The sequence below is a fragment of the Vipera ursinii genome, assembly GCF_947247035.1.
Source record: "Vipera ursinii genome assembly, chromosome: 3".
Lineage (NCBI taxonomy): Eukaryota > Metazoa > Chordata > Lepidosauria > Squamata > Viperidae > Vipera > Vipera ursinii.
This window is the reverse complement of record NC_139516.1, coordinates 48,577,346-48,703,925: the sequence shown is the minus strand read 5'-3', so window position 1 is coordinate 48,703,925 and position 126,580 is coordinate 48,577,346. Positions and strand designations below refer to the sequence as shown.

Sequence of the window (126,580 nt, the reverse complement as noted above, 5' to 3'; positions counted from 1 at the left end):
GGCTACGAGTCTGGCCTTGTACAACGACTCACCATTCGGCTTCTTTTTGATCCTGTAGACCCATCGAGTACCAATAACTTTCTTGTTTGCTGGAGGGCTTGCAGGTGTAAACACTTGGAGTTTTCTTAAACCGTCCATTTCAGCCTGCATTGCCCCAAACCATTTATCTTGTTCTGATTCAGGGAGATGTTTGATCTGTGTGAACTTCTCAGGTGGAAGTGTAACATTACAAATCAAAGGTACAGGTGTTTTTGTTACTTGCCACGAATACCGTTTTGGAGGGATTCCCTTTGTGGACCTCTTGGAACGTCTCGGGCCAACCGTCCATTCTTCTTCTGTGTCGTCCTCGTCTTCATCGTCGCCAGCAGCAACATCGGCGGCTTGCGAAGACGGAACAGTAGGTTGAGAAGAACTCGTGGAAGGAACATTCTCCTGTGATTCTTGATCAGGTTGTGTGGCATCAGCAACATCATCTCTAGGAAAATAAACTCCAGGATCGTTAGAATGAATCCTGGACCAGTCCGCATCTTCCTCAAAAGTAGCAGATTGTGAAACCACAATAACATGATGAGAGTCAATGTATTTGCTCCATTTTGAATTATCATCAATGCCCATAAATCTCATCCTTTTTGCTGCAGGACCCCCTTTCTTTCTTTGGGCTAAAGGAATATTCACCATAGCATAGGAACCAAAAATATGGAGATGTGAGAGATCAGGCTTGTGTCCATACAACTTGAAATAAGGGGTCTGATTTATCACACTACTCCAAGTACGGTTGATGATATGGTTAGCATATTTGATAGCTTCACCCCAGTATGGAAGACTGAGGTTAGCATCTTCAAGGAGGCAACGCATCATGGTTTGCAGAACTCCATTTCTGCGTTCTGCCACCCCATTTTCAGCTGGAGTATAAGGAGCAGATGTCTGATGTACTATCCCATTCTTACGCATCCAGTCCTGGAAACGCTGAGACATGAATTCAGCACCGCGATCACTCTGGATTCTGGCAATGTTGACCTCGAATTGGGTATAGACAAGACTAGCAAAGTCTTTAAAGATCTGAAAGGTCTCAGATTTTTCTTTCATAGGATATACATATCCATATCTAGAATAATTGTCAACGATTGTCAAGAAATATCTTTTACCACCAAGTGTTGGTGCAAAAGGACCAACTATGTCAGTGTGTACCAAATCAAAAATGCGTGTTGACAGGCGTGTAGCGCGTTTTGGAATTGCTGCTGCCTTGGATTTGGCTTTCTTGCAGACAGCACAGTCCAAGAACACCTTACACCCCTTTAGATCCAAACCTCTTGCGAACTCTGGCATCTTCTTCAGAACACGGAAACTGGCATGACCCAATCTTCTGTGCCACTTATGGATACACCTGGAATGCAAAGGTTTACCTGTTAGTGAATTCTCAACTTTAGCATTTTTATTAGGAACCCCAGGCTTGCTGTGAGCAACCTGTGTCTTTTTTGTATTTTTATTATCTTTAGGAACCTTTGGAGTAGCAACAGGATCTCTCTCTGAGACGTCTCTCTCTGGGCCTGTGCTCTTTGGAACGTGTATACTTGCCTGCTCTTGCTGCTTAGGCTTTGGTTTTAAGTAATAAACACCACCAATCAACATGGTTTCAGCAACAATATCTCCATCTTTGACTATATAACTTGCTTTTTCAAGATGGTGGACCTGAAAATGAGAAAACCTAGACAAATGACTCTGACTAAGCAAATTACTACTGGCAGATGGAACATAGTAAACATTTGGAATGAGAGCATCAAGCTCTTCAATGTAGACAGTTCCTTTTCCCAAGACCTGAACAGGATGATTGGAAAAAGAGTAAAGTTCACGAAGTTCAGGTTCAGGCTCGTGCATCTCAGTGTAAAGCTCTTTTCTGTAGGTAACATGTAATGCTGCTCCACTGTCCAAAGTCCAAAGAAGTCGTCTGTCGTACTCTGGTTGAGGCTGTGGATCGTTGGTCACAACCAATGTGGCAAGTGGAGCTTGTGGATCACGCCTGGAACCACGACCACGACCTTGTCGTCCGCCTCTACCTCTGCCTCCTCTGGAATCTGTTCCTCTGGGCTGGTATGTGACGGGCGCTGGAACTCGTTGGGGACAATCCCGGGTGGCATGTCCCACACGATTGCAGATGTAGCATCTTGGCATCCTTGGAACGTAGGTCCTTCCACGGAAGGCACGCCTCGCTGAAGCTCTTGATGCAGGTGGTTCCCTTAAATGTGGCGCAGCTTGCATAACTGCCTCTTCTTCGGCTAAGATCCTGCATACATGATCCACTGTGCGTTGAGCAATAGGCACTTGATTAATCTTGGAAATAGCATCTTTCCACTCATGATTCAAAGAATTGATGATAATGCTGATCATTTGAAAATCATCAATAGGATAGCCTTTTTCACCCAGTTCTTTTCTTATTCCTTTCATTTTAGTTAAGTGTTCTCCAATATGTTCACCAGGTTTTAATCTGGAACCATGGAACTCAGACAAAAGCAAACATGTAGACTCAATTGATGTAGGCCGATAACATGCCTCTAACTGAGTCCAAATTTGTTGGGCAGTTGCATCTTGTGAAAACGTGAGCTGCAATTCAATGTCCATTGACATCAATAATGTTGTGCATGCTCTATTATCCAAGTCCCATATGTCAGGAGTCCATGGCTGGGCAGGAGGATTAAACACCATCATGTGAGTACCTTCTCTGCGTAACAAAAGTCCAACCTCACTGACCCATGCCCTGTAATTCTGTCCTGACTTCTTTAATTTTGAATCACCAGCCAGTGGTACAATGGAAGGTGTTTGATGAGGAAAATACAATTGAGGTACTGGCTGTGCAGGTTGTGCAATCCGACCATAACCTGCAGGGGGCACCAGTGGCGTCTGTGCCTGGACATGCGGCAGTTGCATTGAAGCTGCCGGTAGTCTTGGTGCTGGCTGTGACTGTCTTTGAGCTGCTATTCCACCCTGGCCAGCAGGAGGCGCTGGCGCTGGGACTGGTGCATTAGCATAATCTGCAGATGACTCTGGCCTTCGCATATAAGAACCCGGTGGCAATTGCATGTGGGCTACATATGGCTGTGCTCTGCCAGGTAGAGGGGCTTGCATAGAAGCAATATTAACAGGAGAAGCAATAGTAACAGGAATCCTAGCACCATCAGGGACTGGAGCCTCAGATGATGGCAGAAATCTTGTATCTCTGAGCAAAGACTCCTCCATAGACAATTGCGAGAGTGAGAGCTCCAATTTATGTCTTAATGCAGCTTCACCAGTAGATGGTGCTATAACATTTGCTTCAGGCATCACTGTGGCTCTGTATGTCCTTTGGGACAGCCCATAATCATGTGACATAGGAGCCTCCGGTTCCCATTCGTCTTGCATGACACTCAATGATGGGCGTGACTTTAGCTTTGGGGAAGAAGGAGGCAATATGGCTTCTCCTTGTGGGTGTGGCAATATGGCCGGTTCATGCTCATAATTCCTTTCATATTGCTGAACCATTGACACATATTTCTTTGCCTGCTGCAAATGCCTTTCAAAAACCCCAATTAGTTCACAGTAGCCTTGCATAGCCCTATCTCGCATAGTTTGCTTGGGGCTTGAAGGAGCAGAAGGAATTTTCTTCGGCTGGACTTTAAGTTTCACTCCAAGCCTTTGAAATTCATCGTGAGCCCCTGGAGTGTGAACATTTTCAAAAGCAGCTGCCAGGGAGCTTGGAAAAATAGAAAAAGGAGTGACTGACCTTGCATCGTGGACAGGAGCAGGCGCGTCTTCTCCAAGGCGTGTGGCCGAAGCTATCGGAGTTCTTAAGGTCGAAGGGATCTGCCCCACAGAAAGACTCCTTTCCAGCCGTGGCTTCCTTCCTGACATGTTTCAGCAGTTAATCACCGCTGCCTCACTAGCACTAACTAACTGATAACAGCCGCAGAAACATGCTTCTCCAAAAACATAAATCAAACTATCCTCGATACCAAAATGTCAAGGTAAAAATCACCTTTGTAGAGGGCGACGGACCGTGCTTCGGAGAATGCATGATACACTTGCAGGAAGGCAAGAAAAACACGACGCATAATCTTACTAAATACCTTTTACTTACAAAAAATAAAAACTAAATATATATTATACAGAGCTAGCTCACTACATCTTAACGTAACAGACAGTAACAGCAAAGTGAAGAAAAACAATACAGATAATAACTCTGGGAACTTCTTCTAGACATGCGCACTAAACAGACTGAAACCATAACATAGCTAGTCATATGGGATTCACTATGGTTACCAGATAAGTTATCACAACAGGTGCAGAGAACAGGGGAAATGTACAGTTAGAAATGAACTTTTCTGACGAACAAAAAAAAAAAACGTGCAGTGACACCCATCTCTTACAACAGCTTACTCTCCTCACTAGGCATTCCCACTTTTGTGGGGAAAGCCATTCCTCAATATTAGATCTTCTGCCTGTTAGGTGCCTCAGCTCCCACATTTCCTTGTTTTTGCTGCTGAAACATATGACATCTTGTAGATATTGCTCATTGTATAAAGTCCTAATTTATATCATTCTTGTGTGGTTTTTTTTTAGAAAATAAAGTTTCTGGAACTCTAGATTTTGATTTCAGAATAAATAGTGAGTATTTCTGTTTACTTATTAATTGGGCTTCTTGCTAACTACCTCAAAAACTACAACATAAATTTTGCATGGTATACTATTATTTTTATTATATTTCTACACTGCCCACCTAAATAACTATTGGTGGTTTACAATAAAGACATCAAAAGTGGTATAAAAGCATAAAAAGCATAAACAAAATGGAGTTAAGAACAAAGATAAAATTAAAACTAAAGTATTAAAAGATTTTAAAAGGGCCAACCAAAATTCTCAGTCCATTTTCTCATACATTCTTTAAACTGTTCTTCTTCTGTTTAAATTTCAACACAAATTTATGTTTTAGCAATTACATGTTCATCATCACTGCACAGCTACAGTTCATATTTTCTTACTTTGCTCCATACCATAAATCTTTTTGTCCATTTTGAATCTTTCTGATAACTGTAAATAAGGAAATCACTGAAAACAGTATTCTTCCGTTAGGAATTGCTCTCTTGATTTAATTTTAAATTTCCCTTGCTTGTTTTCCAATAATTCCAGATCATCAACTAGTTGTCTTTGTCTGCTGTTTCTCTTCTATTATATAAAAATGTTTTGGGGCACAATTTGGTTTATGTATATTCCATACATATTTGGTATGTCTAAAGAATTTTTTTTAAGTCCACATGAATTTTAACTTTATCATACCATAAATATTCATGCCAACCAAATATCTCAGGTTGTGACCTCTAATTCTAAAAATCACTTATTTCTCAGTAACATTCTTTCAACCAAGTCAAACAAGCAGCAAAACACAGCTTCAGATCTACCAAACTGACACAACCTATCTTCCAGAAGGTATCTCATCCTGCACCCTTCTCATAAATCTGGTCTGTGAGAGAAGTAAAGCTCCCATAACCTATACTGTAATTCTGGCATATAAAAAGGTGTTGTTGTTGTTTTAAAAAAGCAGAAATTATTCTTATAGTCTGTAGTTTAATGGCATATTATTCGAGATTTCAGCCCTTCCTTCCCTTTTTTAAGAAATAAGTCTTGCAAAAACTAAACAAAATCAAACTTCTACCATTAGTTTTTAAAAGGTCAAGTCTTTTTCCTATCTAGTAGAAAGAAGGGGGAAGGCATCTAACTGCGGCTATGAGCTAAATACTCTTCGTACATGGAATGGACACTTTTGCAATGATGTCCATCTTCTCAAATGTGCATTAAAATTCAAACACTAGCTGGCTATAAGTGAATGTGGGTGAGGAATTTGCAACCTGTACATTCTTTTCCTACCTTTCATTAAACAGAAATCTACCTTTCTTCTTCTCCAGTCTCATCCCTGTCCAACAAATCCTTCGGCTTAACCCAAGAAATGTTCAGTCAATTTGTCTGGGTTTCTAAAATTCTTTCTCACCATCATTTTGCACAGTAGAATTTATTTGTTAGCTACATTTCCTTGCAATGGAATACAAACATTCTATTTCTACAGCATTGCAAACAAGATGAAAAAATTGGCCGGTGAACATCTAAAATTTAAAGCAAGCATTAAAATCCTTCCTTGGTTGTACCATTGTCTCTGGCTACCCTTCACTGTTTACCAAGGCCCACTCCTTTATAACAATAGAGTAAACATGATACTTCTAGGAAAGATAGGATATTTCTAGGAATGAGGAAAGATAGCAAATGTCCAAGCTGAATCTACTGAACCAAATTCATCCCATTGAGATCCTAATTATCCTTTTACAGAGAAATTCAAGCATTGAATTATTTTGCTTTGTTTTGTTTAGCTTGTCAGATAAAAGTGTAATAGTTTATATCCACAGGCAGTAGTCACAACAGTCTCAGAAGGGTATGGTTGACTGATGAAAACAAATAAGTTTGAAATGCATATCAGTCTCCCTTTAATTCTTTGTTAGCAATCTAAAATTTACACAAATATGAGCTGTCACTGTTGTGACTACTGCCTGTGGATGGCCTTTGGTTAGGCCGAAACAGGAAATAAAGATTTCTCCCATGTTTGGGGCCTAGCAAGGTAATCTAAATAGTTAACAAGCATTTAACACATATCTCCCTTGCTTCTCAGCTAACAAAGTGAGATAGAGCTTGTGGCCTAGAGGTTAAAACAACTGCCTAATGTGCAATCAGCCCAGGTTCGAATCTCAGAAGGGTATGGCTGACTGATGAAAACAAATAAGTTTGAAATGCATATCAGTCTCCCTTTAATTCTTTGTTAGCGATCTAAAATTTACATATATATATTTGGCTTGCTAAAAGGGAGAGGAAGCCAAAAAATATTTACACAAATATGAGCTGCCACTCCTGTGGCTACTGCCTGTAGATGGCCTTGGGCTAGGCTGAAACAGGAAATAAGATTTGTGCCATGTCTGGGACTAAGCAAGTGTATTCTGAATGCTTAACAAACATTTAACATATGGTCATGGTTTCTAGTTTGTCCTAAAGACTGAGGATTGGGAAAGTTGGGTCAGACTGACATAGGGAAGTAAAAATAAGTGAGAAAAGGAGATAGCAAACTAGAAGAAGTCAAGAGGCCATGTCTAACGTTAGAGAAAAGGTCAGGATGGTAATGGAAAAGGAATGAAACATGAAGGAAATCCCCAAGAAAAGGAGAACACCCCTGATGCTTTAGCTTATTTTCTGCTTTCTCTGCAGTAATGTTTTCACCTTGTGCTGTCAGCAAGTCATTATTCAGAGCATGGCCAGGGATTGGTTGGCTAAAAATGCCTCCCTAATCTCTGGGTTGATCTTTATCCCCCCCCACCCCCACCCCATCTGCTGTGACCTTCCTTTCAACGTGCACAGGCTCAGAAAGAAAAGCAAGAATCTTGCCAGGCAACTGGCATCCTAGATCACAAGTGAGCCCGTCAAGGTACATTGCTGCCAACGTGACCCGCCGTGGGATACTGCTTTTCTGCCAACATCTGATGGTCACTGCAGCCCCTCTAGAGAGGTATGTTATGAGCAATCCTCTTATCCTGTTAGGGAGTCTCCACCTTATGTCATCTTGAAAATGTATTCATGCTTTGCTAGGTGGTCCAGAGGACATTTGTATGCAGTTTATGCTTTGTATGCTTTAAGTCAATCTGCTGTGCTTTCTTATGAGCATTAGGCCTGTCATCTTCCATCAGAGCAAGGTAGCATCGGATAACTGCTAAAAATCATTACACTTTCAAGATTCTGTTTCTTATTGCTATGCTGCATTACTCTATTTTGTTCATGCTTCATGGAAAATATATTTTATGGAGGCAGCACCACTCCACACAAGGATCTCACTTTGGTTTCTGTAGCATAAAGTACTCTGTTTTTGAGTGGTTCCATTCTCCGCTGTTCAAATTACTTGAAATGGCTCTTATTTTACTATTTCAGTTTCTCTGCTTCCCTCCTAGCACGATCAAATTCATTAGATGCTATCAGGCGAACAGAGCAGCATCACGTTTATGGAGACTTGTGGACTAAGAATGTTAACGGATGAATTGTGTTTGTAGGATGCTGGGAGGTAATCATCAGCAAAAGTTGTTATAATAGGTTGTATGTGGACTGCAATGTGGCAATAGTACAATGATGGCACTATAGATGAATATGTATGTCTGTATGTATGTGGATACAGCCGGTTCGCACCAGTTCGGCAGAATCGGTAGCTAATTTTTTGTTGCCCAGGCCCAGAATGGATTTCGGGAAGTGGCAACCACACAGAGAACCGGTTGTTCACATATTTGAATCCCACCACTTTGTGGATATATTGCATAAATATTATATAGATATTTATATAGATACACACTATAATTACTGAGTTGCATCTCCATCGTTATAATACTTGGATAGTCATCAGAGAACTATTTTGAATGCCACTCTGATTTGCTTACTTTGTCTCCTTGGAAATAGACTACTGGTGCTATCCTAAGATCAGCTGTTCCATAGCTTTAAAGCTCTGGCCCATTTATAGTACTTCAACACTATCAATCTGAATCCTCTTGGATTTAGCTTTATACTTTTTTATATGGCCAACTATTTCTGAAGTAGCAGCCCAAAGGATTGAAAACAGTTTACTGTAGAGGGAAATGGTCAGCTGCTAGATTGTTTGCCCACATCTCCCTTAGGACAATCTTCCCAGGAGTTCTTTATATAATAAGGCTGCTCAGTCTTGCTACAGTATAATAACAATTCTTCCCTCCTGCATATCAGTTATTTGAAAACACATAGAGAACCTTTAACTATAATGTGCTTTAATCCAATAAAAGTAAAACCATTTTAGTGTTCAACAGAACCATTCCTTAAATAATGTTAAATTCTACAATGTCATTGAATTTGTTTTCATTCAGTTTGCTTCACCTGCTAGTAATCTATGAAATATATTTTATATTATTAAATCAAATTAAATAAAAGAAGAAATGCTCGAGGCATGTGCCATAGTATTAACAACCTAATTACCCTTGAAGTTAAAAAATGATAAAAAATGGGGAGATCAAAATCTTACGTTATTAAACAGTACAACTCCAAACATGTATTACTGTATATTGCTTAGAAGTCTTCTTCCTTGCTCCTTCTTCAAAAGATATACACATACTCAAATGTTCACAGACAACATGTAACAAAAATCTATTGTTGCAAATCAGACATAGACTTCTCTTCCAATGTGATATAATATTTTTAATTAATCCCATGTCTGAGATAGAGTTCCTGATTTCTTGACTCCACATATATGGGAAATAGTCAAGAGTAACATATACATGTTTAACACATAGTGACTGAATCTGAATAACTATCCTATTGATTTCAGTCCAAAATGTGGCAATTTTAGAACAGGTCTAGAGAAAATGAGGTAATGTTCATGGTACAATGTTTATCCTTATCTTAACCCAGGCAGTCATCTTCAATCTTGTGCCCTAGATGGTTTGGGAATGCATCTGGCTGTAAATTCTGGGAACTGCAATCTTATCTCATCTACAAAGCACCAAGCTAATCTGTGACAATTATGCCCATTTTTAGAAAAAAATGTGTGCTTTTCATTAGCAAATCAAAGCCAAATAAAGTTTCTTGGCACATGTCTAGATTAAAATATGTATGACTTTGTTCACTTCTATTTATGCTTTCCTTTATATCTAAACGTTAACTTTTCTAGGAATTTGTATAACCATATGCTGATCTAATTTTTATTATAGTGCCTAAGCTATGTATCTCATAATATGTTGCTTTTCTTTTGGTATCAAGAGATATATAGAGGAAATAATATTTCCAAACAAGACAAACATTTTGATCAACCATACCTTAAAGTTGTCCATCTCTCTTCATGAAGACTGCTGGACAACTCCACATGCTCCAGCTAAAAGCACAAATTGTGAATTGGTGTCTGTACAACTGAGAGCTTTGTTTACTCTGTTTTCTCCTGGATTAGCTTGACATTAATCCTGTAGTCCCATAAGGTGATCGCCAACCTGATTTAATGGTTGAAAACTAATGTGCACAAATATCCAGACATAAAACAATAGACAAAACCATTCATGCTTAATGTATTCGCCTAAAATGTTTCTAGAAGTCAGTGAAAAATTATGAAAAGAAAAAAAGAGGAATGTCTACTATCTTCTTTAAACCACCATATTTTGGTGAGAGATTGCAAACATTTTTCAGAGAAGTAGCAAGAAGAGAGAGAAAGAGAGAGAATTAACAGATTTCTTATGTATTAATTTACATGAAACATAATCTACTACATTTTAGGGAATTATGGATTTTTTTCCATATACAGTAAGTGTGTTAAAGTGCCATAAAAATATTTTCTTCCTTTTAGTGCATCTAGCACTTACGTTAGTAACAGAGCTGCCTCCTATTTTAATTAGTTCTGCTTTTATTTTTCAGGCAACAGTCTTCAAAAGACATTCAGACTGTATGTTTTATTTCAGTTAGGTAATGCCAATCTTTCAAAATTAAAACGAGTAGCTGAAGCCACAGGGAAACTTAGTGGAGTGAAATGGGCATCCATATTAAGTCTCTTATTAATCACCTTTTTATAATTTTAGATGTTATTATACTTTATATAATTTCAGTATCTACTTCATAATTTATATATAGACTGCACCCTGGATCTCACTCATAGATGCTAGTTAGGTTGTTTTATAAATGTATTTTAACTTTATCTTAAATTTTATTTTGTTTATTATCTATTAAGATAGGTATGTATGTATGATGAGTACGAGAGGAGAAGTACCAGGGCCTGAAGGAGGATGTGAAAAGTAGAAGCCAAAGTTGTCTCAGTGGACATAGCAGCACTGGTGACTGTGACTCCTAAGCTGGCAGAGTGGCCCCAACACATCCTAGGAGCAACGTGAGAGGTCCCTGTCCAGAAAACTACAGTGTTAGGAACAGTTAAGATACTGTACAGAACCCTCAAATTCCCAGGCCTCTAGTAGAGGACTGGAGATTAATAGGAATTAAATAGAAATGTGACTGTTCCTATCTTTAAAAAAAATCTTGTCGCTCTTAAGATTTTGTTCTTTTTTTTATGATATCAAATAATTTTTCCTGTGATTAAGGCTTCAGTTAAAACTTCCTTCTTTAAACAACAAAGTTAAAATTTCAGAGATATAAAGAAGATTGTTTGTGGAAAGGGGAAATTTCATTATTTGGGAAAAAGAGAAAACCAAAATAAGCAACAATCACATATAGAGAATTCTAAATTACAATCAATGATGTCAATTTAACTTATTTAGCTACTTATTTCTGCTTTTAATACATAACGGGGAAAAGTCTGTGAGAGTACAGGTTAGTCTGTTGTTAGGAAAGCATAGACTGGGAATCTGAAATTAATCAAAGGCAGGTCTATATTTGATTATTGTATTAATAAGGAACGCCAACCCAATGCAAATAAGCATGGAAGAAGGTAGAGCTTTTATTTTCCAAGATTTTTATTTTCCAGTGGCATAGGGACTGTTGCCATGAAGTGAAGAAACGTCTGCTACTTGGAGAGACTAGGACAAGTCTAGACAAATATGTAGAGTCATCACACTGACAAGAAAGGCATATGCTGTCAACACTATGATTTATTTTTGGCTTGTAAGAGAAAATCTTAGAACGGTGATGCTGGAGAAAAATGATTGAGAATATATTGAAGAACATGTCATTCAATAGTATAGGAGTTGAAGTAAAACCAGAATTCTCCAATGAAACTAAAGCTTAAGAATTCTGGATGCATAATGAGAAGGCATCAGAGAAGACTCTGGTACTTTGAAAAATCAAAGGCAATAGAAAAAAAGGTCAGCAGAGGTCAAGGTGGTTAATATTTTCATGAATTACACAAGAACTCTGAGAATCAGTTACTGGCAGAAAATCCTAGTAATATCTATTGGATCCCAAAGAGTAAGAAACCTCTGAACCGCTGCACAACAGCAACAAACCTGCAGCAAAAAAATAAAATAAAATAAACAACCCTGTTCAGTTTGCCCACTTCTGGATTATCTTAAATTTATACTGTCAATTATTATAGCAGTTATAGTTATCACAACTATTATAATCCTAGTTTTCAAGGACACCATATTTTAAATGGATATTGAGTTATCTTGAGGGACGACAGCGAGACAGCAGGCTCGGTTCAATTAACAATTTATTTGGGCAGAGGTCCCGGGCGAAACAGTGCCGGGAATCTCTTGTATTTATAGTAAACAGGGATAACAACAACAACAATCTAGAACCAATAAATATGCAAGAATCTCCCGCCAGACTAGGACGCCCAATGAGAAGGAGACCGGCTAGAAGGTAGGCACGGCTGAGCCGGCTTGTTGCCGGGGCCAGCTGGCAGCTTTGACAGCTCTGGCCGAGCTGCGCATGCGCGGTTCTCTGAAGTTTGACAGCTGTCAGTGTACTGCGCATGCGCGGCAGTTTGACAGCTGTCAGGGTCGGCCGGTTTGACAGCTGTCAGTGCACTGCGCATGCGCGGCAGTTTGACAGGTGTCAGAATCGGCCGCTAGCCGTGTGTGTGTGTGGGGGGAATGCCGCGGCAGCCTTTTGACGGCTGTCAACGGCTGCCGGGGATTCCTTATAAATGTGAGGGGGTTTTTTGTGTGTATGTGAATATGTAACAGATATTACTTCATTTATTTCAAAATGTTGTACATCAACCCTGTTAACATATGGGAAATCTACTTATTCTGATGAATGATGAGAATTTCTGTTGCTCCCACTGCAGCACTCTGTACAAAATATTTGCTTCACTTTTCTGTGGTCATCTTTCTGTTAAAATGAAACTGTTAAAATACTGCCCAGTTCTGTAGATTGGACTCAGCTCCCATGTTGTTTACTTAGTCCCTTCATACAGAATGGCAAAGATTTCCCAAGTTATGCTTTGATTCTGCACCAGCAGTCATAGATTAATTCTTTTGCTCCTATTACATTTCCTTTATAAAGTATTGCAAGTACCTTAATAGCCACATTAAGCTTTATCTGCCCATATTGTGACTTTTTATTCCTCTTCTTTGAACTGTTTTTCTGCTTCTGCAAAACAATGCTAACTACTGCCCTTTGCAAAAAAATGCTAACTATAGCCAGCATTCTGAAATCTGACAGAAAACCAATGGCAAGATTATCTTGTCCTTCTTCACCCTTTCGTCTTCTCTTTAGCAGTAGAAGAATGATATTTTAAAATGCCATATTATAAAATACTAGGATACATCCATATTCGTCTCTTGTATCTTCAGAAATAGAGAGGAAATTCAGGTGGTTTCTTGCCAAACTGACATTTCTCACTGAAGTTGGCTGGAGCAGTGTTTGCAACATCTAAGCAGGAAGTGATCCATAACTCATCAGTTACATATGATCACAACTGGGGTCAGAATTTCCATTGCTGACTAATGCAGTTGTTAAGTGGAAGTAGGAGAAGTGTTAAGTCCAACCCGCTGAATTCCATTGACCCTTATCTAGCTCCAAGGATATGCTAACTGTCAGTTGAGAAGATTCCTGGGCATAGGCTGTTTAGCAATAAATCAGTTTAAGTGGCCCTCCAAGAGTGAAACTGGTCTTTTGGTCTGACAGTGAGTTGCCTAAAAGGTTTTACAATCTTTTTACCATGGCTGTTAAGCGAATCACTACAGTTATTAAGTGAATCATATGGCCATTAAGTGAATCCAGCTTCCCCCATTGACTTTTTTTGTTGGAAGCTGGCTGGGAAAGTCACAAATGGCAATCACATGACCCCTAGATTCTGCAAGCATTGTCAATCCAAATCCAGTTGCCAAGCAGCTGGATTTGGGGACTGCTGAGATGGTTGTAAAGGACTGGTTGTAAGTCACTTTTTTCAGTGCCATTGTAACTTTGAATGGTCACTAGAAGAATGATTGTAAGTTAATGAATAACTGTATGGTTGTTATCTAATTTATTTGCAAACAATTTCAACATTAAATAGTCATAAATTTAATGACTAACAATTCGGTGTTTTGCCCAAAATCATAAACTTTATTCTGCCTATTAAAATCACTGTAGCATAATGGCTAAGAATGCCTCTTCCTAACTTTTTCTTTAAAGAAAAAAGCTATTCTGTACAACTCATTGCCAACTTGCAACCTGATTTCTAAAATATATAAAATAGCAAAATCAGGCATATGAACCATAGGGGAAAATATTCCTAAATATGTCTACGCATCTTTAGACAGCCAACTGAACATTTACAAAATAATTGTAAGGTTTTAGGTTTCCATTAATATCTTTTCAGGTAAGAATAAATATCAAGTCTAGGGTGAAAAGAAGCAATATAGCTGTATCTAGCTGTGGTCATAACCAATTAGAGTCTTAGATGATATATTGGAATATTTTGCAGAGATCTGAAATACAGATACACTAATTTTTGGAGGAAGCTCTGATCAATGTTGTGCAAAGTTTGCAGCACAAGATGTCACAGGCAAAAAGTCTTCCATTCAGATGTTAGACCTAGAATGAGATACACCCTATATGTAAACACATCAAGATTTATTTATTCCCCCCTCCCCCCAGAAAAACAAGATTCACTCAAAGAGGGCCAAGGGATGTTGCACATTTCATTAGATGTCTTGGAAAGTAGAGAGTAATTTTCTCTAGCAAATCCATTCACTCATTCCCACTGGTTATGGTGGCATGGGTGCCAGCAGGGCAATTCCAGAGCACAGCTGTTCCAGTCTTGTACATATGGTTTTATAACCTAGTCTCCAACATGGCTAGCCACTACATACACAATTCTAAAACTGCATTGCTAGCAAGCTAAAATATTAAAGTCTTCATTAAAATATCAAATTGCTAAAATAAAGCATAAAGACTGCATCATAGTTCTTTATGTAATAAATAGTTCAGATTTATGTAATAAAAACAAATAGTTCAAAGTTCAGATTCAGATAAATGATAAGGTCATCATTTTCATCCTTACCCTCCCAATTCTACTATTATTAAGTCAGACGGGCACAATTTTTTTTTCATAGCTACTGTTAAATACAGACCCAGTGAAAATTAAGCCAATAGCCATTTAACTGATATAAAATATATTATTTGATTTAGTCAACCAGTTATTTCTTCCTCAAAACATAAATACAATACAAATATTTGTAAAATATTTTGTAAAAATACAAAAATACCAATGTCTTATATAGAGCTCTGATCCCAGGGTCTGGTCATGCAGAATTATTCTAATGGTCTAAACCAGGGGTAGGGAACCTTGAGCCATGAATTCTGGGAGTTGAAGTCATAAAAGAGCCAAGGATCCCTAGCCCTGGTTTAAACAGTAAAGGGGCAGCTCATAAGACTGCTTGAGAAGGTGGGGAGTTTTTCTGAAACTGCCCTTGGTCTCTTCATCTTGATGGGAACTGTGGTTCAGAACATTTCAGGAAGGCAGTTCGGATAATTGTCCCTGCCTATATGAAGGGACGCGGTGGCTCAGTGGGTTAAGACGCTGAGCTTGTCGATCAGAAGGTCGGCAGTTTGGCGGGTCGAATCCCGAGTGCCGCGTAACAGTGAGCGCCTGTTACTCGTCCCAGCTTCTGCCAACCTAGCAGTTCGAAAGCACTTAAAAGTGCAAGTAGAAAAATAGGGACCACTACGGTGGGAAGGTAACAGTGTTCCGTGTGCCTTTGGCGTCTAGTCATGCCGGCCACATGACCACGGAGACGTCCTCGGACAAGCACTGGCTCTTCGACTTTGAAACGGAGATGAGCACTGGCCCCTAGAGTCGGAAACGACTAGCACACATGTGCAGGGGAACCTTTACCTTTACCTTTATATATAAAAGTGGATACATGTAAAGCTCAGTTCTCTATTTGGAATGATAGATCTAAGAATAAAATGAATCAGTTAAGAATATAATTCTAACAGTTATTTGAGTATGTTAGGTTTTTTTTATCTACTTGTGTTTACTTTAAAAAGCAGAAACCGGCAATGAATGCAGGACAAAGGGACAAGGACAGAGAAGGTGAGAAGGGTCTCAAATAAATATTTTGTCTTTGGACCTTTTAGCCTTTCTGTGGATGATATCATACAGCCCCAATAAGAAGAAATGCTTAGTTATACTTCCAATAAATTACTTGTTTCCTATATTGCTTTTCTTCTTGAATTTTAAAATGATAATGCTCTGGCTTGTGTTATTACTGGTTCAGCAATGCTGAACTGAAACAATCATTCACAAGTAAAAAGAGAAATTCCTAACTAAAGGCAATCAAACAAACCATTTTGGATGGAAACATTTAATCTATGGTTTTCATGAATTGTATCAGGTTGTCAGAAACCTGTAATTCTGCTGTTAAGAACAAAGTTGGAAATAATTCTAATTAATTGCATAATCTGTGGAGAATACTGTATGGTGAAACATACAGTTGAAACTAAATCTGTGTGACATTATAGATTTCAGGATGAAAAGAGCATAGGAAACAAACACTGATGTTTTTTAAAAAATAGTTAAATGCTTTCAAGCATTTCTATCTTGAAATGAAAATCTATCTTCAGATGAAAAGGTTCCCTGAGGTCAATAAATACAAGGGGATCCTGCTGGCAGAGTTACAATCTGAAAGAGGGAAAAGGGCTAAGGAAGGAAGAGAAAAAATAAACTCAGGCAATTAACAGTTTTAAAGTTACACAAAGAAATGTTGAATGTATAAAAATGAGTGGAATTAAGAAAGTACATTTCCTCACCTCTGCTTGGCAAAGAAGACAAGCAAAAGCATCTTCCAAAATGCTTTCTATTACAAAACATTCAAAGGAAGGATTGCCTGTCTTTTTTGGTGAATTATATGCCTGACATATTTTTATGATACAGAAACCTATGTCCAGCTTTTTTCTATTTAGGAATTACAGCACTTTAAAGAATGAACAATTAAAATTACAAACATATAGTAATTATGAATTGTGTATACAGTATATGAACATGGCTTAGCAATTATACTGGTTAAATGAGGCGATGATTGTTATTTTTACTAAGCAAATGTGTGTGTTTGTGTGTGTGTGTGTGTGTGTGTGTGTGTGTGTGTGTGTTGGGAATGCTTATCAGCATATCAGGGAAAGTCCACCCTAAGGAATTTTTAAACCGAAGACTTGCAGAACAGAGGCCTTCACAGTACTATCTGGACTGTGTCCTGCCTTTCTCACAAAAGCCAAACAGATGCAAATGCAAGTGTGATGTCTTCAGCAGAGTGTTATGCACCGTGACACAAATGATTCTATGTACCATACTGGGAGGTCTCTTGAATTGGACCTCAACAAAATTAACAACAAGGCTGAGATCTTGGGAAAATAAAAGAACCCTTTTCCTGTCCTCACAAAAAGTATCTTCCCATAAAGTCTCATGCAGCTTGCCAGCAAACTGAGCCCTTCATGTCAGGGTGCGTGCCCCTACCCGGGAAAGGGTTCCGGAAGAAGCCTGAAGGGTTGGAAATTAGCAAACAAAAGGCAGACTGTTTTTTATGGAACTAAACTGGGGTTTTGTCGGCACCTGCACAATGCCATAGCCTTTCACAATTATTCACTTTCTGAGCAAGTAACTGCAGAGGGCCCAATTATTCTGTGCTTCTAATTAAGGACACAGATAGCCAAGCATTTGTGTTCTCCAGGAAGTGGAAAAGGGATTTTTGAGATCAGCAGCTTCTTGAGTCACATCCTTATTCAAGTGAAAGTAGCAACAAGACATCTAGAATCAGCAGTCAAGATCTGCTGGCATTAAACATGAAGCAAGGTTATAGGTAACTTTGGGAACAGATAGGTGAGGAAGTGTCTTATGTGACACAGCCAAGCTAAAGTGAATGCTTCAGGCCCGGGGAGACCAGAAGAAATAGAAATAGGCAGGAACCATCAAGGGAATAATGCAACTGTAAAGGAAGCTTTCCTGATCTACCGTAATAGCCTTCAGATAAATTGGATTACAATTCCCAGCATTCCTTGGGACATGTCTGTAGACTACAAAGTGGAGATTGTTTTAAAGTATGGGCTAGAGGGAGTATGTATGTTATGTTATGCTACTTGGACCTTGATATGGGCAGTAGAAAGCTTTTTTAACTGCATTGGATGTTGTCTTGGCTTCTGTGCAATTGGCATAGCCATAATTGCAATAGTGCTTGTGCCAATGTGCCAAAGTCCCATTACTTTGGCTCTGGATCAAAGCCATGAGGCTGTACAGGAGACCATTTTAATATATAAAAGAGCATCATGGCAATACTTTTTGGAAGAACAGGGTGTCTGTATAGAAATAGGATTTTTATGGCAAGTAACCATGGTTCCAAATTATAGCTTTATGGACACGTGTATGTGTGAGATTTTACACACATACATACACAATGTGCCATCATTTTTTTTTTTACTTCAAGCGACCACATGGAAAGATTTTCTCTATCCCTGTGAGAAAGACCTTCAGAAATGAGGTAAAGAGAAGCTGCCTGGGGAACAATCCGATAAGAGAATATAGCTCATAGCAACATGTTGGGCAGAGAAAGAGGCTGAGAAAAGATCCTCCCTAATTTCTCAGACTGTACAGGAGGAAACAGTGGGAGAATTGTACTTTTAGTCTAGCAAAACTGTTAATGTAGCCTTACAATACAGTAGAAGTAGCTAGTCTGGTCAGTTTCCTATCTGGTAAACCTGGTAAGGCAGACAATCCTAACTTAGTTTTTGAGGTTTTCCAATGGTGCACTCATCACCACTGCAAATTAATCCATCCACTTAGCTGCTGATCATCTTTCCTTCCACCTTTCCCAGAATTAGACTCTTTTCCAGAGAAAATTTCCATTTTTATATAATGTATCCAAAGTAGATTAATCTGAAACACAAAGAAAAATAAAAGCAATAAAAGGCCGTGAGTCCAAATGTAAGAATGGCAGAGAAAGTCTTTTCCTCTGTAACAATTTTTCCATTCAGAAGAATCCCTTTAATATGTTTTTCCACAAAGAGAAACAAGGCTTGGTTAGTGATTCTGGGCAGAAAACAAACTAGCTCAGAGAACTTGATAGCCATGTGGATGCTTTTTGGCTTAAGTTCAGTCTCTTTGAGCTGATTTTTATTTTAAAAAAATATGTAGGAGGGAAACCTTTCTCAATCTGTGGGGTTTCCCTTGCTTGCTTGCAACTAGTGACAGGTTGGTCACCAGTATGGCTTATCCAAATAAGTTGAACAAGGCTGTGTCTTGCATTTCATTTTGAGATACTTGTGGAACTTGAGAGGTACTTCGAGTTTTCCATGTGATGGATAGATCTACCCCTTCCTGGTTTCTTCCACAATTGAATGAGGCATGTATGGCCCACTCAATTCAGGAAGAATTGGGGAAAAATTTATTTAGGAAGTAATCAATGTCTTTGAAGTTTCCTTCTTTGAAGGAAATTGTAATTTGCTCTCTTGAAGAAACTATTTCAGTTCTGGTATTTTTGATAACATTTGTTTTGGGGGGAAATCTGTTGAGAAAAGGGAAGGAGATTCAATTAGAAACATGTCTGAAGGGAACAAATTAGATTTCTTTCAAACAGGGTTCAACCTCAGTCATGGGGCATTGAACGTTGGTCACTCTAGTCAATAATCTTTGTCCAGATTTGGATGGGGAAGTCTATTTATCTCCTGGCAGCTTTTGTTAATGCTGGTATTGATACTCCTTGGTTACCAGCAAGATTTGGGAGTAAAGGGCACCGTGTTATATTAATGATTGTGGGGGAATAATGGTCAAACCCTTGGATGCTCCAAAGTGGGATATCACAAAGCTCAGTCCTTTCTCGTTTATTATTTAACACCTAGATGGAGCTTCTGGGAAAGGTTTTGGGTGAGATGTCATCACTAGGCTGATGACACTCTTAAGGTCTGAATAGAGAGAAATAAGCTCACACTGGTTTTTTTTTGCTTTTAATTGTTGACATATTCTGTATTCATTTGGTCATCTGTATTACCCACAAACAGCCCAAATGGGTAATCAATAAATTTTGTTCTTAAATAAATACATCTGACAAAGTAAGGCAATGTTGATGTGGCTTATAGTTTATAGCTGAAGCTGCAATTCTAGGTGTCCTAGGTTAGAAGAAAACTCCATTAATTTTCCTGGGAATATCTTTAAACTGACAAACTGAAGATATGTAAAGGTATACATGTAGGAATCTTTTCAGGACTAAGAAAAGGTTCGTATACAATTTTATAAATCATATACATGACAAAAAATATGGATACTTCTCCCAGTCTTGTTTGTAACCTAACAAAGGCCTTCTACTTACATTCAAGGCAAACAAATCTGGATGGAAATATTACAACTGAAAAGTCAGTGTGATGATACAGAAGAATTATCTGTGGTGCACAACAAAGCTATTTTTTGCATGTTCATATGCAACAGCATTTTGACTTGGACCTGAGAGTGCTAAGTGTAAATGAGAATGAAACCACATGCTGTTAAATTTAAAGAACTTTCTCTCAGCTATGACTATTAACAGGAAATACTGTTTTTATTAACACATCTATATGACACTTAAATAATGGGGCACTTATCCACACTGGGACGCGGTGGCTCAGTGGGTTAGGACGCTGAGCTTGTCGATCAGAAGGTCGGCAGTTTGGCGGGTCGAATCCCGAGTGCCGCGTAACAGAGTGAGCGCCTGTTACTCGTCCCAGCTTCTGCCAACCTAGCAGTTCGAAAGCACGTAAAAATGCAAGTAGAAAAATAGGGACCACTACGGTGGGAAGGTAACAGCGTTCCGTGCGCCTTTGGTGTCTAGTCATGCCGGCCACATGACCACGGAGACGTCCTTGGACAAGCGCTGGCTCTTCGGCTTTGAAACGGAGATGAGCACCGGCCCCTAGAGTCGGAAACGACTAGCACGCATGTGCGGGGGAACCTTTACCTTTTACCTTTATCCACACTAGGTATTTACAGATGTTCTGTTTCCCCAGGATATTAATATAAAAACCTCTACTCAGATCTGCTTTAAAATTGCTAATTTTATAGATCTAAAAAAACAGTCCACATTGGAAACCAAAACCAACACGCTCAAATGAACAATTTATTTAAGAAATTCAGCAGTTGCAACCACAACAGAAGCCCCTCATTATTTATGACCTTTGAGCATAAGAAAGCATCACTTACTTATATTTATTAATTTATCAACAAATTAAACTGGCACAAGGGGACTGTGTAGCAAATGCGCACACAGCACTTATGCAGTGCCTGTATTATACAATTATATTACCAAAGCAGTTATTTTTCTCTTTCCCAGTTACCTGAGAAGTAGAAAATTCTGTAATGCCTCTTCTCCTCATCTCCATGTTCTTTTACTCCCTGCTTAAAGCCAATAGCACTGTGGCTTACCTGAAATGAAAAATTCAAGGAAAACCTCTGAGATCTTTTAGGAAAATTTTGGATTAAAATGATAGGTAGGGAAGATGTGCTGCAAGAATGAAGGAAGAGGATACCAGATGTAAGAAATTACAGGAGGAGTTTTTAATTAGCAAAGGTACAAAGCAGTGAAAGGCAGATGGTGACAAATTTCTCAAATTCCTGCCTCAGGGGAAAATAATGTATTTGTAACTTCACTCCCTCTCTTGCTAAGCTAGGAATCTGGAAAATAAGGAGACAGAGGAAGAGCACTGAAGACTGAATACCCCATTGTGCTTCATTAGGAAGACAAATGAACTCTTTAGAAGAAAGATGAGACTTTACCTGAGACAGAACATGCGCGAGAGAGAGAAAGCCACAAGGGATATGGTGTATGTTCTTAAAGCAACTTGATCTTAGTGCTTGTGAAAATAACCCTCCTTAGGAGAACTGCATCGTTACTGCAGCTGATTCTAAGGCCACGTTTTACTGCTCCGCCTGATAATGACATTAGATCTGTAATCTCCACTTAGCTAACTGAAAGAAAAGGGTGAGAATATTTGTCAGATGTTCCCTTAGGAACTTGAAATAAAGGAATAAAGAAAGCCAGAATCAGTGGCAAAAATTATTATAAAATAAACCTGATTAGTTTGTCCCACTACAATCACTCCGAAATAGAGGAAATATAAACTTTTGTGGTGCAGAGCACCCTGACAGCCAAAAGTGATGACAGGAAGAAACCTCAATCTGCCTTCTGATTTACCAGAAAAAGTGGTCAATCAGTCAATCAAATACAAAGCAGCATTCAAAAAACTAAGTAATTCTTCACATTATCTATGTAAAACCAAAGGAATGCCTTTGTATTTGTTGCAAAACACTAACTCAACTCTAACACCTAATGATGTCCTAGACCACAGGTCTGCAACCCGCGGCTCCGGAGCCGCATGCGGCTCTTTCAGCCGTCTCCCAGTGTGGCTCCCAGTGCTCTGCCATGTGCAGTCCAAAAAAAAAAAAGCGGGACTAAAAAAGTTCAATCAATTCAAATATGCAGGGTAGGTGCATATCTCACCTTGGCTCCACTATTCAGTCAAATCCTGTTCTACGCATGCGCGCATGTATGCGCATGTGCACACATTTTTTGCAGCTCCCAGTTTTTCCTTTTGTGAGGGAACCGGTTCCGAGTGGCTCTTTCACTGTTTCAGGTTGCTGACCCCTGTCCTAGACCTACAGCAGCTTTGTTGGGAAAAGGACTGGGCAGATAGTTTTATCATATTTCCGCTTGTTGCTTTAAATGAGTACATTTGTACATCTGAAGAGTACTTGGCCTTTAATGATCCTATACAGATAGTCCTTGACTTATGACCACAATGGGATAGGAATTTTGGTCTTTAAGCAATGCAGTCATCAAACCCAATTTTACAACTATTTTTACCCCAGTTTGTTAAGCAAATCCAGCTTCTCCAATTGACTTTACCTGTCAGACATCACCCACAAATCACAACCAAAAATGCTGCAACTCTCATAAATATGGGCTAGTTGCAAGGTGCCTAAATTGCAAACACACGATCATGGGGGTGGTAAAATAGTTGTAATTTAGAACTTTTTCTGAGGCCATCATAACTTTGAAATGAACAGTCATAAGGCAAGGAATAAGGTAAAGGTAAAGGTTCCCCCACACATGCGTGCTAGTCGTTTCCAACTCTAGGGGTTGGTGCTCATCTCCGTTTCAAAGCCGAAGCGCTTGTCCGAGGACATCTCCGTGGTCATGTGGCCGGCATGACTAGATGCCAAAGGCACACGGAACGCTGTTACCTTCCCACCGTAGTGGTCCCTATTTTTCTACTTGCATTTTTACGTGCTTTCGAACTGCTAGGTTGGCAGAAGCTGGGACAAGTAACAGGCGCTCACTCTGTTACGCGGCACTCGGGATTCGACCCGCCAAACTGCCGACCTTCTGATCGACAAGCTCAGCGTCTTAACCCACTGAGCCACCATGTCCCTAGTCAAGGAATACCTGTACTATATTTTTCTGAAGAAATCTCTATTGAGTGCAGTGAAAGTTTCTCTTAAGTACCCACATATAGCTTTATAGAAACTTAGTTTAAGAACAAAATCATAAGAATCTTATGAAACAAATGATTAAGTGGACCTGAGAAAACAAGTTTTTTTTTGAAAGCCAAGGCCTAAATCCCACATCTTGATTCCTATTTGTAATTGGAAGAAAAGAATTCCATGAAGTTCCACAACACCAAGTACATTTGAATAAATTTCATTGGGTCTTTCTTTTGGTTAGGTTACATCAAATAATACAAATTCACCACAAAGATCTCTTAGCTACACCACCATTATCTGGTTACTGATTCCTGTATCTGAAAAGGAAGAGGCTGTACTTTCATTAACCTACTGTATTAGCATCTATCCACACATCATTCTCCAAGGACAGCAGCTATTATTCTCACACATATAGGATTCTGCCTCCAGAAAAGAAATTGAAATATTTAGCATACAACACAAGCAAATTGACAGCAACCATAGTATGTCCATCTGTTTATTATTTCATCTGTTTTCATTCAGAAAGAACTTTCAGATGAATCTTTGCAACATTTTTTCCATTTGCAGAAGATATTTGGAAAGTTCTGTGGCCCAGCTTCCAATTCTACCTTAGGTCAGCCAATCCCTCTGACTGGTTTCACAAATGAAAGCAAACATACATGTCCCAGGATAATGTTGCAGGATCCAATCTGGGTTGGTCACAGTTTAGTCTTCCAGTCTCGTGCTGAGGATGGGCCCAGCTTGGAAGACTATACTTCTGATTTATCCAAAAAAATCTTGGGATTATGGGTTTCTCCAAGAATATCTGAGAAAAGGCAGAATTTATACAGAAAAGTAAAAGAAAGCTTAGGAAGCATTGTTTGGAAATGCTTTGGGATACAATATTTGGTCTCTGAATCCACATATTTCACTGATCTGCTCCATTAAGAATGTCCCCTTGCTTATCACACTATTCTTTGGGGGACAAATATTTTCCAATTCACAATCACACAAATATCTCCAACTCTTCTGCTGGGTTCCTATTGTGCCCAACTCATGCTATGGGCAGCAAGCTTTTTTCGTATCATTCCTTCTTCTGGGATGTCAACTAGACTCTTATTTAATGCCCTCTTCTTTTGCCGGAAATTATTTTGTGGCCTAGAATCTTGTATGTGCCTTAAGCGTGGCTGGAGCCCTGCTAAGAGATTCCCACGATCGTCGCTTTCCTTGAGCTATCCGCAAAGGGTATCCTTAGGGTCGCCTAGGAACCAACCTGCCTGTTTCACAATCTTGCAGCTGAAGCTCCGCCGGCAATTTGGAGCTTCGACGCGTTTGTACCAATCTGAAACGGAAACGCGGGGAAAGGGCTACGCCAGGACGGGTAAGCCGCTCGGTCCCCGGAGAATAAAACCAGGTCCTCCCGGTTGGCGGTCATGCGAAGGAAGCATCATTAACAGGTCATGCGAAGGAAGCATCATTCATACACGTGTCCCATGCCTCTCTGTAGTCACGCGCCCACGCGCGTGTCACGAGATCGCGAGGGGAGGAGGGGAAAAATCTGGGGAGGATTCGAGTGGGGCTGCCAGCTGCCGCCGCCGCCGCCGCCACCCGCGAGCAGGTAAGCTTTCGCCTGGCGCGCTCCCCCCCACCCCCCACTCCCCGGGCCTAGACGGGGTTCGGGTGTCCGTGCGCGTGGGCGCGCGCGCGCGCTGGGGTAGCGGGCGGGGGCGGCGGTCCCCGCAGGCAGGCTGCGCTGAGCATTACCCAGTTGCCATAGAAACCAGCAAAAAAGAGGTTGGCGGCCCGGCCGGTCGGAGAAGGAGGAGGAGGAGGAGGGATGGGAGAGGGGGAGCGATTTGCCCGCAGTCTTTGCGAAGTAGCAGCGTTAGCCGCAGCTTCGCCGGAAGAAACCGACGGGCCCCCGCTAAAGCGCTTGCTTGGCGAGCTTTGAGTGAGGGGAGGTGGGCTGAAGAAACCCGACACCGCCTCTGGTCCGGCTTCTCGGGGGCTCTCTCTCTCTCTCTCTCTCTCTCTCTCTCTCTCGGGGGGGGGGACGATCTCGCTGTGCCTCCCACTCTAAGGACCAGCCGGGCAGAGCCACGCAGGTAAGCCCTCCTCCCTCCCTGGTAAAAAAAAGAAAGAAATGCAGCAAGGACGTGCCCGGGGCGGACCTTCGGCATCTTCCCTCTCGTTCCTCCCCCCACCGTCCCCCGCTCCCGGTGGATCGAGGCTGGAAAGGAGGGAGCCACAGTCTGGACGTGGTGTAAGGAATAAGGGCGCGTCTGAGAGACAGTCGGGGGTCCTGTAGCTGGCACTAGTGGGGAACTTGTTGTGCTTCACAAGTGCTTGTCCCCTTCTTTCTTCCGATCGTCGCAGCCTTGTTGTTAAGTAATTAGTGCTGCTAATGTTATTATGAGGACCCAGATTGTTGGGGGCAATAAGCTGACTTTGTAAAAATGCCGCTGGGGGGGGGGGCGAAAGCCCTAATAAGCAGGCATATACATAGAATGAAGGCTATTGCTAAGCACATTGGTTTGTGCTTTAGATTGTAAGCCGCCCTGAGTCTTCGGAGAAGGGCGGGATATAAATGGGATTAAAAATAAAAATAAAAAAAAAATAAATTATCCCATTCCTCCTGGCATTGCACTTGGCCTGGGCTGCATCCCGCAACGAGCAGGTGTGTCTTGCTCTGTCCGACAAGAATCTGGGCTGAAATGAGTTTGGACTACAACACTGTCCCCTGATGAGGAAGGAGAGGGGAGTGTGTGGCCGAAGGGGTTGTTTCTTTCCACCCCTACATATAGACTTTGATCGATTGATTCGAGGGCTGCAGAACTGGCTGCCTGCGTGGGGCAAACAGGCAAACAAAATCACCTCCCTCTGGGTATTTTCCAACTGTGGTGACGCAGTGAGACTGACCTTTCAGGCTTTAGGTGTCTGTCTGCATCATTCTCTCTTGAGGAGAAATTGCATCGCTTTTTTATGGTGGGATTGGTGGCTTTTTTTTTGTTTTTAATGGTTGGTTGGTTTTCTTTTAAGTGAGGTTGGGCTGTTTGCTGTGCTTCATCACCATGATGCCCAAAGAGTCTCCAGAAAGGAGAGGGCATTCTGTTTAGGTTTGTTGTTGTTGTTGTTGTTCAAAAAAGAAGAATATAACTATTTGGGAGGGGGGGCAGAACAATCATCTTGTCTGTTTTCATCCACCTTTCAACCTCCCATTTGAAATTGATATTACTAGAGCAGCCAATTAAAATTAGCAGGGGAAATCAAGGCTTTTATCTATCATTTGAGTGTTATTTTAGGGATCTGCAATTCTGCCGTTATTAATCTAGGAATTTGGAAGTCAGTGTGAACATAGAACGAAGCGAGATGCGGGGAGGCCTAGGGCACAGGATATGCCAAATTCTTTTTAGCTAAGCTATGCTTCTTGCTACATAGGGTCCAGCAAGATGCCCTCCAGGTGTCTTAGAACTGCATCACCTAAAATTTCCATGCTGGCTAGGAATTTTGCCAACTGCAATCCCATTGCATCTGGTGGGCACCAGGTTGGGAAGGTCTAGTGTAATGAATGGTTTTCTTAGAGAAAAACCTATGAGTAAACATCAGAGCTGTCCCTTCTCTCATAAACAACAATCTGGGATTATGATTAAATATGCCCTGTGATTAAAAAGAGACTTTAAAATCTAGGCTTATCAGTTTAAAGGAAAGAGCAAACGTAAAAAAGATGGACTGTGTCTCGTATTATATAGCATTCTTAGATACATAATCTGAAATCAAGATCCCTTGTCTGTCTTTATGCTTTCTTGTAGGTTGATTCATGCAGGGCTGTTAGGAATATCTTGACGTCATATTGGCATTATGTTTCTAAAATTATAACAATGTTTGTAAGTTTGATAGTAATGGTGATCAAAATGTGACCATTATTTACTTGGGTGGATTAGGACATGAACTGACCACCATAAAGCGAAAGCTAATCCAGCAGCAATATGTTGATGATTGTGTGCCCAAATGACCATATAAATTGACCCTTTGATGCCCATTTTTTTTTCAGTTGCATCATTTTTCTGGATTTTTGAGCTATAATCTTAAACACCATTTTCTAGTCATAACTGATGCACCTAATGCAGTCAGAGAATCGTATTCCTTTGCTCCTTTATAAAAACTATAAAAAATTAGAAATCAGGATTATTTGAACTGATATGTTGTCCTTAATACATAGCACACACTCCATTTTGAACTTAATGTTGTCTGACTTTGCCTGCAGCCCTGGCTACATTCTATTCAGTAATCAGTTCTCTTCTTGGGTTTCTTGTCTTCATACCTAGTAAATACATTTCTTTTATATTAGCTTGCTTCCCCCTCCCACATGACAATTGTCTTCCTCCAAACATCATTTTGTAAGTTCTTACACAACAGACAACAAGTCCTACAAATTAGGACTTGTCAATAGGATTTCTTTGGCACAAATAGCACCCTGAAACAACTCTTTGCATTGATCCTGTATATGAATAAATGCAACAGATTCAGTATTCTGTTTCATCAATTGTTAATGAAATCAGCTGAAGATATCAAGATATTTCAGAAATTCAACTTTGCCATTAGTAAGCTCCCCTAGGAAGGGATGTGCTGTACATAAAACAGAATGAAGTGCAGTAATGAAAATATTTTAGAGATCTATGTGGAACAGAATGTGGAGAGATCATTTAGAATATCATTCTAGTTTTCTCATTTTTGGTTATTACTCTCCCAATCTTCAAAGTGGGGAAAGAATACTGTATATGCCATAATTTATTTATTTTTATTTTTATTTTAATTCCATTTATATCCCGCCCTTCTCCGAAGACTCAGGGCGGCTTACAAGCTTAGCAGTAGCCTTCATTCTATGTATAATGCAAATAATGCAAATAATGAGGAAAATGCATGTTTTCTTTTCCAAATGCTGCATTGGGGCTTGTCCAAATGCTGGTTCCAGGGAGATTGCAATGTTTTATCTCTGCATTCATGTGGCTAAAGAGGATTGATAATAAGTTATGTCTTATGACGATACCTGAGGTCTTGTCATGGAAGAACACAAATGCAATAGCTACATATTCTTCTGCTACATTGTCCTTTGTCCATCAGGTTTCACTAACTGAGAAAATCTTTCAATGACAACTATTTTGTTATTTAGGCAATATAACCACCTACTGATGATTTTTTTTAAAAAAATCAGTTTTTATTATTCAAAATTGGTAAACAATACTGGTTTTTGCAAGTTTTCGTCTTTGCCCCATACCCCAGAAGGAATGAGAACACATAGATAAAGGAAATAGAGGATAGCTTCAAGTTTTATTGGAGTTACTTTGCATCCAGAATGCTGAAAAGGAAAAGAAAAAAAAGATTAGCTTAAAGCAATCAGCATTGTCCCCAAATTCCATCTTTTCCTCTGTATGGAAGGATAAATGATAGACAAGAAATAAGGAATCACAGAAAGTTAGATCATCTGAAAAGCAGAAACTGTAATTATATAATACTGTGTAATGTGTAGTATTGCCCAGAGTTATAAAATATTGGGGTGGCCTATAAATTTCATAAATAAATACCCTTATCAAAAAGAATATCTTTTTGACACATTTTCATGTTGCTTATATTTTCTCTTTTATGATGTACATGGCAAACCTACTCTGTTAAGGTCCAATGACTGCTAACCAATAAAAGAGAACTTAAGATATTAAATTATGATCAGCCATTTTGAATAGATAGCTTCCTTAACCTATGGTGAGTTCCATATTGCTTTTTGAGGCCAGTTGCACAGTGACATATAAACTCTAAATAACCGACAGCTTTTTCTACTGTGGTGACTGCTTAACCATCTTTATGGATATATATTTGAATAAGAATACTTAATTTAATGTGCCCTTATAATTAATTAAAAATTAAACTGCCATTATATATCACCTGCAAGCATTCACATACATAGTTTGATTGTAATGCTTTCAGCAGTCCTGAAAGGAAGTCTGGAATAGATTCACACATTCTGTTATGCTAGCTACAAATTCTTTGTTTATTCAAAGCAGAAATCAGGCTATGATTTCATGACAATTATTTTCCTTCATAATAAAGATCTTAGGACCAAGGTTGAAAAAGAGCCACCTGCTTTAAGATTACAGAAATTACCTGATTCATTGCACAACCTTTTAACCATGATGGTACATCTTTTCCTAAGAACCATAATTGATCTGAGGCCAAAACATTTTGGTGCCTGAGGTAAAAGGGCAAACAATGTCCTCCCCTAGTGTTAGTGAGCTTTAACTAGTAAGGTATTCAAGAAAAATTGAATAATAACATCTAAGCAGGTTGTGTCAATTCTGAAACTTTCCTCTTCAGCACCCCTTGTGACTTTTTAACTTTTTAAAAATATATTTTGATATTAAAGCTTACAGAAGGTCAGTAGGACTTTTGGTCATCTGTAGGACCTTGGCATTTGTACCTACAGAGCCTTGGTGGAGCAGTGGGCTAATGCCTCCTTAAGTAACACCAGCTGCCTGCAATTAGTGCAGGTTCGCATCCCACCAGGCTCAAGGTTGACTCAGCCTTCCATCCTTCCGAGGTAGGTAAAATGAGGACCCAAATTGTTGGGGGCAATTAAGCTGACTTTGTAATAATGCTGCTTGGGTGTGTGTGTGAAAGCCCTAATAAGCAGGCATATACATAGAATGAAGGCTACTGCTAAGCTTGTAAGCCGCCCTGAGTCTTCAGAGAAGGGCGGGATATAAATGGAATTAAAATAAAAATAAAAAATATAGCATTTTTGTTCATGAATTATTGAGACAAAAATGTATGTAGAAATATGTATTATGCTTGTTTACTACAAATACCAGTAATAGCATTAGACTTCTTGGCACAGGATTTGAATTACCTTGGTTGAGAACTGTAGTACACAAAAATACCTATACAGGACCAAGCATAGCAGTTGCTGATGCTTAAAAGCAAATTGGCTCTAATATCTTATTTCACTCATTAGCTGAATGGGGGCTGAAGCAGGAAATTTAGTGTTTCATGGCACCATAAATACAAGTGTGGGGGCTTATGCACACCGCCTGGTTATCCTGTTGTCAGAACAGGCTGGCAACCAACAGCATACCATTTACAAGACAAGTGCTATTATCATTTATTCTGTTAATTAGTATTCATAATAAAGTTCTAAAATACATAATAAACCATAAGGATAGTAAGAAGGTGTTTTAAAATGCTTGTTATGTCTTCATGAAGGTGCATTTGTTACCTTAACTTTGTGTACATAAATCCACTTAAATTGTTTTTAGTTACATTATGTTGTTAAGTTATATTACTATGTTTAATGTGCCAATTAATATATTGACAATTACTTTCCTGGAAGGAAAGATGGGAGGGCACAGCAGGTGAATTATCTAATGGGAGAGCATAGTGGCCTGCAATAGCAATATACCGCGCAATAGTGATTTACAGCACTCTCTGGATGGTTTACCGTGTCAGCATTTTGCCCCTAACAATCTGAGTACTCATTTCACCAACCTTGGAAGGATGGAAGGCTAAGTCAACCTGCTTTCTGGGCTGATATCTGCAAATTGTTGACACAGTATGCCAGCTTGGACAGTTTAAGCAGTAAGTGCAGATGCGTCCTTGGAATATTTCAGAATGATTTTTTAAAAATGCACTTCCAGAATGTGATTCTTGATATAATGATGATGTTTAAAGATAAACATGTAATACATTATGTAAATATTTTGATCAAAAAGAATTTGGCTCTAATTCATGCTCAGAAAAGATCAAAATTAGTTGATTTTCAACTCAAAATCACTATGTCTCAGCTTAATTTATCTCAAAGGATTGTAGTCAAAATAAAAAATGGACCTTTAATTTTGAGATTACATGATTTTAAAAAGTGACAACATCAACTTAAGGTCTAATAGCTGCCATTAATCATGAGCAACAAATGTAACATATATCTTATGTACCTCCACATATCTGTGATCAAGGGAAAAAATCCAGAGAAGACTGCTTTTGGCTTCATGCTTCTTTATACACGTGCAAACTTTGAAAAATTATGTTGATTAGACAGGTTCCATGTCTAATTCTGCAGGGCTTAATATAAATAAAGTTTAATGCAATGAAGGGAAAGAAAACACCTCAAGAAATTCAGATGCAAAAGAGTTAAATCTAAATCTGACAAGCTAAATAGTGGGCAGAACCAGCACAGTCTAGTGAGACTCAGACTCTGACCTGGAGCAGGAAACTTTCCATTTTTCGCTGATGAATTTTAAAAGAGGGATGGGGCCAGCTCTGTTTTGCCTTTTGTTGTTTCCTTTCCATCGTCAGAATACAGTATCTCCGTCTGACTCCTGCCAGGTAAGAATAACCTATTAGCCTAGAAGAAGGTGGGAGAATCAGAAGAAGTTAACTATCTAAAGAGATGTGGAGCAAGATGTGAATGAAGTTCTTTTATAAAAAAAAATCAGCATTGTGGATGGATCCAAGCTGATTTTTTAATCTGTGTTGATCTATTTTGTTCTGCCTTGGTTGAGTGTGTGTGTGTGTGAGAGAGAGAGAGAGAGGGAGGGAGAGAGAGAGAGAGAGAGGGAGAGAGAGAGAGAGAGAGGGAGAGAGAGAGAGAGAGAGAGAGAGAAAGGGAGAGAGAGAGAGAGAGAGAAAGGGAGGGAGGGAGGGAGGGAGAGAGAAGGAGAATCTCTATGTATTTGTAGTTGGAAGTTTAGCTACAAAATAAAGTATTCATATTTTTCTCTTCCTTTTCTCCCACTACTTTGAATCTTCAGTTAGGTCCTTAATCTTAATTTATATAATAAGCCACTGGAATCTGTTTTGGAAATCAGCAATCTTATTCTGACAGGGAGATAGAGTACAACATATGTTGGCCAATTTGTACATCTAGTAAGGCTAGTAGGCTAAAAGCAGAGAAGTTCCTCTCCCCTCACAAATAAAGGTACACGGGGGAATGCATAATTCAGATGAACACAAAATGGTCTTATTTGCAGATGACATTTTTTTGTTTATTTTTAAACCTCACACTACCGGCCCAGTGTTGATCAAAAGATAGATGCCTTTAGCAATATCACAGACATGTCAAACTCGTGACGTCACCTGTTGTAACGCAACGTATCGGGACAGTTTTGCCATTGCCGGCAATGGGGTGGGCGCAGCTTCCGCATGACGAATCTGGCCCACGGGCTGGCAGTTTGACTCAATCCAAATCAGAACTTGTTCCTATAGGTGAAAATTTTGTTACCCATCCATTTAAGGAATATCAGTTCTCATTTCTACTGAATCCATTAAATATCTAGATACTAAAGGATCTAACTCAGTTAGCAACATGTAATATATACTGAGATTTCTTCAGATTTTGATAGATGGGAGTTATTAAATCTTACCTTTTGGGGAAAGGGTGAATGCTTGCAAAATGAATATTATCCCCAGATTAATTTATATTACAAGAAGAATTCCAGTTTATATGTCTGGCAAGGATTTTCAGAACATACATTGTTTAAAAAATTTCTATGGACTTCTTTAATTCTAAGAATTTCTTTACAGAAAATGCAATTACCAATTAATGAAGGAAGATTCAGCTTTCTGAATCTGAGCTTATAACATCACTTTTACCTATTGTCAATTTTTATATATTGGTAGCCAGCAATTGGTGTTAATGTTATGATTTGGGCAACTTTGAGATATACATATATGCTACCTTTGGATGGATGAAGAGCAGTAGGATCTAAATATACTACAACTCTATATGTTTAGAAACAATTATTTCAGTTAGGAAACTGTGGGATGGAACTTCTAATGAAAAAAGATTTGACACAATTTTTCCCATGCTAAACTGACTTTATAGATGGAGGAGGAAGTGTTGGATATTTATTTATTTATTTATAATTCCATTTATATCCCGCCCTTCTCCGAAGACTCAGGGCGGCTTACAAGCTTAGCAGTAGCCTTCATTCTATGTATATACCTGCTTATTAGGGCTTTCACACACACACCCAAGCGGCATTATTACAAAGTCAGCTTAATTGCCCCCAACAATCTGGGTATATATGTTTACCGCCTTGAGTTATTTGTAAAAATAATAAAAGTGGGATGCAAATACATAAACAAATAGGAAAACCCAACTTTAACAATTGAGAAAAAGATGATGATATTAAAAAATGGGTGGAAATGGGGACATTGACCTTAAATCAACTGTTAAATGATGAGGATGTATTTTTATCATATTCTATGCTAAGAGACAAATACCATCTACTAGATACAACTTAATGGCAGCCTTTACAATTGCATCATTTGCTAACAACAGCAGCATTTTTCAGAGGTAAATTGAATTCTACAAACTTGAAGGATTCAGTCTTAGGAGAATTTAAAACTATTTTTCCATCCTATCAGAAAATGCTATTTATAACAAAATCTGCATTCCATGTCTCACTGCTGTGGCCATAATTCATTTTCCAGGTTTGTTTGCTAGCTAAATACTTGTTTATCATTTTCTGTGGATTTTTAAATAACATATATGCTTTGGCTTTTGACATTTTTTTAAAAAAGAGGTTACAGCTTAAAAGCATTTGCATGAAGCTATGGTCTAAGCAATTAAGAAAACAGAGCTCATCAGCAAGAATTATTTTATTTTAAAATGAATTCTTAAAGCCCTGGTGTGCAATGTAACATTAAAATACATAAGTACTTATACTATAATACCGTAAGTATTTCTAGCTTAAAGTGCTTGTGCTGAAGTCAGAGAAGAAAAATACTTCCAATTTTCCAGGCAGTGGAAAGAATCAAACAGGGATTGAAAGTAGATATTCAAAGAATCAACATGAAAATGTAAACCAATGAATAAGCCCTTCTTTAGATCCAGTAATCAGAATCAGAATATTTGTATTACAAAAAAAAGTGAATTTCTTGGTTCCTGGATTTTAATATATATTTCAAGAATTCCAAAGTAAAACCTCTTCCTTGATGGATCACCCCTGATATAATATTAATGTTCTATGACAGTGACCACAACTTTATTCTGAATATCGCAAGAATCTTTTTCCAGATTACACTGAAATTTGAATTTAGTTATGACTGAAAGACAATTGCTTCTATGGAATAAGCGTACCCACTCCTTTCCTCATTAATATACTGTCAGTTTGGGTTGGGCCCTTGTAACGCAACCAAATGGGATCAAGCAGGTATGCACAATAATAATTTAGAACTGTTTTGAGTGATTTTTTTTCTGTTAGTAAATTTATGTAGCTGATGTACTTTGAAGGATATTATTGGTATAATCTAATTAACAAAGACTGAAATTGGTGGATAGTGAAGAATCTTTTGGATGTTATTTCTATTAAAGGCTGTAAATCCCTCAACACCAGTGGATGCAAAATATTTGAGGGATGACTTATTTAACTATTTTTATCAACCCTTTATTACTTTTATAAATAACTCAACGCATCAACATATTTCTATTTTTTGTGCAAAAAGTCTGTGAGGTGGGTTGGGCTGAGAGAGGGGGAGTGACTCAAAGTTATCCAACTGGCTTGGATGTGTATAAACTTATACTGTATAGAGTAGGTGGTCTTCCCATTGCTAGATATGATGCATCTTTAATTTAACTCAGAATGGTTTTTCTTATAATCAGCAATCGCTCAATTTCAGTTTTCCTGACTATATAATAATTTCAATTACTGGATTGTTCAGTGGTTTAAAAAGTCAGGTGTATTTCCTTTCTTTACTTTGCAGTTGAAGTTCAGGATAAAGTAGGATGAGCATCTTCATGTATCTATTAAGGCAAATTACTTTGTGTGTGTGTGCGTGTGTGTTGCCATTTTAATAACAATTCAACTATTTAAATAAATATCTACCACTTCAGTATTGTGGAAGTCAAGAAAACCTTATGGCTGTAAAATCTGTTAATATCCACTCCAAAGCCACATTTTGCTCAAATATAGGCTCACTCCTGGATTAAAAGTCTGGCAATCTCACCCCTCAACTACCTTTAAAAGTTTTGGGAAAAAATATTAATGATACCTCGTTTCAAACTGATGGATAACCTTTCCTTGTGGCTTCATGTAGGTATTAAAGAGTGGTGGGGAAACAACCCTTGTGGCACACCACAGGGGAGTGAACTGTTAATTGACTTCTCCTCCCTCATTGTTAAGCCTTCCCAGGTAAACCAAACAGAAAGTATGACCACTAAGCTAATTGTACTTTAGTGTCAGGCTACATTGGCAGAATCTTGCAAGTCTGAGCAGAAACCACAAATCTTCGACTGTCACTTCTAACAGTCTTATAGATAGGGTGGATCTTTTCTAAGTTTCAGACACCACTTTTTTAACAACCTTCCCTTAAAAGAAATGCTGCCTTTGAGGACCACTCAGAAACTTTACGTGATCGAGAATGCAACAGAATGAGCAAAGACAAACATGCCTGGATGTGTCTATGTGGCTATGAGCTATAATGCCATCCATAATGCCATCCATGACATAGGAACTGGTTGTCTGAGGGACTGCATGTCTCCTATGGTGTCTGCCTGGCTGGTACCATCTGCCAAGTTTTTCTTGTTCCTAGTTCCTTTGACTAAACAATGACATCTGTCAGAACCCACATAGTGCCTTCTCTCTAGCAGCTTCTGGAATGAGGTTCCCTTGAGAGCCATGTGCTCCCATACTGACGTTGTTCCAGAAGGCTTTCAAAACCTGGCTGTGCTCCCAGACCCTGAGCTATGATGATTAAAGTGTCTTGTTAGATACATTGATGTATTGGTGTTATTGGCCAGATTTGACATCTTGGTCTCCATCTTTTTCTGTTTTGCATTGCATTTTATCTCGATCATTTTATGAGCTGCTCAGAATGAATCTGAAGTCAGCCAGTACCTGAAGTGAATCAAATCAATAAAATAAAGAGAAGATTGAAGACTAGACAATTGTTGTGTCTTGTTTCAATGAGAAGGGGCTCATCTGGAGATGGACTCCCACTCCTCTTTAAAGGTGCCCCCACTGGAGAGGCACATGTAGGCGGGGCCTGAATCAAGCCTGCAGGTGGTGGAGTTCCTACCACTGATCACTCAATCCATTTCCTCAGGACTAAACACATGTTTATGAGCTATGCTAATTCTGTGCAAAAACTCATAAAATGAACACAGCTCCTAAACATCTCACAATTTAAACACTGTATCCTACTATAAACTTAATAATGGTCTGGTATATCTGAGATGGCACACCTTGGTTTGTAGTTACTCATAACATCAAAATCACAATTTGCAGGTCAGATGACAAATAATGAATTTTAACAAAGTATATTGTAATTGTTTCTTCATCCAAGGAGCACTACATCAAGTGACTGAAATGTAAAGGTAGCTAAAGATGAAAGGCAAAGTCTAAACCATAATTTTCCTACATATATGTGAAAATTCAAGCAGTGTAATGCCTGAACAGTCACTAATGAGAATACAGCTGGCTTTAAAAAGTGCATTTGATTTTGTTGCTATTTGGTCAACTGAGCACCTGATTCTATATACTATTCTGTGTTCATGGCAATTTTCCAAGATCTGGGGAGTTCACAGTATAATGAATATTAATTTGAAATCAATGACCATATGCAAATATGTGAGCTTTTTATTCAATAGAAATGATTAACTGAAGATTAGTTTCTAAACTCCCTACAAAATTTACATGGAATATTGATGCATATTCCTTGTCAAAGAATAAGAGATTTAAAAATTTGGGGCATTTTGGCAAAAGTTAAATTCAAATTTCTCAGTTTAGAAACAAATAGGAATTGTAAAGTTAACAAAATTCCATAGAACAGAGATCCCTTCCTGCATTCTTTTGAGCCATGTGGTAACACAGTATAGGTAGTCCTCGAGTTACAACAGTTCACTTAGCAACAGTTCAAACTTACAACATCCCCACCAAAAGTACTTATAACCTAGTCCCAAAGTTATGTATGTTGCCCTTATGATTGACCACAGAGACGCTGCAACATGCTCCCTTCTTATTTTCCCCTCATTCTGCCTGCCAGGTCTCTGCAGGCACTAGGCCTGCTTTGTAGCCCACCACATTCCCCATGCTCCTCCCTACCCATCACTGATCACTCACTTATTTTTGGAAGTTCTCCAGAGCTCAAGATGTTGGTGCAAAGCTGTTTTCCTTAGATTTCACATTCTTAGATATGTTTCTGTCCACTTTGGAAAAAAATTTTTGCAGGAAGGATGGGAGCGTGTGGAAGAATGCGAGATCTATCGTGTTCCTGCAGGCTTTGTTTCATCCCAGTCTGGATGGCACCACGTGTGCTCTCTATATTTTCAGCAACATTTCCTAAACACTGGAGTGGGCCAGGTCAGTGCAACTACCAGGCGCCATGCTTGCAATCCCCGTGCTCGCCTCCTGCACTGCCTTGGGTGCCAGAGCCTTTGTCCAACAGAGAAGTGTGTGCCAGCCTTTCCCCTTCTCCGCCAAGCCCCAGCGTCTCTCACAAATGGGCGTTACATCGTTATTAGCTACAAAAAAACCCTGGAAAACAACATCAGAAGAAGCTGCCACTGTGTTGTTAACCAAATGGAATATTCTACATTGTGATCTTAGACAAATCAGATCTTGAAAAATTCTGTATAATGAATGTTACTCAACAATCCATATTTTTCTATTTTAGAAAAAGGACCCTATTGACTCTGACCCTTGCTCTGAAATATTATTTGACATTGAGACATATTGTGCATTCTTTTGTTCACTGATCTTTCCCATGAGTGACGTCATTTGGAGCAAAACCATCATCACGATGCTGACATAATTTGGAGCAAAACCATCATCACGATAGCTACTTTATGTCAACATGTACATTTAACCTAAGTGAATAAGTGAAGTGTAGATAATTCGAGCCAATTTCAAGGAATCCAGAAGTACTCATCCCTTAATCAAAGCGCTAGATTTTAAAAGAGGACATGGTTATGTGCCTTCAAGGCAGAATTAATTTGTTTCTGAAACACCTTTGTTCATGTTTAAGCAATTTTAAAAGATAGAAATCAAAATTGTAATTTTCATCAAAAAAAAATTGGTTCAAATGGTTTCCCTTTATCCATTCAACAAATGCTTAAATCCAGTTTGGGAATATAGTTTCCTTCCAACCAGCAGAATGATTCCTCACTGTTCCTTAAATCAAGAGACTAGTTCTCCCATTTGTTTTGCTGCAGCAATCTGCACTTTGCCCTTAGCAAAGCCCCAAGTCTACTAGAATGTCAGTAACTGTTAAATTCAGCTGATTTGAGATCAGAGCTTAGATGAATGAAAACAAACATTATATTATGCCAAAATGATGTCTCCTGGTGCAGCTCTTGCAACTGCCTTAAGGACCTCAAGCACAGAACAGGGATGACTAAGTGCTAGAATTTTCACCCTCCATTGCTTCCCTCTTGCAAAGCATCTCTTGTCTATCTCTCTCATACACCCTGACACCCCCAGCATGCCTGACTCATACTATATGCAAATAAGGGAAATTAAGGGTCTTATTGTGATGGAGGTTTTGCTTTCTTTCTGTTGAAACTGAAGTTAGAGACACAATCGAATCTTCAGGCAGAAATGTAAGATGGGCTTTGAAATGATGGGGAGTTGAAAAAGCAGAATTCCCAAGCAGGTGCTCCTTAATCTTCAACCACAACTACTTTAACAAGCATCTCCTGTTGATAAATCTGATTTAATTTGCTGAAAGAGAGCTAGTTTTCAATTTTCTTTCAAAGGGAAAGAAAAATGCAGTGAAATTTTCTTGGATGAAGTAGGTCAGTTTTGCATTTATTCAAAAGATGATCAGGATGTGCAAATATCCCTCAGTTATATATTTCACCATCTTTTCCTGAACCTGTCCTTCAAATTTTTCTTGCAGCCATTTAAGGAAGCAGAGTCCTTCTCTTTCCCTCTCCTTTTTTGCATTGGTATGACACAAGCTCAACCTTTATTCAGGATTCTATCTCTTCTTATCGGCTACCTACACTTTTGAATGGTGTTGATATTTTAGCACAATTTGTTCTAATGGCAAGAATAGGATTTTTTTTCAGAGCTCTTCAGTCCATACAGTCACCACAGAAAGCCATGGAGAGCACAACATTAATTGGGACTATTTGATTGTGTCAAATGAAACATAATACCAGGCTTAAGATCAGTGTGGGGAGTGCATCCATGTACTTAGCTTCCATTGTATACAGTTAGGAAGATAAGATAATCTTTATTGCCATTTTTTTTACTGTGGGCACAACGGCACACATCAAAAATGAAATTTAGTTGCCCGCTCTCAAAATGAAACACATACATGACACATACCTAAAACATACTATAAACAACAAATGTATAGACCCACACCCCTACTTATACATAACAATAAAATATTAAATGCTGTCCATCTTGAATATATATATCACAAACAGGAGGGAAAAAGCAATAAGAAGGGTTTTTCTGTCACAAAATAATGGCTGGTTCTGGGTACTGTCAGCAATGAAATACGGAAAATAGATATTATTTCCCTATTTTAGTCTATATATTGAGTTCTACATGTTAAAAAAACTACCTATGAATCATAGGAAAGTTGGTTCTAGATTAAATAATGTTGATAAGAAAGTTGAATGGACAACTAAGGAGAAAATTGCACTTTTTATACTTCAGTCAAACAAGATTAGAGTAAAACCATTCTAAAGTAACAGATGCCATCTTTGTTCAAATTAGCCTAAGTACTTACACTGAGATTACACTGATATCATTGTGTTTCCTAAACAGTTTTTTTCTCTTGATGCCTGAGTCCTTTAATAGCTAAGAAGAAAAGGCCCTGTGACTTCAGTGGAGCTGAGCTTGCCTATACATTGTCATCTCTGGTTTCATCAAACCACCCCCCTCAGGATATTGAGTGGTATCCTACCCAATATGGGAAGCCTACCCTATATTTAACTAAAGCCCTGGGGCTCATCAATATGTTTGACCTGTGGGAGAAGGCAAGGCAAAAAGAAAGATTGCATCATTCCAACACAGCTGCATAATCATTCCTCCCAGCTGCCTTTCTATCATTTGAAAGTAAAGAAGGAATTCATAGAGAGAGCATGGAGGCCTCTGTCTCCCCTGTGAGCTTTCTTGAAAAGAGAGATGCCATCTAGCGTCATAGTACTGTACATTCAAAGCACTTGAAGAGTACAAAGCTCATGCATGAATGTGGCAATAACAAGGTGCAAGTTACAATTTTGCTGAGAAGAGAGCAAAGTCTGCCACCCCCAAGTCATAACATTCATGCCTCTTAAGTTCAGAATAAAAGCTAAGATTTTTGTCTGTTGCTACTGTGTTCTGGGCTTTAGTTTATGCTCCATCCCTGCTTCCAGAAAGGAAGGCGCCGGTCTTGAAATTTTTAGTGCATGATAATAGTTGAAATATTGTAGGTTATCATTAAACCAACACTTCCACCTTTATTCCATGAACTGACTGGATTTTCCAAGGTGCTCAGTTATGGCTCTGGAGTCTAGACCAAGGGTGTCAAACTGACGGCCCATGGGCCGGATGCATCATGCCAAAACCGCACCCACCCCAGCTCCGGCAAGGAAAATAAAGTCGCGATACGTCATGATGTGGCGAGTTTGACACTCCTCCTCTAGACTGAGATAGAAGAGGTTTTCTGATACAAAACACCATCTTCTATATATGAAGAAGGATGGAAAGAGTGAGGCCATACCAGCTAGCAATTCTAAGCATTTTAAATAAAACACACTGGAGGATGCCTGATACAGAAAACTATTCAAATATTTCTCTTCGTGCCAGTGAGCATGCTAGGAACTTCTGGATGTGATTCTGATGTTTCCTTTGTGCATGCAGGCTTATTTTGGATTACGAAAGGCTACATGCCCTCTCAAAGTACTGTGTATTCATTCTACAGAGGTATTGATTGAGTGATACAATATTTCCTGTTAATAGGACAGTCTTCTGCTTTCAGTTCCTGCCTGCTCTGTCATCTTTATGTCCAAATAGAGGAATTCCGAAGTTCTCAGTCAGCACTGGACACTTTATCAATAGCCTTTCCCTGTCGAGGAAAGTAATTGATGGATTTGATTATACAAACGGTTATATTGTGCATAGAAAAAAGGAGAAAGTGAAAGGTAACCCATTTTGGAAAGAATGAGTCAGCATGGGAGCAAATTTTCATTCCTTATGTAACATCTGTCTAGAAGCTAAAGATTTTCCATATTTACCAGTATTTCCAATTTAAAGGTTTAAAATCTTATGGAATCTACCACCATATCCTTCACAGCAATGCAAGAACCTCTTTCATTCTCTGCTGTCCATCTTCAGACTGCTGTTTCCTATCAGGCAGCCAACTTTATTTAGGTTGCTTTGATAGCACTAAGCATTTCTTTTTCTGTTAGAAAGATGTGACCAGTGTTGGGCATTTTCTATAAATCAGACAATAAAATGAGGAGCCTGCATTCCTGAATATGCATCTATTAGAGTATATATTTGGGGAGGGGAAACAAGACTGCTAGCAACAGCTATGTAGTAACAGCTAGTAACAGAGGCAAGATGGGTAGCCTATAAATTTTATAAATAAATAGTTTGGACATCTGTCTTAAAATATACTTTTGAAAATAGTACTGCAGAGCTGATTCACACATGCATGTAGCTAAATGACATGATAACTGAAGAGGACTGAGCATATACCGTTATACAAAGTCTAGCCCTTGTCATTGGTATGCTAAATTTTAAAAGATCTTCAGAGGAAGTCTAATGCTTAGAGAGAGGGGGAGTTGGCAATATTATAATTTCCCTAAAAGGCTACATTTATAAATAAATTGTCATCCTTCCATATTCTTAAATAATTTTACATATCTTCATAAGTGTATGTCTAGAATTAGAATTCTTTATTGGCCAAGTGATTGGACACATACTTTGCACTTAAGTCTATTACTTAAGCACAAATAGAGTAATTTAATCCATCTTCTCATGTATAGCTTGAAGTGCTAAATATGTGGGTATTTATAAGTTCTGTGATATTGCTTCCAGTTTTCTAAAGAATTCTTGCTTGTAAACAGCTTTTGACTTATTGATGGCTCAGATGAATGTGTGAATATTCAGTTACAAATTAGTTATCAACCTTCCCACTTGGCACATTCTAAAAAAGGAACTCCTGGTCCAAAGGGTTCACCAAGAGTAAAACTGTATTGAAAGATCCATCTAGATACAGCAGAAGCAAAGTCGGTTCTGAGGTTTTCCCTCCGAACCGACATAAGTGAAAAAAAATCCCTTTTGTTCTCTGGGCCACCCACAGGTCCATTGCCCACCAATTAAACTCAGTTCTTTTGTTTCATGAAAACAGTCTGTGCCGTTTGAATAGTTGAGCAACTTGACCTTGGTGGGTAACTCTTCTCAAGCAGCAGAAGGCTCTCATGCATTCCTCCCCCCTCCCTAAGAATTTACCAAAAAAAACCCCTCCCGTTTCTGTTTGGCAAACTGCAAGCCAAAACCAGGGGCAGGCAACGATGAAGCTGAGTCAGCTTTGACAGTGTACTTAAGGTGATCCCAGGTAGTACAAATTTCTGCCTGGTAATACAAATTGTGATGCAATTTTCTTGCCATTGTATCATCTGACTATATAATCACTGAGATAGAAATCTAGGAAGTCACATTTGCTGTTGATCTATTCTATACTTTACAAGATTAAAAACAGGGATTGTTTTGTTACAGATATTGAATGCAGCTTTTTAACTGGTGAAGATTATATGTAAAGCAAAATTAATCCTGTTAGGAACCCAGTTGGTATCTAAGAAAAGGATCACTTAGTTATACGCCTGGGACCATTTCCACATAGAGCTTTGGTGTCTCTACTACATTGACATCTTACCCCTCTGATTCCACATCATTGTTCTTCTTGGGCAGCAAAGATGATTTATTTCCAGCTTAGCTGTGATACAACATAAATTGGAAATGTTTCATTTCCCAGCTGGAAATAGTAGAACTCTGTATAATGATGAGATGACCCATTTTTCTATTGGCAGGAATATCCCAATCTCCACCCCACCCCGATACACACATTTATTAACTTTTAGCATTGTTATTCTGTTTTGAAGAGTGGAATCATTCATTGAGCAAGAGAAGGAGGATGCAGAAGATTGTCAGCTTTTATTATTATATCAACTGCATTGATTCTCATATGGGCAACAACAGTGTTGACGTTGTCTGCTCCAGTGCCATTGTCTCTAATTGGTCAGTGGAGAGAGCCCTGGGGCTTCTTAATGCTTCAAGGTCAGCTGTAATGAGAATAAATGTAAGTCACTTTCAGATTTGGTGAGTGAAACTGTTGGTGAGTCCCTGAGCTTGGAATTGCTCTGACATTACTGTACATGAATTAGATCCTATGTCTATATATCTATACTGGGGATGTCCATATGTACAGTAGCAAGTTGATGGAAGCTGTAATCCAAACTTGGCACTACTAGTGTCCACCTTGTATGTTCCCTCTCTCTATAAAGAAAGGATAGCTTGCCCTAGCTGATACTATATTGAAATGATCCATCTATGTAGGCAAAGACAAACATTTCTTACAAATATGCAGATAAAAAGAAAATCACATTCCATCCATGATCATTTCATTCTAATTCTCTTCTTTGATATTCTTCTGATAAAAGAACACAAGTTGAGGCTGTGGATCAATATATTCTGTGCAAACTCTTATATGCTTGTTTAGATGGTTGTTTTGCTACTGTTTCTTTTTTAGCTTTGTATCTAAACAGGCAACATTGTAAGATGAGGGATTTTGGAAGGGGAAAAAAGGCTTGTAAAGTTTAAATAAAACCAGTAAACAATCTGTTAGTTCATCAAAAACCAAGCGCACAGCTATCCTGGAAGAGCATTGAACATTTTCTTTAATAAGATGGGCTGTGCAGGGGCACCTAAATATTCAAAGGTCTACATATACAGCTCAGTCCCCTGCGCTTTAAGTTGTCATCCTATTTTTTTTTAGTACAAATTCTCTGTTTCCCTTTCCTCTGTACTCTTTATGCACAGATGGTTGAAAGCACATACGCAGCTGATTTTTATTTGAATTGATGCTCTTATGTTTCTGAGGTGGATGAGACGTTGTAGGCAGTGTTATTTGCCAGCTTATCCTTGAGGGAAACATGGCCCAAGCTCTATCAAATCACAGCAGGGCAGTAGTTACTGCTGGAGGAGTACTGCTGGGTTCCTCTGCAGGGAACAATTGTTTCGAAAGAACCTTGACAAAGCAAATAGGCCACTGTGGTCAGGACCCGTGTCCAGCACCATCAACAGAAATGTATGAGGTCATCACTTGAGAGGCCAATCTGGCCTGGATTGCATTGCTTTCCTCTTGTAACACCATTCAGGAGATGCCACTGTCATAAAAGCATGTTTCACAAACTGTCTTTTTAGATTGTAAACTAGAGAGTACAGGGTAGCTGCTTTTATTATATCAACCATTTTGGAAAACTCAATGGGCAGTTGCAACTAGTGTAAATTGGGTGGCTGGATAAATTGGCCCTCAAACAGATGTTTAAATAAGTGTAGGTTGACATACTGATTACATTCCATCCTGAGCAGAGATGGATAATCTAGCATAGGGAATTTGGTGGTGTCCACATATTTTGCATACTACTGCACAGTTACCTCTCCAGGAATGTGAAGCTTATAGAAGATAATATTTGTAAGTCAGGGTTGAACTGTGGGGTCATTAGTGCTACCTGAGCTTGGTAGTTTTCTTGCAGATGTTACATTACCAAATTTGGTAACATCATCAGTACTAGAAGGGAGTGGGGTTTGCTCTTTTTTTTAAAAAATTATTATTATTTTCTTGTGGCCTGCCCTGTCAGTGTTAGGGAAAGTAGTCTTGGTGATTCCTTGATTAGACTGTTGTTTACCATTAGTTTGTCTGCATTGGTTGTTCCTTGATTGGGATATTGTTTACTTCTTGATTGTTGGTCTAGTATTAATTGGTGTTAATAGCTGCTCCTTTGGATGTTGATTGCTGGTTGGGACACGTTTCGGACTTTTTGTTGCCCTTTTGGCTTTTTGTCTGTTCAGAGTGATATGCAGATGTTGTTTATCTTTATATACCTATTGATGGCTGATTTGTCTGAGTGCCAGGCTTCCAGAAATTCTCTGATGTTTTTTGAACTTGGCTTGACATAGCATGCTCACAATTTCTCAGCTGAAACTATGGTCCGGTCTGTCCATGTGTTTGAAATTAAGGAGTTTTCATCAAAAGAAAGCTTAAGAGAGGCACCGTGTCTAAAGCTTTCTTGGCTTCTCTTGTGTAAGAGAACTCTCCATCGATCTTTTCTGCTGTCATTGCCACAGAAAATCAGTTCTTTAAAACTTGTTGGAAAATAAATTTCTTCTAATTGAGAAATTTGGGGAAATCCTTTATCATCTCTCTACTAAACAAAAAAGTTAGAGAATATTGAATACCACTTGTGCATCGCACGTGGCAGCGCCTAGGTGATTTTGGTCTCCAAATCTAAATAGGATGGAAGATCCCAGTCTCAGGGTTATAAAGTAGGCTGGGAAGTTTAAAACATCCATAAAAGAAATCAGTAGAGAATTACTTCTATATTGCAAAGAGAAAAAAGACTATATGGACATGATTCAGGAGTTTAGCAGGAGTTAAGGGAGACCTTAATGCAGTGTTTTTCGAACTTGGCAACTTTAAGATATGTGGATTTCAGCTCCCAGAAAAGGTTTACAACTTTATTTATAATGTGTCCTTCCACATTAGGACAAGATTTATTGATTAACACAGCTGTCAATAACATTTTACCTTGTATAGCAGGACAAATCCTGCAGTGGGGTTATATCAGGGCAGGAAAAGGAACACAGGGCTCTGTAAATGCAATAGGGCTGGTTGGAAGTAAGTAAAGTAAGGGCTTTCTAAAAAAGAGATTGTAACTCATGTCTAAAATTATCCATCTGCACCATTTCTATGCACGCCCATAGAGTTTTCTGTTTAAATGTAAAGACAAGAAATTCAAGAAAGGAAGAGGATGGATGCAGAGGCAAAAATATATTGGTATTTCAGTTGCATATACTTATAGTTGGATTAGGCTTCACTGAGTGTAATCAGAAACTCAAGTTTTGCCCAAATGTTTCTTAAAATGTGCTTTTGAGAAGGGACAGCTATCTTAAAAATTATTCTGAGAGGCAATTCCAAGCATTTCAGGCAGTAAGGGAACAGGAGTTCAGTCCTAGCTTTCTGTACAAGGAAGTATGTGGCATTTTCTCTGGCATTAAGCTAATGGATTTCTTGTAAAGTAAAATATGTTGGGCAGTAGATTACCCAAATTTAAATTATCATGGGGGTGGAGGAAGAAAGAGAGAGAATTTGTGTTGAAGCATACAGTACCGTCACTTGTAGGTATCATTAGTATTCATGAAATAGAATTCTTTCTGCTTCCTATAACACAGTGGCATCACTATTTTTCTAGCAGCCATTTCCCCAGGATAAAGGGAGCATAGTAATGTTTAAGAGAATTTATTACTGTTTAATTTTTTTTTCATTCAAATTGTTGATTTCATTATTTTGCTATGTATTTTTGTGTGTTTTGCTATGTATTTTTGATCAAAAACACGAAAGATACATAAGATCAGGGGTGTCAAACTCAATTTCATTGAGGTCCGCATCAGCATTGCGGTTGCCCTCGGGGGGCTGGGTGGGTATGGCCAGGGTGGGCGTGGCCTACTGGGTGGGTGTGGCTAGAGTGCATATGGCCTACTGGGTGGGTGTGGCCAGCTCTACATCGTTCGCATCAAGGGTGCCTATGGGGGCCTGGGCAGGAGTGGGACAGATCTGAGGGTCTCTGGCAGAAGGAGGGTCTCTGGGCCAGGGCCAAGGCAGTGGGGGCCGCTCCCTTACTGTTTCCAGGATGGCTTCGGGGGCCACATGAAACCACTTCGCGGGCCGGATCTGGCCCCCGGGCCTTGTGTTTGACATGTCTGCATAAGATGCTAATGTGTTAAACAAGATCAGTGTTGTTATATGACCATGCTAGCTGGGGATGACAAGGTGGGGACAGCTCCACATTTCTTGTTTGGGAAGGTATTATGCCTTTCAGTCCTGCAGTAGTGTCATTTTTTGTGCAGCGTAGTTTTTCTTCCCTTCTTCTCCTAATGATAAAGGCACGTATTCCATGACTTTCTAAAATGCCACCTATTCTCTGCAAGCAATTGACACTTTCAGCAAATGTTTATTGATTAAAAAAGTGCTTCAGCACATCTTTGCCAGAACTGGCTTCTCTTGTCTGCCTGCCAGGTGAGGTTAGTTCCTTTTGCTCCTATCCAGCAAAATTACATTTTTATGCATGCTTTATTATAGCAAAATCAAAAAAAGGTGTTGGTTTGTATCATGAACTAAAGCTGCATTGTCTGTAAACTAAGAGGCCTAATCCTTGCTACAGTATTTTGATAGGTGTTACACAAGGAAAAAAAGCTATCTTTGGTTGCCAAATGAATATTAATTTATACCAGCAATTAAAGTACTGAGTCATAGTTTGAGTATGCATGCATATCTTTCTCATACATTTTGTGAATCAAAAACTGATAATCAGTTGAATGTTAAAATTCAGCAAGAATGACAATAATTCCGCAGTGACTGACAATAAAGGTTTTGTGTGTGTGTGTGTGTGTGGGTGTGTGTGTTTGTGTGTGAGAGAGAGAGAGAGAGAGAGAGAGAGAGAGAGAGAGAATGAGAGAATGTAGCCAATAATACTGTCTCCCTTGTTAAAAAGAGGAGAAAGAAATAAGTGCTAGGACTGTGAATCCAGTTTTATAATTTTAAAGATAAAATAGGTGTTATATTTTTTAAAATATATACTATTTCCTGATGTTTTTAAAATAATTCCAGGATTAACTTGACCTTGAAAAGGAGGTGCCAAGCAAGAATTTTAGCAATCCAGGCAACACACATTCATTTGTAGCTTATATGACAAAAACCATATGATTTGGAATCTGAACCAAGGTTAAAGGCAGAACTCAATGACCACCATCTCCTATGGCATAAATCAGTGTTTCTCAACCTTGGTGAGTTGAAGTCCACGCATCTTCAACTTGCCAAGGTTGAGAAGCACTGGCATAAATGACATTTCTTCACCATGGAATTTTTTAGGTATTTAGGGATTTCAACACATTTGAATTGCATCAGGTGGGATGAAGCTGTTATAAATAGTAATTTTTCTGCACCAGCAATCTATATTTCTTTGTCAAGATTTATAATCAATATTCATCAGAAAGCTGAAATCATAATTTTTCATTTTTAAGCCTTTAGTTAGAACATCTCATTCTCTGCCTCCATTAATAAAAGAGATTTTAGGAAAGAAGTATATGAAATCTGAAATTAAAATGTAAAACAAATACTCAAACTTAGTGGCAAATAAAAAATTATGATTTTCCAGAAACAGGAAGTAATTACATAGTGTGTATGTGTGTGTGTGTGGGAGAATGGGTAGAAAAGAACCCAGACTTTGTTTTTGCAGCTTTCTAATCACAAATTGCATAAATTGGTTCTAAACATTTAGTCTGGGAAGAACCCTTAGAAAGAACTTTCTATGAACCAGGAGAATACTAATACAATAGCAGCAGCACAGCTTTTAGGAAAACATGAGTAGACATGACAACAGGTAAGATTTTATCCTACCCTAGTGTCTGACACACACACAAACACACCTCTTCAGAGAACTGATGAGATTTTCCATTAACTAGATACACTCAGTGCAAAGAAGGACATGGATGGTGATAAGGAATGCTAAGTAGTTTGCTATTTTTCTTTAGTATGGACTGGATTTAGAGTTTTTCTTTGCTTTTGTTACTGCAAGACCTGGGGTAGCTCAGAGTATAGAGAGTGAGTTTCACTTTTTATCTTCAACGTTTCTGAATTACCAGAAGTAAAGTCATTTTTCAAACTGCTTGATAGAGATCAGAGAGTGAAAACAATGATAATGCAGAAATGCCAATACACTGGGCCCTGGAACGCAAGAATCAGGCTTAAAGTCTTTGACTTACGATGAAAAATATAGAGAGATTAAGGAGAAGTATCTATGATCCTTCAGATTTGATAGACTATAACAACCAATATCTTTGACAATTACAGTTGTTTCATGCTAATGAAAAATAGAGTTTAACAGTGTTGAGGGATAACAGAGGTCCATCTCCTAATAAAATATACTAAAGAAAGTTTATATTTTTCTGTATTTATAGTGTTCAGAATTGGTATATTTGCTGCAGCCATGTTTTGAACAGTGAATAATTGCTCTGAGAGCTACTAATGGAATAAATAAGGAAAGTACATATGCCCAAGAAACATAATTCTTGGTAGAATGGAGGGCAACGGAAAGAAACTTTATATTCTATCAGAAGATTTAAACTAAACAGCATTCATACATTGGGTGAGATTGTAGCTTAACTATCTCTTTTATAAAATATAATTGATTTGATCTGCAAATGCATTAAACTATAAATCTTGGTTTACAAATGAAGTGAAATGAATCCGTACAATAGGCTGGACCAAATACAAACTAGCCACATTTTATTTAGTGTGTTGTATGAAGTATGACAATTCAACAACAAAACAGCAACAACAAAGAGAGAGCTACGGAAGCCCCAACCATCAAGGATACCAGATTTTTGGAGATCAGATGAGCCAATGCTGATGCGATGATTTACAATTCCCAGTAAAGCATCAGTGGTCATTGAATCTGGATTTGTTTTCTCAGTCCGTATCTAAAGACTCTTATCATTTGTGCATAGTTAAAATATACATATGCTACTATGACATGTAGTTTAAATACAAATCGAGCAGCTAAAAAAGAATGAAATAAATTAATAGTCACGAGCAGCTGCTCAGCAAGGCCAACCTCTAATGCCCCTATTAAACATTTTCTGCTGCTCTAATGTCAAATCTGCCATTTTCATTTCACATTATCATGTCTCTGAGTTGCAATCTACATGTATTTAAACAATGGCCTCTAGAATAAAAAGATTGGTGCTGTTGAGGACATTGTCGTTAATCAGCAAATACACCACCACCCCATTGGTGGAGGGGCTCCATCAGAGAACATTGTGCTTATTGGAACTTGGGTTCTTTCTGTAGTTTGGCTCAGGCACAGTACTAATTAAACAACTGAAGGAAGGAACGCGGCAACCTGTGATAGTGTCTATTTTTAATGTGCCAGAATTAAAATAGAAAACATGATTTCATGATTCATGGCACTGTAAATTTGTAATAAGTTCCTGGCCAGCCCTATTCCGGGTTCAGATTAATTATGTTTGAAAACTGTTTTTCAATTTTATATATATCCATGTTAGTACAAGTGAGCAAAGCTGCATTATTGCTTCCTTTTATTCTTATCCTAATGCTCATTTATTCTGTCTCATGCACACTTTTACATATTTGCAGGTACATTCATCCTGTTATGTGTATAATCTGAGGCACTGGATTGCATATGCTATCAACTTTTTTTTTGACTACTAAAATAAAACCTCTGATTAAAATCCTGAAAAGGTGTTGTGGTTTCCTGCCATTTTGAGAGTAAATATATGAAAATGGTCAAATAAACAAATCTGTAAAATAGAAAAAGACCTAGAAATCACCTCCCAAACCAAGAGAAACACAAAATTTTGAATTTTGAAGGACATGATCTCATCCAATTTGCATTATAATCCACTGAAATTGCAGGCCCTAACCACTAAAAGGTTGCTCAGCTCTGTTGCATGTGGTTACCAGTGTTAACAGTTGTGATTTCAACAGATTCTATCCATTCCCTCTCCAGCTGCTGTGTACCAAATTTATAGGCCAGTAATTCTCAACCTGTAGTGCATGGACCTCTGGGGGGGGGCTACGATGTCATCACAGGGGGTATGGGAATTATTGAAGAAATGTTATGATTTAAGTCTTGAGTCAAGTCTTGGGAGTCCATGTCCATGGTCCATGGCCACAAAAGGAATTAAAAGGGGATCCACGGTGAAGAAAACTTTGAGAACCACTGCTATAGCTCCTCACCAAGACAGTGGAGAAAGTCTTTGGTGTCTTTACTTCTGTTTTATATCTATTTTATCTCCAACCTTTCTATTGCTCTCTTACTCTTCCTTCAGCTGATATCTCCTGTATCCTTACTTCAACAGAATTTTTTTGTTCAATATGTGTAGCTCATCATCAGCCCTCTAGTAAAGAGGTCATTCTACATTCTGTTGTTTCAATGGGAAGAACAATCTGGTGGTGTACTTCTAGTAGATATGCCGTGTTTTCTTAGATTGGATAATTAGTTTACTCAGTAATTACCGTAAGTAGCTAGCTTACTTGCTGACATAAACAGACACAAATACATTGTGGTCTCATTGCTTTTCTGTGTCTGTTCACAGCTCTGATATTGCTGCCATTTCATACCTAGCCAATCAGAGATTGATAGGAAAAATTATGAAGGATAGGATTCATATGAAAGTGACAATGGTTTTTCTCTTTTGAGAATTCCTTATTGACGCATGCTATAGGATATGTTCCTCATATGGGAGAATGATACTTGAATTAACTCTCATCTTCCACCATTGGATGACAACTGTAATAGATGGGTAATAACATCTAAGAACTGACAATAAATCATTGTAGTTCAAGAGTATGAGGAATTTCTCATGCCCTCTAGATATTTTTGGCCGTGATTTATTATCCACAGTGAACATGATCAAAGGCCAAGAACAGTGGGACTATAATTACAAAACAGACCATTTACTTTTGCTCTATTGCCATAGCAAGGTAATGTTGCAACTTTAATGCCTGTCATGCTATCTGTATTTTGCTTTTGGTGGTACTAATAAGAAAGTGCATAGATTCAGGAAGACTGGTATATTGGTACTTATGCAAGCTGCTTCTTGACCTCTTTTTTCATAGGCATATCACTATCAAGCCTTCATTGTTTTATTTGCCAGTGGGTGTATTTTTCTGCATGGTTAATGTATAATTATGGATACGGATTATATTGTCAGTGAGCTGCTACCCTTGCCATCATGATTAGGTATATATTACAGGCATGCATGTTTCTTTACTTCAGTTATATTCCTGAGAGCTACATGTTTTCTGCTCTTTATCTACCTATAATGTGTATTGCTGTGTCTGAGTATGCATGTGTGTATTGCCAGATGAGTTGCTCTCTCAATCCACTTATGAATCTGCACATAGCTGTGCCAACATTTGAGGAATGCAGTCAGACATTTATTTTCAAGGGTGGCCTGAACTGTAGTTTCTGATAACAGCAAACTCCCTCGAGGTGCAATTAGTTCCACTGCAGTGAGCTCTAGCTTTTGTGACGATCTCAGAAATTCCTGTAACCATTTCAGTACAGAATCCTGCATCAGTTGAGCCTGCCAAAGAAAAATTCCTCCCTCTTTTGCCCATGATTAAACTCATGGATCTCCTGTTCCAAACCAAGAGGAGCAGAAGTATTTGGGGTTAATCAGTAACTTCTTTCTTAAAGCAATCATTTTTGGCTGACCAAGATATAGTCTGTCTAGTCTTCATTTCTAAATTGTTAAGTCAGTATAAATGGATTCTTGTCACCTCTAAGCTAAATTGCATAGTACCTTAAGGGTCTTCTAGCACTGCAGATGGCAATCAGTGCATAAGCACATTGCCAAGGCTCTAGGATTTGGATGCATCAGTGTCACTTTCTAAGTGCTGCAGTTAAGCAATTCATCCCATCTTTGTTCACCTCCTAGGATTTCTGCTTGTGTCATTTTGCATTCTGGCAAACAGCTGATTTGGGGATCAAGAACATTTTGTAGCATGGACCATATAACAGTATAAAACTAAGTCAGATTTCACATGATGTATTGAAACAATACACCAGAATCTTTCACCAATGAGATGAAAAGCCATGAGACATGAAACTGATTCATACACGCAAAATGCATGTTGCCACCAATAGCTCTTATGGCACTTTTCCCAGCTGAGGATTTTTATATTGATACAGTGTGCTGACTGGCACCTGTGGCATTTGTTATATCCAATCCATTCCAATTGCAAATTGAAATTCTTTTTATATTGCTTCACATAGTATGGTGTAGGTCACTCTGATATTTCACTTAAATACCTACAAAGTATTGTATAGAAATAGGGAAACTAAGAGAAATCCTGTGTTTTTAATACAGTAATTGGTGTTCAGAGGAAGAACAAATACACTTTTTCTGTCTTGATGTACAAGAATTATACCCACAGTTTTCTTCTGCCTAATAGAAAGACCTCTGCTTTCTCTTAATCAGCCTCTCTTTTCATTGCCTTATCCCAGGAGTAGGCAACCTTGCCTCTTTTATGACTTGTGGACTTCAACTCCCAGCTGACTCAGGAATTCTGGGAGTTGAAGTCCACGAGTCATAAAAGAGCCAGGGTTGCCTACCCCTGCCTTATCCTATGTATGGATGGAAGCATAGTCTCCCCATAAGATCAAGTTGCAAAATGTCAAACCTAGGGCACTTGTAACCCAACATGTTTAGATGAATTGTACAGGGATCCAGGTTAAGGGAAGCTAGATCCAGATTAAATCCACCTTCCTTTGGGCATGATAGGAAATATATGTATGAATCTAAATAAATATTGATCAGGCAAAATGTTTGCCCAGCTCAGCATCATCCGGGGAAACCATTTATACAGTAACAGGGCTGGTTTCTGGATGAATGATTAGCATAATTTTCCATATATGAACTCCCATATATAAATCAGAATCAGTTTTAAAGGAGTAACAGCCCAGTGAAATGAAATGCATATTGTTTATGTAGGGGTGGGAGGAGGAAGAGGTTTAAATCTACTATTGTCTCTTTTTTATTATTATTGAGAGCATTTTTTAAAATTTCAAATTGATTTTCTTCCTGAGTTTAATTTGCTGCAGATAGAGATTGGAAAAGATTCTGGGACTGCAGAGAAAAAGGCAGATAGTTGAGGCACAACAGAAAAGAGGGCAGGATTTGGTTACCTAAGAGAGAGTAGTAATATTGCTATTCCTTATCTGGTTTTCTTCATTTTTCTCGTCTTGTATCTATCCTATCTACAACCATAACCATCCAGAAAAGGTGCCGGAACTCCGTTCTGGGCATTCTATGACAAAAAAAGCCCTGTTTACATGTATCTAGGACTTTAGTTTCCATCATCCCTGTCCAGCATATTTAACAGATGTTTTCGCTGAGAATAAGGGTTGCAACTGAATGACAAAACTTAAGAAGTTTATGGTTGACTGTTTATGGTTGACTGTGTTCTATAAAAGAGGAGGTGGAATTGCTCTCTATATAAGAAATAATTACATCTCTATAGAAATAGAGCACATCAATGATGAAAACTGTAAACACCCAACCAAACAGAAGAAATAAATGAACTTTTTGCTGGTCAAGTACGTAAGAAACACATCACAATAGTAATGGGGGACTATTACTACATTTATGGCTTAGAATGAGGATGGCCATTTACATCTCCAGAGTCAAACATGCCTCTATCAATACATCTTGGAGCCCTCACCCAGAGCTCCTCCAAAGTGGGCAGGATCAAAGTTTCAACACATTTGAGATTGATAGTTTGCCTTAAGAGATTGATCAATATCAATACATCAAAATAAACAAAAAGAGAGAAAGAAATTGCCCAAGTTGGGTCTATTCTTCTTAGAAGCAAAATAAATCCCCCTAAATCCTCCCTCAACTCCCAAAATACAGCCAAATATTTTGAACAGGTCATTCCAATGACATGATATCACCAGCCTTAGTCTCTAAGGCTCATTACCTTATTTATCAAGCCACTGTGAAGCAAATTATGAATTAATGCAACAGAATTCAGTTATACACACAAACACACACAAAAAAAACACTGTACTGCAGGCAAAATCTTCTTTCAATACCAGCCTGATCAAATCTATTGTATTCAGTTGAGTTTAAAATTGTTCATTCTGTGCTGAAAAATCTGGGTAACTACAAAACGATAGCAAAAGGATACAGAATGCTTAGCCATTTAAAGATATGTGTAATATTTGCACCCCAAATCCTATAGTCCTATTAATCTTGAACTATAAGCAATATTCTTGTCTTCTTCAATTAGCAAGCTCCAATTTGATTTTATCATTTTGGATTTAAGACAATTTTAGAACATTCTGTAGGAATTTTAATGTTTAACTTTAATATTAAAGAAAGTATTTCCCTGAAGAATAACTTTGCAATGTAACTTTGCAATAGTAATCACGCAAAAGCCTGGTAAAGGGCCAATTCTAGTAAGTTTTCCCAGCAATGTTATTGTTTGTGTCATGTGACCTGCTACTGAAGATATCACAAAATATTTATGGAATATTGAAAGCAACAAAAGCGCATAGCAGTCCTCTTTGGGAACCTTGCTTACACTGTGTATATTTCTGTCATGTACAATTATTTTTTGTAACTGATGAAATATTTCTAAATTCTCTTTATGAAGTGCTTCTTATTTAGCAGATGTTTCCAGAAAGTCGGAACAAGTTTTTCAGGTTTTACTTTTAAGCTTTACTATCTGACATGGTGGCATTTAATATGCCTGGAAACTGCTGATATGCAGAAAGACCTTATGTCCCTTGTTGCTTGTTCTGAAAGATAATAATGCACATTGAAAAGGATTCCCGTAATAAATGACCTCTGGGGGGAAAAAGAAGGCAAATCCAGACAAATAGATTTGTCTCCTGCTGAGAGAAAACGTTTGAAAAGTGGGTGTGCTGGATAAATAAAAAAAAATATTTCAGAACATGGTGCTGTTTACCATAAGGCAAAAGGTGGAAGGTTCACATAAATAGGAAGATAATAGAAAATCATGCATTTTGTCTCCCAGAAGGTCTCTTCCTGTTTCCAGGTAAAATTCAGATGATTATTTCTCCTACATATTTGTGTTCTTTCCTTGCAGCGCATGAGGTCTGGTCCTGTTGGCAGAGTGGCTGACCCCTTGGTGATAAATAACCAGGGCCACAAACAATGTCAACTTCCTGTGATGAGTCTGTGGCATCCATTGAAGAAGTAACTGACAGCTTCTGGGAGGTAAGGACCTCCCCTTGGAATGAAAAAATGTTCGTGATTGGCTGACTTAATTTAGTAAGAACCAGCCAAATGCAAAACAGCTTTACCTCTTGAGGAGGCTGAAACCCCAAGGAACTAGGGAACACAGTCACTTCAAAAAGTAAATATTTTTAGAAAGCTTCCATGAGAAGGTTCCAAGGTTCTATGAGATTTTTCACATTTCTTCCCCTGATATCAGAGACGTGTAACCTCCACGGGGGGGGGAAAAAAATCAAGTCCTTGCCTGTTTCCTCCAGAAGCTTTCTAGAGAAGTCCTTGTGGAGCGGAGATGCAAAGAAAAAAAGCTGCATTCTGTTTTTTTGATCTGAACAATCCCCCTCTGTCTGCTCAGCATGCTAGATGTGATGTTTCTGAAGCTGGCATTAATAAATTCCACCTCTCTGCAGTGAGAAAGATATCTCATAAACAGATACTTTAAAATGATTCAGAAAGAACGAAAGAAAGGATGGGCCACAAACATTTCTCTGTCCTGCTGGGGCCTAAAGTGCTTTAGATATACCAACGCCTTTGATAGCAGAGTATTTCTCAAATTAAAGTTGGTTTGCACCACCAACATCCAGGTGTTGGCAATTAGTTGTTTCTTTTTAAAACAGATGTTCAAAAACTACACATTCAGTCTGCTGAAATACATGTCAAAATGACAAGCATTATTATTGAGAAGGAGTCTAGAAATTGTATTATAACAACAATAATAATTTTTACTTATGACCATTAACTTATGAAATACTTTGGTAGGATTTCTACCTTAAAAGATAAAATATACCGGTACTTAAATTATAATAAATTAGTGATAAATAATTTTGCTGATCAAAAAGGAGGCCATATTCGGCCATTTAGTAAGAGAGTGATGTTGTAAATTTAGGCTTAGTAAAAGTTATGTTGAAGTTGCTAACAAAATAAGTGCATTGGCTTTGCTCTCATTCTTAGTCAAGTTAGTCCTAATTTGCCAGGTAGCCAAACCTGATTGGCTGGTTAAAAATACAGCAACGTCACATTCATGGAATGTGTTAAGGAATTTGTTGTGCAGAGATCTCCTTGTGCTACCAAAGAGTTGCACAGACAAGGAAGGGTACTGAGAGCAGTAAGAGTTACACACAGGAGTACACTGAGTTGTAAAAGCAAAAAGTATTTTACTTTGAGGTGGTGTAAAAACAAAAATGCACAGTCAAAAATAAACAGTCCAGGTCATAAACAATAGCAACAGTCCAAAGAGTAATCCAAACTACAAAGTCTTCTTACCGGTCCAGAGGTCAATACACAGTTCAGGTTTACAACAGTAGTAAACCAACAGCAGAGCAAAAACAGTAACAGTAGAGATCAGTGAATTCAGAGAGAGAGAGAGAAGCTACGTTACTAGCTCCCTCTTATGGCCATGAGAACACTTACACACCCATTGGCCAATTAACTTCTTAAAGACATAGCATTATGGTTAATATATATATATTTTTATTACATTTATATCCCGCCCTTCTCCGAAGACTCAGGGCGGCTTACAAGCTTAGCAGTAGCCTTCATTCTATGTATATGCCTGCTTGTTAGGGCTTTCACACACACCCAAGCGGCATTATTACAAAGTCAGCTTAATTGCCCCCAACAATCTGGGTCCTTCAACCCAACATTGTAGGCTAACACCATATGTCTAACATTCTCCCCTTTGGGTAGAATAATATATAACTTACAATCTTATGCACATTCTTTCACAATTAGCATTGTGTTTCACAGCACTTTGTACCTTCGTAAAATGGTCTGCAATATTTACATCAGATGAACAATACTCCAGCTGTATTAATTTATCCTTGATACATTGTCTGACATTTAAATAATGAAGATCAGTATGTTTAGATCTTGTTCTTACTGCAGCATTGTTAGCCATCTTTATCGCAGCTTGATTGTCCTCATATACAATGAATGGATCATTTACATTTAAACCCATATCTAACAATAATTGTTTGTACACTAGCAGTTCTGTACATAACACTGATAGACATGAAAATTCAGCCTCCATTGTAGATAAGCTTATGTGTTTTTGTCTAATGGACTTCCATCCAATCAAAGAATCACCCAACATTATAGCCAACCCTGAAGTAGATTTACGAGTGCTTGTATCAGAGGCAAAACTCGCATCTGCATATGCAGTAAGGATTAACTCACGATTTGGCTCTAAATATAACGAGTAGTGAATAGTTTGCTTCAAATACCTTAATACTCGTTTAGCTGATTGCCAGTGTCTAACAGTTGGATTATTGTTGTACCTAGCTAATTGGTTTACACAGTAAGAAATATCAGGTCTAGTCCAATTACTCAGATACATAAGACTTCCTATCAAAGATTGGTACATCGTCTTATCAAATACAGGACTCTCAACATTAGTGTCCTTAAAATCCATAGCCATCGGAGTTTTTGCTGGTTTACACATTTCCATGTTGTATCTCTTTAATAACTGAGAAATCTTACTGGCTTGTGACACCTTAAAACCCCTATTTGTTTTCACAATATCTAACCCCAAATAGTGGCTTATTTCTCCAAGATTTCTAATTGTGAATTTATTTTCCAATCTTGAAATGATAGTTTGTGCTTCTAACTCAGTTTTTGTTATTATTGCAATATCATCTGTGAATAATAAAAGAAAAGATAGCACTCCATTGTGTTCTCTTCTAAACAAACAAGGATCAGCATTACTGGCTACAAAACCTAATGCACTCAACTCATTAACTATACATTTATTCCACTCATAGCCTGATTGTTTCAATCCATAGAGGCTTTTCTTTAATTCCTAACAATCATGGTCTCTATCACTGGTCAATCCTGGTGGTATTCTTAAATAAATAGTATGTTGCAATGGAGCATGTAAATACACAGTTTCAACATCTACATCAGACATGTCAAACACAAGGCCCGGGGGCCGGATCCGGCCCGCGAAGTGGTTTCATGTGGCCCGTGAAGCCATCCTGGAAACAGTGAGGGAACGGCCCCCACTGCCTTGGCCCTGGCCCAGAGACCCTCCTTCTGCCAGAGACCCTCAGATCTGTCCCGCTCCTGCCCAGGCCCCCATAGGCAGCCTTGATGCGAACGATGTAGAGCTGGCCACGCCCACCCAGTAGGCCATACGCACTCTAGCCACGCCCACCCAGTAGGCCACACCCACCCTGGCCACACCCACCCGGCCCTCTGAGGGCAACCGCAATGCTGATGCGGCCCTCAATGAAATTGAGTTTGACACCCCCTGATCTACATGGTTAACCATATATTGGTTTTTAGCTGCCCATACTAAAGCTGCTCTTAAAGTAGTTGCCCTCAGACTGGGTGCAAACACCTCATCATAATCCTCAGTAGTTTGGGCAAAACCTTGTGCAACCAAACGTGCCTTATGGGTTACGGTCCCATCTACAACATTCTTTATTTTATATATCCATTTGCAACCTATAGCTTGCTCACCAGGTGGCAGTTTAGCTTTCTCATAGACCTTAAGATCCTGCAAAGACTTTAACTCCCTGTTCATTGCAGCTTTCCATGATGCCTGTTCCTTTTCAGGATACATCCTGATCTCATCATAGTTAGAAGGTACTAAACTAACTTGACATATTATACTGGCTTCATAGCGATCAGGTGGACGTCTGATACGTGTTGAACGCCAAGGAATTACAGGGTTTTGAATTTCTGACTCCTCTCCTTCCTCTGATTCATCTATTATCTCCCCTATCTCCTCTTCATCTTTTATATTTACAGGAGATGTATTATCATTACTAGTTACGTTATCAGAGGAGTCCTCAAACACTAGAGGATCAGTATTAACAGTTACTTGCTCTAACCTATCCCAATCAACGTGCTCAAGGAATTTTGCACTAGTACTTTTATATACATTAGTTGTGCCCTGTTCCCAGAAACGATAGGATCTGTGGTTAGCTTCGTAACCTACGAAGTATAATTGCCTAGCCCTATGTTGGCCTTTACTCCTGAGTTGTGCAGGAATGTGGACCCAAGCTGGGGTGCCAAATGTGTGCAGATAATCAAGGTTTGGTTTTCTACCATGCCATATAGTGTATGGTATTTTACCAGTAGAAGTATTAACAACTATATTCAGAACATGGTTTGCACATTTTGCTGCCTCCCCCCACAGTCTATCTGTTAAGCCAGAATCCTTTATCATGGTTCTCATCATGGCTTGTAACATTTGCCCACGTCTCTCAACAAATGCATTATGTTGAGGCCTATAAGGGGCTGAACGTTTATGCTCAATGCCAGCTGATTGTAGCATATCAACAAAGCGCTTATTTGTAAATTCAGTATGATTATCAGTAATTATGCACTGAACCTTTCTCTTTGTTTTTCTCTCCACGAATTTCAACCAGTTTGCAAATTGTTGGAAAGTGTCTGCCTTTGACTTAAGCAGATAACAAAATCCATATCGAGAGTAGTGGTCCAATATACTTAACATATAGCATGACCCTCCTAAACTTGGTTTCATGGGTCCAATTAAATCAGCAAACACAACTTCCAAAGGTACAGTTGCTTTGAAGCCGTTTAACCTGTTTGCAGGAGTTGCCTTACTCTTTTCCTGATTACAGGCATTGCAATTCAAATACTTACTACATGGCTTCAGTCTAATTCCTTCTACTAACTCAACTGTTTTACGTAGTGAGTTAAAGTTTACATGCCCTAACCGCCTATGCAGTAAATGTATACATTCGTCATGTGGCTTCTTGTTCTCACATATCAAGTTAGCTTTAACTGTACTAACCTGGTTACTTGTGAGAACGAATAAACCATTTTTCAAATTAGCAGTTACACAGGTTCCATTCCTCTCAATAGTGCATTGCTCCCCTCTGAATGTTACCACAAACCCAACTTTAACCAATTCCCTTACAGATAACAGGTTGAATCTTAGTTTAGGTATATATAACATAGGTAACTGTTCATCAATGCATGGACAATAGGAATTACCTTCACCAGAGGCCTTCAACCTCCAACCGTTTGCCAGTGAAACATATTGGTTGCTGTTTTTCATATTAATAAACCTCTTTTTCACTTTAGTAATGCATTGTGAAGCCCCACTATCAACAAGCCACAATACATTATTTCTGGATGTTGGTTCACCAGAAACAGCCAAACCAATGCTCTTCTTAGCCTTCCCACTGCTATTCACATTCTGTTTTTTACCCTTTCTACAGAATTTGGCTATATGCCCTCTAGCCCCACAAGAATAACATTTCTTGACGTTGTAAGCAGTGGTAAATGGCTGCTCCTCTTGTGGCTGTGTCTCTCTCAGCTGGTCTCTGTCACGCCTTCTTCTGGACTCTTCCAGCAGTCTCCCAGTAATGTTAGTCAATGTCAGTTCCTCTCTGGTCAGGACTTCCAAAGAGGAAACATACTCATCATAACTCTCATCCAAAGATGACAGAATAATGTAGACCTGATGCAACTCTGAAAAAATCAGCTCCTTTTCATGAAGCTCTTGAAAAGTTGCCTTCATGTAATTTAAATGGGTCAGCATATCTCCATTCTTCTGCAGACGAGCCCTAAACAGCTTACGTGTAAGGTGTATATGTGCACCCTCACTGTCTCGAACATAAAGCCTTCGCAAAATGCCCCAACACCTAGCAGCAGACTCCTCACCACGAATATGGACAAGCTGCTGGTCATTCAGTGTTAGTCCAATAATGCAAAGAGCTTTCTCATTGCTTCTTTTAAAGTCGTCTATCCTCTTTGCATCCTCTTCGTTATCTGCATCCCAAGCAGTAGTATCTGGTGGATTATTTACAACAGTCCATAGTCCTTCCTTGCGCAAAAGCAAGCAGCATTTTGTGGACCAGGAAACATAGTTTGTCCCATCCAACCGGGTTATCCAGGAGATGCCTGACAACAGTTCTTGTGCCATTTTACACCAAATAGCTAACACAAACTCAGCTAGGAATAATGTGTGTACTAACTCTCAGTACAGGCCTGGGCCCATAACCAGTGTTAAGGAATTTGTTGTGCAGAGATCTCCTTGTGCTACCAAAGAGTTGCACAGACAAGGAAGGGTACTGAGAGCAGTAAGAGTTACACACAGGAGTACACTGAGTTGTAAAAGCAAAAAGTATTTTACTTTGAGGTGGTGTAAAAACAAAAATGCACAGTCAAAAATAAACAGTCCAGGTCATAAACAATAGCAACAGTCCAAAGAGTAATCCAAACTACAAAGTCTTCTTACCGGTCCAGAGGTCAATACACAGTTCAGGTTTACAACAGTAGTAAACCAACAGCAGAGCAAAAACAGTAACAGTAGAGATCAGTGAATTCAGAGAGAGAGAGAAGCTACGTTACTAGCTCCCTCTTATGGCCATGAGAACACTTACACACCCATTGGCCAATTAACTTCTTAAAGACATAGCATTATGGTTAATATATTTTCAACCCAACGTTGTAGGCTAACACCATATGTCTAACAGAATGATTTCTAATTAAGTGGGGAATCATTGTGATGAAAGAGCAAAAAAGTTCAGGCTAAATTAGAGAAGAATGGTAGAGTGGCAGATTGCACAATCATTGTGAGCACATACAAAAAAAATGTTTTCCCTGTTTTGCAGGAGAGGAATCAGGAAATGTACTCTTTACCCCAAAAATATACCTTTCATGCTGAAAAGAGAATAGTTGAATTTTAGCATTGCACTATGGCAGAGTTCTAAGACCTTACAATAATTGCAAAATGTCCCAGTGCTACATCAGGTAGCAGATTCCGAGGGTCTTACTTAGTAAGCCTTCTGATTCCTTCCCAGTACTTGTGCAAATGCAGCAAATTTCACCTATCGGGTATCTGTTGTTTGAAGGGAAGAGTTAGACTCAGAATGTTCTGTAAAGAGGCAGAAGAATACCCATGGCAATCACATTTTTAAGAGTTTTTCCTTTTTTGAAATCAAATGCCCCTCTTCTCCTCTATCTCTCCTGTTCTCCACCCTCTGGCCTCCAGGATGATTCCTGGAACTACACTTATTCCAGGCAACTATTCATGTGTCTGGCAGGTGGGGAATTATAAGCGGACAGTGAAGCGGATTGATGATGGATATCGGCTTTGCAATGATCTGATGAACTGTGTCCATGAACGGGCCAAGATTGAGAAGTCGTATGCTCAGCAGCTGGTTGATTGGGCCAAGAGGTGGAGGCAACTGGTAGAAAAAGGTATTCTAACTCTTTCCTTTTAATAGCATAGAAGAAGAGTAGGCTGGGAAGGAGCTTTTTCAAAGGCAAAAGGTTGAGGGTATTGCAATCTACACAACTGTATCAGTTTTTTTCTCTTGGTTTAACCTGGACAATATGGGGGAGAAGAGACCCCAAGGAGTTTTTTTCTTTCAGTTATTTTCGTTTATTTTAAAAGGAAAGCATGACTGTTCATAAACTGTTGTTACCCTATATTTGAAGTTTGTAAGTTTCCTTAAAGGCAGTTTTGTGGGCCTTTCTAGGCAATCACTTCTTAATTTTGACAGATATTACTTCCAGATAAAAGTGTGGGCCAAGATTATTGCAATAAAACAGTTCAGATTTAAGAATAGTATGTAATATATTTATTAAGCCATTCAGTCAAAATGAGCCAGAGCACTACTAGAAGTTCACAAGTTTAGCTAAATATTACAGTTAAATGAAATGCATGCTTATTAAGAACCTAATCCAGTTCAGTGGAACTTCCTTTCCTGAAATGTATATACTGTATAATTATAATCTTACTTGTAAATATATCGCAGTACATATCCAGTAGTAGCATGGTATCCTTTTCTGCATGATGAAGGAATAACAAAAGGGAGCAAGCTTATAGGCAAACTGATGTCTTCCAAGCTTTTGCACCTTGAATACCGATCAGATCTGATAGCATGATCGATGGCAAGGGGCTATGTATTTCATAATCCAAAACATCTGGAGGGCAGCAGGTTGTCAATGTTTAGCTTCATAAACAGCAGGCTTTTGCAATTGCTTTGAGGACTGAGGAACTGAATCCTGGGAGGAATGAGTATTTAACCATCTGCCATTACCACTTCTTCAGTCTTCAAAGCAGCCTTGATGTTGTTTATTAAAAAATAAACTCCCTGATCTTCCACTTTAGGACTTTTAGGATGGCTCTCATGATTACTGATTTAAATATCAGTATAAGTAAATATGAGTCACGTAAAGTGATTGGATCTTTTACAATCACAAATAATGATCACAAAATCTGCAACTAGGGTATCTGAGACGCTCTGAGAGTCTCCCTTAGGCTTCATCACTGCAGGCTTCTCAGCTCTCTCAACAATTCATTTGTTAATAAAGTAAACAGTCTCTCAACTTTTGAAAGCATTATAGGAGCATTCAGTCTGTACAGAAAAAAATGGGCTGTTATTTCCGGATGCTGAGCCATTATCCCACCCTTACTGGTAATGTTTCTGCATAGGTCCCCAATATGGCAGTTTGGAAAAGGCATGGATGGCCATAATGACAGAGGCTGACAAAGTCAGCGAGCTACACCAAGAAGTTAAGAATAGCTTACTGAACGATGATTTTGAAAAGGTGAAGAACTGGCAGAAGGATGCTTTCCACAAACAGATCATTGGAGGCTTCAAGGAGGCCAAGGAAGCAGAAGATGGTTTTCGGAAAGCACAGAAACCCTGGGCCAAGAAGATGAAGGAGGTAGGAAGGAGTGGACGAGAGAAGATAACAAAGGACCTCTTAACTCTAGTTACTTTACAAAGGAAAGAAATCCATCAATTTCCATGGACAGAGGTTGAGATAGCCTTTCTTTCATTGATAACAATTTTCCAGTTATGTTGAGATGAAAACTTCCCATTGTCAGACTGACTGGGATTTTGGGAGCTGCAGTGCAGAATCCTATACATTTGGGGGGCAGCAAATTAGCATGGGATGAAAACATGTCTGTTGATTCTTAAGATAACCAAGGCAGTATAATAAGAAAATCTTAATGCAACATGGAAAGGAAATGTTAGTGTTGGGCCATCGATTTATAAAATCCCTTTCTTTGTGGTTTAGATCAGGAGCTTTCAAACTTTTCTAGATTGCAGAACCTAACAGTAAAGAAAAAACAAAATTTCCTAGAATTTCTGACCAAGAGGCAAAGTTTTAGTTCAGAATTTCTCATTCTTGGTCATTGAAGTCCACACCTCTTCAAGTGGCCAAGGTTGAGAAACATTGCTCTAGTTTGGCTGCATTCAGTTGAACCTTTTCCCCCACGTTCCAGCCTTTCATAGCACCCATCAGCCTCTTGTGCAATCATGAAAACTGTGAGCTGAATTACATCCATAGATACTACATGAAGTAATACCTATATGCAGATAAAAATGATAAAAAATTTCTCAAGTTGAACTTAGTACCTAAAAAATGCAGCCCTGCAGTTTTGTCAGCAGTGATACAAATGTAGTAGGCCATGATATTCTTCCAAAATAAGTTTTAAAATAAGTTTTAAAAAAACTAATCTATAGCCCTGGAATTCCCAGTGATTCACCCATCCAACTATAAATTAAGGTCAACCTTAATTAGCTTCTGAGATCAGCCAGCGTTGACTGGGTTGCTGTCTCTTGCTGAGGTGATATCCCTATGGAAATAATATTTATCACTTTCTACCAACCTGCATGGCTCAGTTCATGGCTACAAACTACATGTTTTGGCTTCTCAATTCCCACCATGCTCAAGGTTGACTCAGCCTTCCATCCTTCCGAGGTAGGTAAAATGAGGACCCAGATTGTTGGGGGCAATTAAGCTGACTTTGTAATAATGCCGCTTGGGGTGTGTGTGAAAGCCCTAATAAGCAGGCATATACATAGAATGAAGGCTACTGCTAAGCTTGTAAGCCGCCCTGAGTCTTCGGAGAAGGGCGGGATATAAATGGAATTTTTTAAAAAAATACATTAAAGCACAAAAATTAGGCCATGTATTTTATTCAGTTTATGGTGATAGCAAGCCATCTCATAATACAGTTATTCTTAAAATATTTTATTTATTTGGTGCCCTCCAGATGATTTGGTCTGCAATTCCCATTATCTCCAGCTAAGATCACCCTAGGTCATAGACTTCATTAAGGAAATTTGAGAATTTCTAATGGGAAGGGATTGCTTGTTGGATGCTACAGTGGGGAACATTAGTTATAATCTCTATGCAGAAGATTCACGAGTGGCAAGGATTTGATAATTTATGCTAACTCTCTGAAATAATTTGTCTGGGTTCTTTCTCTTCTCTCTCAAACCAGCTGGAAACAGCCAAGAAAGTCTATCACTTGGCATGCAAAGAGGAGAAACTCGCTATGACCCGGGAAGCTAATAGCAAAGCTGAGCAATCTATTACTCCAGACCAGCAAAAGAAGCTTCAAGACAAAGTGGAAAAATGCAAGCAAGATGTACAAAAGGTAGGAATGACCTTCACCAAAATAACTCAAAGTTAATACTCATCATTTTATATGAACAAGCAACAATCTATGTACACAATCACTCTCACATGCAGAAATATATAACTGCCCACCAGAAAAATAGTCATCTTCATATTTAGATATAGATAAAGATGTAAGCATACATATCAAATATGTATGTAGACGAGATATATTGATCACCTCAGAAAGTACAGTTCACTTTTAAATCGTAGCAATTATTTATTTTTGTGTATTATTTAAGGCCCAATAATTACTTTCCATATCAGCTGCTGTTCCTTCTTTTTTGAATCTCAAACAGAAATCCTATCCAAAGACTATTCAGTTACACTGTCACAAGTTCACACATGGTGACTGCATTTTCTAAATTCAGAATTAACTTGGAACTTTGTTTCTTATTTGTATAACAAGTTCCAGGAACAATATTAAAGCATGCTTCCAATAGAGATGGCTGCAGCTGACATTAATTACAGCTGAGATTAATCTTTAATTCAGTGCTGATATGGAATAAACTCATAATTGAAATCTTTATGCAAGTTTATTTGGGATTATGCCTTATTTTATTTATTATTTCTATGGATAATCTATAAATAATGTCAATCAATGTTATATTTAAAAGAGCAAAATAATACATGCCTACCTACCCAGAAAATCTTGCATGGATAGGATTGAGTAGTGGCCTTAGTCAGGGAAACTTAACTATATCCCTTTGTTATCTGGACAGGCTCTGGAGAAATATGAGAAGGTTGTGGAGGAGGTGAATAAGGGCACTCCACAGTATATGGAGAGCATGGAACAGGTCTTTGAGCAATGCCAGCAGTTTGAAGAGAAGAGGCTTAATTTCCTGAAAGAGGTGCTGTTAGATATCAAGCGACACCTGAACCTGGCAGAGAACAGCAGGTAGAATTATTATTATTATTATTATTATTATTATTATTATTATTATTATTATTATTATTATTATTATTATTATTATTATTATTATTATTATTGCTTTTTTGTCATAGAACACACCGGAACAGAGTTCCGGCACCTTTTTTCGATGGATTTTCCAAGTTTTAAAAGTAACTTTTGGAAATTTGATGATTGGTCCACATGGACTTGAATTGCCCTGTTGAGCGTAGCAGGTCGGCAGCAAAATCATTAAAATGGTGCATGCATGCTGCTTGTGTGTCGAGTCCGATACATGTGTACTTCGTCCGCACTGGTTGTGATGGCGCTGCTTGGCTTGTGGCACTGCTCGGCTTGTGATTGGTCGTGTGGTCACGCGCTGAGTGCTTACTGCGGGTGGCGACCGTTATTTTCCATTACACAACTGATGTGTGTTGCTGTGTGTATAGTGATTGACTACATGCGACAGGTAAATTTAAGGACTGAATATATATTTTTTAAAATAAAAGATAAACAAGATGTGAGTTCTGGTACCTTTTTTCTTACAAAAAAGCACTGATTATTATTATTGTTGTTGTTGATCATCGCACAGTCAACCAGATGTTCAGACTGGATTTGGCATTTTTGTCTACCTATTGAGTCCTTATCAAGGACCTGGGATAGGCAGACATAGATATTTGAATTTATGGTATTGCAGATATTGTCGCAGGATGGAAGCTGTTCCCAGTAAGGCCGCCTTTTACAATTGACTGATGGCGAATTTGTCAATGCCAGTGGTATCCAATTGGTGCCCCAGTTGTTTTGGGATTGCACCCAAGGCACCTATTACTATTGGTACTATCTTGCTTGCCTTTGCCATAATCCTTCTAATTCTATTTGTAGGTCTTTGTAGTTTGTTACCTTCTCCAGTTCTTTCTCTTCTATTCTGCTGTCTCTAGGCACTGCCACATCCACTATCCAGACTTTTTTGTCTTTCTTATTGACAATTGTTAAGTACGGGATGTTATTTGGTAGGTGCTTGTCTGTTTGAATTCTAAAGTCCCAGAGCAATTTAACATTTTCATTTTCTATGATTTTCTCTGTTTTACGGTACCACCAGTTCTTGCTTGCAGGCAAATGATATTTCTTGCAGATCTTCCAATGCACCATTTTGCTACCTTGTCATGCTGTGCGATCTTCTTGCAGCAGCTTACCAGGTGGTCCACTTTTTTTTCAGCTTCTTTGCATAGGTGACACTGTCTGTTGCTGTCTTCTCAATTTTGACTTTGTATGCATTTGTCCTTAAGGCTTGGTCTTGTGCAGCCAGAATTAGTCCCTCAGTCTCTTTCTTCAACTTTCCTGCTCTTAGCCATTGCCAGGTCTTGTTATTATCTGCTTTCCCAGCTATTTTTTTTAATGTACTGGCCATGTAGTGCTTTGTCTTCCCATGCCTCCATTCTGTTCTTCATTTGGTCTTTCTTGTAGGCCAGTTTGGTCCCTCCAGTAGTCAGTAAGCCTTCCTGTCATTATTATTGTTGTTGTTGTTATTCGCACAGTCAGCCAGATGTTCAAACTGGATTTGGCATTTTTATCCACCTCTCAAGTCCCTTCCCAAAGACCTGGAATAGGGAGAGGTGGATGTTTAATGGTGTTAAAAGTCTTGTCGCAGGAGGGAAGCTGTTCCATGTAAAGCTGCTTGTTGCAATTGACTGATGGTGAATGTGTCAATGCCAGTGGTGCTCCAATTGTTTGGGATTGCACCCAAACTGTCTATCACTATTGGTACTACCTATGCTTGCTTTTGCCACAGTTGGTTTATTTCTATTTGCAGGTCTTTGTATTGTTATTATTGTTATTGTTATTATTCTGCTATTCTGTTTTTTATAAAAACATAAAAAATGAAGCAGCCAAGCAAGCTCTGAACATTACTCCATCTTCTCTGTAATGTAATGTTTATGTGTGTGTGGGGGGGGGAAATAACCACCTCCCATAATAAAATATGGGAGCCACAAAAGTGGAAGTTGATTTTGTTAGCAGCTCTGTAAAACTTCATGAATGAAACAAAGTGATTCCCCATTCAAAGTCTGGTCTGGAGGCATCTTTCTTATTTTAAGGACAATGTTGGGAGCATTAAATGTGTTGCTAGCACCCCCTTGTGCTTTATTAGAACAAGTTGAGTGGTCAGTTTTCCTTTTTTTAATGAAGATTCTACAGAGATTTTGGACTCTGTCTTCTATCATCTGCTCCCAAGACTGCAGGCTGGGTGTTGCTAAAAAAAACCCCACCAAGAAGGTATATTGGGGAACGTAGTTGCTTGCATATAGCCTTAGGAGTGGATTTTCTTAACTTTGTATTAGGGAATTGTTATCTGTGTCTCCAGACTTGGTTTCAGTGTAAATAAGGATGTCATCAAGATAAACCAAAACTCCCATGTATAAATGATCATGGAACACTTGATTTATCAATTGCATAAACACAAGGGGGGGGGCTGCAGTCCAAAAGACATCACTTTAAATTGGAAGTTTCCCAACGGGCAATTAAAAGCTGTTGTCCCCCTTCCTAATCTGGATCCGGTAATAGATCAGTCACAGTCCTGCTTTTTCTTTCCCCTGCAGGAGAGAGGCTCTTTCTTTCTGAGAAGAGCTGGGCTGTCAGCTCTAAAAATGAGCATGGCTATAGCCATTTTCCCTATTCATTTTAGGTTGACACATAGAATGGAGGGAGGGAGTTTTCCAGGTGCATAGATAAATAAACTTTTATCCCATGGGAACCAAGGTCATCAGCTGCTCCCGATGTGGTACACATTAATTTAACGAAATATAAGGGCTACTATCACAGATTAGGTACATACAGCCTATTTATCTCACAATCTCATTATTGTCTTTTCTGAGACATAAAGCGTTTAAAGATTTCAGAAATATTTTCTAATCCTAAGTAGAACTTTTTCCATGCCAAACCACTTGCAGAACCATCAACATTTTCCTCATTAACAGATTTTTTTCTTGGAAACAAAATGCTGGGAGGAATAATGGAACCCATATAAAATTTGTTTATAGAAAGTAAATGGGATTTAAATGTTGTAGAATGAATGGCAATGAATAAAAGTATAAATCACTAAAATTCTGTGAATATGGCAAGGTGATTATGCCATAATATTCTCATTTAGTTTCTCTACTTGCTTTGCTACTAAGCTTCTTTGTCTAATGTGTCTAATGGTGGTTTCTTACTTCAATCCTGTGTTTATTACTTTATCTATTTGTAACATGCAGCTATTCTAAAGTCTACCGTGAGCTGGAGCAGACCATTCGTATGGCCGATGCACAAGAAGACCTTCGGTGGTTCCGCAACACCTCTGGTCCTGGGATGCCAATGAACTGGCCTCAATTAGAAGTAAGAAGCTGTCGCAGGATGATGCCTCCAAGGATGGCTGCACTGCCAAGCTATAGGTTATAGATTCATGGCTATTAGTCATGATGTATATCTGGAGCTTCAGGGTTGAGAAAGCCATGGTCCATGTGCCTAGAAAAACTAAGGCATAAGACATTGCCGTGCCCTGATGCTGCTCCCTGCAATGGAATTCTGCCTCTCTGAATACTGAAGTGACTTCAGAATAGCTTCTATGTCCTACTTCTGGTTTTACCAGAACCACGTGGTAAACTACCGCAAGAAGTAGAATGTGTTTATTATGTTCTTAAGACTGGAGCTGAGTCATAGTGCAGTTGGAGTATTGGAAACTGAGGCTTTGGGGTTAGGTAAATGTTGTTTCATCTGCAGGAATGGAATCCAGATGCAACACAAACAATAAACCGAAGAGAGAAGCCTAAAAAGAACGAGGGAGGCAACACACCCAATGCCAGTGGAGGTGGGGAAGCAGCAGCACAGGGAGGAGATCGTGGCAGGTAAGCGTATGAGATATTTCCAGTTTGAGACTGGCAAGATAGTATGTTTAAAATAGACATGGACATCATGCACCAGAGTCTCACTATCTCCAGTTGTCCCACGGAATTAGTTATGTCGGAGATATATGCAGTAATGTCATTTCTTACGATGCCATGTTCCATTACCAGTGTCAGCAGTTATGAACGTGGCCAAGCCTACGCTGCAGAATGGTCAGATGATGAGAGTGGCAACACTTACAACTCCAATGAAGCCAATGGTGGTGCCAATTCCTTTGAAGAAGAAACAGCCGGGAAAGGTGTCCGTGTACGAGCTCTGTATGATTACGATGGGCAAGAGCAGGATGAGCTGAGTTTCAAAGCAGGTATGGCGTGAACAGTGGTATGCTCAGGTTGCTCAATAAGTAATGAGGAAATTTGTCCTTCTGGAAAGCAAAGATCAAAAGTCTTCTATCAAAGTGTCTTTTTAAAGACATTTCTTTAATTTCTTAAATGGGTGCATTGCAATAAGGCATTCAAGTTGCATATTTTCTAGCCATTAACAAATTCTAAAAATATAACTGAAACAAAATCTAATAATGGCAGACATAACTTTTCTTTTTTATCTATAATGTCATATTCATACAAATTTTAACTCTCTTATATTTATTGCAAGAGGGCCCTGTTCAATTACTTGTAGTGGGAGCTGTAGCTCTCAAATATGTTGTATCAAGTGCATTTAAATGCACTTATTCCTGCTGTCATATACTTGTAATCTCCTGCTCTTTTGGCAAATTCTCTTAAAGAAAGACATGTTGCTGGTTTTGCTAGCAATTACCTCATAGGTGCAGTTAATGCACAAATTTTATTTTATTTTATTTTATTTTAATTCCATTTATATCCCGCCCTTCTCCGAAGACTCAGGGCGGCTTACAAGCTTAACAATAGCCTTCATTCTATGTATATGCCTGCTTATTAGGGCTTTCACACACACCCCAAGCGGCATTATTACAAAGTCAGCTTAATTGCCCCCAACAATCTGGGTCCTCATTTTACCTACCTTGGAAGGATGGAAGGCTGAGTCAACCTTGAGCCTGGTGGGATGCGAACCTGCACTAATTGCAGGCAGCTGGTGTTACTTAAGGAGGCATTAGCCCACTGCTCCACCAAGGCTCTTGATTGAAAATTTAACCTGAACAAAAAGGAGATAATGTTAGAAAGTGGCTCAAAATTAAATTAAATTAAATAGAACATACTATTTTAGGATCATATCTCTCTGGGTATTCATGAGGATGGGGAGAAGGCAGGAGGAAATTTATTTATTTATTTATTTATTTATTTAATTAAATTTTTATACCGCCCTTCTCCCGAAGGACTCAGGGCGGTGAACAGGGCATATCTTAAAACTACAAAAGTACAAAAGTTAAAAAAGAATTAAATTATTGCCCACAATAAAAACAATAAAAAATATATATAAATATTAAAACCCTAAGTAATTCCCCATCAGGCCAGGCCAGCTTGTTCAAATAAATGGGTCTTTAACCCGCGCCCGAAGGAGCGGAGATCCGGTGCCATCCGGAGCTCAACCAGCAGCTGATTCCACAAAGCCGGAGCGCCCACCTTCTGTGCATCATAAAAGGTAAAGGTAAAGGTTCCCCCGCACATGCGTGCTAGTCGTTTCCAACTCTAAGGGCCGGTGCTCATCTCTGTTTCAAAGCCGAAGAGCCAGTGGTTGTCCGAGGATGTCTCTGTGGTCATGTGGCCGGCATGACTAGACGCCAAAGGTGCATGGAACGCTGTTACCTTCCCACCGTTGTGGTCCCTATTTTTCTACTTGCATTTTTACGTGCTTTCGAACTGCTAGGTTGGCAGAAGCTGGGACGAGTAACAGGCGCTCACTCTGTTACGCGGCACTCGGGATTCGACCCGCCAAACTGCTGACCTTCTGATCGACAAGCTTAGCGTCCTAACCCACTGAGCCACCGCATCCCTAAATGCATTCTACAGATGGTCAAAACTAAGTCATAAAAATCTAGATTAAAATCCATGAGTTTTCTGTTATAGTTGGATGCTATAGATAACTTTAATTGAAAATCTTATAGTCTGTTATAAAAGGATTATTAGGAAGTATTTGTTTCTATGTTTTATTTTGGCATAGTTATAGATACATAACTATTTGGGGAAGCAATATATAACTTTTCTAGCATTTCTTTGGAGATATTCTAGTTTTAGAAACATTCATGAAAACTGCTATTGTGTATTTTAGAGCCAAATTGGTTTTCTTTCATTCCAAATATCATACAAAAGTGATAGCAAAAAGGTCAACCATTCTGCAGCTAAAACAATTTCTAGCAGCATTCCATATCTTCCAGAAAAAGTTTTTGATCCATTGGTATGACCTAAAGTGACTTGACAGATCTCATTTCCAAGCCTCTCCAACTTATTAATTACAGTTATGAAAATAAAGTTATTTACATTTTCATTAATAAGGGTAAAATGTTTGTTCAGGCACTTTCTCATCAAATTGTACTCCAAAATGGCTGTAAATCCATTTTAATGGAGGTGGTGGACCTTAAGCAGGTTGGCAGAAGCTGGGACGAGTAACAGGCACTCACTCTGTTACACGGCACTCAGGATTCGACCCACCAAACTGCCGACCATCTGATTGACAAGCTCAGCGTCCTAACCCACTGAGCCACCGCGTCCCTATTCTGTGCATCATATCACCGCACAAATAATGCAAAGTACATATCTTATGTCAGCTGCATGAGGACATCATGATGCATATGATGTCGTTATGGCTTCTACAGGACACCTGTGCATATATTCCTTGAAGTACCGTATATACCTGTCAGTGCCATTCAGTTCCTACACTTGTACAGGGATCATGAACAATGTGCCCTTTTATTATAGTTGTTAGCAATAGGTAGAAGCAATTAGCTACAGGAGCCAGTTATTGTGAGATAACTTTATCAAACTAATATGGCCATGTGAGAAACTAGTTTTTTATATGCAGAAAGTTCAGATATAAGGTAAAATGACTTTCTGCATCACCAATATTTTCACTTACTTCTTATGTCAAGTCATTTTATTTGATAGTTGGTCATTTCACTGGATATGAATCCAACTTGTGGTTTCTAAACAACAATATGCAAACATACTGAATTGTAATTTATTCAACAAGCCATTGCTAACAAAATCATGGTTTAACTTGATGGGGTCATTGTGCCAATCAAGCTTACATTAGCATCTGTTTAAGGGAATTAGTTGATAGCAAACTACATATTACACTTGCATATACTAAGGTTGTGCAGTGCTTCAGAGCTGATGCCAACAAAAAAAAACACTTTCTGCAGCATGTAACAGCACAGAGGTAACACCTGTCTGCCACTTTTTGAAATGGCCATGACATTTGGGAGATACTTTGACCACTGCAAATGCAGCAGTACAATCCAGAGCACTTTGCAGTCCTAAGAAAAATTCATATTTTGTTTTTAATAAAAAGGCAGTCTTATAATATGAAGGTACACTATATTCTTTTCCCACTGACCTTTTTCTCATTAAATCACATGCCCTTTGCTTCTTCCTGCATAGGTTTTACGCATGTGTATCAATATCAAATACACAAGAGAACTCAGGATATGGAAACACTGTTGAGAGATAGGGTGAAATTAATTAGAGAGGGAATATCAAATTGATAGTGTGCTCCCAATTTGTAATTTATTATTGCTTTTCTAGGTGATGAATTAACCAAATTAGGTGAAGAAGATGAACAAGGGTGGTGCAAAGGACGTCTGGACAACGGGCAACTTGGTCTTTATCCAGCTAACTATGTGGAGTCTATCTAATTCTTTCATGTTCTCCTTGTGCTGCCAGAATTCAACCCTCTCCAGTCCACCATCTGTCTATACCAACCAAGTAGCCATCTTGCTCTACAGTCATTCACTCAGCACAGTTAGAGTTCCAAACATATTTTCCAATCAATCTTTTATTTTTTTAATTACATCTCTAAAAGTATTTTGTGGTAGCTTTACTATTTTAGTTTCTTAAAGAAATGAGATATGAAAAGTCAACACTGTCACTGGCGGGCTTGTCTTGTAAGGAAAAGCCAATACTTCAAGCCTTTAAAGCCTAACCCATAAGACTTCTGATTGGTTGGGTTTTAATTATAAAATGTAGCAAAGAAACATTCCAAATGGCTTATTCTGTCTAGCATTTAAGCTCTGGGGAAAATACAATTCATCCTCATTGAAAAACCAAATCAAGCAAAAATAAGGAGAGAGGAAATATAGTTTTTTATTTCTTATTTTTCTCTCACCCCTCTATAGTATATTTCTTACCTATTTCTATTCTAAGAGCAAAAGACAAGATATATTTGTTCTTTCCAAGAAGTCTCAGTCAGCATTTATTTTTTTTGCTGTAATAGTCTACATTGATCATCCAGCAATCATCCAGAACAATTGCAGTAACTGAAAGATATGCCATGTGTGATATGTTATGAATTAAAACATCTGTTCCATGCCAATTTCCTCTATGCCACTAAAATATGTGGCTTGTTCTTCTTTTGAGTTTAGATGGGGTTGTTGAACTTGAGGAACACCCAATAAAACTCATTAGAACTGGCTTCTTTCTCTCATCTTCTTTTGAGGAATTGAACTGCATTCCTGGGGACATGAGTGAATATATCCCTTTTGAAATACAAAGATAAATCAGAAAGTGTTATTTCTAGCCTGAGTACAGGACTTAAAAGGAGATGCAAAATTATGAAAACTAATTACCATTTATACACTTAAACAGATATTGCACCAGGAAAAGAAATGCACTTATTGTAAGTTGGTATTTTTGGTATTGTTGAAGTAAAGCCCTTGTATGTTCTTGAGCAGTGGAAAATGAGCCTAATTAGGCACCTTTTTAAACCTGAACACAAAGAGGCTTTATTAGAGAAATATACAGGTGATAGCAAAGTAGCATCCCTTTCAAATGAGAATCAAGAGAATGGATGTGTGTGAGGACAAAAGCAGGCAGAAAGCAACTTGAGATTAGCAGTTTCACAAATTAAGAGTAGGCAAAGTAAGGGATAAACAGGAAAGACACAGAAAATTCCTATTTCATTGCCCCTTGCAATTGTAGGTCATGAGATTTACAGAGCCAGTGCAACTGAAATCACTGTTCCAACACCCTTTTCACCAGTTCATTCACCAAGCCACAACTTCCATCTTGTATTTGTCTCTCTCAGGTAGGGACTCGTGATTTGCAATTTGCCTCAGGAAGTCTGTTTCCATTGATATATTAGCATCATTGGCTTCAGTCACCCTGAAGATGATCCCTTTTTTGTTGTTGTTTCTGTTTGAGGAAGTAGCTTCCATCCTTCTCTTTCTATCTCAATGCCAGAATGTTAAGACATGCTACCAGATCTTTCATGTTTATTTCTTTGTTGAGGTTCTGTGCTATTTCTTGTAAATCCTAATTGTGGTAGCAGATAACTAAATCATTCCAAAGGAATTTCATCTGTTGTTTTTATATCTGGAATAAAGAGCCAGCTTTAACTTGTTAGAAGCTTTTTTAAAATTTCAGGTTCTTGTTCCTTGCTTTGACCGCAGATACTGTACTGTTCTGAAGTTTGCACAGTAAGTCTTCCTTTCTTGGTTCCTCAAAACCAGGTGACTGCTCCACATAGATGCCTTCCTTGATTTATCCATGCAGAAATGCAAACTTTACACCAAGGTGATGCACCTGCATATTCCCAGCTGTTGCTATACTGAGCAGTGTTTATATTGAAGTGTTATTTATTTATTTATTTATTTATTTATTTATTTATTTTTTATTTTAATTCCATTTATATCCCGCCCTTCTCCGAAGACTCAGGGCGGCTTACAAGCTTAGCAGGAGCCTTCATTCTATGTATATGCCTGCTTGTTAGGGCTTTCACACACACCCCCAAGCGGCATTATTACAAAGTCAGCTTAATTGCCCCCAACAATCTGGGTCCTCATTTTACCTACCTCGGAAGGATGGAAGGCTGAGTCAACCTTGAGCCTGGTGGGATGCGAACCTGCACTAATTGCAGGCAGCTGGTGTTACTTAAGGAGGCATTAGCCCACTTCCTTAGTTAGTCTATTGAAATAACCAAGGTCAAAAAACAGAAGCAGCAGAGATTTCTTTATTGTAGTAGAGTAAAATAGCACTCCTGTATATTGCAGTCCTGACAGAATTTCTCTCCACCACATTTTATGCCAGACAAAGTCAAGATGAGATTATTTTGAGTTATTTTCTCAGAATCGAGTAAACTTTTCTCCTCCTGTAGCAATTCCTTGCTCTCTTCCCAACACCAGATCTACATTTTTTCACTCCATATTTTTTAATATATCCCTTTGCCTTGTGACTTTATAGCGCTGGGCGTCCACTTCTGCATTGCATTAGATCTTGAAAACCCATTTTCATCCTATTATTTTCTTTCCTTGCAGGTCATTTAATGAGTTTTCAAGTACTCTTCTGAAATGTTTTGATTTCCTTTTTTTCAGGGTTTTTTCATTGTTTAGATTTGTTAACAAACCTTTACTAAATGTCTTTCCAAAAACAAGACTCTTTTATCTGTTCCTTTTTGGTTATGTAGGAAGAACTTCAGGCTGAAACTATTTTGCTGGATCTCTCTGAACATCACAGCTGCAATGATTCAGTTTGTGTTTCTGGATCTGATGTGCCGTTGGATAATTAGCACATGATGAAAATTTCCATTGAAGCAAATGGTTTCAGGTTGATCATCCAGATGTAAGGAATATCCTTCAAGGTATATTCTGAACAAAATAAGCCATGCTGTATGTTTGTGTGGAGAGATCTGGGATTCTCTATCCCTGCAGTACTGTTGGTATCCAGGCAACAAGACTTCACATCTAATACTGAGTTTGGTCCTTTTTATTTTTGATCCATAGGTTTAGACTTCAGAACGAAATGCTCTAATATTGTAATAGGCTGACAAATATACCCTAGTTTGGGCTTCTTTCCGTGCCACAACTTATGGGGCATTGTATTTGTGGCCTTATTAGTAATGCGTTCTTGAGAAGAGGCAGTGATGACTTCTTACAATGCATCCTGTCAAGACACACTCTGAGAGAGAGAGGTTCCCTGAAGATGGGCTCCAGCATGAGTCTGATAAAATCTATGGTCCCAGTGACCGACCCAGGTTGGATCCTGCAACATTGTCCCGGGACGCATATATTCGCCTTCATTCATAACTTCTTCCATCCAGAAATTATTTGCCAGTCCTGGATCTTGCAGTATGAACTTCATTTCTCTTAGAGAGAGGTTTCCTCTTAGCTGTGCCATTTGTTCTGGCATATAAAACGTAATAATTTCATGTAATTCCTTGTTCCTTCAAGTACTTTTTTATGTTACCCACCATGTATTCACCCACCTTATTTGTGTATAGAACCTGGGGCTTTCAGTCAAATTTGTTGCTTACCAAAGACATTTATACGTATCATACATTCTTTTCGTAAACTGAGCAAGTAGCAAGTTATAAAGCTAAAGTAAATTGTTTATAAACATGAATAGGTATTTGTTTCTGCCTGTTGTCATTACTTCATTGGCCTATAAATATTGGCTGGACCAGTTCCAGGAACTGCTTAATCAATTTTTCTTTCCTCTCTTGGGCATTTCAACTGCGCTGCATATGGTTGCATTCTCAATCATTTTGCTAAATATCAAATTTCTGAATAGCATCTGGGTTCTTATATCCCATTCTTCTGTGCCATGGGCATAAATAGGTTATGTGACTGCATTGTTTGGCTGCTTTTGCCTTAGCCACAGCACTGTTTATTTCAAACAATGCATTTTCTGAGAGGGTCCCTTTCATCATTCTCCATTTTGAGGTACACACACACACACACACACACACACACACATTGCCTTTAAATTTTACTTCACACTGTTCCTTTGTCATAGACTTTAATGAGAGCAAACTGAACAATCTTGCCAATCTCTCCTTGTTGAAATGAGTTTTTGTCCTTCTGCTAAACAGCCAATGTGTGACAAATACAATAAATCTTTCATTTTCTTAATTAGGTTTGCATGTTGCACAAGAATCCACACACAGTCTATCCTCTGATAGAGAATGAAACTTTTGGGGCATTTTCATCATTTTATTATTGATGGTCCATTTTCCTTGTGCTGCAATGAGTCATACACCTTCTTCCTTGCAGTTCATCTTGACATCTAGAAACAAAATTATAACTAGTAGCCAGCATGGGTTTGTTAAAAATAGATCATGCCAAACCAATCTTATTTCATTCTTTGACAAAGTGACTAAATTAGTAGACCAGTGAAATGCTGTGGACATAGTATACTTAGACTTCAGCAAGGCATTCAACAAAGTAGACCACCATCTACCTCTTGGTAAACTAGAAAAATGTGGGATAGACAGCATCACCATCAGATGGATTTTCAACTGGCTGACAAACCATACCCAATGAGTTGTCCTTAATGGTACTACATCTACATGGAGGGAAGTAAGCCATGCAGTACCACAAGGTTCGGTCTTAGGCCCAGTACTCTTCAATAACTTCATAAATGTCTTAGATGAGAGACTAGAAGAGGAACTCATGAAATTTGCAGATGACACTAAGCTGGCAGGAATAACCAGCACCCCAGAAGACAAGCTCATGATCCAAAAGGATCTTGATAGACTTGAACAATGGGCTTTATACAACAAAAATTAATTTAAAGTGGAGAAAAGCAAGGTTTTACTCAGGCAGGAAAAACCAAAGGTACAAGTACAGATTAGGCAAAACCTGGCTCAAAAACAGTAACTGTGAGAGGGACCTTGGAATCCTAGTGGACAATCACTTAAATATGAGCTAGCAGTGTGCAGCAGCAGCCAAAAAGGCTATTACAATTCTTGGTTGTATAAACAGAGGCATAGAATCAAAATCAATTGAAGTATTAGTACCACTTTATAAAGCCTTAGTAAGGCCACACCTGGAACACTGCATCCAGTTTTCATTACCACATTACAAAAAAGATGTTGAAATTTTTGGAAAAAGTGCAAAGAGCAAACAAAGCCTGGAAACAAAAACGTATGAAGAATGATTGCAAGAATTGGGTATGGGCAGTCTAGAGAAAAGACTGGCGGGACATGATAGCATTATTCCAGTATTTGAGAGGTTACCACAAAGAGGAGGGGGTCAACTTATTTTCCAAAGCACCAGAGGGCAGGATAAGTAACAATGGATGGAAACTAACCAGAGAAGCAAGTTGGAATTAAGGAGAAACTTCTAACACTGAGAACAATTAACCACTGGAACAGCTTGCCATCAGAAGTTGTGGGTGCTTCATCACTGGAGGTTTTTAAGAAGAGACTAAGCCAGGGGTGTCAAACTCACAACGTCACGTGACGTGTCACGATGTATAGTGACTTTTTTTCCATTGCTGGCAATGGGTTGGGTGCAGTTTTGCCATGACACATCCAGCCCGCGTGCCGGCAGTTTAACACCCCTGGACTAGACAGTCATTTGTCTAAAATGGCATAAGATCTCCTGCTTCAGCAGCAGGTTGGACTAGAAGACCTCCAGTTCTATTCTGATTCTGAAATTTGACTTTTTCTGTTAGAGTTACACCCAGAGTGTTGCAGGTGATAAATTATAAAGTTAAGATTTGCCTTGTCTATCCTCTCATCAGCCATGACTCTGGCACGAACTACGCTCTCCCACTTTCTGGAAGGAATATTAAGATCAGAATAATTGACATTTCTGGCTGGCTACACACTTTTTGTCTTTCAACTTGTCTGGTCATTTCTGACATCTCATCCCCATGCAGATTTATAGCTCACCCTTCTCTGAGCTGCTTATTGCAGAGTCTTGTAAAAAGATCGTCATTTGAAATTGCAAATCTTGTATCATTTATGAATAAAACTGAATATCTGAATCAGTTTTCTAGTTAAATCTTGTAGCTAAACAAGAATAGGGTCACTCCTTAACAGCTGGATCATTCCAGCTGCTCTGCTGTTTACAGCCTCCCATGGTTTTGATCTTACTCTGCATTCCTGGGTTTTTCTTGGTCCAGGACAAAGGCAGTCACTTGTCTCTTGAGAAGTATTTTCATAATGCTTTTTCATAGCTTGAAACATCCCCATTTTCTTCCTAGTCTTTGTTATGGCTGCTCACAATGATTCACACACTTGTATATCTTTCTATTAACTTTTTGCTCACTCCTCTTGGTCCATAACTCTGATAGATAGAAGTGATTTGTTTGATCCTGGAGAATGGGGAGAATAAAGCTAGAGAACCAGTTACTTCCTTTAGACTAGAATCAAAAGAAGAATTGTGTAAAATAAAGGCAGGCAGGCAGGCAGGCAGGCAGGAACCTGAGATAAGCAACCTCACAGATAAAGAAAAGAAGAGTATGAGGGTAAATGGGGAACAGAGAAAAAAAATCCCCAATTATCTACTAGGCAGGTTGTAAGCTACTGAGAACCAGTGCAACTGAAATAATATGTCCATACTTGAATCTGCTTGATTGTTAGGGTTTTTCATTGATAATTACATTTCAGTGAGTGAAAATCTGCTTTTGAACTGAATCCATGCCTTCAGCCAAAGAACATTTATTATGGCAGTTGGCTAAGCATATGATACAGTAAATTGGAGGAGGAAGCAGTGCTGAGTGCCCTTAACTGAGATGAGAGAATGCATGTCTTACATCATCTGGAGCAGGAGAACCACTGCCTTATATAAGGCATGATAGGAAAAGAGTATAGCTATTAATGAGGTATGAAAACACTTAAATTATTCACAAGCTGGCGCGGGCTAGTAATAGCAGTATTCATATCGGGCAAAGGTGCCTCAAAAATAATGGGAAGAAGAAGCCAGTTAGACTTCTGTCCACACACCCTGTAAGTTAAAAATGTACATAACTTTTGAATAAAGTTCCAGAACGAGTGCTACTCCAAAACTAAGAAATAGCAGAAAATTGTAGAATTAATACAATGTTTTAAAAATGAGATTCTATATCCCATTCCCACCAATATTGGCAAACTCACTGGGAAAAATTTTCTACTGGGGTCTTGAATAATGTTCTATTTTTAAATATAATTTAGAATGTTATGTAACTCCATTCAGTAATTCAGGAAAGCTGCTTGAAAATAGCAGATATATTCTAAATTATCCCATTCCTAGGTCTGGAATTCATGCTTAATTGACTTGTGGGGGATATCAGTGAATAGCTATAGATTATATAATTAAATGCAAAAACTCCATTCTTAGCAGTCTGTGAGAATGGTGCAAGTAATTAAATTTCTCCAGTTTTCAAAATTATTCCTTATATGATACACACACAGCGGAGGGGGGGAGAAAGAGAGAGAGTGTGTGTGAGAGAGACTTCCTCCCTCACCAATACCTCAAAGTTCAGCCATAGGACCAACTAGATTCTAGAGCTATACAGTAAAGAGTAAATAAAATTTGCATAGAAGAAGAAGCAAGCTTTATCCTTCCGTTGAGCAACATACAATTGCCAAAACATTAACATGAGGAACTCTGGCACTTTACTGCAATAAGTAGATTTTTAAATGGGCTTGCTATTGCAGAAGGACCAACACCTTGCTAAAACATTGTTCTTAATTCCAAGTCAGCTATTAAGGGAAGTTATGGACTAAATCAGAAATATTGAAAGTATCTCTAATTTGAAGTCACTAATTCATCATATTCTATAACATGATGATAAATTTTTCCTCTTAATGACAACATTGCATATTGAATGCTAATATTAAGTTAACTAGTCCCACAAAATGGGGAAGCAGAACTTATTGAAGTTGCATCTAGCAGTATCAATCCAAGAACGGGAAAATTTCTTTTCAATGAAAATACACACAAAAAGGGTCTTGCTGTGAATTAAAGCCTTTTGTTCACATAGTGATTATTTGGGGTATAAAATAAACAGAATATCAATTCTATCAAAAATCATTTCATCCAAAGAGAAACAAAAGAGTTGGTGGTGCTATTTGTGGATTAAGAAATGGTTATTTAAAACCTAGGTGGCTCTTCTAATATTGAGTTAAAATTCACATCAGCTTTGACCATTTGATCTCCTGGTTAAGTCTAGTAAGATTCAAAATTCTGACTTCAATGAAGTAAAATTTGAAAATATTTATGTATCCTAGAAAATTAAATGTGAAAGCACTCCTTACATTATTTATTTTGGACTGCATTTATTCATCTAATCTTGTCAGGTTTTAGCGTTTTTTATTTAAATAATTGGAGAAATAGTGTTTTTCTCCAGCCCCTTATATAAATGGTGCATATCACCTGTGTCCTGCATTGGATGGGTTTATCCCATTATTGGTTAATGAAATTTATATATATATATATATATATATTTATTATTATTACAGTAATTTCTTTGTATAATCTTTCCTTTCACTTATTTGCATCTTCCAGGAGATATTTTTAATGACTGGTTACAGGCTATAATACTTTTAGATTAGATTCATCCTTCTTAGAATACACAAAGGCTATGATTAATGTATGTTACAGTATTTAGTTTATGTTCCCTTGTTCATGTATCCCATCCCTAGCCCTTATCCTTGGATACTATTAGTCAGCCTCTGGTTCTTTATAAACATCTATTGTCCTGCTTTCTCCAAAGTTGGTTTATTTTTTGAATTACTGGACCCAGTGACCAGTGTTGCTCCTGAATAAGTCATGTGGCATACTGGATAATGTAAACAAGATATTAATGACCTCCAGCATTTTTGATGAATGCTGTTCTTTCAGCAGTACACCTGGTTTGCGTACTTTGATAGTGTAATTTGAATACACACACACACACACACACACACACACACATGCATAAACAGTAAAGAAGCATCTGTGTAAATATGTGTGTGTGTATGTATGTATGTGTGTATATATATATACATATATGTATATATAATTATTGTGTATACAAAATGACTGACCTATGTAAATGTATGAATTTTGATTCTTGTTTGACTTTGTCTTCTTACCATCTCCTGATGTAGCTGTGTGTTTACAAGCTGAGCTTTTTCATTTGGTTTGATCGGGCCACTGGAATCATCTGGGGGAAAGGGAACATGAGGACAAACCTACTAACTAGACTATATCCAAGTAATGTGGAGTTTCCTTCTTAAAATTATTTTTGCTCACTCTTGAAATTTGAAAGTCCAGTCCAAACCTGATATTCAGATGTGTCGAACAGTTAGTTTTCATGGTTCAAGTGGTGACCAATTTAATTTTTCTTTTCCTCAGGATATTTTCAGTGGATTCCAGTCTAGTATTAGGCATCACTTTTCAAATCATGTTATTGTGTATAGATGCACTGGATTGGGGGCTAGATGCTTGGTAGGATAAAAAAGAGAAAAGATGCAGATTGTAGAGAATTAAAAGGAGAGTAGGCAGGATTGACCATAAGCCTTGCAACATGAAAGAAAATACATCCCAGTGAAAGAAACCCTTTGCCATTGCACCAACAAGGTATCAAAGATCCCCCAAGAAAAATCTACCTTCACTGGCCAGAAAATAAACTGGAGAGTGTTGATATTCTCATGTTGCTCCTGGAATGGTACTTTTATTAATTTTCAGACTGTCCATGGGTAGATAAATGGGAAGGTACAGGACTACAAGCATGTACTGTATGTATGTCCACAGCGTAGGTGTGTGTATATGGAGGCAGGTGTGCAACAGCTGACACAGTTTCAGGCCTTTGAATACACTGATGTGATATGCTGCTTGCTCACTGATTGGTTGAGAACTTGTAGTAAACTTGTAACAAGTCAATCCAGGTCCTTTGCAGGGTTGTTGTTATATTCAGGTGAAGACCCTAACTGATAGAGCACATGTAGCTTTCACCCTCCCTCCCCATACCATTATGCAGTTTCCTAATAGAAACACAGTTTCCACCACTTAACATTTATGGCTAAGCAGTGGCTTTTTGGTGATGTGATACCCCTTTTTTATCCCAATAAGGAACAAAATGAAAGTAGTGAGATTTGTTCCCATTTTGCCCCTGAATTTCTCAACTCCACCCAAGTCTGCATTTCTTTGTCTGGGAAATATATATATTTCCCAGAAAAGTTTGTTTTACCCCCTCATAAAACAAGTGTCTTGTATTATGCATAATGGCTACCATAATGGAAATGTTTACAGGAATCTGTGGTATGTATTCACTATGTGACTCCAGGTCTATAAGATAAATGCCAGGCTCAAGAAGATATTGTGGGTTTTGGTTGATTAAAGCCTACTAGATTTAGAGAGGAGCATTTCAAATTAGAACGTGTTACTGTCAACAAAGCTATATATTACGACAGTGTTTCTCAGTCTCAGCAACTTTAAGTTATATGGATTTCAACTCCTAGAATTTTGCAGCTAAAATGCTGTGGAATTGAAATCCACACATTTTGAGATTGGGAATACTGTATTAGGAGATGGAGAGTAACATTCTGTGTCATGCCAGTCTGCCTCTTCTTCCATAAAGAGCAAAAACTATACTTAAAAATACAATAATAAAAGGATTATTTTATTCATGCATAGTGTGTCTTGCCTTGTTACTTTTTGGGGAAAGGATAAACTCTCATTATGTCATTGTCAAGATACAACAGAAAATTGTGCTTGTATGCTTGTTCCACTGCTTGTTCCACTGTGTAGAAGTGGGAATTTTTACATATATAGATGGATATTCCATATTTAATATATGGAAAAAGATTTGCCCAAATTCCTAATTTCATACAACTATTAAAAATTACAGGAAACTTCAACTGCCTCTTATTATTCTGCTCTGAGAAAGCAGACATAATGTATACTAACATTTTTATTTTCGGGGAGAGAGGAAAGAGCTTACGTTTATGGTTCCTATTTATATTTGAAAGCATCTGAAGAAATTTGAGGCAAATTTCATGATTTGGTGCATGTCTCAGTTTACAGCAATACCAATAGCACTTAGACTTATATACTGCTTCACGGAGATTTACAGCCCTCTCTAAGTGTATTGAGTCAGCATATTGTCCCCAACAATCTTGGTCCACATTTTTCCAACCTCAGAAGGATGGAAGGCTTGGAGCTGGTCAGAATCAAACTGCTGGCAGTTGGCAGAGTTAGCCTGCAATACTGCATTCTAACCACTGAGCCACCATGGCTCATTTGATTCACTTAAATCTAAATCATTATTATCAAATATTCTACAGTTACATTTATGCAAGCACACACATTTCAAGAGATGGTATTATTTTCTTACAATGGAGCAATTTCAAGAATTGTACTCCATTGGCAGGTCCAGTAATAACTGTTAGTCCACTGGATATTCAACTGAAGCTTTCTAAAAATCAAAATTCTTATTGTTAAAGGAAATCCTGACAAAGGATACATACGTGCTCTGAAAATATATCTGCAATTTGTAAACAAGTTTTCTGGTTGCCTCATTCCCTATGAATTGGAAAAAAAAAACCTGGAAAATATAGTGCAAGTTGACTAGTAAGTTGGAAGATATTCATAGCTTTTCCTGCTAGGTTAATTCAAGCATAATAAAGAACCTGAATTTCCTTATGTCTGAACTAATAATCTTCCAGAATGGCAATTATTCCCTACCAGTGTTTTCTTCTGTTGCATTATTGCCAGATAAATATCTTCCAACTATACGGTGCATCTCAAAGGTGCTTTTTCACCTTTGGAAGGTGAAGACGTTTCTTGGAGGAAACGGAAAAAAAAAACAAGGAAGTCCAGTTGCCTTTTGAAAACACACCTTTGGGACAACCATGACTTGGATGACTGAGAATTTCCATAGACAGTGCAACCATGGCCTCTATAGATCATGCATGCATCCATGAAAAACTTACTAATATCAATCATTTATCATCATCAAACTTTGGGCCAGTCGCTCTCACTCACCTTATAGCGTTGTTTTGGGAAATGAGGAAGAAGTATTGTGTGTATTCATAACCTTGAGTTATTTATAAAAATGATAAAGACAGAAAATAAATAAATAAAATATTAATTACTTCAGGAGAAGAAAACCCACAAAATCAATTTTGATGTTTATTCCACTCTCAGGCAACTAATTTGTTTGTCAGATTATTGTTTGCTTGTCTCCCATTATTCACAAACCGCTGCATGATTGATCTTCTTGGTTGTATGTTGCTGTTTTACAAACAGAAGTAGAATCAGTCTTGTAATATCTCCTTATTTTGGTAATAGAAAAATTATAAGGGGATTTATGTGTGGGGTTTTTTGCCTCCAAAGAGGAGTTTAAACAACCCTCCAAATATGTAATTCTCATCAAAAAGAAAAAAGGTCTAAAATTGAAACCTGTTTTAAGATAGTCTACAATGATCCTTCACACTAAGTCAAGTATGAATACGTCCAAGAGCCAAGGTCAATGGAGGTTGCCCAGCATTTAGAGTACCATGTCTTCCCCACCTGTCCTCTCTATGGGAAGGCAGAGAACAAAAATAGTTGCATAAATGTAATTGAATATCTCAGCAACTGGAGGCATAAACTAGCTTTAGATCTACTTGATCTTGGATAAGTGTAGGACAAAACAGATATGGATTTTTGTGTAAGATGAAAAGAGAGATTATCAAAGAGCCATGATGGTGCAGTGGTTAGAATGCAGTATTGGAGCCAACTCTACCCACAGCCTGGAGTTCAATTCTGATCGGCTCAAGGTTGACTCAGCCTTGCATCCTTCTGAGGTCAGTAAAATGAGGATCCAGATTGTTGGGGGCAATACACTGACTCTGTAAACTGTTTAAAGAGGGCTGCAAAGCACTATGAAGCAGTATGTAAAACTAAATGTTATTGCTAAATTTCTGAACTGTTTCTACAGTTTATCTTTATGATCACCCCTTTTTCTAATCACTGTTTATACATGATTGTAAGGTGCTGAATCCTGACCTTTCTAGGAAAAATTAAAGGGAATCTTGCAAACCTGATGTATATTCTCACAGTTACAATCTTAGTTAGCATTCCTTTTATTAACAAACTAGTCCAATGCTAAAAGAGGCAGACTACAAATTATCTGAACAAAAATAGGATGAGTGTAAGAATGTCACATAAATGCTATGAGCTCAGACTGAACACAGTTTCTTGATGAGGAAGTAGCAGTGGAAAAGCATAATTCTAGCCACCCTTCCTCTAGGGACTCACATGCCATTATTCATCCCTACCTGCTTGGGGCTTCAGAATTAGTACTTGGAGAAGATGGCATCATTGTGGGGCAACCATAGCCTGCCTCTATCTACAGTTACACTGACAAATTGCAATTATGTAAGCATAAATACTTTTCAATTTAATAAAGAACCTGAATACACAAGGTAGGGTATTCCAGTAAATAGCATGGAAAATAAATTAAGATCATATCCAAGTGGTAACTTTCAAAGTATTTCTACTAATGAAAGAGTTGAGCAACCTGGTATAGCAGTGATGGCGAACCTTTTACAGATCGAGTGCCCAAAAACCGAACCTGCCCCAGCCTGCTCCACCCACCGCCCACCGCCTCCATGGCCTGCCGCAGATCACCCAGGCGGCCCAGCAGGCCATGGCAGCCACACCCTCTGCCCGCGCCCCGCAGCATCGACTGCATGCGACGGGGCGCAAGGGCGGTGTTTTGTCCCCGCTGCCTGGCTTCCATGTCCTTGGCTGCACTGCTCTGCATGGGCCGCACTTGGTGGCAACTCTCCAGGGGGTCTGCTGGTGAGGAGGGAGAGGGAGGGCTGGTGCATGTGCCCACAGAGAAGGCTCTGAGTGCCGCCTCTGGCACGCTTGCCATAGGTTCGTCACCACTGTGGTATAGAAACATAATCCAATAATCTCTTATCTTGGAGTTTTTTTAAAAAACCAAATCCACTCAGGTTTATTTTTCAGTAGACCTACATAGTTATCTCAGTATCTGAATCCTGGCCTGAAACTAGGCTTGAATGGGTCTAGATCCAGGGTCCCCAACCCCCGGGCTGTGGTTCACTATCGGGCCTTGAGCCCTTCGGAATCAGGCCATGGAAGTGGGTGAGCAAGCGTGTGCAGCTCCATTTGCATAATCAGCAGGTTCACTTGTCCGCCACTTGTTCAAATGGAGCTGCATGCATGCGCATGCTCACCCACCACTTCCACGGCCTAGTTCCAAAGGGCTCAAATGAGCTGTGGCCCGGGGGTTGGGGACCCCTGCTCTACATGCTATCCTTTACTATCACCTGAAAGCTATAGCTGGTTCAGAATGCAGTAATGTAGATGGGCATGCCTTTGTATGTAACACCTTAGCTTTGCAAGGTACACTGATTGCCAGTTTGCTTCTGGGTACTGTTTAAAATGTTGATCATTACCTATAAATGCATACGATCTGGTAACTTGATGGACTGCCTATCTCCCATAGTATCTGCCCAACAAATTCAATCTGGCAAGGTTGGCACCCGCCAGGTTCCATCAATTAAACAATGCCATCTGTCTGAGGAGATCCAGATGGCTCTCACCCTGCTGGTGTCTCAAAAGGTGTTGGAGACCTGCCTCTTCACACAGGCCTTTGGCAAGCGTAAGTACAGTTCCCCTTTGGATTTTGTGTGTGTTTATTTTCAATTAAGTCCATCTTTTTATCAGCCTTGCTATCTTTACTTTTCATTTTTGCCTATTGTTGCTTTCCCCCCCTCTTCTTTTAAATGCTTTTATTTCTAACTTTCCAGAGTCACTGGAAGCCATATAAAAATTAAATAATATCTGATGTAGCACCTTAAGAAAGGACTTATTTTAATTCCAAAAAATGTTCACTTTAATAATGTTAAAAATATTGCTCATTCTAGATACTTACATCCTGCAACATGCGCAACAAATCTAAAATTTTATATGCTGTGCATGACGTCAATATTCCTCTTGGTGGCAGCACCTAGCCAACATCAGTTAATTTTGAAAATGTAAGAAAGGTTATCAGGTACTTGGTAAGTAAGACCTGATTAATACTTGTATAAGAGATCAGGAAACACTAGAGGTGTAAGATAGATTGCCTTTTTCCATTCCATTGTTGTTGGTGTTGTCATCATCATCTTCTAGCCTAATAAAAATGTACAGATGTGTCGATGAAGTTGCCAGGAATTATATTTAGCATGGAGACTTGATCTTACCTTAAGTCACATACTGAAGTCTTAAGGACAAATTTATGTATACCATAATCAATGTGCTAGTATGTATGGGAGCATGAGAGTCTTAAGTGAAGGGTTGTTGTTTTTTGTAAAAGAATAATATGTCAACTTTTTCTGAAAGCAGATATGAGTAATGGTAGAGGTTTCCTTGAAGTTTTGGCCATAATTCCTTTACCTCTAAATATTGTGTCGGTTTCACACGGTTTAGCACCCACTCTCTTTTAATTTTGGTAGCCCAGACAACTTCTATTTGCGCATACATTTCAGATTCTCTCTTAATTTTCAACGGCAGTGGTAAGACAAAATGACAGTCACAATGACTTTGCTTTTGATCATCAACCAAAATCTGCCTTTGCTGATTTCATAAAGGCACGTCATTGGGCCATAACTTGTCATTCTCAATGTAACGGCTGCAGTACCAGAAGTTGCAGCATAATTTCAGGAAGTGTCTCCAAGAGAATTTACCTGATTTGGGATAATAATCAGCACAGGTGTCCAGGTGCCGCCCATACACCAGAACAACCTGTATTGTTGCCAGGACCACGTTCAGGCAGCCTTGGGGGGTGGGGACTGTGTGCTTTCTTCAGTGTTTCCCAGATGCTCAGCTAGTTGGCCTCCTCAGGCAGGCAGGTGCCAAATTGTTCTTGTTTTGGGTCAGCCTGAGCTCCAGCAGGAGGCTGCTTTGCACAGTCCTATTGTCTTCCCCTCAAGAAAGGTTTGTTCACACCCTGAGAATGGGTGACTCTGTCCCTCTGTTAACAATACCCGAAACAGTAACTACTTTCATTCACTGCATATATGGAAAACTAATCAAGTTCATTAATATCAAACCTGGACAGACTTTCTGGCCTGTTCCTTCGAATTAAACTACAATTTTGCATTCCTCTAACACATAAACATAAAACCAATACACCGGGCCAGCCTAATTCTAAACTATTGATACACCATTATTCCGAATTCCAAATCATGATTCTTAGTTTTTCTGCAAGATCAAACTTGAAATATCAAAGCCTGGCTGTTGTGCTAAGAACAGGAGGAAAAAAAAACAGACTAGAAAGTCATTGGAAGTATAGCCCCCAAGCTTGTTTGCTGTCAGAGAAATGCGCTGTTGAGCTTTCTGCTTGTTACCCAGAAAGAAAAAAAAGGTTAGAGAGCATAGGAATTTTAAGCTAGGTCAGAAGATTGCTGCGCAATATTATAATTGCCCACTGTTAATTTACAAAGTTGCAAACAATGTTACATTGCTCCTTTGATCTCAAATAGTCCTCCAATTATTAGAATGGAAAAGAGGTAACAGTCTCTATAGCATCAGTATTCTCTTTCCTTTTCCATCAAATTCCTACTTTCTTTGGATTCCCATACCATGCAGTTGGAAATATTTAGATTATTTTTTTTCTTTTAAAGTTAAAAAAAAACCCTACAAAACCACAAAGCCTAGAATGAAATCTGAATGGCCCTGTTCATTTCCTTTTTGCCATTTTACTTAAACAGTAAATGTTTATTTGTTTCCTGCTTCCCAGACACAATTTATTTGTTTCCTGTTTCCCAGACACAGGAATCTCTACAGTTCACCAGCCAAATCCAATGGCCTTTGTTAAGAGTTGCTTTTAGCTCCATCAACATTGCAGAGGATAAAAGATGCTGTTTCCAGAAGTCCTCCAACCCAGAAAGGAATCAGTTACTCTGAATTTGTTCTCTTTGCTCTGCTTTTCAGACAGGGTGTACAAATTGGTAGACCAGCCTTTGTGAGATATCTGGTTTCCTGATGATCCCTTTCTTATAATACTGCCGAATTGAGCGGCTCAGCTTGTCGTAGTTCATGGCAGGCCGGTTCTTCCGGATTCCCCATAGCCGAGCCACCTGGGCAGAATCTTCAATCTTAAATATACCTAGATAGTAAATACGAGAAACAAGAAATCCATTTATGTTGGCCACATCCTACCTACCATCTTCGCGCTGTCATGATACTTTGAATCAGAGGAATTATTAACAGAAAAGATAGCTTGTTTAATAAAAAGAGGAAGAAATGTTTGCAAGGAACCACAAAAAAGCAAATAAAAATATATTTGGAGAAACAAAATCAAAAGCACTATAATGGTTTTATTTATTTATAGTTTTGCTTACTATTTATTCCAATGATCAAATCAGCCAGCACACTAGAAAATGCAGTGTATAAAACCTAGCGAAGTTCATATAATTCAAATCAAAACCCAAATTAAAACTGATCGGTAAATGACTTCCGGTGGCTCCGCGGCGCCGGAGACAGCCTTCCCGGGCTGCCCGCGGCTCAGCTGTGTGATTTTTCGCCCGAAACAGCGCCGATCAGCTGTTCGGGCGAATCTGAAGCCCCCTCCTCAGGAGAAGAGGAGGGGGTGAGCCCCCAGGTAGGGGTCGAGTTCTCCGGGGCCGCCTGAGCTTGGAGCTTGGGCGGCTGAAGGATTGAACTCCCCCGTAGCCTGGGCTGCTCCCAGCTGGCTAGCGTCTCTGCTCCGGACTTTATGGAGCAGAGCCAGGCGTCTGCGACCATCCCTGCTTGAAGGAGAGACTATGAAAGGAAAAGAGCAGGCAGAGCAGTACAAGAGGGAAAGATGAAGAGATGAAGAGGATTATTTTATTTTACTCTCAAGCTTGATGGACTTTGCTTAAAACTTAAAGTGAAAGTGCGTCACAATTGTAAGTAAAAGATGGCGGCTAAACCTCCCCCTAGAACTTTTCGGAGTGCTGGAAATTCTCCGGTGCAACAACAATCATTACTGCAGGCATTGCATTCTCCTGATGTATTGACATCGAAGGATCTTGAAAAACATACCCAGTTAATTTTGGAGTCAATGGGTGTTAAATTTGCACAGATGGAGGAGAAATTGGAGAAATTGGAGCAGAGAATGGAAGAAAGGATGGAGCAGAAACTTAGAGAGATGAAGGTAGACATTTTGTCCTCAGTGCATAAAGTAGCTAAATGTGTGGAGGTGCTGGATGATCAAGTGGAAGACTTGACTCAAAAGAATGCTATATTAGAAGCAAAAGTATTGGAAATTGAAGATTTAAAAGACAAAATGGATAGCGAACAGAGTTTGGCTCAATTTTACCAGATGCAGTTTGCTGTTAGAATTAGAGGCCTAAAAGAGAATATTAAGGAAGATTTAAAGCAGCTGGTTTCTGAGGCTTTTGAGGGGGTATTGAACCATCCAGCATCTGAAATAAAACAAGGCATGGACAAAGTGTTTCGTGTGAATTCGTGGATTGCTAAGCAGAGAAAGTTGCCTAGAGATGTGGTGGTTTATTTTGTAAAAAGGGAAATTAGAGATGAAGTTATACAAGCTGCCTATGATACTAAAGTTGTGATTGCTGGTCAAGAAGTTTTGGTTCTAAAAGAAATTCCTCCAAAGATTTTAAAGAGAAGGAAGGACTTTATATTTCTTGTGCAAGAGCTCAAGCAAAGAGATATAAGGTTCAGATGGGAGATCCCAGCTGGGTTGAGCTTCATGTATGATGGCAAAAGGTACTGTTTGGGTACTGTGAAGCAAGCGCATGATTTTTACAACAATGTTTTAAAAGCAACCCCATCAACACTTCTGGAAGCTGCAGAGGGATCTGGAGAAGGAGAACATCAAGAGGATGAAGATGGACAGATAGACGAGAAGGGTACAGGAGGAGATCAAGCTGCAACTCTTTTGGATGATCCTAGAGAACAGAGGGTGACGCGTGCTGCCTTAAAACGCTCAAAAAAGATTAAAAAATAAGACTAGTAGAAATCTATGGAACTTCCACAATATACTTATAGTCAAGTGGTAGTTGTGTTTTTAAGAGTTTTGGGATGCTATGTATGGTAACAGAATTTTCAATTTGGAATTAATGGACAATTAACTACAGAGGAAGAGGAAGAAAGTTTTGTGGGTTAATGCGGGTTAATTTGTGTAAGAACTATCTATTATAGCCTATTTTGGCTAGAGAGGTTAATAGGGATAGGTGCTTGTGATGTGTAAGTGAGAATATGTTTAGGTAATAGTGAATTGTGGAAGAACATAGATGGGAATGATGCTAGTTTTCTTTTATTTTAGTTCTTTATACATATTTAGTATTGTTAAGGATTGGTTTACTCTATATAAGCTAGAGAGTGATGGATTTTAGAGTTTATAATTGTTAGTATATGATTGTTTATGATTGCTTTTTAGATATATACCTTGTATTTTGCTCTGGGAAGTCGGGGGGGGGAGGGGGGGAGGAGGGGAAGTAGAGGGGGGGGCAGGGGAGGGAGGAGGGAGAGGGGGAGGGGGGGAGATAGGGGGGAGGTAGGGAGGGGAGAAAAAAATTAAAAAGAAAAAAACTGATCGGTAAATAAAACACATATGAATCCTGACAAGCATCAGACCTACCCCATTGCTCTTATACATATGGACAGTAGCAGTGGTCCTTCACAATTGAGAGTGATCTGAATAAATTGCCTATTTGGGAGCTCTGATGGAGATTTCTGCCCGCTCTATTTTCCTCCCTCTAATTCTCCCTTAAAGTTTTGCACTTGGTGTCCTATGTCTTTCTTTCCCTCTTTTCCAGTTTTGGTGAGCTGTAGTGCAAAGTAACCTCTTAGTATCTCAAAAAGGAAGCTAGAACAAGTGTAGCCTAAGCCCACAGAGAACAATTCTGCAGAATTCCCAGAGTGGGAGAGGCATTTCAAGCTTTGGGGGCCTTTTGGAAGCATGGAGGTGGCTGAAAGAGTAAAATGGATGTTCTGATACCGAAGCCACCAATCTCACACCTGAAATTCCTCCCACCCCAACATTTATTATTTTTTTTGCCCCTGGGGAATGTATAGAGTTTCTGTATTTCAGAAGGCCTTTATAAAAGGACTTTCCAAGCTATGGAATCTTGGACTATCCAAATAAAGAATTTGCCTCCCATTCTCAGTATGAAATCAATATCACTGACCTTTTTCCTTATTGAGCCAACGAATTAAGCGGCCGTAGTTATTAGGCTTCAGCAGAAGCTCTTTCAAAAACTGCCATAGGTGAATGGGCTGGCCTGAGCAGGATGAATCTACCTCACTGTCTGTCCAGTTCTCATCATTCCCTATAGTAAGGAAACATCCATCCAAATTAAATTTTAGAAAGCAATGTACTTTTTATTAGAAAAAGCAAGTTATTTTAGACAGGAACAATGGCAGTGTCACCTAGCTTAACATCTGCTATTGCTAGAGAAAGTAGACTCGAGTAGCAGAATGCATATTGCATAGAGCTGTTCTTGAAAAATCTTGGAATCCTCAGTTGCTCGTATGAAAAGGGCAGCTAAAGTTCCAAGAGAAATCAGTTATCAGGAACCTGTTTAACCTTCAGATTACAATATATTTTCTATATATAAGCATTTGTAACATCCGCATTAATGTCCTGCTTATTTCTAAGCCAATCAACAACTGTAATATTCTAGTTAGTCTAGGATCAAACCACCTAAAAGTCTTCCTCCTCTCCATGTGATCATCACACTGATTGAACTGCACTGGAAATATTCCTCTTTGTGTCCCACCCAAAAATATCAGACTTTTCTTATATCTGGACTACAATAAAACCATCATGCCTTTTTTTTTTACAGTTTTCCACCAGGAAATTTCCTTTTTTTCAGCAAGCATTTAGCCTTTCAAATTTCTAACTGTATTTTTGTAAGGTTTGTTTTTTAAGTTATTGTTCTTGTATTATTTTTCACCACTCTGTTATCTTGTTCTTTCATTCTTTAAGTGCCAAAAGAATGTTAGCTCTGATTGAGGAGAAAATTACCTTTTCCCACTCGTTCAAAACATGGAACATGCTAGCTGTCTCTCTCTCTCATCTCTCTCTCTCTCTCTCTCTCTCTCTCTCTCTCTCTCTCTCTCTCTCTCTCTCTCTCTCTCTCTCTCTCATCTCTCTATTTATCTCTCCATCCCTCTCTCTGCTCATATACAGAAACTATTCTGTAATCTGAAGGTGTTATTCCACTTTGGATAATGGTATCTGCTTTAATACAGTGTATTCTTTATTATAATGCTTACTGTAAGAATTGGTTAGAATGCAGTATTGCAGGCTAACTCTGCCCACAGTTCAATCCTGACCGGTTCAAGGTTGACTCAGCTTGCCATCCTTCTAAGGTTGGTAAAATGAAGATCCAGATTGTTGGGGACAATATGTTGACATTTTAAACCGCCAAGAGTGTGCTGTAAAGCACTACAGAATGGTATATAAGTCTAAGTGCTATTGCTTTTGCTATACTGTAATATAATATATTCTTGTTAGTTGCGAAGTCGTGTCCGACCCATCGCGACCCCATGGACAATGTTCCTCCAGGCCTTCCTGTCATCTACCATCTTCAATATAATATATATATAATAATGTAAAAGCATGTAAAAGCCATATACTAAAGGTACATAATTTAGTCAATGACTGTCTGGTCTTAAAAAGGACTGTGGATTTTCGTCTTTGTTAGATCAAAAGACGAAAATGCACAGTCCTTTTTAAAACCAGACAGTCATTGATTAAATTATGTACCTTTAGTATATGGCTTTTACATTAATATAAAATATATAATAATGTAAAATCCATATACTAAAGGTACATAATTTAGTCAATGACTGTCTGGTCTTAAAAAGGACTGTGCATTTTCGTCTTTTGATCTAACAATATCCAGACAATAAGCAGAATTAGAAGACAGCTGCTTCTACTGCAGAAATTGAAATCATATAAAATGGAATTCTTTGTTGGCCAAGTGTGATTGGACACACAAGGAATTTGACTCTGGTGCAAAAGGTCTCAGTGTACATACAAGCAACAAGTGATAAATCATGATCATAATCATAATATTATGACATGTGCTTGTAATAAAGCAACATTTGAGTCCTTGAATACCTTTTTTATGCATCCCTATAGCTTCTTAGCTTTTTAACCTTTCTCCCTCTCTAAAGTTTTTTATTATTAGAATAATTAATAATACAAAATGAAATCTATTTTATTTTTTATCGCTAGCAACAGTTAGCTCACCACAGTAATGCAGCTCCCCAGGAGCAGTTTTTTCTTTCATCCAGGCAGCTGGAAAGCAAACATAACATAAAGTTAATCTAATGGATTCTGACAGGCTGAATTTCCCCACTTCTTCCCATTCTTGACGTCTCTTCAACAGTGGTTAAAGAAAGCCAATAGCTCATATAACTGGAAGGGAGGCAAAGGACAAAACCCTGCTCTGTAGCACACTCACTATTTACCTCAAAGTGTAAAACTGTTCCAATCCAAAAATCTACTAAAGCATGAGGTCGAACGCTGGGACAATTCCCCCCCCCCAAAAAAACCCAAAAAGTCAAAAGCACAAGTAAAATCATTAGCATGGTTTATTTCGAGAGCCTTGCTTTCCAGCAGTAGTTTGGAAGTACCACAGTATAGGAGAAAAGTCCTGCTATTGCTCCAACTAGCAAAATACCTTTTTGAAGAATGAGTTTTCAGTTTCATCGTTTGTTTCTCGATTCGCTTACTAAGTACCTGACTTCCAAATGTCCAGATGAGCATGTAAAACATCACCACATGATGGAGAACGTTGACGGAACCCTTCTTCAGTCATGTCACATAGCTCCTTCCCAGACAAGTCTTGGAATGATTTTCCAATCTGGGGCAATCGATATTGGTGTTCTGTCCATAAGATCCACTTCTGGACATTTCCTGGACTCCAGTCTGCAGGGTCTACAAAAATATACAAATATCTATATCTATATCTATATATCTGTATCTGTATCTATATATATCTATCTCTATCTCTATCGATATAGATATATATTCTAGAGAGTGTACACATTGCTTCAGTCATAAATCATTTTCAGAGCAAATATTCTAAGAAAATATTCCAGGTGACTAGCGTTGTCGGGGGGAACGTCTCCATTTTCTGATATTTTCATATTTCTGATACATCAGCCAACATACAACTATCATATCAATGTTTTCTGCTAAGGTCTTAAAGCAGTATTTATCTCTGAAATATTAGGCAGTAATAAAGCTATCATTGGAACTGCTGAACAACAGCAACAGTCAATAACATCTGAACAATCTGCTAGAGAATAGTGCATGTTGGATTTGGCTGTAGGTCTGATGTCGGCAGGGCTTTTTTTCTCATAGAACTCTCAGAACGGAGTTCCGGCACCTTTTTTGGATGGAACCTTGTAGGGTAGGTAAGGTGGGTTCTATGACATGTGTGGGTTCCGGCACTTTTTTCTTTTACAAAAAAAGCACTGGATGTTGGTATCCTATATTGACATGGACAGACCATGACTGATAAAGGCTGATGATAGCTGCCATATTAGTCTTTTTTCCCCCTTGTTTTCAGGAATGTTCTAATAATTGAAGAGGTAAAACAAGCAGGTTGGCTTTTGTGTAGAAAGTTTGCATTTTATATTTGTGTTGGCAGCATTTAAATCCTGCCAGCAGCGTACTGGGAACATTTGCCTGGCAAGAAATCCATTGCAGTTAGAAGAACTAGAAGAGAGGGCTGATATGTTACACTATCCATCTTTATTGCAACTTAAGTTCATGACCTGTAATTTCCTCTACATTGATTGAATTAAAAAGAGCACACTCCTCCTTTACTATGTAAAATTTGGAAACCTCAACTAAAATGAAAACCTTCCTGTCACTACCTCAGATGACCAACTCTTAAGAGTTCCTCAAGTTTGGATACAGTACAATTCAATTGACAAATCTGTATGACAGGGATCTGTTCTCCTCTAGATATTTCTGGCCTTCAAGTTCTATTATTCACATACATCATGATTTAGGGTCAAGACACTGGATCCAACACTATCTAGACAGTTCCAAAGCTGGTTTATTGCAGACTTCCATAATTTGACTCAGTTCATCCTAATATCAACTGCTTTTCCTTTAACGCCAACATGGCTAATGATGAATTGTAATGGGATCATGCCTGAAAAACAATCTCAGCTGGGGAAGGCTGGTGTAAAATTTCTAAGACTTATCCAAATAAAGAATGTAAACCCCATGTTGTATTTTAATATTTTTCCACTTCCTTGTCCTAACAACCAGCCAGGTTTTGCCCTTTCTAATCACAGCTCTGCCATTTCTTCTGCAACAGTGTTGGGTAGTCCATAAGAAGTCTGTGATTTTTGTTAGATGCATGCAAATGCATATATGTGAATGAAGCATTTGGTATCTGGAGATAATGAATAAAGTGAACAAAGCAGAAAAATGGAAAGCCCAGTGACAGTGTCTTTTTGTAATGCAACAGCCATGTGCATGTATGTGCACCCCAGGAGAAAGCCGTTCTCCCTCCATTTTCCCCCTTGTTCCTTTGCTCCAACTATGTCAAATCTCTTTATTTCCACTGTCAGAATACTTGAGCTTTGATAACCAGCCTACAAATTTAGAGGACTGCTATATTGTACATCATTGTATAACAAGTAAATGAATAAGGTTGAAACTTTATTTGATACTCGCACACATCAGTTTTACAGAGCTTATAATCCTAATGTCAGGATAAAAGGCATAGTAATAAAGAATCTTCTAATAACCTAATGACTGATGAATTTATTACCTTATGTTAACTTGTCCATTCCATTAGATGCATTTTGTGATTCATAGAATCTTATACAATAACAAAATGGTTAGTCTTTAAGGTGCCACAAAACATTTCATTGTTTTTGTTGCAAAGAAAACAAACAACATGGTAGTCTGAAAGGAGATTGAAACCTACCAATGATAGGCAAAGAATATTGCCAGCTGTTGGCAAGTGACCACAACAGTCTCACTAGTTTTGCAGTGCATGATTATGCCTCTACATACACATTTTTTTTAATTTTGTGGTCTAAGCTGTGCCAAATATAAGAACAATAGGCCTGTGGTACTCACCTGCAGCAATGTTGAGCAGCTTACAAGCTGTTTCAATGTCCTTGAGCACTTCACCCACTACCATTGTTTGCACCTGTTCCAGAGAGTGCTCCTCAAGGTGAAGACTGGCCTGATAATCCATCTCAGAGGTGAGGCTCAATCCTTGACTGTCAATGATGGGACACTGCTCAGGTTCCTTATGCACTTCCGTCCTGCTTCCTTGATGGTTGTGTTGTTGAGTTTCACCCAAACTCTTTGGGACCCAATTGCTGTCATCTGGATAGAGCATATTAAAGTACTGCAGGCAATAGGTGGGAAGGATTTGCTCAGGTGTGGCAGGGGGGCTTGGGCTGTCAAGGGGCCGCCAGCTTGGGCTGTCAGGATCTTGAGCAAGAGGGAGCTTCTCCAGGCCAGAAAAGAGTACGGGATCCTGAAGGGTGAACCGACTGTGAGGCAGAGCAACCAGACCTTGGCCAGCACTTCCCATCACTCTGTGCAAGTTTTCCTCCAGATCTACCATCAAAGAAGAGAGAGAGAGAGAGAAAAGAAGGGGGGTGGAAACATATGCCTCAGTCAGAAGGGATGGTTTGATAATAATTTCTGCATTTCTGCCCAGTGATCAGGCACAATGGAGGAAAGCTAAGCCTGTTAAAGGAAAAGAAACCACCAAAGAGTCATTCTATGGCCAAAGAGACCCCTTGATGAAAACAGGTTAAATAGCTCTTCAAGGACCCAGGCAACTCTTCCCTTTTGGGTCATTGGGCAATAAGAGGGCAAGGGAAGGAATCACGATAGGAAGGGGAAAAGCAAATGCAGGAAAGAACGTTGCTGGGGTTAAATTTATGGAGAATGAAGTAAGTCTCTCTCTAGTTTCCAAAGGGCAAAGGCTAAGAAAGGAAGAAGACCACAATATGAGGAACTCATCTAACAGTCCTTGTGGGGAATAGAAAATGAAAGGTGAGTAGAAATGAAATTGGGGCTCCATGTAAATATTCAGAGATGGGGGTCTTTATGAATATACTGTATGTGAATGAAGGAGAGCAATGCAAAAAATAAACACTGTCTGCATATCGTTATTCATGAATCACCTTCACCTTCATTATTCACAGATTTATCCCTTGTAAAGTGATAGCTTCAAAGAAAGACCAGATTATTTTTAAAGAACAATATTTCATATTTGCAGATGTGATGCTAGCCCATTCCAAAAGGTCATTTACTGTTATCTTTTTCCCCCAAATATGATTGTATAAAATATCATTGGTCCCTGGATTTATTTCTTTAAACCATTTCTTTAAACACTTTACAAGACAGCACAGACAATGTGTGAGAAAATGCCACTGCACTGTCATTCTGAGACCCCCCCTCAGAATGACAGGTTTGGAAGGGACTTTGGAGGTCTTCTAGACTAACCCCCTACTCCAGCAGGAGATCCTATACATTTTCAGAGAAATGGCTTGTCCAATCTCTTAAAAACCTCCAGTGTTGGAGGCAAGGTGTTCCACTAAATGCTTCACCTTGTCCAAAGCAACAGAAAAAGGTTTCTCCTTTACTCAGATTAAAGGCAATTCCCACTTATGTGAATGCAGTATTTGCAAAAGTTAAATTGACCAGCAGCTAAAACTATGGCTAAAATGTTGAGGATGGCACACAAATTTAACAGGTCAAAGCAACTGTTGATCTCTCAGATGTTATACAGAATTTCTCACTTCTTCTTTTGACTAGGTGATTTTCCTCCCAGTTTCATGGGTAAAACTGGAGATAAAATATCAATGGGTATCATTTATAAAATATTTTATATTAGCTATGGATTTCTCCCACAATAAACAACACCCCCACTCTTGTTTTTGGTGATATATTCATGAACATTACCTTTAACTGAGCCCAAACTACAAAATATTTGCATTTACCACACTAAATGAGTCAGAATAATTCTAATTTATTATGTGTGTTATGCATCAGAGACAGGCAGAGTTTTACACAATTAGTTGGATGCACATTGGACATTAATAATATCTTTAATATTCAACAACCCACCCACCCCTGCCCAAACTAACACACATAATAACTTGGTTTCATCACAAAATGAAATTAACTAAGATTAGAATACCAACATTCTGATGAAATAGCAGGTTGGGCATCACCACCATGAGTCCACTATCCTGGAAATATTTTCACAAGCATTTTTGGATAGGCAATGAACTGTCTTTCAATACTCTAGGTACACAACTGAGTCAATGCAAAGGCAAAGAGATGCAGTGCATCCAATATGATCTTTGATCTAACTCTGTTACATTCTGAAATCATATTCTGGTGGAACATTTCAACTTTATTTTAATCTTTCATCCTTTCCATTTGTCCTTTGGTGGTGGAAAGTGACCTGGGCTCAGTAGAGAGGTGGATGAATTTGCTGGATTTCCATGACAACTTTGCAACTGTCATGAACCAAACAGAAAGCCTGAGGGCTTAAAGTGTGTGGGGTAAGAATAACATGAGAGAGAAGACAGTCCCTCTGAAATGAGAGTGCAGTTAAAAGGCTGCTGTTGGGAACATCATGCTGGAATATAGAAGGTTGAGTAGGTGACTCACAAACACCTTCTTTCCATAGGTATTCTTCTAGTGCTACACAGAAGCTCAAATCAAATAATTCACTCCCCTTCCCACCACTCACCGACCCAATATTTTGGAACACCACTTATTCCAGAAATACCTTGCTGATCTCAAAATTAAACTGGGTTAACACTTGGGTAGGAGACTATGAAGAAAATGCAGAATTATAATCTAATCTGGGAAGTCAAAGACAAATTCCTTCCACGCTTTTGCTTAAAAAACTTTGTGGGTGAATTCTTGTAGTCATCAAGAACTGAGCTTGAACTGGAATATAATTTAGTGTTGTGTAGTCATTCTAGTACATTAACAAAGGGTGAACATAGCAATAAGCAAAGCAGAAGTAATCTGCAGGAGTGGTGTGGGGGAGTCAAAAAAGCCAAGAAAGTAGTTGTGGCAATATTATTGAAACCTTGTCTTTTTAGTGCGTGTGCAAAGCCTGAACAGGGTAAGGCTTTCATGCAGTGGCCATAGCCACTCTCTTGACCTTTTGGACCCCTCCCATATCTGCCACTGAAAGTACAGGTACATTTCAAATGTCATGCTTCTGGTCTCCAGTAGACCAGGCCCTTGGCAACAATCCAATACAAATAGATCAATGTGCATAAGAAAGCTTGCCTCATTCTCTCTACACAAATGCAAGTACATAACATTTAGCTGTGAGTAACCCAGTTAATTCAATAAGAAATATCACTAAACAGACCTGTATAGGATTACCCTGACATTATACCAGCTAAAGTTAGCACATTTCAGACATCTGAGGGCCAAGACCTAGCAGGCTGGATATATCCATTATCCAGAAAAGAAACAGCTGCTCTTTTCTTCATTCAATGAATGAATAAGTCCCACGATAGTTGCTTTCTATGGAAATAGATTCTGTTGAAAGTGTAGAAATTTAATAATTGGGGGGGGGATGAGAAGCTCTCCCCCTTCCTCAAAACCTACTGAAGATGCCGCATGATCAGACAGAAAAGAATGGATTATGCTGAGGAGCTGAACCTTTTCCTGTTCAGAAATAATTTCCTTATCAAAAAAAATCAGCTCTGTTAAAATTCTAAAAGCAGATTAAGTATGTTCAAGGGTAGGGAGTCATCTTTGTATAGTGTTTGGGGAAAGAAAATAGTTAATTGCCTACCCCAAAATATTTCTAGGATAGTGGACTCATGGTGGTGATGCCCAACCTGCTATTTCATAAGAATATTGGTATTCTAACCTTAATTAAGATTAGTTAGTACTTTGTAAATGCCTAACATAACAATGCAGGATTTTTTTGCTCCTCTCAAGTAGCATGCAAAATAATTTTCAAAATAATTGCAGGCAAACTGTAATCTCCTTCCTGGAAATATCCCAACAGGGAGGGTTCACAAAGTAGATAGTAAGAGTTCACAAAACTTCCCCTACCCCATTTCAGTAATGAAATTATAGTAAATGGTCCTGTGTCAGAGAATGTGCAGTGATTTCTTTCTCCCCCCCCCCACCAAATCACATAATTTACAGCATCTCCCTTTAAGGATCTGGCTACCTTCTAGATTTATAAGAATTATAACTTTCTGAAGCACAGCAGTGATCTTTCGTGACTGCAAAATAATGCATATTTTGTATAGTTGTACAGTTTTATTGATGATGTGTCCTGCAAACTGGTTTAGTTCAAACTGCTCTCCCCCACTCAAAAAAAAAATCTTTGCTGCTGATTCCCATAGGTTTCTATACAGGAGCTGGAATTTATATCTGCTCTCCAGAAGGAATGATATACAGTAAATAAGAAATAATTAAATATCACTGTTTGTCTCTGGTCAGAGTTTTATTTTCCTGATGAGTCAATCAAGCGCAACAGCTAAAAGCCATGTTACAGTCTGAATTGTTCTTAAACCAAACTGGGCATACCCTTTCCCATTCCTCCTGTTCATGATTTAGGCCAGTGCATTATGGAGTTAGAAAGTGGAATACTGAAGAAGTGAAAATATTTGCTTGAGGGAATTCCAACATGATGAAGATATTAAAATTATAGAGGGGTTCTGTAATTCAGTCAATATTTGGAACAAAATGTAATTTTATTTTCTACAGTTGCATATTATCTGTCTATGATAACTAACCCTTGAAATCAATATCCATAGCCTAGCTAAAATGTAATTATTTTTAATGAAATGGATTATCTGGTTAAGCTTTGAAATCAGAATTATGTTGATGAGCCTAAAATGTAATAGTAGACTACAATGAAGAAGCTACTGTTTTAAAAATTATCACAACTGTAGATCTTTAGACGTCTGGATCTTCTTGAGAACATTGTACTGAATAAGAACAGCCTAACCTCTGCAAAGCACATTCTCCATTCCTTCTCTGCACAAGAAGTGCAAGTTAGTTACAACATGGGCAAAGATTTTTAATTACCAGGTATTCCCAACACATCACCTGAAAATCAAGAACAGATGCTCAAAGAGGTGTACAGTTCAGTGGCATACACTGAGTGTATGGAGAATTATCAGTGAAAATACAGGCTGCTAATATTGGTTGCAGGATTTTAAACAGAGATCCTTCCAATCACCTGCTACAAGGTGTTTAGCATAGGAGTACAAAATTTTGGAGGGGGGAGGAGTGTATCAAGGTCTATGCTCAACCTTTAAGGCCTGCTGGAGATTGTACTTCCACAGAAAGGCAGAGTCAAGATGAAACAATGAAGGTAGCCATGACTTTGGTTTAATATATTTTAATTTTGTTGGGCAGCTTGTATACAATGTATATTGTCTCTCAAAGATCTAAGTTCCTTAGATTCCCAAGTTTATACCTGGCCTTTAGTTATGATTTCTAATCCATTAGAAGTAGTACTTTTCTATTACATGCAAAAGAGTTCTCTCCCCAGAATTCTGTGTTATGTTGCTGTGGGTTTACCGTTATGTTACTGGGCATACAGACCATGGATTGTGGATGGAGTAGGAATCAGAGAAATGTCTCCTGCTCCTGTCCAGAAATATCTCTGACTTCATATCTGTCTGGTCAGTTCGATCTAGCAGATTTACTGCACTCCTGGTTCTATCAATTAAACCATGTCATCTGTCTGGATTCCAGAAATGCACCTTCCCTGTAGCAGCACCTGCCCTCCTGGAATTTTAAAACTTCCACCCTTCTGGTATTTTTAAGAGCTCTAAAGGTGCAGCTGTTTACGCAGGCCTTTGGCAAGGATGATTGATACCCCATCTTTGTGTTTTTCTGCAGATTTGTTTTCTTTGCCACCATTTTTCTTCAATTTTATGCTGGCTTTGTGTGTGTCCTTTACTGTTTTTATTCTTAAATGTCTTGATAATTATAACCCACCCAAAGTGGCTAGGAGTTGGGTGGCATCTAAATTTAATACGTGGCGATGAGTGGTTGTCAATATCTTAGAATATGGGATTCAATTCAACAAAGAAAACTCAGTTATCAGAAACATCCCATAAATCATTTCTCTTTCCTCCATAACTGTTCAACAGTGTAGTAAGGGATAGGTAACTTCATAAGTAAGGCAACTGGAGTAGCCTACACCACACTTGCATTCTCGTTCTCAAAAGTATGCTGAAGAAAGTGTGCTGCTAGAGAAATAGTTCTGCTCCATCTGATCGAAAGCCTTTGTGCTTCTCATGAATAGAATGCTCTAAACCTCAGGTCTGTATCAGCATGCATTGTTTGAAAGGCTGGTGTGCAGGTGGCATTTTGAGTTTTCCTGAACCGGATGTGGATGGCCTGAGCGTGGTAAGCAACAGAAAGGGGCCAACTGGCAGCTGCATCCCTGTGGATGTCAAGTCGTCACAACGTTATACATTGGATCTTCTTTGTTACCTCTTTTGCTTATGGTCAAGGCAGGAGCATGATGTAATCCCACTTCCAAGTAAACCCCCACTGTCATAATCTGGCAAATATCTTTTTTAGGATTCAGGACTTGCAAGCTGTTACCAAATTCCCTTTTGTTCTGGAAGCCACGTGGGGGCTGATTTGTGCAAGATTTATTGAAGCCTTAATTTAATCCAGAGATTTGGAATTGGGCAATATCTCTCTGGGAAACATAGAGACACAAACCCCTTCCCACTGGGTATCCCTAGCATTTAAATTTATACCAAAACAAAGCAATTTTTTTTCACAGCTGTCATTGCCACTGCATAGTCTTTAGTCTACAAAAAGTTAAGTTTATAACATATTTTGCTAGAAAGTATGTATAGTTTTGGCAGTACCAAACCAACATTTTTGATTAAAATGGTAATCAAATCCAAATCCATATTGCAAAATACAACTAGGTGGTGTCTCAGCTGGTAAGTATTACCTCCAACATCCCCATAATCAATCAATAGATCAGTGCATCCTTCCTTATAACATTGACATTGCATCAATAACTCAGAATACACCAAGTGACACTTAATTTCAGTGAATATACACTGCAATGGCCTCTACTGAAATTCATTTCATTTATTTTTCATTTTTTATCCTGTCTTTATTAATTCATCTTGTGCTATTTGTGTTGCAGTTTAATATGTCTAATTGATTTGAGGAAGATTGCCTCAGAGGTTGCTGAAGTACAGTTTGCAGCATTTTTCAACTTTGGCCATGTTGGCTAGGCAAGTACTGGAAGTTGTATTTCAACCATCTAGACTTAAGACAAACTACTTATAGCAATGTCCTTGCTATAAATCCGGAGTAAAAGAATGATTTGTTTAGTGCTTAATGTTATATAAAGTCAAATCTCAGTCCATTGTATTATAGTGTATTTTACTTGAATTTATTTTATCTTATTTTTATTTATTTTTTATAATGCCAGATGCCAGCAATTTTCAGAGGCATTTCAGTTAATGTATTTGCATCAAACATGAAATATAATGGTATGAGTCAACAGAACTGTTGCAGAACAGCAAGCAGCAAATTCAACAAAGAGTATATTCTTGCAAACCAAATACTTGAGAAAAATCTATTTACTGCCCTGTTTAGTGGTCCTCCAGTGTTTTGCAGACATTATAGCCAAAGCACAAAAGTCCAACCAGGCAGGCAGGCAGGCCGGCCGGCTGGCCCACTATAGTCCAGTTACCAAGTCAGCTATTGCTTCCTAGATGGCAAAACTGTCAAGTGGAAGAGGGAGGAAAGATGCTTTGGGTGACTAAAGGATTGAACAGATTTCTCTGGCACTACATGTCAGGGAACGTAAGCATCTGTCATTTGGGGATGGTTGCACAGATGTTCCATTTATATTTCTGCAAATGTAATGATCTGACTAGGGGGTACTCAAACAGCAAAGCTCAGAACAGGAAGTTGGATCAACCAATCAGCATGCAGCACATGCACCTCTGTGCAGCTGGGAACTGCATCCATTTGCAACCTATGCATCTCTCAGCTGCAGCCATCTGCAACCTATGCTTACCCATCAACCCCTTCGCAGCATAGCTATCCAGTGATGCCTGTGTGCAATTGCAGGAAACTCTAAATTGAGCTTAAGGGGATAAGATTAAAGCTTCGAGGTCTTGAGTCCCGGCATCACAAATCTCATGTTTCGGGAGTGAGTGGGAAGGAGGCTACATCTGATTCTGAAAAACTAAGTCCTTGAGGCCTGGGAAAAAAACCAACCCAGTAAGAACGATATCTCTAGGTTATGGGAGTGAAAAACCTAAATAAGCTCAGAATAAAATATACTGTACTCTAAGGGTGGAGACCTTTGTTTGGTTTTCTCTGGGTTTGGCATATATTCTTTGCTGACTGTGTTTATGGGATAGGTGGAGATCTGGTTTACTGAAATAGCAAACTAAAGTGAGAGCCTAAAGTAATAAATTCCCTTTCAAGGCCAACTCAACAGCTGTTTTAAAGATATCAACCCAGAAAACACACTGGCAGCAGAACTCAGAGGCTATATGTATAGATCATGAATCACACAAATCAAGGAGACATATAATTCACACATTCTTTCTTTCAGCGATTTCTTTGTTTCCGTGTAACTGTTCTCCATTTTGAAACATTATTTTCTCTCAAAACCTCATTAAAAATGAATAACACGATCACATTAATTATATTCTCCCTAAGTGCCCAAACAATTCAAAATAACACAACAATGTTTATTGAAATAAAATAAAAACCAAACGAACATGAATTACAATTTATTGATTACCAGAAAAAGAACTAATGGGAACAATATGTCTTTGAAGTCCATCTAGAAAAAAACTGTTTTTCACACATTACCAAAGCCTTGCCCCAAGGGGGAAATCTAGTTTTCAGGATGAGGCTGTTGTATGATGGAAAAACAGAGTTCTCGCTCTCTCTCAGCCTATTTTCCTCATAACACTGAGGCAAAATTTACATCACAAGAAATATAGCTTGCTTAACTCTAGTTTAAGCATCCACAGTGTATTAAACCACACTAACTCACAAACCATAATTTGCAAACTATAATGAACCAAATTCATTATGATTTTAAATGATAAATCATAAGCAAGCCATGTTTTGGTTCAGCATGACATGTAAATTGAACCATATTCTTTTTTCCTCTCTGACCCTTTTATTAGGGCTGTGTGGACTGGTTCTAGTCCGATTTGAAACACTGGTTTGGGTTAGTTCAATGTGATTTTTAAAAGGGCAGCTGCACATGGGCAAAGACTTCTGAACTATTGAACCAATTTGGAGGTATTTAATTCAGTCTAATAATTCAAATTTAACATCCTGGTTTAATTCAATGTTTGACTGTAATCAAGTTGCTATTGAATCTCCATATTAAATAAAGTTTATACAACTCTACTTTTTATCCATATCACCTCTCTTCTTTGATCTGCTTGGGATCATAGTAGCACATATATAATTGCTAGTACTTTAGTTATACAGTATAAGGGACATCATATGTGCTGACTTTGAATTTTATCAATGCATGCTACAGACGAGATCTCATTGCTAACCTTTTAGGTGCAATCCGATTCCTTGGGGTTTAACCAAACAGTGATTAATCATGAAATCATTTCTCCTTATACTTCCTCATTGTCAGTCCCACCACCTTGGAGAGAGCTTGAGACTAAAGTCAAATCATCTTATATGTAAATTAACAATTTTGTGATTTGATCCAGTCTTGTGTAACAAGGAAATGCAGTGGCAATGACGTTGGGAGACCATCATGTTACACCAAAATGATGGATAGAATTTGGAAACAGACACAAAAATCAGTACCCTGAACATCTCAGGTATTACTTTGTAAAAAAGCAACATGAGAATGGAGAACTCATTAAACTTCCAAGATATTGTAATTGATCGAATAATTCAGATCTACCTAGAATCTTACATAAATGCTTTTCATGTAGTATAATATCATTATCTGTGTTCTAAGAGTTGTAAATATTAGACCTGATGCACTGGTTATTATTTACTTATTTACTACATTTAAACTTCACATTTTTTAAAGAGCCACCACACAAAAAAGAGTATTTCTTTTCCAAAGACTGTCATGCATGGGAGTTTCTCCTAATACAGTATTATTCCTATTATACTGTAACAGAGGAAGGAGAAAGTGAGCTCTGAAAAATATCCGGAGAGCTTCATAAAGGAGTGGAGTATGACCATGGTATTAAACACTTGATCTTCATAATTCCTGTGCTTTTCAATCACCAATTAAGGAAAGCTGAGCTGGGGACAAGGGACAGCCACAAAACATGCCTTTTACAATGCAGTCCCTTGTTGTGAGCTTCCTTCCCTGAGGACTCTTGACAGGGATCTGCTTCCAATGTCCTTTCAGACGAAATATTTTATTCTCACTGGTGTTCTAAATCTATTATAGGCAAGCCTACGTTATGCTGTGTTTTAATGTGGCTGATGGAAATGGCTTGCTTGATCCTAATTTCCAGTGGAACAACCTGCCTCCAGAAGCTGTGAATACTCCAACACTGGAAGTTTTTAAGAGGAGACTGGACAGCCATTTGCCTGAAATGGTATAGGGTTTCCTGCCTGAGCAGGGGGTTGGACTAGATGACCTCCAAGGTCCCTTCCAACTACTTCTTCTTCTTCTTCTTCTTCTTCTTCTTCTTCTTCTTCTTCTTCTTCTTCTTCTTCTTCTTCTTCTTCTTCTTCTTCTTCTTCTTCTTCTTCTTCTTCTTGTTATTATGTTTTATTTCTACATTATAATTCTTCTAATATTTTATACAAAACTATATTCATGTAGATTCAGAAATACAGACAAATGAAGTAATATACATGAATTCATGTTTTCTATGCTGTGACATGCTCCAAAGTGTTTCTGCTTACGTTTACTTATATGTCCTGACCTTCCAAAGAAGAAGAAAAAAAATCTAAAAATCTAAGTCCACCACATGTAAACTACAAAAACACTATTAGATTGCAATAAAGAGAGACAGAAAAATACTTCTGTGGCCTCTGTGGCCCTAAACAAACTTATCTGAATGTGCTTCTTTTGCTGGCTGCCCAAAGTCCTATGGGTATCTTTCAGTAAACATTTTTTTCAAACTCTTTTGCTGGCTTATTATGCATGTAAAAAAACCCCCACTCACTTTAGGTACAGTTATGATCTATCATTTGAATGAGGTACAGAGGAACAGTTATCTCTGAGTCAGACATTCAATCTATCTATCATTCTTATTTAAAATAGCAGTAAAGAGGGATATAATTAGAGCACCATGTTTAAACTAGATGAAATGCAAACTGTCTGTTGACTCACCAATTTGTAATTTTATTTACATAGAGCCATATTGTACTTAATAGGGACGCGGTGGCTCAGTGGGTTAGGACGCTGAGCTTGTCGATCAGAAGGTCGGCAGTTTGGCGGGTCGAATCCCGAGTGCCGCGTAACAGAGTGAGCGCCTGTTGCTCGTCCCAGCTTCTGCCAACCTAGCAGTTCGAAAGCACGTAAAAAAAACGCAAGTAGAAAAATAGGGACCACTCCGGTGGGAAGGTAACAGCGTTCCGTGTGCCTTTGGCATCTAGTCATGCCGGCCACATGACCACGGAGACGTCCTCGGACAAGCGTTGGCTCTTCGGCTTTGAAACGGAGATGAGCACCGGCCCCTAGAGTCGGAAATGACTAGCACGTGCGTGCGGGGGAACCTTTACCTTTACCTATATTGTACTTGCATGAAGGTTAAAGAGAAAAAAACTTTCAAAAGGAAGGAAGGAAGGAAGGAAGGAAGGAAGGAAGGAAGGAAGGAAGGAAGGAAGGAGGGAAGGAAGGTTTCTGAGCAGAATTATTTTTTAAAATCCTGTGCAATCAGTCATATGCAAAATCTGAGGACAAGGAATCTTCAATATGGAAATGTTACCTCCAAACAAAATTATAAATTATCTCTTATCAACTCAGTCTTTCCCTTTCTGCTATGAAGAATCTTTTTGCTTAATGTTTTCCTCAGCTGAGGTCTATAAAGTTTTTTAAAAGAAAGATTAAAAACTAACACAAGCCAATGTAAGAAAGGAAAAAGGAAAAGAAAGAAATCAAAGAGAATACAAAAATGCAAGAAAAAGGGGGAAAGCTAAAAGAAAAATAGAAAAGAAAGAAAAAAATATAGAGAAGTGGCTTCTGATATTCTTCACAGAAATTATAAGTAGAGTTATATTTTAACCTGTCTCTCTAAAGTTATAAGTTTAGTTAATGTGTGATCCTCTAAAAATTATTGGACTCCAGTAAATCTCAGCCAATATCATTAAAGGTCTGGAGTGATGGAATTATAATCTAATAAGAGGGCTCCCAAACTCTGGCCTAACATCTGGTATTTACAATAATGACCTACACAACCTGAATAATGATAAGACTAGAAGAAAGTAGCAATATGATTATTTAAAGCATTGTTAGAATTTGCTGATAACATTGTCTCTTTGCTCTTTGGTTACCCACAAAATTTACTATATAGTACCGTTCCCAACCTCAGCAACTTTAAGATGAGTGGACTACAACTCCCAGAATTCCTCTGCCAGTGATGCTGGCTTGGGAATTCTGGGAGTTGAAGTCCACTCATCTTAAAGATGCTGAGGTTGAGAAACACTGCTGTACTGTGTTACAAATAAACAAACTAAAGAAAAATGAGGCAAGGAAGCAGTACAAAATAGCAAAACCCACTAGTAAGCTATCATATTAATGTACCAAACATGTACATCTGCTTCCTCACCCCAGAATAATATAAGCTAAAAAAAATGAAATACTTGTGGTTCCTTCATCTAAAGTCAATACCTCAGGAGTGCCACTCAAGGGTTTCTCTACACATTTAACAGTTAATTAGTTCTGATTGTATGATTCTTCCCTGTTTGTACAATCCACTTACCCATGACTAACTTTTAAGTTTTAACTTTATTTTCTGGCTAGCTATTAGTCCAGTGTGTCATGAGAAGAGAACCCCATATCTTTAACAATCTATAGGAAAAAATAACCCTCAACTGTAACCCCTTTGGGACATCTTGCCAAATAGTTTTCCAACACAGAACGTGCTTTTGAAGTGTCACCTTGGCAATATGATCTGCTTGTTCCACTTCACTACTCTGGCCTAAAATCCCATTCAGTTGATCCACAGTGAACTGAAAATGTATCAAATATCTGGCATGGACAGATTCCAAGAGAAACTCTCTTTTCATATCTGTGTATTATTCAGTTGCGATAAATCTTTTTATGTATAGTCAATATAAAAAACATATTTTTAAAAGTTTTTTAGATGCCACAAAAAAGCATCAAATTCTGGTTATTTGACCCAGAACAGTGTTTTATGGATTTTAAGTCCAGTCATCATATAGAATTGTCATTTTCTGTCCTTAGCTTAGACAATTTGTAATTTTTTTTTACTGTTTTCCACGAATCCCAGATTGCTCTCATTAAAAACAATGGGATTATTAAGTAAACTTTACTAATTTTCATTAGCAAATAGTTTGGTTTAGGATGAACTGAATAGCACAGCTCCTTAAGTAAGCATATGCAGATTGACAGCAATGGTGGAAGCCCAGGAGAAGGAAACACAGGGATCCTGTGACGTAACACCTGGCAGGTCTTCTGGCCTTTTTAAATCTTAAATGAAAACTGGGCACAAAGAACAATGCAGCATAAACACAGGTCATTCTAAATCCATATCACTAGGTTGTGTTTGCCATAGCAGGAGACAGATTGAGAAGAAAGTTTTTTTAAAGATACCAAATTAAAGAAATGTACAGGTACCCAGTTGTGTTCAGTTCTTTTTAAAAAGCCATGAAAGGCAGTTAAGTGCAATTAAGACAAGAACAAAACTGAACAAAATAAGTACCTCAGATAAAAATAGAAATCCCAAATATCGGGGGGGGGGGAAATGTAGTGGAACTAAAAAAGAAAAAAAAGCAGTTTGAATATCTGATTGCTTCTTGGTCCCTTTCTTGTGTTGAGAATATTTGGCATGGCAATATAAAGATATTTCTCTATTACTATGGCTTTAAAGTATGGAAAAGCGCTTTTCCTACATCTTTCACTGGTGCAGCTTCCCTTTCCTCTTTGTCCATCCTATTTCTCTTCTCACATTTTATAAAGTTTCTTCAGAGTTACTCAGAGCTTTACACTTTATCTAGATCTGGAATGGAAAAATATTTTTCAGCCTGGTCTATTGTCCATACTGCAAAAAAAATCATTTATCATTTTTACCCATCCATCCCCAACTCTAGGAGTTATATTGTTTCTGTAGAACGTATCTAAAGATCCTAATATGTCATCTTGGACTTAATAATAATGTGTGCCCACCTTGATTTATCTGGCAAAGTGGGAATATTTTAAGTTCCAAAGATGGCATTGTATGCTTGTAGGATGGTATTGCACCTTGGTTAAAAATGGAACATTATTTCATTTGTCAAACATTGCAACTACCAGATTTTTGTATGAGTTTAAAATGGAACATTATTTCAGCTGTCAAACATTCCAAATGTCAGATTTTTGTATGAGGTTTGAGATATACAGAAAGAGTTTTGCATATATACTTGTATTGCTCTGTAGTAGAAGTTCAGCACCTACTATAGCCAATGTACAAGTTTCCATCACAGATTAAACATTACATTACATTGTAATTTGACTTCATTGTCATTGTGAATTCACATATCTTGAAGAGCTCAACCAACATATGAACCTCTCTAAGATTAGAATGTTCATTTTGTTGACATAATGTAGGATGCAAGTTCTCCTTCACAAGGTATCAAAGGCAAAAAGACATGCTAAGTCTTTGAGAACTGTCCCTGGTTCTGATCCACATCTATTCAAAGCAAACTTGCTCAATTACGTTTATAATTAGAGGTCCAGAAATATAATTATTCACAACTGTGTTAATTTACATTATGCTTAAGAAAATGCTGATAAGAAAAGTAAGATGTGAACTTTTGAAACGGAACTAAGCTAAAGTATTTTTTAAATATTCACATCTGATTGCTTCTCTTCAGAAGTGAGGTGCACTTTACTTCAGACTCATCGTTAACCCATCATTAACCCATCATAATTCAAGACATTAATAGATTTAATATTGATGGCACTGTAGCCTCTTCATCATTATTTCATTTGTAAATTGTTTGCAATTCCCCACAAAATATTTAAGAAACAACTCTAAGAACCTGTAGCATCTCCCCAAAGCAGGAAGTCCAGATATCTCAGAGAGGTGGCAGTATTGTCTCCACTTGTAGGAGGAAAACTGAGGAAAGGATTTTTGTACGAGGATAGGATTGATTCCAAATTGTTAGATACTCACAAGCCCCAAGTATTAAATAATTTTGGTTTTTTTTAAACTCAGCTAAAATATCTGCAACCCAATGGGTGAAAAATCATCTCATCATATTGCTAAGGTTTTTTGCTCTGCCTGAAGAAATTACATTGTAACTATAGAATGTTACTAATACCAAAGCACTCAATCTTATATTGATTCTATATTATATTGTTCACAATGCAGCTTATTATTATTATTAAATACATTATGCCCAGAATTACATGAAAAAACAAATGGTATCCTTAAAACAATGTATTATTCTAGATAAATTAAAGGAAGATTCATCCTACAGTATTTACAAGAATAGCCATGAATAGGATGACACACTGAATCATTCACTGATTCATTTTTATATTCCCCTTGTCCCAGCTGTTATTTATTGGTATTGCTTATTGTAGTCATTGCTAAGATACAAGGAGGAATAGCTTTGGGCAGAACACTTGACTGATATTCTCACAACTACCTAGAATGTGTCCATATGCCCGTTTTACTGGTGGTGTATTGGTACTTGCTCAACATTATCCAATATGCTCACTTTGAAAACTGATTCAGGCTTTGATCTTTGAAATTTTCACATAATCAAAGACCAAAATATTTTGCAAGCACAGTATTTTTAATGGCAATGATTATATTTTATACCCAATATAAAGTCTAAGAAGTAGACCTAACAAGTAACCAAAATGTTGTTGATAAAAAAGCCAACATACTTTTCTTAATTATGTCATTAGAGGTGTATGGCAAGAAACCATTCCTGGGACCATTCCTTTACATATTCTCACCTTTATGTCTCCCCAGGATTTCATTCTCAATTCTCAGTTGATTGCCCAATCTCCCACCAAAGAAGTTCTCTATGTTCATTTTCCAGAAATTGTCACCATGTGTTTGAAGAAATGTTCATGTTGCCTTAGATCTTCAGTCCTATCTCTAGATCAGAGAAAGTGGCAACCAACATCCAGAAATTCACCTGGATTTTTGCTGAGATGCATGGATGATGGCATCCCTTGTTTTGAGTTGGCTTTGATGTTCATATGCCTTTGCATACACAAGTCTCTATGTCCCAAGGTCAGATTGCCCTCTCTCCACCAGCACTCTAATGATTACCTCTGAGACAAAAAGAGTATGGGGAGTGGTTGAAGTGTCAACTGAACATAAACCTGTGCATGCCCCAGATGGGCAGCAGAGCTTGATGTTCTCCTCAAATTGCTGAGAAGCCCCTATTTAAAAACCCTTTTTCCCTCTCCTGGGAAGCCTCTTGCCCCACAAGGATCCTGGACCCATGAGAAATGGTTGTGAAGGATTTGGCAGGTGAGCTGTCATTTGTGTTTCACTAACCAAGCATAACCACAGAGAGAGAGAGAGAGAGAGAGAGAAAATCAAACATGATGCCAACTTGCTTGTGGTTTGAGGGTGGGAAATGAGAGGTCACTCACATGAGGAGTGGGGAGAAAAATATATTGCAAAATGCAATTTTAGTGGCTATCTTCCATCTTCTAGCAATCACTATTTATGTGCTTAGTTATTACAAGTAGATGTCCATTAAGGGGGAAGCAGTTTTTTATGTGCTAATACAGCATATCTATTCCTCTCAAGCCACATGGCACCACAACTGGTTCCCATCATAGTAGGATGACATCCTGAGATCAGTATAGTTAGTACAATCTACAGGGAGCTAATGTACCCCAGCCTTTGAATTTGAATCACAGCTATCATTCTCTAGTAGTCTAGCATGGAAAGAAGTAACAAAACTATTCCTGCCTAAGGAGAAACAATGGACAAAGGAGGAGCCTGTTTCAATATAACTTCTGTAATATATAAAGCAGCTACCTCAAACGGTATATTATTGGATCTGCATATTAATGCAACACACACGATCCCACAATGTAATGGCACGTCAGTACTGAATTAGCACTAGCTGAATAGGCGCTACTGAACTACAGATTTGTGCCTAGCTATACCACGTCAGCAAAGCAGTAAGACAGGGATTATCCATTCAACTTTAAAAGGTTGTTGAATATTCCAGGGTTACTTCAATGAATTGTTCTATAATTTCAAAGAACGGGCGGGGGGGCACTCAGCTAGCTGGTGCTCAGTGTCAGTTAAAATTTTGAACTCATAAGAACTGGCCAACAAGTCTTAAAATATTTACCATTCTCCATTAAGACTTTGCAGGGAGAAGACACTGGAATTTGCTTCTGCTTCTTAAATCTATCAATTACAAACATCCACACTTACCCTTTAGATGTCCAGAGAAGTACCAATTACCAGCAGCAGCATCAATCCAATAGTGAGGCAAATGCTCCAGCCAAACTTAAGTGCCTTCACTGAGCATGAAGTGGCCAAAGAAAAGAGATTGCAGTAGCCAAGGAAGTTGATTAAGGTGCTTAAAAAAGCTAAAACTTTGCTTTATCCCTGCATCTGAACCCAAGTATTGTATGCAAGAAGTAAAATGCTCAAAGACGTATCAAACCTGCAAAGGAAAGATACCCTCATAAGTACTTGCCACACACTATGGAATGCAGGCAGGCAGAGAAACTGCAATGGAGAATGAATATAAGAAGAAATGCATTCATCTAATCAGCATCTTTTAAAAAAGTTATGCACCAAGGCTAGAGCTGTAGCTGAATACAAGGAATACAGTGTTCAGGAAAACTCTTCTTTCCCCATTATATCTAATTCCTTCCTTATTTATTTACCTAAACAAACAAGCTTGTGCGTACCTAGTAAGAAGTGTTTAAATATCCCAGCCTACAGTTAACCCTTTAATATGTGATAGTTCTACATATAAGCCAAATAATTTTTCATGCCCTGACAACTGACCCCCTTCCCTCCAGCTCTCCCCACCCTTTTCTTTATCTCTTGCATGCTTCAATGTACAGCTAGAGTAATGCCACTTTGTGTTCAAGACTGCCACAAAGGGAGAAAAAAAGCTAATAATGTTTTTCTGGACCAGCATGGGAATCACTTCCCTTTAAATCAAATCGGCAATGTGTACAGGAGCCTCCAGTTGTGGAAGTCCAACTCTGATCAGCCCTAACTAGAGCTGCAAGGCTGAGGTTCTTTTCTACAAGATTGGAGGTTCTCATGCACTGCTTTCCTTCCTCTGTGTGCGCCACCAGACAATGACAAACCAGCAGGATGCAGAAAGACCATTGCTGAATAAAGAATATTCCTGAAATCTGCAGCTATTCATTAATAAATATCTTTTTTACTTGCCGTTCTGGGTGGCTCCATTGATTTATCAATTTGCTGTTTATAGTATCCTCAGCAGTAAACATACTATTATTGCATATGAATACACCCACAGAAACACCCAAACACACTTGTGAAGGTTTTCATAAGAGCAATGTCAGCCATAAGGTTGAGCATGAAAGGAACAGAAAAAAAAGAGCGTGAGCCAGTCATGAAGTATGGATGGATTGTGTAACACCCATTGAGTAACACAGAATTCAATGGCCATTGGGCACTGATTGGTCAACTTTGTGTAAGGAACATATTTCTCAATTGGGGAAGAGGAGATCTTTCCCGCTTATTGCACTATAGTCTCATTATACAGCCTTAAATGTTTGAATAAACTACTTGCACAGAGACATGTGACTAGTAGTCAGAACTCTTGATATAATAAACCATGAAACATATCAGTCAAATTTAGTTGAATACATGTTCTATTAAAATCACTCACAAGTCAGCTTAGTTATAACAAAGCTTATATGTATACAAATATCTCTATGATTTTATATAATATGATTTTATATATATAAAATGTATATTATATATGTATATATGTATGTATACAAACACCCACACATACAAGCACACTCAATAAGTATGAGGTCCAAATACCACCATTTGACTCTTTAAATTTGTATTATTGGTAGACCAATAGCATTTTGTCAGAAAAATCAGAAGTGTCAAATAACTAGGAAGAATACATTTTTGGTTATGAAAGAAAAAACAAAGGATCTGTCCAAATGCAAACATTGAATGGTTTGCTTATACAAGCGACATGCAACTTGCAAACGTTTATAAAGAGAGTAATGTATTCAGTATTTCCAGTTAAGTAAGTTCACTGTCATTTTATTTCTTTTAGTGCAGAGAAGGATAGCGTCTGAAAGGCCAAAGGCCAAAAGCCACAACAACAACAGTAATAATAATAATAATAATAATAATAATAATAATAATAATAATGATGATGATGATGATGATGATGATGATGATGATGTTGGAAGGGACCTTGGAGGTCATCTAGTCAAACTCCCAATTTTATGACCTTTTTGTGAAAGTCATTAAGCAAATCACCAGTCATTAAGTGAATCTATGGTCATTAAGCAAACATTGCAACCATTAAGCGAACCAACAGCTTGCTATGGGCAAGGTTTTGCCAAAAATCAGAAGTAAATGTCAGTTTTTGGCAAAACTGTTCTAAAATATGGTCACATGACCGCAGGACACTCCAGATGGCCATAAATGCAGTCTTTTTGCTGAGCACTCAAAGTGCAGTCATGTGACCACGAGAGGAGGGAAAATACAGCTTTCAAGTATCTGTTACTGTAGCTTCTGTCAATATAGTTCCAACCCAAACTTTGGGAATCTGTTTCTTGACCTGGACTTCCTCAAAGGACTGACACAAATCTAGTGGTCACCTTCTCTCTTACTGCAAAGTACTAGCATGAAGATTTATCTACCTTGTCTATCATATCTGGAATTGAATATATTATATATTAGAATGTTTTATTTCTCCCTTATCAAAAAAGTTGCTATAAATTTTAATGACATTTAATAATAATAATAAAGTTGGAAGGGACCTTGGAGGTCATCTAGTCCAACCCCCCCACTCAGGCAGGAAACCATATACCATTTCAGACAAATAGCTGTCCAGTCTCTTCTTAAAAACTTCCAGTGTTGGAGCATTCACTGCTTCTGGAGGCAGATTGTTCTAACTGTCAGGAAGTTTCTCCTTAGTTCTAGGTTGCTTCTCTCCTTGACTAGTTTCCATCTGTTGCTTCTTGTCCTGCCTTCAGGCACTTTGGAGAATAGCCTGACTTCCTCTTCTTTGTGGCAACCCCTGAGATATTGGAATATTGCTGTCATGTCACCCCTACTCCTTCTCTTCATTAAAATAGACATACCCAATTCCAGCAACAGTTCTTTATATGTTTTAGCCTACAGTACCCTGATCATCTTTGTTGCTCTTCTCTGTACTCTTTCGAGAGTCTCAACATCTTTTTTACATCGTGGTGACCAAAACTGGATGCAGTATTCCAAATGTGGCCTTACCAGGGCATTGTAAAGTGGTATTAACACTTCACGTGATCTTGATTCTATCCCTCTGTTAGTGCAGCTTAGCGTTGTTGGCTTTTTTGGCAGCTGCAGCACACTGCTGGCTCATACCAGAGGGAGAAGTGCTGGAAAAAGTTGGATGATAAAGGTCACTGAATTTGGGGAGAGCACATATTTAGCACTGACAGATTAAGGGTGGCAACAAGTGTAGAAAACTCCTATAAGAGAAACTGATGCCATTCTCAACCTTAACTCTCATTAGTCTTGGAAAGCTACCTGAAATTGTACTGCTGAAATTCAACTATCTTGACACAAAATTTATACAGCCAACCTTCTAACACCAGGCATGTCAAACTGCGTCACGCCAAAACCGCACTCACTCCATTGCCGGCAATGTGGAAAAAGTCCCAACGTCACGTGACATTGTGAGTTTGACATACCTGTTCTCAGTGCTTTTTTTGTAAAAGGAAAAGGTGCCGGAACTCACACATGTCATACAACCCGCCTTGCCTACCCTACAAGGTTCCATCCAAAAAAGGTGCCGGAACTCCGTTCTGAGCGTTCTATGACAAAAAAAGCCCTGCCTGTTCTACACCATATTCAAGCAAACATGTCTTATTCACTAAATCAGGGGTCTTCAAACTTGGCCCTTTTATGACTTGTGGACTTCAACTCCCAGAATTCTTCAGCCAGGCACGCTGGCTGAGGAATTCTGGGAGTTGAAGTCCACAAGTCATAAAAGGGCCAAGTTTGAAGATCCCTGCACTAAATTAAAAACTCTACAATATCTTTTCATGCATACATTTCTTAGTGCTTTGCTAAACAGCAGAAATCATGCTCCTGCCTTGTTAAAAGATGCACTGCACTTTCCAGTTTCTACTCATTGTCAGTTTTTGTACCCTTTCAGTCACACCCCTTCCCAGGCACATCTGAAAAACTAATCCATAACTACATAATAATGCACTTCTTGTGTTTACACTTACTCTTCCAAACATCAAGCAGAGATGCATCTTTTACAGCCATAAGGTAGGTATCTGACTTCCATGGAAAATGCCAGTGTGCCACTAATTAAAAGCTGATTGTTTATCATAGAGGAAATGGCCATTGTTTGTCTTGGAACATTAAAGCAGGACTTAGGAGACCAACATTCAGAACAGAAACACTCCTTTCCCATCAATAGGTCAGGTCATGGTTGATTTAGGGGAAAAGTTCCTCACTTTCTTCACTAGTAATCTTTGCAATGAAAACCCACCACATTGATAAGCATACAATCAAAAGACTGTTTTGCTACTAAGCATAAAGGATGCCTACACATTAGAGTTTCACCACCATTGGCATAAGCACTTTATGTACATTCCGTGTTATCAATAACTTAAAGGAGCCTTTTAAAATTCATCAATGTTATCTTATCCAGTAGAACCATTTTTCTAATTTGCAGGTGGCTTTTTTCTTTTCTCATTTTGAGAAGTGTTGTTTTAATCTTAGCCAGGCTTTTAGACATATGGCAGGAGGTTAGAGACTAGCAGACTTCAACATGCTAAAGCCAGGGAATTTTTCACTAACTCGGTGTTTGAAAGAAGCAGATTCTTCTTCCAATTATATTTACCAGAGAACAACTTTTCTTCATGCACTGCAATTGGGTTTTTCCCCCATTATCCTGTCTATACTAATAGCATACCTATTGATCATGCAAGTAACTTCACAAATAGTAAAACATGTCTTCTATCTACATGAATCCCACCTGCCTGCTTAAAAGACTAAGGCAATTTGCCTTAACCATACCAATTAAATTAGCCCACTTCTATCTGCCCACCCATTCTGGGTTGTCCCTTTCACCAAAAAGGAACTTGTGAACTTGTTAGTTTACTGTACAGCAAAAACTGTATAACAAAAACCATGATATTTTCATTTTCATAGCCAGATACGAACCTAAATGTTATATTATTATTATTCTCTTTCAGTTTATACCAGTGTGTCAGTTCTCTCATCCCTTTAATCAACTGGCTGTCTCACTGAAGATAATTGCATCTTATTTAGATTATTGACAACCTTTGTTTCAGCATTTGTCCACGCCAATGTAAACTTATCTCTGCCCTCAGTTCTTTCACTTTATTTTTATTTTCTTTCTTTGTCATTAAATATGGCTTCTATTCACACTGTACCAAAAAGAGAATGCAAGACACAAACCTTTTATTCTTGATTTTGCATGGTTAAATCATGATTATGGATCTAAATCTAAATAATATAGATTTAGTTTTATATTAGTTCCACCACATATCTGGTCGGCCCCTGGAATTAGATTGCTGTGGGCTAGATTGCTTCCAAACAGCTTCTTCTCAGCTGATGATGATCACAGAGTGCTCTTTGGTTTAAGGAACTCCAATAAATGAGAGTGAAAAGATGTCTTGGGCAATGGTGGCAGTATGAATGGTTGCATTAATGAGTAAATGCTTCTTTCAGATTAAAAAAGAAGATAGGAAAATGCCCTTGGCTCTGAAAGAAAAAGGAGTAGGCCTTCTCTTGAAGAAGTCATCTCTTGATCCAGCTATACTAGACAAGTACTACCCTGTCTCCCACCTTCCTTTTATTGGGAAAGTTTCTGAGAAAATGGTAACATTTCAATTACAGAAACTCCTGGGGGAGTTTTACCTAGGTCCCTTCTAGCTAATATTGAGATTCAGGCACGGTAGGGTAACTGCATTCGTTGCTCTGGTGGAGGACTTTCATTTTGGTCTAAATGGTGAGAGTGTGCTTCCCTTGGCCCTCTTAGACCTCCTGATATCTTGCTGGGGGAGTTTGGTATTGTTTTTACAATGGTCCTGTTCATATATTGTTGGACTGGTTTAGTGAGAAGGAGGAAAGAAGGAGTGATGAATCTGTGGTTATTCCAACATGGGGTGCTATATGGTTTGGCCTTCCTCCTGCTACTATTTAATATCTATATAAGGCTGTTGGGAAAGGTCATCTGTTGATTTAGGTTGAAGGTATCATCAGCTTACTGGTAATACCCAAATTTCCAGCACCACCAGATTAGAGATATTGTGGGAATGCTAACTCAGTGTCTAGAGGCTATGAGGGTCTTGGCAGTGGTGGGATTCAAATATCTGAACAACCACTTCTGGTGGGCTGTTCTGGGCGTGAGATGCCTCCCCGGGTCAGAATGGACTTCCTGAAGTGGCATCCATACACTTCCAGCAGTCCATTCTGGGCCACGTGAAAAAGGGCTAGAGCATCATCTGGTTTGCTGAAGTCAACAAAAAATTAGCTACCAGTTCTACCAAACTGGTGCAAACCGGCTGAATCCCACTACTGGGTCTGGGTGGATAAACACAAACTGGAGCTTAATCCTAGAAAAATATAATTGCCATTTGTCCAAAAACATGTTGGTTCAGATCTCAATGATAACTCTAGATGGGATTATCTTCTCCTTGAAGGAGCAGATCTAAACTTTGGGAACCTCCTGGGCTTATGACTCCTGCTGGAACAACACCCAGGAACCATCATCAGAAGGACTCTGCCCATATCAGCAGTGGTAGTCCCAAACTGGTTCCTAAATTCATAAATAAGAAATTACAGATTGTTCCTTTACCCTTTAATGAACATAGATAACTTAATAAATACACTCTCAAATTAAGTGGAAAGTATTCAAAAGAATGTCTAAACAACTTGAGTTTTTTTGTTACTGGTGCAGATTGCCTTTGAAGATGGCATGCTCATTATTTTTATAGCAGAGGCTAAATTGCCATTTATATGGAATCTCACAGTTTGGGTATTTGGCATCACCAAGGGACTGGGGAAAAAACGTTTTACAACCCCCTCAGCTAAAATGTTTGGTGATCTAATTATTTGTGGCAACTTCATATGCTTGTCCCCCACCACACCCCAGATTAAACAAAAGCAAAAATAAAGAGACTATTCTTATACTATTTTTCTCTTTTCATTCTCAGTGCTCCATCTTAAACTCAAGACATATATTTATGTCCTCTTAACCCTCTAATCCCCTTCATGGATTACTGCTTTGTCGTGGCGAAGGGGCTTGCGTAACTCAATGAAGCTATGAGCTATGCCGTGCAGGGCCACCCAAGACGGAAAGGTCATAGCAGAGTTCTGACAAAACGTGATCCACTGGAGAAGGAAATGGCAAACCACTCCGGTATCTTTGCCATGAAAACCCTATGGACAGTACCAAAAGGCAAAACGATATGACGCTGGAAGATGAGCCCCTCAGGTCGGAAGGTGTCCAATATGCTACTGGGGAAGAGCAGAGGGCCAGTACTAGTAGCACCAGAAAGAATGAAGCGACTGGGCCAATGCCGAAAGGACGCTCAGCTGTGGATATGTCTGGTGGTGAAAGGAAAGTCCGATGCTGTAAAGATTTTTTCACCATAGGAACCTGGAATGTAAGATCCATGAATCAAGGAAAGCTGGACGTGGTCAAACAAGAGATGACAAGACTAAACATCGACATCTTAGGTAACAGCGAACTAAAATGGACAGGAATGGGTGAATTTAATTCAGATGACCATCAGGTATACTACTGTGGGCAAGAATCCCTCAGAAGAAATGGAGTAGCCTTCATAGTCAATAAAAGAGTAGGAAAAGCAATACTGGGATACAATCCTCAAAATGACAGAATGATCTCAGTTCGAATCCAAGGCAAACCATTCAATATCACAGTAGTCTAAGTCTATGCCCCAACCACCAGTGCTGAAGAGGATGAAATTGACCGGTTCTATGAAGCCCTACAGCACCTTATAGAACTGACACCCAAAAATGATGTCCTTATCATCATGGGGGATTGGAATGCTAAAGTAGGAAGCCAAAAGATAACCGGAATAACAGGCAAGTTTAGCCTTGGAGTATAAAATGAAGCAGGGCACAGGCTGATAGAATTTTGTCAAGAGAATACGATGGTCATAGCAAACACTCTTTTCCAACAACCCAAGAGACGGCTTTACACATGGACATCACCAGATGGTCAACACAGAAATCAGATTGACTATATGCTCTGCAGCCAAAGATGGAGAAGCTCTATACAGTCAGTAAAAACAAGACCAGGAGCTGACTGTGGCTCAGACCATGAGCTTCTTGTTGCAAAGTTTAGGCTTAAATTAAAGAAAGTAGGGAAAAGCGTCAGGCCACTCAGGTATGAATTAAATCATATCCCTGTTGAATATACAGTAGAGGTGACAAATAGATTTAAGGAATTAGATCTGATAGACAGAGTGCCTGAAGAACTATGGACAGAGGTTCGCAACATTGTACAACAGGTAGCAACCAAAACCATCCCAAAGAAAAAGAAATGCAAGAAAGCAAAATGGCTGTCTGAGGAAGCTTTGCAAATAGCTGAGGAAAGGAGGGAAGCGAAAGGCAAGGGAGAAAAAGAAAGATATGCCCAATTAAATGCAGAATTTCAAAGAATAGCTAGAAGAGATAAGAATGCCTTCTTAAATGAACAATGCAAAGAA

At 38.6% G+C, this 126,580-nt stretch overlaps 2 protein-coding genes across 7 annotated transcripts; one reads left to right on the top strand and one right to left on the bottom strand.

Moving 5' to 3' along the window:
- Positions 1 to 24,960: 24,960 nt before the first annotated feature.
- On the top strand, positions 24,961 to 83,188 carry PACSIN1 (protein kinase C and casein kinase substrate in neurons 1). Of its 5 annotated transcripts, none has more exons than XM_083357787.1 (10): positions 24,961 to 25,025; positions 56,315 to 56,445; positions 63,483 to 63,639; positions 64,880 to 65,115; positions 66,686 to 66,841; positions 67,584 to 67,759; positions 70,999 to 71,119; positions 71,504 to 71,628; positions 71,797 to 71,990; positions 75,343 to 83,188. In XM_083357787.1, exons 2-10 carry the CDS (start codon positions 56,383 to 56,385, stop codon positions 75,450 to 75,452), a joined length of 1,338 nt encoding a protein of 445 aa, XP_083213913.1. In that variant the 5' UTR covers positions 24,961 to 25,025; positions 56,315 to 56,382; the 3' UTR covers positions 75,453 to 83,188. The 5 variants fall into 5 exon arrangements, with proteins under 5 accessions (XP_083213913.1, XP_083213916.1, XP_083213912.1 ...); XM_083357790.1 differs by having other exon boundaries at positions 24,974 to 25,025; positions 63,431 to 63,639; XM_083357786.1 differs by lacking the exon at positions 24,961 to 25,025 and adding an exon at positions 25,616 to 25,670.
- A 7,256-nt stretch (positions 83,189 to 90,444) lies between these two features.
- On the bottom strand, positions 90,445 to 118,458 carry SPDEF (SAM pointed domain containing ETS transcription factor; the record flags this gene model as incomplete). 2 transcript variants are annotated; one of them, XM_083361069.1, is made up of 6 exons in its annotated part: positions 90,445 to 92,610; positions 95,645 to 95,785; positions 97,717 to 97,764; positions 98,209 to 98,406; positions 100,579 to 101,070; positions 118,068 to 118,458. In XM_083361069.1, the coding sequence occupies 5 exons, from the start codon at positions 101,042 to 101,044 to the stop codon at positions 92,432 to 92,434; spliced, it is 1,032 nt and encodes a 343-aa protein (XP_083217195.1). In that variant the 3' UTR covers positions 90,445 to 92,431. The 2 variants fall into 2 exon arrangements, with proteins under 2 accessions (XP_083217195.1, XP_083217194.1); XM_083361068.1 differs by lacking the exon at positions 118,068 to 118,458 and having other exon boundaries at positions 100,579 to 101,077.
- Positions 118,459 to 126,580: the final 8,122 nt, after the last annotated feature.

Bases quoted from the DNA above. Each gene is read 5' to 3' on its own strand.
- PACSIN1 (XM_083357787.1), top strand. From the start codon at position 56,383: ATGTCAACTTCCTGTGATGAGTCTGTGGCATCCATTGAAGAAGTAACT. The intron at 66,842-67,583 runs GTAGGAATGACC...TTATCTGGACAG, and splicing joins GCAAGCAAGATGTACAAAAG to GCTCTGGAGAAATATGAGAA. The intron at 71,629-71,796 runs GTAAGCGTATGA...TTCCATTACCAG, and splicing joins CAGGGAGGAGATCGTGGCAG to TGTCAGCAGTTATGAACGTG.